The sequence below is a fragment of the Dendrobates tinctorius genome, unplaced genomic scaffold (genome assembly GCF_039654945.1).
Source record: "Dendrobates tinctorius isolate UK_male_01 unplaced genomic scaffold, ASM3965494v1 ptg000196l, whole genome shotgun sequence".
Lineage (NCBI taxonomy): Eukaryota > Metazoa > Chordata > Amphibia > Anura > Dendrobatidae > Dendrobates > Dendrobates tinctorius.
This window is the reverse complement of record NW_027361863.1, coordinates 17,803,184-17,947,362: the sequence shown is the minus strand read 5'-3', so window position 1 is coordinate 17,947,362 and position 144,179 is coordinate 17,803,184. Positions and strand designations below refer to the sequence as shown.

At 45.8% G+C, this 144,179-nt stretch overlaps 3 protein-coding genes across 6 annotated transcripts; 1 reads left to right on the top strand and 2 right to left on the bottom strand.

Annotated features, from left to right (window-relative positions):
• The first annotated feature begins 24,635 nt into the window (after window positions 1-24,635).
• Window positions 24,636-75,702, top strand: LOC141056254 (complement C1s subcomponent-like). Its single transcript, XM_073552988.1, has 11 exons — window positions 24,636-24,878; window positions 25,381-25,588; window positions 30,058-30,229; window positions 30,838-30,957; window positions 32,876-33,075; window positions 34,612-34,759; window positions 35,632-35,753; window positions 44,827-44,899; window positions 45,004-45,123; window positions 74,338-74,412; window positions 74,759-75,702. The coding sequence occupies exons 1-11, from the start codon at window positions 24,847-24,849 to the stop codon at window positions 75,598-75,600; spliced, it is 2,112 nt and encodes a 703-aa protein (XP_073409089.1). The 5' UTR covers window positions 24,636-24,846; the 3' UTR covers window positions 75,601-75,702.
• A 6,350-nt stretch (window positions 75,703-82,052) lies between these two features.
• Window positions 82,053-108,376, bottom strand: LOC141056252 (complement C1r-A subcomponent-like). 2 transcript variants are annotated; one of them, XM_073552987.1, is made up of 11 exons: window positions 108,271-108,376; window positions 106,232-106,448; window positions 101,035-101,221; window positions 93,313-93,456; window positions 92,901-93,097; window positions 91,525-91,672; window positions 91,330-91,451; window positions 90,934-91,012; window positions 90,717-90,854; window positions 89,371-89,445; window positions 82,053-84,960 (listed from the first exon to the last, which is right to left on the bottom strand). In XM_073552987.1, coding segments are annotated over exons 1-11 (2,076 nt in total). In that variant the 5' UTR covers window positions 108,273-108,376; the 3' UTR covers window positions 82,053-84,193. The 2 variants fall into 2 exon arrangements, with proteins under 2 accessions (XP_073409088.1, XP_073409087.1); XM_073552986.1 differs by lacking the exon at window positions 108,271-108,376 and adding an exon at window positions 108,171-108,258.
• Window positions 108,377-111,257: 2,881 nt separating this feature from the next.
• Window positions 111,258-143,928, bottom strand: RBP5 (retinol binding protein 5). Of its 3 annotated transcripts, XM_073552984.1 has the most exons (5): window positions 143,588-143,928; window positions 142,786-142,964; window positions 112,555-112,656; window positions 112,051-112,112; window positions 111,258-111,977 (listed from the first exon to the last, which is right to left on the bottom strand). In XM_073552984.1, exons 1-4 carry the CDS (start codon window positions 143,658-143,660, stop codon window positions 112,062-112,064), a joined length of 405 nt encoding a protein of 134 aa, XP_073409085.1. In that variant the 5' UTR covers window positions 143,661-143,928; the 3' UTR covers window positions 111,258-111,977; window positions 112,051-112,061. The 3 variants fall into 3 exon arrangements, with proteins under 3 accessions (XP_073409085.1, XP_073409084.1, XP_073409086.1); XM_073552983.1 differs by having other exon boundaries at window positions 111,258-112,112; XM_073552985.1 differs by having other exon boundaries at window positions 111,258-112,112; window positions 143,866-143,911.
• Window positions 143,929-144,179: the final 251 nt, after the last annotated feature.

The window sequence follows — 144,179 nt, the reverse complement described above, 5'->3', positions numbered from 1 at the left end:
GGGTATAATACAGGATGTAACTCAGGATCAGTAATGTAATGTATGTACACAGTGACTCCACCAACAGAATAGTGAGTGCAGCTCTGGAATATGATACAGGATGTAACTCAGGATCAGTAATGTAATGTATGTACATAGTGACTGCACCAGCAGAATAGTGAGTGCAGCTCTGGGGTATAATACAGGATGTAACTCAGGATCAGTAATGTAATGTATGTACACAGTGACTCCACCAGCAGAATAGTGAGTGCAGCTCTGGAGTATAATACAGGATGTAAGTCAGGATCAGTAATGTAATATATGTACACTGTGACTGCACCAACAGAATAGTGAGTGCAGCTCTGTGGTATAATACAGGATGTAACTCAGGATGAGTACAGGATCAGTAATGTAATGTATCTACACAGTGTCAGCACCAGCAGAATAGTAAGTGCAACTCTGGGGTATAATACAGGATGTAACTCAGGATCAGTAATGTAATGTATGTACACAGTGACTGCACCAGCTGAATAGTGAGTGCAGCTCTGGGGTATAATACAGGATGTAACTCAGGATCAGTAATGTAATGTATGTACACAGTGACTGCACCAGCAGAATAGTGAGTGCAGCTCTGGGGTATAATACAGGATGTAACTCAGGATCAGTAATGTAATGTATGTACACAGTGACTGCACCAGCAGAATAGTGAGTGTAGCTCTGGAGTATAATACAGGATGTAACTCAGGATCAGTAATGTAATGTATGTACACAGTGACTGCACCAGCAGAATAGAGAGTGCAGCTCTGGGGTATAATACAGGATGTAACTCAGGATCAGTAATGTAATGTATGTATATAGTGACTGCACCAGCAGAATAGTGAGTGCAGCTCTGGAGTATAATACAGGATGTAACTCAGGATCAGTAATGTAATGTATGTACACAGTGACTGCACCAGCAGAATAGTGAGTGCAGCTCTGGGGTATAATACAGGATGTAACTCAGGATCAGCAATGTAATATATGTACACAGTGACTGCACCAGCAGAATAGTGAGTGCAGCTCTGGAGTATAATACAGAATGTAACTCAGGATCAGTAATGTAAAGTATGTACACAGTGACTGCACCAGCAGAATAGTGAGTGCAGCTCTGGGGTATAATACAGGATGTAACTCAGGATCAGTAATGTAATGTATGTACACAGTGACTGCACCAGCAGAATAGAGAGTGCAGCTCTGGGGTATAATACAGGATGTAACTCAGGATCAGTAATGTAATGTATGTATATAGTGACTGCACCAGCAGAATAGTGAGTGCAGCTCTGGAGTATAATACAGGATGTAACTCAGGATCAGTAATGTACGTACACAGTGACTGCACCAGCAGAATAGTGAGTGCAGCTCTGGACTATAATACAGGATGTAACTCAGGATCAGTAATGTATGTACACAGTGACAGCACCAGCAGAATAGTGAGTGCAGCTCTGGACTATAATACAGGATGTAACTCAGGATCAGTAATGTAATGTATGTACACAGTGACTGCACCAGCAGAATAGAGAGTGCAGCTCTGGGGTATAATACAGGATGTAACTCAGGATCAGTAATGTAATGTATGTACACAGTGACTCCACCAGCAGAATTGTGAGTGCAGCTCTGGGGTATAATACAGGATGTAAATCAGGATCAGTAATGTAATGTATGTACACAGTGACTGCATCAGCAGAATAGTGAGTGCAGCTCTGGAGTATAATACAGAATGTAACTCAGGATCAGTAATGTAATGTATGTACACAGTGACTGCACCAGCAAAATAGTGAGTGCAGCTCTGGAGTATAATACAGGATGTAACTCAGGATCAGTAATGTAATGTATGTACACAGTGACTGCACCAGCAGAATAGTGAGTGCAGCTCTGGGGTATAATACAGGATGTAACTCAGGATCAGTAATGTAATGTATGTACACAGTGACTCCACCAACAGAATAGTGAGTGCAGCTCTGGAATATGATACAGGATGTAACTCAGGATCAGTAATGTAATGTATGTACATAGTGACTGCACCAGCAGAATAGTGAGTGCAGCTCTGGGGTATAATACAGGATGTAACTCAGGATCAGTAATGTAATGTATGTACACAGTGACTGCACCAGCAGAATAGAGAGTGCAGCTCTGGGGTATAATACAGGATGTAACTCAGGATCAGTAATGTAATGTATGTACACAGTGACTCCACCAGCAGAATTGTGAGTGCAGCTCTGGGGTATAATACAGGATGTAAATCAGGATCAGTAATGTAATGTATGTACACAGTGACTGCATCAGCAGAATAGTGAGTGCAGCTCTGGAGTATAATACAGAATGTAACTCAGGATCAGTAATGTAATGTATGTACACAGTGACTGCACCAGCAAAATAGTGAGTGCAGCTCTGGAGTATAATACAGGATGTAACTCAGGATCAGTAATGTAATGTATGTACACAGTGACTGCACCAGCAGAATAGTGAGTGCAGCTCTGGGGTATAATACAGGATGTAACTCAGGATCAGTAATGTAATGTATGTACACAGTGACTCCACCAACAGAATAGTGAGTGCAGCTCTGGAATATGATACAGGATGTAACTCAGGATCAGTAATGTAATGTATGTACATAGTGACTGCACCAGCAGAATAGTGAGTGCAGCTCTGGGGTATAATACAGGATGTAACTCAGGATCAGTAATGTAATGTATGTACACAGTGACTCCACCAGCAGAATAGTGAGTGCAGCTCTGGAGTATAATACAGGATGTAAGTCAGGATCAGTAATGTAATATATGTACACTGTGACTGCACCAACAGAATAGTGAGTGCAGCTCTGTGGTATAATACAGGATGTAACTCAGGATGAGTACAGGATCAGTAATGTAATGTATCTACACAGTGTCAGCACCAGCAGAATAGTAAGTGCAGCTCTGGGGTATAATACAGGATGTAACTCAGGATGAGTACAGGATCAGTAATGTAATGTATCTACACAGTGACTGCACCAGCAGAATAGTGAGTGCAGCTCTAGAGTATAATACAGGATGTAACTCAGGATCAGTAATGTAATGTATGTACACAGTGACTCCACCAACAGAATAGTGAGTGCAGCTCTGGAATATGATACAGGATGTAACTCAGGATCAGTAATGTAATGTATGTACACGGTGACTGCACCAGCAGAATAGTGAGGGCAGCTCTGGAGTATAATACAGGATGTAACTCAGGATCAGTAATGTAATGTATGTACACAGTGACTCCACCAACAGAATAGTGAGTGCAGCTCTGGAATATGATACAGGATGTAACTCAGGATCAGTAATGTAATGTATGTACATAGTGACTGCACCAGCAGAATAGTGAGTGCAGCTCTGGGGTATAATACAGGATGTAACTCAGGATCAGTAATGTAATGTATGTACACAGTGACTCCACCAGCAGAATAGTGAGTGCAGCTCTGGAGTATAATACAGGATGTAAGTCAGGATCAGTAATGTAATATATGTACACTGTGACTGCACCAACAGAATAGTGAGTGCAGCTCTGTGGTATAATACAGGATGTAACTCAGGATGAGTACAGGATCAGTAATGTAATGTATCTACACAGTGTCAGCACCAGCAGAATAGTGAGTGCAGCTCTGTTCAGCTGCTGCTCATTGTGGTGATTGTGGGTGCGGTCGACACTGATCCTGCTGTGTGCTCCTGAGCTCCAGAGAATCAACACCTCTCCACTTAGGGACCTGCTCTCTCTCCTACCCAGGGAGGAGTGGGTTTCCTGGGATGAACGAAGGAGCCAAGTCTCAGGCTTCTGTTTCCCGATCCAGGCCGGGGAGGGAACAGAAGAAACCAGCAACCGGCCTGTACATCAGAGGACTTGGGGGTGAGACGCTCCACCAGGAGTCGCAGCAATGTGGCTCATACTCCCCCCAGGCCTTCAGAGACCCAGAGAAGCCGTAAGGCTTCCAACATGGAGGAGAAGCCTGCTAGCACCGTGCAAGATGGCGGTCCTTCCAGAGGAAAGCTGAGTGCTCACGGAGGTAAGGCCGACCTCGCTGAGGAAAGTTGGGGGCTGCAGAAACCAAAGGAGTCTGTGTCCACCTGTGCCTCCCGGGTCATGATCCACCTCTGTGAGTATGAAGAGGCGAGCAAGACCATCAGGAGGCTCCGGGAGGAGCAACGCTGCACAAGCGCCAAAGCTGCAGGTGCCTCCCAGGAAGACCCAACTCCAGGCGGAGGTAAAGCAACTGAAGCTTGAAATTAATGAGCTGGAGGTGAGGAAAGCATTCCTAAGAGAGAAGAGTGGACCATTTAAAGAAAAACTAATGAATGAGGACAGATTTAGAGAAATGGCTGATAACAGAGAGCAAAGGCAGATGGGGCTGCAGCCTGAGAGCCAGGTGGATGATGATGATGACCAGCAGAAAGCCCCACTTGGCAGCCTGCAAAGTCACCCGCAGGCCACGTGCAGCGAGTTCCCTGCTGGACAGGCGACATTGGCATCTGGTCGCAGTTCTGCTGGTTCTGGGGAGGACAGTGACAAAAGTGGCCAGGGAGGGGCTCTAATGGCGGAGATAAAGCTCCTGGAGTCCCCAGTGTGCCTTCAGAACTTCCATCTTGGTGATGATTTACCAGAGGAGGCACCTGGGGGCCAGAAGAAAAAAATAAAGAAGAACAAGCCAAAGCTCCAGGAAGCGATGAGTTATCTATATGCCCCCCTCCCTGTACCCCCTGAGTCAGCTGCAGGGTCAGCTCAATGTATAAGCCCCGTTGCCCAGCCCAGCCCGGGTTCTGCTGTGGATCCGGTGCAAAGGCGCGGGGAGAGTACAGAGCACGGTAGTGAGGCGCAGAGCTCCGTCTCTGCTTGTAGTAGCGGGGACTAGAGTTGAGCGACTTTGGTCGGATCGGGTTTCATGAAACAAAATTTATTTCAGATGAAACTGGTCGGACTAGGGCAAAAAAAGACGGCGTTTCATCCGAAACCCGACCCCAATGCAAGTCAGTGGATGAATGTCATCCGCTCAATGCTGACTTTTATTCCCCATTGACTTGCATTGGGGTCGGGTTTCAGACGAAACTCCGACTTTTTTTTGCCCTAGTCGGACCAGTTTCATCTGAAACAAATTTTGTTTCATGAAACCCGATCCGACCAAAGTCGCTCAACTCTAGCGGGGACGTAACAGCAGGTGCATCAGTCAAGAGGCTGGACAGTGAGGGCGGCCCGGCGACGGGTATACGGTCAGGCCACGATACTGTGGTGCGCTCCTCAGTGGGAGGGGGGAGCGGCCCAGTGTCGGGGGCCGCTCCGTTAGCCTTGGTGCCTCTGAATGCTGTTGACGCTGATCACTTAGTTGAGAAGCGGCTGCAGTGTGAGGGGGCTGTCGGGGCTGGGCGTTCCGATCCTCCCAAGATCCTGTTCTGCGTTGGCGCCGCTGGTCAGCAAGATCTTGATATGAAGGATCAGCGGCGCCTCACAGCGGTAAAAGATCAGCGGCGCCTAGTGAAGCAACGGAAATTACCAACTGATGATGCGGAGGGCAACCGTAAGTCCAGGGGTGAGGTCGCCTCCAGTTCTGTGGAGGAGACTGAGCCCCTTGTGCCTGATGATGCGGAGGTCAAAATATCACCCCCTGTTGTCTCTGGTCCAGCAGGAGAAAATGTGGAGGGAGGTGTGGATGAGGAAATTTCTTTGTCTAGTGGTGTGGTTGCTGGTTTGGTGGCGAGTGAGGGTGTTATGGAGGTGGGTAATAATGATACTGTTGGTGTTGATGTGGTCACTGGTCCGGTTGCCCCCCCGGTGGTGGCAGTACCCGTTAGTAGTTATGCCGCTGTCACCTCTGGGGGAAATAGGGCGTCCTCCTCGTCTCCGGGCTCTGGGGACGGTGTTGTGAGTTCATTTTTCCCTTCACCATTGAGGTCTGATGAACTCCCTCCTCTGGTGAAGGAAGGTAGTGAGGCTGATTACCAAACACATGGGCAGCTAGATGATGACTGGGTGGCTGGAATTGAGGACTGGATATAAGGCTGCCGACGCCCTTCTTCCTGGCTGGTGATTTTCCTGCTGGATTCTTGGAGACCAGTCTCATTCCTGCATCTCAAAGCTAAGTTTTTCTGCTCTGCTTTGTACTCTTCAGTTTTGTTTTTGTTTTGCCTTGTTTTTTCGGGAGTTCTGCCATCCCCGGCCGGGGGTGAGCTGAACTCCATTTTTGTCTCTGATCTGTTGATATTTTGCTCTGTCTTCAGAATATACCTGAGTGCTGATATAGTCTTTTGAAGCCTAGCGACTTCAGGGCCTGTTTTTCCTATCAGTCTGTTGGCTCATTTTGATAGGGTGTTTGCGGATGGCAGACAGCAGCTTTCCTATCCTGTCCTATGTAGTTAGCTTGGGCCCCATCATTTGCTCAACCTATCTTTCTATCTGTGTTAGTGTTTTCATCTTGCTTCACCGTCATTATATGTTGGGGGCTGCCTATTGCTTTGGGGTCTGCTCTGGGGCAGTTTAGTTTTTCCCCTTTCTGTCTTTAGGCTATATAGTTCTCCGGCTGTGATCGAGGGGTCTAGGGCACCGTAGGAACCCCCCACGGCTACTGCTAGTTGTTGTGGATAGGTTCAGGGGTCTGCAATCCGATAGCTGCCAACCTCTCTGGTTTTTCTGGACTTAGCTGTATTTTGTTTTTTCCTCCTTCGGTGACTCATCATAACAGAATCACCAGTCATACCGCAGATCCTAGGGTACTCAATAGCAGGAGAGAATTATAAAAAAAAAAAAAAGAAGTGTCAGAATTTTTTTTTTTGTGTGCACATTTTTTCCTCTATATCTCTGAGGCCGTAGGAGGAATTTTTCTCTCAATGGAGATGAAGCAATTGTCTGATCGTGTGGAGCAGCTCGCTGCTGACGTGCGGGGAATTTCCGCCTATCTTGCTCATTCACATGCTGCTGAACCAAAGATTCCTACTCCTGATGTATTTTTGGGGGATCGATCTAAATTCTTGAATTTCAAGAATAATTGTAAATTATTTTTTGCCTTGAAGCCTAACTCGTCGGGGAACTCCGCACAGCAGGTTAAAATTGTCATCTCTTTGCTGCCTGGCGATCCCCAGGATTGGGCGTTTTCTTTGAAACCTGATGATCCTATTGTGAATAATGTGAACGCATTTTTTCAAGCCTTGGGGTTGTTGTATGATGAACCTAATGCTATTGATCAGGCTGAAAAGACCCTGTTGGCATTAAAATACAAATTCAAACAAGAAAAATTATAGCCAGCTCACCCAGTTAGACGTCCTTAGTGGTTCTGCTCACTGCCAGGAAGCCGCACGGAGTTGTAATGGGAGAGGCACACCCATGTTGCAATAGAAACAAAAACCAGCAAATAATTCCAGCGGATGCTTCCTACTTGGCCATAAAATCCATTTTATTTATATCTTTTAAAATAGTTCCATGTGGCAGAAACCCAAATATATACAGGGGGTCAGAAGAAAAAAGGGCACACTGCTCACTGCCAGGAAGCCGTACGGACCTAGAAGAAAACCTAGTAAGGTCGAAACGCGTAGTCTGCACGCATAAAGCAGCAGTGTGCCCTTTCTTCTTCTGACCCCCTGTATATATTTGGGTTTCTGCCACATGGAACTATTTTAAAAGATATAAATAAAATGGATTTTATGGCCAAGTAGGAAGCATCCGCTGGAATTATTTGCTGGTTTTTGTTCCTGTTGGCATTAAGCCAGGGTCGGGATTCGGCAGAGTTGTACTGTCAAAAATTCAGAAAGTGGGCAGTACTTACTACCTGGAATGATGGTGCCTTGGCAGCCCTCTTTTGGAAGGGTTTGTCAGAAACTGTAAAAGATACTATGGTGGGATTTCCTGTTCCCTCTGGTCTTGACGATTCTATGTCATTAGCCATTCAGGTGGATCGGCGTTTACGTGAACGCAAAACTACACGAGAGATGTTGCCACCTGTTGAACAAATGTCTGAACCTATGCAATGTGATAGAGTTTTTTCTAGGGCGCAACTTCAGGAGTTCAGAAGGCGTAATAAGCTGTGTTTTTTCTGTGGAGATGCCTCGCATATTATTTCTGTCTGCCCTAAACGAAAGAAACGTTGTGCACACACGTTTTCTGTGGGTGGTGTTCAACCTAAGTTTCTTCTGGCAATTACTCTGATCTGCTCCTTATCCACATTTTCCGCCAAGGCTTTTGTGGATTCAGGAGCAGCTCTTAACCTGATGGACTTAGATTTTGCTAAACGTTGTGGATTTCCTATGACACCTCTGCGGACGCCTATCCCTTTGAGGGGGATTGATGCTACTCCTTTGGCAAAGAATAAACCTCAGTTTTGGACCCAGGTGGTAATGCGGGTCGCCCCAGACCATCAAGAAAATTGCAGATTTTTGGTGTTGCATAATTTGCATGATACCTTTGTTCTGGGGTTTCCCTGGTTGCAAATTCATAATCCAGTTTTGGATTGGAAATCTTTGTCTGTGGTGAGTTGGGGTTGTCGGTGTGCCCTTAGTGATGCTCCTGTTTTCTCCACCTCTCCCCAGTCGCATGATGTTCCTGACTATTTGGCTGACTTTTATGATGTATTTAGTGAGAATGAGTCTGCGTCTTTGCCTCCTCATAGGAGTTATGACTGTGCAATTGAGCTGAACCCGGGGTGTAAATTCCCCAAGGGTCGGCTTTTCAATTTATCTGTACCCGAGCACGAGGCTATGCGATCCTATATTAAGGAGGCATTGGAGAAGGGTCATATTAGACCATCCTCTTCACCCTTAGGTGCTGGGTTTTTTTCGTGGCTAAAAAGGATGGTTCATTAAGGCCTTGTATTGACTATCGTGCCCTCAACAAAATTACTGTTAAATATCAGTATCCGTTACCCCTGATTTCTGATCTATTCTCCAGAGTTAAAGGTGCTTGCTGGTTTACCAAGCTTGACCTCAGGGGGGCGTATAATCTTATTCGCATTAAGCATGGGGATGAATGTAAGACGGCGTTTAATACTCCGGAGGGACATTTTCAGTACCTGGTGATGCCTTTTGGGCTCACTAATGCCCCTTCTGTCTTCCAGTGCTTCATGAACGATATATTCCGAGACTTTGTGGATAAATTTTTGATTATCTATCTGGATGATATTTTGATCTTCTCCAAGAATTGGGACTCTCATGTGGAACATGTTCGGACTGTGTTCCGGATTTTGAGGGAGAATTCCCTGTATGTCAAGGGATCGAAATGCCTTTTTGGGGTACAGAGGATTTCATTTTTGGGATTTATTTTGTCTCCGTCAACTATTGAAATGGACCCGGCCAAGGTACAAGCCATTTATGATTGGGTTCAGCCCACTTCTTTGAAGGCCCTCCAGAAGTTTTTGGGTTTTGCTAATTTTTATCGGAAATTTATAGCTAATTTTTCTGGTATTGCCAAGCCATTGACGGATTTGACTAGGAAGGGTGCTGATGTGCTGAATTGGTCTCCGGAGGCTGTTTCTTCCTTTCAGGAGCTGAAGCGAAGATTCACTTCTTCTCCGGTTTTGCGGCAACCTGATGTCTCACTCCCGTTTCAGGTGGAGGTGGACGCTTCTGAGATTGGTGCAGGAGCGGTGTTGTCACAAAAAGATCCTGTGACATCTAAAATGAATCCTTGTGCTTTCTTTTCCCGAAAGTTCTCCCCATCCGAACGTAACTATGATGTGGGGAATCGGGAACTGTTGGCCATGAAATGGGCATTTGAGGAGTGGAGACATTGGTTGGAGGGAGCCAAACACCAAGTCGTGGTCCTTACTGACCACAAGAATTTGATTTACCTGGAGTCAGCCAAGCGCTTGAATCCTAGACAGGCTAGGTGGGCCTTGTTTTTCACACGTTTTGATTTTGTGGTCTCATTTCTTCCGGGCACTAAGAATGTCAAGGCAGACGCCCTTTCTAGGAGTTTCCTTACTGATTCTCCTGTTATGACTAAGTCTGCTACCATCTTAGGCGAGGGGGTAGTTCTTTCTGCCATTTCGCCCGATTTGAGACGTGCTCTGGAAGAGTTTCAGGAGGACAAACCTGAGCGTTGTCCCAGTGGAAAGTTGTATGTTCCTGACCAGTGGAGGAAGAGAGTGATGTCTGAAGTTCATTGCTCTGCATTGGCTGGTCATCCAGGTATTTTTGGTACTAGAGATCTGGTGAGTCGGTCTTTTTGGTGGCCCGCCTTGTCTCATGATGTCAGGAATTTTGTGCAGTCCTGTGGGACTTGCTCCCGGTCTAAACCTTGTTCTCGCTCTAGTGGCTTGTTGATGCCTTTGCCGGTGCCCAGGAGGCCATGGACCCATATTTCAATGGATTTTATCTCTGATATGCCTGTCTCTCAGAGAATGACTGTTATTTGGGTGATTTGTGATAGATTCTATAAGATGGTCCATCTTGTACCACTCCCTAAGTTGCCATCTTCCTCTGAGTTGGTGCCCTTGTTTTTGCAACAGGTGGTTCGCTTGCACGGGATTCCTGAGAACATTGTATCTGACAGAGGAGTTCAGTTTGTGTCTAGATTTTGGAGGACTTTCTGTTCCAAGCTGGGAATTCAGTTGTCCTTCTCCTCTGCGTTTCACCCTCAGACCAATGGGCAGACGGAGAGAACAAACCAGACTTTGGAGTCGTATTTGAGATGTTTTATTTCTGCCGATCAGGATGATTGGGTTTCATTTTTGCCCTTGGCCGAATTTGCTTTAAATAATAGAGCTAGTTCTGCCACTTTGATGTCACCTTTTTTTTGTAACTTTGGTTTTCACCCTCAATTTTCTTCAGGGCAGGTGGAGCCTTCTGCCTACCCAGGTGTTGACACTGTGGTGGAGAGAATGCACCAGATCTGGGACCAAGTAGTGGATAAGTTGTCTCTCTCGCAGGAAAAGGCCCAGCGGTTTTCCAACCGGCGTAGGACCGTTGGTCCCCAGTTTAAGGTGGGTGATATGGTTTCGTTGTCATCAAAAAATATCGCTATGAAGGTGGCTTCTCCTAAGTTTACGCCTAGATTTATTGGACCTTACAAGATTTTGGAGATTATTAATCCGGTCTCTTTTCGGTTGGCTCTTCCTGTCACATTTAAAATTCATAATGTGTTTCATAAGTCCTTGTTGAAGAGGTTTGTTGAACCAGTAGTTCCTGTGGTGGCACCTCCTGACCCTATATTGGTTGAAGGTAACATGGAATATGAGGTAGAGAAGATACTGGATTCCTGTCTGGCTAGACGGAGACTCCAGTATTTGGTTAAGTGGAAGGGTTATGGTCAGGAGGATAATTCCTGGGTCTCTGCCTCTGATATTCATGCCGAAAGATTGGTGCGTGCCTTTCATCGGGCTCACCCGGATCGCCCTGGTGGCATGGATGAGGGTTCGGTGACCCCTCCTCAAGGGGGAGGTACTGTTGTGAGTTCATTTTTCCCTTCACCATTGAGGTCTGATGAACTCCCTCCTCTGGTGAAGGAAGGTAGTGAGGATGATTACCAAACACATGGGCAGCTAGATGATGACTGGGTGGCTGGAATTGAGGACTGGATATAAGGCTGCCGACGCCCTTCTTCCTGGCTGGTGATTTTCCTGCTGGATTCTTGGAGACCAGTCTCATTCCTGCATCTCAAAGCTAAGTTTTTCTGCTCTGCTTTGTACTCTTCAGTTTTGTTTTTGTTTTGCCTTGTTTTTTCGGGAGTTCTGCCATCCCCGGCCTGGGGTGAGCTGAACTCCATTTTTGTCTCTGATCTGTTGATATTTTGCTCTGTCTTCAGAATATACCTGAGTGCTGATATAGTCTTTTGAAGCCTAGCGACTTCAGGGCCTGTTTTTCCTATCAGTCTGTTGGCTCATTTTGATAGGGTGTTTGCGGATGGCAGACAGCAGCTTTCCTATCCTGTCCTATGTAGCTAGCTTGGGCCCCATCATTTGCTCAACCTATCTTTCTATCTGTGTTAGTGTTTTCATCTTGCTTCACCGTCATTATATGTTGGGGGCTGCCTATTGCTTTGGGGTCTGCTCTGGGGCAGTTTAGTTTTTCCCCTTTCTGTCTTTAGGCTATATAGTTCTCCGGCTGTGATCGAGGGGTCTAGGGCACCGTAGGAACCCCCCACGGCTACTGCTAGTTGTTGTGGATAGGTTCAGGGGTCTGCAATCCGATAGCTGCCAACCTCTCTGGTTTTTCTGGACTTAGCTGTATTTTGTTTTTTCCTCCTTCGGTGACTCATCATAACAGGACGGCATGTTGCAGCGGCGTCTCCTGGAGGCTCTAAAGAAGGGGGAGAGATCACTAATCGTAGAGGGTCGAGAGGTTGATCTATCCTTCTGGATAGAGAGGCATGGCCTCGGGGCCTTCCGAGAGCAAAATGGGGGAAATACAGCGTGGTCTCTTCCGACAACCGGTCCAGGTAGTGTGCGTAGGAATGTGGTCCGCCTTCGGTGGAGGGGCAGTGATGCGTGTCCTCCAAGGTCTAAGGTTGTGGAGCTGCTGCTGAAGATGGGCTTCAAGGCTATTGACATCTACGCCTTGATACATCCCTATTCCACGCCGAGTTTGATGTCAGCTTTGTTCGGCCAGAGGGGCTTGAGCTCTTCTGGTCGAATTATGAGTTGGCAAAAAATGTGCCCGGCTGGCAAGACTTTGCCATCCAGGCGGTGTCTCGCCAAAATCAAGTCAAGAAAGTGACCGTGATGACTTGTAAAGAGTCACTTTCTTGTTATGACATCATGACGTGGCTTGGCAGATATGGAGAAGTGGTGGAAATGCCAAAGAAAAACCGCGATGAGTATGGTATCTGGTCAGGGGCCTGGACGTTTATGGTAAAACTTAAGCGTTCAGATGGTACGGTTGCCCACATTCCATCATCTGCCTTCCTGGGTAGAGATCGTATCCAGGTCTTCTACCAGGGGCAACCGAAGCTCTGTCACAGGTGCGGCGACCCCACACACTTCAGTGCAAACTGCACTGTGCAGAAATGTACATTGTGTGGGGATATCGGCCATCTTGCTGCATCTTGTGTGGAGATTAGGTGCCACCTGTGTGGTGACTTAGGTCACCCATTCAGCCGTTGTCCTCGCTCCTTTACTAATGCAGTCGTGACCCCGGTAGGAGAAAGCCGTGAGGCTGATTCTGCTGGGGAAGGGACTAGCAGGGGTGAGGCAGCTGAGGGGCCAAGGAGGAAAAGCAATAAAAAGACGCCTGCCCAGCTGAGGCGTCTAGACAAGCGCAGACAGGAGAGGGAGTTGGGTGAGCCCTGGGCTACTGCGGTGACCCCTGTCCTGTATGCCAGTCTTGCTGCTGAGGCCCCGAGGGCTGATGAGTTGGCTGAGGAGGTCAGGAGGATCCACAGGGAGGAAACTGCCACTGCCTCCGAATCCTCCCATTATGAAAGTATGGATGACGATAATAGGCAGTGGCTAGAGGACAAGAGTAAGCTCGGCACCAAAAAGAAGAGAAAGAAGGGAGATAAAACATCTTCTCCCGCTCTGACCAAGGTACTTAAGAAAGGAAAAACTGACTCCCCTCTGGTTGGACTTTCTAACCGGTTCCAAGCCCTTGAGAACATCTCTTCCTCTGAGGAGGAAGCTGAGGGTGAGGTTCCGGCTTCGGCAGAGCTTACAGGGGGTGCCGAGTCTCCTTCTTCTGGGAATGTAAGGTCCCTGGAGGGACTGGCCCGGAGTCCGGAGACGAGGACGACAAAAACAAAATTCACGTGGGAATGGGCACCTCTGTGTCATTAAAGAGGGGGAAAGGATTCCTCCTCTGAGGCAGAGGATAAGGGGAGTGGGAAGAAGAAAGCCATCTAACTCAATCACCAATGATGGCGGTACCCATTCTGTTGACGCTGGCGTCCATTAATGTCGCCAGCATAAAGTCAAATACAGCCAGATTTGCGGCCTTTGATTTTCTTAGCCGTGTTGAAGCTGACATTTTGTTTTTGCAAGAGACCAGACTGCCAAACATGGCAGATGTGTTCAAAGCCAAAAGGGAGTGGAGACTCAGGCCCTCCTATTGGTCTCTTGCAGCCGAGCCGTATAGAGGAGTGGCGGTCTTTTTTACCGCACCGGTGGAATGCCGACGGATTATTGAGTTAGAAATGGGGAGGTGCCTGATCTTAGATGTCCTCATGAAGGGACAAGAGCTCAGGCTCATTAACATCTATGGTCCCCAATCTAAGTGGGACCTGAAGTGTCTCTTTATGAGGATCAAGCCCTACCTTTTTACAAATCGGCAGGTTGTCTTTGGAGGGGACTTCAATACTGTCAAGAGGCCCCGAGATAGAGGAGGTTCCAGAGACAAGCTGACTTATGATAGCGTCGCCCTTAATTGTATAGCTAGTGAGGCTCGCCTGGTGGATGTCCAATTTCGGCACACCCCAGGCCACGAGGGATTCACCTATCATAGAGGTAGCTGTAGGTCCAGAATAGATAGGTTTTATTTAAAGGAGGAGGCTGTCTCTTCAGCAGTGTCTGTTGTTGAGGTGGAGTTCTCCGACCACTGTTTAATTTTGTTTTCTCTGAATGTTACAGAGACCCTCCGGATGGGAAGAGGCTTTTGGAGGCTCAATTCATCTCTCTTGGAAGAAGCGGATATAAGACAGTCCTTTGAGGATTTTCTTCAGAGCCAGGTACCCTTACTGGATCTTTGTAGTAGTAAGTCAGAGTGGTGGGAGATGTTCAAGACAAGGGTGGCGAGATTCTTCCGCCAGCTCTCGAGCCTCAGGAGTCTGAACAGGTACCGCCTGTATCAGGGTCTGAGGAGGAAACTCGAGCATCTTGTCTCAACTGGAGGTAGCCGCGAGGAGATCTTCAGAGTGAAATCTTTGCTCATGAGGTGTCAGTTCGATAGACACGCATCTTTGGTTTTTGAGAGGGATTACGGGAAGTACCGCTCGCCCGACCCTTACAGAAACTGCAAGATGTCAGTGAATAGTAAAGTGGTTACAGGACTGGTCGACACTACGGGGTCCCTGAGGCGATCCAGATCAGGGATCCTGGAGGTTGTCAGATCCTTCTACTCGCACCTCTTGGGGAAGAGGGATCTTGATTGGGATGAGATGTTGGCTTTTCAGGCTGAAGCCGTTCCCGAACCAGGGGTAGACCCCTCTCTTGACGTTTTGACAGAGATGATCAGGGAAGAGGAAGTTAAGTTGGCGATTGAAGGGCTTGCCCAAAAAAAATCACCCGGTCCAGATGGCTTAACATCTGAGTTCTATAAGACCTTTAAGGACGCTTTGGTTCCCCTCTTGACTGAGGTATTCAATGAGTTTCTTTCCTCGGGCACTCTGCCAAAGTCAATGAGGAGGTCTGCCCTGATCATCTTGTCAAAGGGTAAGGACCCATCTTGCATTGAGAATTGGCATCCCATAGCGCTTCTCAATGCAGACAGGAAGGTTCTGGCAAAGGTGCTGTTTAATCAGCTGGTGAAATTTGCACCCAGACTCCTTTCGGAGGCCCAGCATTGCTCTGTTCCAGGTCGCAGCACATTTAGTGCTGTGCTCGGTGTCCGGGAGGCAGTGGAGCAGGGTAGGGCTGGTCACTGGAAGGGGTACATGCTGTCACTGGACCAGGCAAAGGCGTTTGATCGGGTTAATCATGAGTACCTTTGGTCTGTCCTTCTGAGATATGGCCTGCCGGGGGGGTTTGTTGATTGGCTTAAAACCTTGTACGGTGGGGCAGAGAGTTTCCCGCTTGTGAACGGCTGGATTGGAAGCTACTTTGAGGTTGGATCTGGTGTTCGCCAGGGTTTTCCCTTGAGCCCGCTACTGTACGTGTTTGCGATTGACTTACTTCTTAGGAGGGGGGAGCGTGGACCGTTGGCCGGGATCGGGATGGACCGGGCATCAGCAGAAGCCACTCTGAGGGTGGTGGCGTATGCCGATGATGTCACTGTTTTTGTTTCCTCTCACGAGGAGGCAGGGTGGCTGATGTCAGAGGTAAATCGCTACTCGGAGGCATCCGGGTCCAAGATCAACCGGGATAAGCGTGAGAGTCTCTGGCTGGGAGGAGGAGATCCTGGTTTTGATCTCCCGGACACCCTTCCAGGACCCAAAGTCTCTGCAAAAGTCCTTGGCATAGAATTTGGCCAGGGGGATTACCCCAAACAAAATTGGGACAGCAGGCTAGAGATCGCCACTCAGAAGGTGAACCAATGGAAGGGTTGGTCTTTGACCCTCAGGGAAAGGGTAAACCTGATCGAAACTTACCTGCTCCCTTTACTGATTTATCTGGGCAGTGTGTGCATCTTGCTGGAGTCTCTCTGGACTCGGGTCTACAGTTTGTTCTTCCAACTATTATGGGGGAATAGACTGAACCTGGTCAAGAGGGAGGTTACTTACCATACAAGGAGACTAGGAGGGTTGGGTATGGTCAACCCTGTGGTATTCCTTGTGAATACCTTCATTAAGAGCAATATTGCAAACCTTTGGAAAGAGAGGGCTCCTCCATGGGAATTCTCCTGTAGGGGATTGTTTCAGCCTTTCTTCCAGGAATGGGAGACAGGAGGGCAAGTGAAGGATCTTTGCACACCGCATGCACATCTTCCGGCTTACGCTACCTTGGTTCTGAAGGTAATTCGTGGGGTCTGGGAATGTGGGAGATTAGGACTCTGCCAAGGAAACTCCTTGTCAATAGGGTTCTGTTGACCCATTTCCAGAGGCCTCTGGTGCTTAGGGATTTGGGTTTGCATCTTTTGAATTCAATCAGGATCCCCTCGAAGTTTGGGGACTTGGCTTTGCGCTGCTTCCATGGGAAACTGTGTGTGAGGGACAATATGAAGTGTAGGAGCTCTGAGGACAGGAACTGTCCTCGGGAGCATTGTGGTACCGTGCTGGAAAGCATGGACCATTTCCTGCTTCATTGTCCCTTCAACACAGAGGTGTACAACAGGGTGGGCGCCTCCATTGGCTGGTCTCGGCTGGCCGGTCTCTCCTATGCGGAATGGGCCTATGGAGCATTCAGAGACCTTGGTGGCCGTGACCACTGCACTTTATTTCTAGTCAGCGCAGTGGTTAGGTATCACACGTGGAACGCACGGTACTTAGTATCGACACAACGGAAAATCCCCCCAGTGGACATACTCAGTGACCTGGTGAAGGTGCACTCTCTGGAGTATGAGAGATTGGGCACACGTAGTGCCGCTCTCCTCTGGAGGGGCTTTTCTTTTAGTGTGCCCTAGTCAGGTCATCTCCTTTCCTGGTGGTGGGCTGCTGCTGACACTGTAGATTTGTTTTGTGATCGGTATACAGTGATGTAGGGCTGCAGGCGCCGAACTTGGGCTTTGTGATTTGTGGGTGTTGTAGTGTTTGTTTCTGTATATATAGTGTATAGGGATATAGATTTGGGTGTAGGTGTTAGGTTGGGTGGTGGGAAAAGGGGGGAGGTGGGCTTATCTTGTGGGACTATGGGACACTGGGGTGTTTGGGGAAACACTGGCAGTGCCTGATCTGATACACGGATGTGCGTAACGGTTCGATTTGTAACAATCGGCAGAGCTCCTTCATTACCCTGGACATAAAGGGGGTCCCCTGGTCGGTGAGTATCTGTTTTGGTATACCGACCCAACTAAACACATGCACCAGTTCCTTGGCAATCGTCTTGGTGGCCGTGTTACGCAAAGGTATGGCCTCCGGGTAACGAGTGGCATAATCCAAGATGACCAGGATATGTTGGTGTCCACGTGCAGACCGTGGAAGGGGCCCAACTAAATCCATCCCAATCCTCTCAAACGGGACTTCAATAATAGGTAGGGGTACCAAAGGGCTACAGAAACGGGGCTTAGGTGCAGAGGCTTGGCAGTCAGGACAAGACTCACAATATACACGAACATCGTGATGCATGCCTGGCCAAACAAAACAGTGTAATATCCTTTCGGTGGTTTTCTGGACACCCAGGTGACCTCCCATCACATGTCCGTGGGCCAGGTCCAGCACCTGCCGCCGGTAGGGTTTTGGCACGACTAATAGTTGCACCGGGTCTTCCCCCTTTTTCTCTATCTGATAGAGTAAATCATTCTACAGAACCATGTAAGGATATGCCAGCCTAGAGCCAGGTTCTACGGGTACCCCATTTATCACTTTTACATTTGTCCTAGCCTGAGAAAGGGTAGGATCCTTTATTTGCTCGCTTTGGAAGTCATCTTTCTGAACTTCTAAATCCGGCAAACGGGGAGGTGGACGGCTGTCGGCCTCCTCCTCTTCCCCGGTCTCCTCCGTATCACCCGCCATGACTGAAAACGGGAACTGCAGGTCATTTCCAGCAGACTCTTCCCCCGAGTCTTCCGGGGAGACCTCTTCCAGGGGTTCGGGACCCACACGCGCCCGGGGAGAAGAATCATGTACATTATTACCCTGGGGTATCAACTGATTCTCCCACAATTGCCAGAAGTGGGGAAAATCCCGGCCCAGGATAACATCATGCAATAACGCCGGGACGAGTCCCACTTTATGTTGCACAGACCCATAGGAAGTAGTAATGCATATGACCGTGGTGAGATACGAACAGGTGTCTCCATGCACACACGTTACAGAAAATTTGTCTGATGGTCCAGTCGGGGCTGACACCAGACTGGCCTTAACCAGAGTCACCACACTTCCCGAGTCTAACAATGCCACCACATTTTTTCCATCAACAGTTAAATCACACAAGTGTTTTTCCACCTCCTTTTGACCAGCATTCACACTCACTACCCGTGCAACCATAGACATGCGGTTTTTAGAGTCTGTGAAGTCGCACTGCATGGGTTCAGTAGTGACCGGACAGTTCGCAGCAATATGTCCCATCTCTTGGCAGCGGAAACATCTAACGGGCCCCCTGCTTAGACCATAGTTCGTTACTCTCGGCCTCGCAGTGCGGGCAGTCCCGTTTTCCTCCCCCACTGTCTTAGGGATTTTTCCATCTCCCCTACTCCCTGGAACAGTCTTACCGGTTCCACGTGGAGACGATGAAGAACGAGGTGGGGTAGCGTCGTCTCGGAGTCCTTCCGCCACGGAGTAACGTTCAACCAGATCCACCAGTTGATCTGCTGTCGTAGGATTTCCATGGCTTACCCACTTCCTCAGGGCTGGCGGTAGAGCTCTCAGGTACTTGTCCATGACGACTCTCTGGACTATCTCTGGCGCTGTCAGCACCTCGGGTTGTAGCCACTTCTTCGTCACGTGGATCAAGTCGAACATCTGTGACCACGGTGGTTTATCCAGCTGATAAGTCCATTGATGCACTCTCTGTGCACGGACAGCGGTCGTCACTCCCAGCCGGGCCAAGATCTCGGCTTTCAGTTTGTCAAAGTCCTGCGCAGCTTCAGGCTCTAAGTCATAATACGCCTTTTGGGCCTCACCGGAAAGAAACGGGGCAATCAGGCCGGCCCATCGTGCCTTCGGCCATTTTTCTCGCACCGCCGTTCGTTCAAACGTGGTCAGGTATGCCTCGACGTCATCTTCGGTCATCATCTTCTGCCAATACCGACTCACGTGAATCACTCTCGACTCGGCTTCCAGGTTAACCTCAGGTAAGCTTGCCAGGCGCTGCGCCACCTGCTGGAGAAGCGAACGATCGGTAGCTGTCATGTCCACCAACTCCTTCAGCTGGGCCATCATCACCCGATTCTTGCTGGACGGCGGTGGACTGTACCAGCGCTTTCACCACGTCCTCCATGCTCATGCTTGCAACGTGATGCCCGCGTTCTCCACCACAATGTGATAAAACACTCCGGGATCGCCTTTGCTGGGGTCAAAGGTCACGTGCGTTCGGCATGAAACTCAGGCGCAGAGCCGGGGTTCGGGTATAACTGACCCTGGGTCAGGTTTATTAATCGTGAAAGCAATGCATAAAGAAATAAAACATAAAACAAATCCTTGCCTGTCCGGCACTAACTAAACAAGGTACCACCTAACTACCAACTGGCGGGCTTCTCCCGTCCAGCCAAACCACAGTTGCAGTGGGCACTGCTTCCACTCACGTGTGTCTCTCACACAGACAGACTCTCTGTGTTCCCAGGCTGGGAGACTCACACAACCACCTTGCATCCTTTTATATCCGCCTCCCATTATCCATTAGTAAGCAGGTGCGATACTGACCAGACTAGGCCACATAGGAAAGGAATCTGGGCGAGATATACCTGCCCTCATCCACTATTCCCACATGATTCTCACATATCCCCCCCCCTCTGCTCAGACCACTCCGGTCGAGCAATGACGCCCGCCAAACAGTGCACTCGGGACAGGGCATCTGCATTCCCATCTGTACCCCTGGGCGGTGCTCCACCGTAAAAGTGTAGGCCTGCAGGGCGATACTGACCAGACTAGGCCACATAGGAAAGGAATCTGGGCGAGATATACCTGCCCTCATCCACTATTCCCACATGATTCTCACAGTACACACTGACCCCACCAGCAGAATAGTGAGTGCAGCTCTGGAGTATAATACAGGATGTAACTCAGGATCAGTAATGTAATGTATGTACACAGTGACTGCACCAGCAGAATAGTGAGTGCAGCTCTGGGGTATAATACAGGATGCATCTCAGGATCAGTAATGTATGTACACAGTGACTGCACCAGCAGAATAGTGAGTGCAGCTCTGGGGTATAATACAGGATGTAACTCAGGATCAGTACAGGATCAGTAATGTAATGAATGTACAAAGTGACTGCACCAGCAGAATAGTGAGTGCAGCTCTGGAGTATAATACAGGAGGTAACTCAGGATCAGTACAGGATCAGTAATGTAATGTATGTACACAGCGACTGCACCAGCAGAATGGTGAGTGCAGCTCTGGAGTATAATACAGGATGTAACTCAGGATCAGTAATGTATTGTATGTACACAGTGACTGCACCAGCAGAATAGTGAGTGCAGCTCTGGAGTATAATACAGGATGTATCTCAGGATCAGTAACGTAATGTATATACACAGTGATTGCAGCAGCAGAATAATGAGTGGCAGCTCTGGAGTATAATACAGGATGTAACTCAGGATCAGTACAGGATCAGTAATGTAATGTATGTACACAGTGACTGCACCAGCAGAATAGTGAGTGCAGCTCTGGAGTATAATACAGGATGTAACTGAGATCAGTAATGTAATGTATGTACTCAGTGACTGCACCAGCAGAATAGTGAGTGCAGCTCTGGAGTATAATACAGGATGTAACTCAGGATTAGTACAGGCTAAGTAATGTAACTTTATTTACAAGGTAACAACTTTAAATGTAGATTATATATATATACACTCACTGGCCACTTTATTAGGTACACCTGTCCAACTGTGTGTTAAGACTTAATTTCTAATCAGCCAATCACATGGCGGCAACTCAGTGCATTTAGGCATGTAGACATGGTCAAGACAATCTCCTGCAGTTCAAACCGAGCATCAGTATGGGGAAGAAAGGTGATTTGAGTGCCTTTGAACGTGGCATGATTGTTGGTGCCAGAAGGGCTGGTCTGAGTATTTCAGAAACTGCTGATCTACTGGGATTTTCACGCACAACCATCTCTAGGGTTTACAGAGAATGGTCCGAAAAAGAAAAAAAATCCAGTGAGCGGCAGTTCTGTGGCCGGAAATGCCTTGTTGATGCCAGAGGTCAGAGGAGAATGGGCAGACTGGTTCGAGCTGATAGAAAGGCAACAGTGACTCAAATTGCCACCCGTTACAACCAAGGTAGGCAGAAGAGCATCTCTGAACGCACAGTGCGTCGAACTTTGAGGCAGATGGGCTACAGCAGCAGAAGACCACACTGGGTACCACTCCTCTCAGCTAAGAACAGGAAACTGAGGCTACAATTTGCACAAGCTCATCGAAATTGGACAGTAGAAGATTGGAAAAACGTTGCCTGGTCTGATGAGTCTCGATTTCTGCTGCGACATTCGGATGGTAGGGTCAGAATTTGGCGTAAACAACATGAAAGCATGGATCCATCCTGCCTTGTATCAACGGTTCAGGCTGGTGGTGGTGGTGTCATGGTGTGGGGAATTTTTTCTGGGCACTCTTTGGGCCCCTTGGTACCAATTGAGCATCGTTGCAACGCCACAGCCTACCTGAGTATTGTTGCTGACCATGTCCATCCCTTTATGACCACAATGTACCCAACATCTGATGGCTACTTTCAGCAGGATAATGCGCCATGTCATAAAGCTCGAATCATCTCAGATTGGTTTCTTGAACATGACAATGAGTTCACTGTACTCAAATGGCCTCCTCAGTCACCAGATCTCAATCCAATAGAGCATCTTTGGGATGTGGTGGAACGGGAGATTCGCATCAGGGATGTGCAGCCGACAAATCTGCGCCAACTGTGTGATGCCATCATGTCAGTATGGTCCAAAATCTCTGAGGAATGCTTCCAGCACCTTGTTGAATCTCTGCCACGAAGAATTGAGGCAGTTCTGAAGGCAAAAGGGGGTCCAACCCGTTACTAGCATGGTGTACCTAATAAAGTGGCCAGTGAGTGTATATATATATATATATATATATATATATATATATATTGCTTTTTTACACAGGCACATTCACTTTGAATTTGAGCTATAGTACGAGAAACATACATCCCTATTGATAGACAAGCAAAAGCAAAGACAATATTTTCTTTGCACACATTGTCTTTTCTTTGGTTTTGCTTGATTCTGTGGCCAGTGTGAACATGCCTTTACATCATGCATGGCTTTAAGTCATACTCCGGCTCAGTTTTCTGTTTTGTTTTTTTTTCTATTGATAGGCAGCAGTTCCTGTGCAAATAATAAGGGTGCTTTCATACTGCTTTCTGTGCCCCGTCAAAGCATGCGCAAACCGGGTCCAGACGCATACGCTGATGGGGCCAATAGACTGCAATGGTTCCCCCTGCCCCAACGGGACAAAGAACGTAATGTAAAAGCACCCTAAAGAGTGTGAGCAATGGGGATCCTAGCGGTACTTTTTATATTAGCACTGTATGGCACTATATAACTGGGTTTATGTAGCTGTTTGATATTGTTCATATCATGTATGACATTATTAAATTGGGGACTATACAGGGTTGCTCAATAGAATAGATGTGACATGGCCGGAGTTATTATCTTGCACTTTCCCGTTAAGCCCCCATAGCTGCTCCAATAGAACAATGTCAAAGTAATTTTTGCAGCATTTTCACTTTTGTGATTGATGTGCACACTGTAATACCATTGCTCCCCCTTGTGTCAGCCTGAAATAGTTTCCTTTAGAATTTCATTACCATTGACCCTTTCCCTCTCTATTACAAAGTAAAATATTACATTGATGAAGTGTTGGATTTTTTTCTTCCACTTGTTATAAAATTCTGGATGATGACAAAGGGTATATTCACACAGGGTGTATTTGCTGCGTTTTTTTGCTGCTTTTTTATGCTAATTTTCAGCTGCGTTTTACAGTACCAGCAAAGCCTATGAGATTTCAGAAATCTCATGCACACACATTGGCTTTTTGTGTCATCAGGATTTTGTGCTTCACTGCGTTTTTTGGACATAGAGCTTTTCACTTCTTTCAGCGTTTTTCACCCATTGACTTGAATGGGTGTTGAAAAAAATGCATTTTTGCTGCTGAAAAGTCAAGGACATTAGCAAAGAGAGAAAAAAAACACCAAAAACGCACCAAATCCGCAACAAAAAACACACCAAAAACATTCCTAAACCTGCGTTTTTACCACAGATTCTTTCCTGACAAGAAGATCAGGTTTTGCTGCAGGGAAAAAAAAGCAGCAAAAACGCCCAATGTGGACTTACCCAAAATCTGTGTGTTTTTGTTTTTTTTCAGCAGAACTTCCAGCTGTCGCCACTAGATGGTGATCTTACAACATTAATAGATTCCATGTACAAAACAGAAAAAAAAAGTGGACAATTATTTTGATTTTTTTTTACATTTACCTTGATTTCTATAATTATGCTCATCATATGTTGTAAAGTCATGTCATATAGCAAATATTATCATTTTGTTCATATTTTTTAGCCTCTATCTATATCTATCTATCTATCTCTATCATCTCAGTTATATGCTATCCCTCATCATTTACAATGCAAGCAGCTTTATCTGCAGGTGGAGGAGCTGCATTGTGATTGCTGCTCTGGAATAATATTTCACTGCAAATTATAAAACTTTGATTTCCATAAAATGAGGCCAGGGATCAACAGCAAAAAATTATTTGTCCTCTTAATTAACTTGATTATTATTATTATTATTATTATTATTTTTCATTAGACCTATAGATCATTTGCATATAAATATTTAGCAAAATTTAAAGGAGCCAGTAACCGTAGAATCAACTGACAAGTTGCCGATATAATTCATGCGTATATATGCAAACATCACTGGAGATATGTAACCTAACGTCATCATCTAGGAAGGAATCTTAGACTCTCCTGGCTGACAACAGAGAACAACAGACTGCATTTAAAAGCACATGTTGTGAAGAGCTTGGAGGTATCGTGTTCGTGTCCCTTTAAGCTTCAGTTTCTTCTTTGGAGGACCTGGCTCTGGTCCATGAGTTTATGTCTACAAATAGGCCGAGTGATGGTGACCGGTTGGAATTTTGGCCCTTCACCCCCTCCACCCTCTTTCATTTATTGGAAATCAGCTGCTTTCAGTCCCAAAAAAAAAAAAACATTGTTGTGTTACGAAATCCTGTACTTTCTCCAATTGACGTTTTTCTACTATTGCCCCCTTCTGGCTCCTTTTGCAGGGTGCAATCCACATCTGGATCCCCCAGCCCTCCTCTACTCATGTCCTCAGGCACCCAGGAGGGTTAAATCCATCCATGAAGCTGGCAGCAGTGGGGGGTGACTACAAAGTCCGAAAACAAGAAGAGAATTTCTCCCTCTTTCCTAGTGCGAAACCATTAAGGTCCGAAATGACCAGTGTCCAAGTGATATGTCATTTACTGGAATAGATATGAAGCCGAGGTGAGTCACCCCTCACCCCACTGCTGCCCTGCGGAGCTAGCAATCTACTTTTCCCCTCGCCTACCCATGATCCTTTGAGAACATTACACCAATCTTAAAATATTTAAAATATTTTGTACATTTATATAGTTTTCAGATTGCATTTTTTCATATTTTTTACATTGGATTTTTAAAACATATTTAGATTCCCTTGTTTATATTTTGTATTTCTAGAGTGCAATTTTTTCATATTTTTAGACTGGGTTTTTTTTCCTTATTTTTGGATTGCACTTTTTTATATTTTGTATCTCCAGATTGCATTTTGTCCACATTTTTAGATCTTGGATTGCATTTGTTGTCATAGTGCAATTTTTATATTGAATTTGTTTTGTATTTTATATTTTTAGATTGGATTTTTTTTAATTTAGATTTTTAGATTGCATTGGTTGTCAGATTGCACTCTTTTTTATATGTTTAGGTTGAATTCGTTTTCATACTGCACTTTTTTTTTTCTTCTCAACAGGTGGCTGTTCCTCGTCCTCCTGGGCTGTGCCAGCGCAGCGTCCCCCTCTATGTACGGGGAGATCACATCCCCCAATTATCCTCAGATATATCCCAATAACGCAAAGAAAACCTGGAATATTCAAGTCCCGGATGGGTACAGGATCCGCCTGTACTTCATACACCTGGACATTGAGCCCTCGGACAACTGCGAGTACGACTCTTTGCAGGTAAGGCAGGATTCACAAGCTCGTACGGTTCTCCACATATTACAACACTACAACCTCCATCATGCCATGGGTTGTAGCTATGTAATAACTGCAGAGCCACCTGCTGAGAATCACTACAGGGGGAAATAAACGTTCACTTAAAGGGAAGTTGCAGTCATATGTAAATGGCCTGGGTCCGGTCCGATGGGCGGTGTTTCTTCTTTTTTTTTCTCCACTCCATCCGTGGCCCCCGTCCACGCTCTTCTCCATCATTTGCGCGTGCGCAAAGCAATCTTGCTTCGCACACGCGCAGTATGCTTTGCCCAACTGCGGGCAAAGCTGAAAATCGTTACTGCGCATGCGCCGGTACACTATGTCCCGGAAGTATTTTGCTGTGTTCCTGGACACAGTGTACCGGCGCATGCGCAGTAATGATTTTCGGCTTTGCCCGCAGTTGGGCAAAGCATACTGCGTGTGCGCGAAGCAAGATTGCTTTGCGCACGCGCAAACGATGGAGAAGAATACCGGAGAAGAGCGCAGACGGGGGCCACGGATGGGGTGGAAAAAAAAGAAGAAACGCCGCCCATCGGACCGGACCCAGGCCATTTACATAGGCCTGCAACTTCCGGTGACAGATTCCCTTTAACACATCTCATGCCGCTTATCTCCACAGGATAAGATTGGACGAAAATAAAGTCCGAAACCTGGTGGTCACACAGTCATGTGATAAATTAGCCCCTCCCAAGATTAAATGGAGGCGGTCGGATGCATATTTTTCACAGTTTTTACGAGCTCAAAATAAAAATGTTGCGCTTGCTGCGAAATGCATTGAAAGTAAGACACAACTTGAAAAATATTGATAGATTTTAACAATTGTTTTGCGTTTGTTTTTTTGCCTATTTCGTATAATTTTTAGACACTTTTATAAAAGTCAGGGTCCATTTTTTTTCTATTTTTTTTTATTTTATTTTGTGCTCGTGAAAAGAGGCAGGTCCCCATCATTTTCTCCGTTTAAACTTTGTTAATGACTTGCAATTTTTAAAATAATCTCAGACTCAAAGGCGGGAATGTAGGGGGATGTCGTAAAAAGTGGAGTAACGTTTTCTAGACACATCGGGTGAGACTTTGATAAACTTGGTGCAAAAAAAAACAGCAGCCTGAAGCAAAACTGACTTCAAGAATTCCCCTCAACGAGAAATACCCTCCTAATAATGCGCTAACATTGTGGCGCACAACAAATGACAAGTTGCACTTTGGGCCTCAGTTATCAAAACTGACTAGCAGTAAAAGACAGGCCTTGTTTACCTCATAGCAACCAATCACAAAGCAGTTTTCATTTTTTCAGAGCAGTCTAAGAAATGAAAGCCGAGCTCTGATTGGTTGCTATGGGCAACAAGGATTTCTTACTGCTAGATGGAAAAATGAGGCCTAGATGTGAACCATTTAGAGCACAGCTTTGGTTTTTCCATGGTGAATCTAAGCTCTGACTAGGTGCTAAGGGCAACAAGGACAATCTTACATGAGGCCTAGATAGCAACCAACCATAGTTCAGCCATTTTTTTTTTTGAGCCATTCTCGATGAGTTGGCAGATCTTCCAGGCAATACCTGAACACGATAACCTACCGAAAAAAAGTGGTTTAAAAAAAAATGTTGAGGTACTAGTTGTAGCGTTGAATGACACCATTGATTTTACAATATAATATACTATAAAAAATAAAATTCAACATGTTGAGAAATAGTGAAAAAAACTTAATTTCCACCCTTTTTTTTTGTTTTTGTTTTTCAGGCGTTCATTGTACGTTAAAAATGACCTGGAAACATGATTCTCCCGGTCAGTGCGATTACAGTGATGGCAAACTAGTGTCGTTTTTTAATATTTTAGTGGTAAAAAAATAAGAGCTTTGGAAATAAAAATTATATTTTTTTTTTTCACCTTTTTGCTGGGACCCGTAACGTTTTTATTTTTATTTTGATGGACTTCTGTCAGAGCTTGTTTTTATTGTGCTGCGAGCTATTATTGTTGTTGGTATTATTTTTGGGGTACATACAAGAATTTGATCACTTTTTATTCCTTTTTTTGTTTTTTTTAAGCTGCTGTGAACAAAAACAATATTTTTATTGTTTTAGTATTTTTACAAAATGAGAGAAATAACTTTATATTTTGAAAGATCGGGAAAAATTCAATAAGGCGATGCAAAATATTATATATGTTTTGTTTTTTTTAGTTCTTAAGGCTATGTGCACACGTTGCGGATTCTGCTGCGTTTCCACAGCGGTTTTGGCCCTGCGGAAACGCAGCAGTTCCGCAGACCAAGTACAGTACAGTGAAACCCTATCGGTTTTCAAAAACTCTGTGCTGACGGTGCGTTTTTTCCGCGCAGTTTTGCTGCGGTTTACAAACCGCAGCATGTCAATAGTTTGGGCGGTTTCCGCAGCGGTTTCACACCTTCAACACAGTAGAGGTGTGAAACCGCAGGGCAAAACCGCAGACCAAACCGCAGGTCACTTTACCTGCGGTTCCGCGCGGAAAAAAACGCAGGTGAATCTGCAGCGTGTGCACATAGCCTTATTCTTTGTATTGGGAAAAGGAACACAACTTAGGTTGTGTGCCCACGATGCGATTTTTAAGCGTTTTTGCCGCGATTTTCGGTGCGAAAACGCTGCAAAAACGTTTAAAAATCTTGTACAGAACACCCCCCATGCATTCCTATGGCATTCCGCACATGCTGTGCTAATGCTGCGCTTTTTTCCGTGGCGGAATCGCATAGCGGAAAAAATCGCAGCATGATCATTCTTTTGTGCGGAATCGCAAAGAATTGCCGCGATTCCGCACCCATAGGAATGCATGAGAATCGCTTACTTCACGCATGTGGCTATGCCCACCATGCGGGAAGTTAAGCGTCTCATGTGCGGTTGGTACCCACGGTGTGGAGGAGAGGAGACTGTCCTCCAGGCCCTGGGTACCATACCCCTGTAAAAAAAAGAATAAAAAATAAAAAAATCGGGGTATATTTACCTTCCGACGTCCCGCGCTGCCATCCCGGCCTCAGCGTTCCTAGTAATGCCTTGCGGCAAGGTCCTGCGATGACGTAGTCTCGCGTGACTCTAGCGGTCTCGTGAGATCGCTATAGCAACGCGAGACCAATGTCATCACAGGTCTCGCAAGGCATTACTGGGAACGCTGAGGCCCGGGAATGCATCGCGGGACGCCGGAAGGTAAATATACCCCGATTTTTTTTATTTTTTAAATATTTTTTACATTCTTTCTTTTACTATTGATGCCGCATGGGTGGCCTCAATAGTAAAAAGCTGCTCACACTTGTCAAACACAATGTTTGACGAGTGTGACCAACCTGTCAATCACTTTCCAAGCGATGCTTCAAATCGCTTGGAAAGTGCTTGAATATCGCACGCGAAAATCGCGTCAAAATCGCAGTAAAATCGTGCTGAAAAAAACGCACGATTTCTGGGAAAGAGTCCGGTTTTCAGTGTCCGGATTTAAACGTGTCCGGATTTAAACGCTACGTGGGCACATAGCCTTAGCTTTCATTTATTTATTTTTTTATTTTTTTTTCTAATATTTGTAAAAACTTTTTTATATTATTTGAAACTGCAATCGTTCTATGGCTTATAGCACATACTGTAATTTTTTTAAACATGTCAAAATTTTCAATCTTCCATACTGTTTGTGATTGCTGCTGATAGAGGCAGGTGCTGGCTTAATAATACAGCCGGCACCCACCATGTACAGTATGTAGTGAATTATTATAAGGCCTTATAGGTCCTAAAAATTCTGGCCCCAGATTAATTAGTTGCGGTTTGAGGTCACTTTTCCTTTTCTTTTTATCCTGTGGTGCAAAAATTGTTCAAAGTGGCACACGTGGTTCATCAATTATGTGCAAAGTAAAAAAAATTGCTCTTTATATTTGTTTTTAGCTTTTTTTTCCACCTTTTTAAAGCAAAATATTTCATGGTCTGCAAAACGTAAAAAATTTGCACAAAAAAAAAAATATTCTTGCGTACGTGGAATCATTCCAGGGAGGAAACTAGAGTATATTTGTGCACAAATTTTGCAACTTTTTAATGTCTGAATTGGTGAATCAGCCTAAAACATCTGGAAAAGTCACATCGATATGAAAATCAGATAATAAAGTAAACGACAAAAGGCAACTTTTTTTAAAAAAAAAAAGCGAAAATCCTTTCACGAATTTGTCGCTAATCAAAAATATCAGTAATTGAGAGTTCTTCACAACGAAAAATGACATTACAATGATGAATCGTCCCTCTGTCTGTACATTATCAGTAGATCATTAGGCTGAGTGGGTATTGAGGTCGTTATAGCCCAATTTACATACTTAAAATAATTATACAAAATTATTCACGTACCCCTTTAATACACACTACACGGTGTAGGAAGACGGTTTTATGAATTTATTAAATATCTCTATTTTTGCCGCTCATTGGTGAATATGCTCCTCCTATACCGCAGGTTATCATTGGAAATGAGGTTCAGCGGGTATACTGTGGTCGCCATTCTTTAGAATCTACTGGATTCCCGAAGGAGAAGGTGTATCCTACCACCCACATGAAGTTACTGTTCCAGTCAGACTTCTCCAATCAGGAGAGACATACTGGATTTGCTGCGTATTACGTGGCTGCAGGTGTGTAACATTCATACTGTCTGGCTGAGGGGCTGATTGCTGCAGCAGAAACCTTCCTTCACTACTGTTTTCTGCAAAGGAATGGAAAAGTTTAGGGGATCATTAGGAAATGGACCTCGGTTATCTTGCCTAAGATTTTTTTCTTCTTCTCACTCCCATTTTGCTTATGATTCCGTGCATTTGCTGATTCTGTTGCCATAGGCTCCGTGCACACGCTGCGGATTCCGCTGCGGATTAATCCGCACGGATTTTGCAAAAACCGCAGATAATCCGCAGGTCCAAAGACCTGCGGATTATCTGCGGTTTTGCCTGCGGTTTGGTCCTGCGGATTCACTATCTCCACAATGGTGGAGATAGGAACCCGCAGCGGTTTCCGCAGAAAGAATTGACATGCAATTCTTTCTGCGGATTCAAAACCGCAGCAAATCCGCGCGGATTTTTCCGCAGCGTCGGCACAGCGGTTTTTATTTCCCATTCATTAGAATGGTACTGTACACCGCAGCTAAAGCTGCTGCGGGTCGGCAGCGGCCAAAACCGCTGCGGAAACGCAGCGGAATCCGCAGCGTGTGCACGTACCCTTACAGTCTGTTCTCCTCTCTCTTGTACAGATGTGGATGAGTGCATATTGAGCAACCCCTGTTCTCATTTTTGCAACAACTACATTGGAGGGTTTTTCTGCTCCTGTCCTCCAGAATATGAATTGCAGGAAGACGACAGCACCTGTGGGGGTAAGTAGTGCTCTGTCCTTATCTGGTGGGTGGTCAGCGGCATACAGCTGCAGTCCGGATGTTGAGTCTGGAGCGCCCCATGTAAAGGCAGTCTGGATGTATAGACTAGAGCGCTCCTATAGCAGCAATCTAGGCATGCAGTCTGGAGTCACCCTATAACAGCAGTCTGGATGTGTAGTCTGGAGCCCACCTATAACAGCAGTCTGGATGTGTTGTCTGTAGCCCCCCTATAACAGCAGTCTTGATTTACAGTCTTGAGCCCCCTATAACAGCAGTCTGGATGTGCAGTCTGGATGTGCAGTCTGGGGTCACCCTATAACAGCAGTCTGGATGTGCAGTCTGGAGCCCCCCTATAACAGCAGTCTGGATGTATAGTCTGGAGCCCCCCTATAACAGCAGTCTGGATGTGTAGTCTGGAGCCCCCCTATAACAGCAATCTGGATGTGTAGTCTGGAGTCCCCCTATAACAGCAGTCTTGATTTACAGTCTTGAGCCCCCTATAACAGCAGTCTGGATGTGTAGTCTGAAGCCCCCTATAACCGCAGTCTGGATATGTAGTCTGGAGTCCCTATATAACAGCAGTCTGGATTTACAGTATTGAACCCCCTATAACAGCAGCCTGGATGTGTAGTTTGGAGCCCCCCTGTAGCACCAGCCTGGAGGTGTAGTCTGGAGCTCCTCTATAACAGCAGTCTGAATGTGTAGTCTGGAGCTCCTCTATAACAGCAGTCTGAATGTGTAGTCTGTAGCCCCCCTATAACAGCAGTCTGGATGTGTAGTCTGTAGCCCCCCTATAACAGCAGTCTGGATGTGTAGTCTGGAGCCCCCCTGTAACAGCAGTCTGGATGTGTAGTCTGGAGCCCCCCTGTAACAGCAGTCTGGATGTGTAGTCTGGAGCCCCCCTGTAACAGCAGTCTGGATGTGTAGTCTGGAGCCCCCCTGTAACAGCAGTCTGGATGTGTAGTCTGGAGCCCCTATAACAGCAGTCTGAATGTGTAGTCTGTAGCCCCCCTATAACAGCAGTCTGGAGCCCCCCTGTAACAGTAGTCTGGATGTGTAGTCTGGAGCCCCCCTATAACAGCAGTCTGGATGTGTAGTCTGGGGCCCCCCTGTAACAGCAGTCTGGATGTGTAGTCTGGAGCCCCCTGTAACAGCAGTCTGGATGTGTAGTCTGGAGCCCCCCTGTAACAGCAGTCTGGATGTGTAGTCTGGAGCCCCCTGTAACAGCAGTCTGGATGTGTAGTCTGGAGCCCCCCTGTAACAGCAGTCTGGATGTGTAGTCTGGAGCCCCTATAACAGCAGTCTGAATGTGTAGTCTGTAGCCCCCCTATAACAGCAGTCTGGAGCCCCCCTGTAACAGTAGTCTGGATGTGTAGTCTGGAGCCCCCCTATAACAGCAGTCTGGATGTGTAGTCTGGAGCCCCCTGTAACAGCAGTCTGGATGTGTAGTCTGGAGCCCCCCTGTAACAGCAGTCTGGATGTGTAGTCTGGAGCCCCCTGTAACAGCAGTCTGGATGTGTAGTCTGGAGCCCCCCTGTAACAGCAGTCTGGATGTGTAGTCTGGAGCCCCCTATAACAGCAGTCTGGATGTGTAGTTTGGAGTTCCCCATATAGCAGCAGACTGGATGTGTAGTCTGGACCCCCCTACTGTTCAGAGTGCCAGTGACTTTGACAAGGGGAATTGTAGCATTCAAATTCCAGGATGAATAACAGAGGAACAGAGCAATGCAGCGTTATGAGAAAAGTCTAGAATTGGTTATTTTTTATGGGGAATTGATGTATTGATAACAGTAGAGTTGTCAGGAGCGCAGATGCAAAGAGGTCATCTTTCAGAGGCAAAGTGCATGTGCTTTGCTCACCTTCACACTATACGCCAAAGGACCAACGTATGATCTGGATGTGTCTTTGCCTTTCACAGTAAACTGTAGTGGGGGTCTGTACAAAGATCTGAGGGGGCAAATCAGCAGCCCGGGATATCCTTCCCCATACCCAGAGAACTCTCGTTGTGAATACAAAGTCCTCCTAGAATCGGGGTACCAGGTTGTTCTGACGTTCAAGGCTCAAGATTTTGACATTGAGGCCCCTGAGGACGGGAGCTGCATTTATGACAGTCTCATCGTGAGTACGAGTGTCAGCCTCTGTCTCGATAATGTATATTTAAAGGGACAGTCCCATGACTGGACATACTCCACATCGCATACAAACTTAAAGGAAAACCCCCAACTTTTACGAAAATTCGACTTAAAAGTCGACATAAAGCTTCCTAAATGCAGATTTCTATTTTCAGAATGCAGCAGCCACAGAAACAATCACATTAGCAAACTTTTTGATTAGAAACCAGTGTAGGACCAGTAATACAGTGGGTACGGAAAGTATTCAGACCCCTTTAAATTTTTCACTCTTTGTTTCTTTGCAGCCATTTGGTAAATTCAAAAAAGTTCATTTTTTTTCTCATTAATGTACACTCTGCACCCCATCTTGACTGAAAAAAAAAGAAATGTAGAAATTTTTGCAAATTTATTAACTGAAATATCACATGGTCATAAGTATTCAGACCCTTTGCTCAGACACTCATATTTAAGTCACATGCTGTCCATTTCCTTGTGATCCTCCTTGAGATGGTTCTACTCCTTCATTGGAGTCCAGCTGTGTTTAATTAAACTGATAGGTGCACACCTGTCTAGATAAGACCTCACAGTGCATGTCACACCAAATGAGAATCATGAGGTCAAAGGAACTGGCCAAGGAGCTCAGAGACAGAATTGTGGCAAGGCACAGATCTGGCCAAGGTTACAAAAGAATTTCAGTGGCCTCCATAATCCTTAAATTGAAGAAGTTTGGGACCACCAGAAGTCTCCCTAGACCTGTCTGTCAAGCCAAACTAAACAATCATGGGAGAAGAGCCTTGGTGAGAGAGGTAAAGAAGAACCCAAGATCTGCAATCTGAAAAATTTAAAAGGGTCTGAATACTTTCCATACCCACTGTATGGTCAATATACTGTCATTAAGCTGAAACCCAACATATCAGTAGATTTCTGTACTAAATGTGAAGGGTTCTCTGCAGTAAGAGCATAATAACTCCAAATGAGCTGTAATGGATGCATTGCTGTTGTATTTCTCCTAAGATAAAACCCAAAGTCTCAAATTCTATATGGATCAATAGTTTTTTTTTTTACTGTTGCCAGGAGTCTTTGCAGTAAGAGAATAATTTGTATAAATGAGCTGTAAATGACCATTTACTAACATATTCCGCTTTAGATAAAAGCTATAGTCTCAAATTCCATTTGAAGCAATAGATTTCTTTTCTAACCGTGGGAAGGGTTCTTTTGTGTTAGAGCATACTTCCTATAAATTAGCTGTAATGGATACTTTCACATCGTATTTCTCCCCAGATAAAAGTCACAATCCCATTACTACAAATAGATTTCTTTACTAACTGTGGGAAGGCTTCTTTGCTGTAAGAGCTTAATTAATGTAAATTAGCTGCAATGGACACTTTGTTATTGTATTTCTTCCCAGATAAAAGCCAATGTTCCAAAATCCATTTAATGTCAAAGATTTCTCTATTATCAGCATGTAGGGTTCTTCTTGTTAGAGCATTATTAGCAAATGACATGAGATGTAATGTTCACTTTACTATTGTATTTTTCCCAGATAAAAGCCAAAGGACGAACGTTCGGACCTTACTGTGGGAAGACACCTCCTCCTCGTATTGAGACGGGCAGTAATGAAGTGGATATCGGTTTCATCACAGACAGCGGAGGGGATAACAAAGGCTGGAAGATCTATTATTCAGAGGATGGTGAGGGGGGATTATGATATGGGGCCTGAGGGATGAGGACGCCATCTGTTGCAATGATAGGACAGTCACAATGTGAGGCCTAAAGAGTGGCATATACATAGAGGGGGCACCATAGGGGTAATCGAAATGTGCCCCTTAGTTTATCTTCAGGACTTTCTTCAGAAGAGTAATGTGTAACAAGGACTCTGACCATATATAATGTCTTGTGTAAACGCTAACCATGTGTCGACAGATCTGATTCTGCCTTTTGAGCCTCATCAGTGCCAGATTCTGCTACTTCGGCTTTTCCAAAAAATCCTAGGAACGCTGATGCCGGATTCAGTTCTGTATGGTTGCTGGTGATTTTGACTTTAAAAATAGCGAAGTTTGCATTGTTATTATTGCTGTCACAGACCCTGACGACAAAACCCTGACGGGAACTTGATGGACCTATTTTAAGTCAATGGGATCATTAGTATTCATTGGGATCTGTTTGGAAGCCATGATGGCATCCTTTCCAGCTTTTAAGGACTGATTTCTGGGGGATTGGTAGGAGACTAAAAGGCCCCCTTTAATCTTCTTTCTGAGGTGGCGCATAGAGTACAAGAGGACTGTATGTGAGACGGACAAGTGTGCAAGACAGCATGTTCAACGTGGACATGCTACCACCCAACCTTCCACTCTTGCCCCAACAAAAACCCATCATCCAGCTACATGGTGAATATGAGTGGCTTGTGGCCACTGTACTAACATACAGTTACAATAAAGGGGGACTCTAACCGATTGAGACTGTACGTCTGCCCCGGGTCCTAAATATAAATGGTCGCCCGAGCAATGCTGCTGATTTTCTTATTCCCTTAATCACCTTCCACCTCTTCTCTCATCTTTGCCAGCCATACCATGCCCGACAGGTGTGTTCCAGCATGCCATTGTAAAACCGATGAAGGAGAAGTATGTTTTCAAAGATATGATGACTGTGAAGTGCGAGGATGGATATGAGACACTTTCTGGGCAGGTAAGTGATCTGATGCTTTATGCATATGATCAGATGCCCAAAAAACAGATCCCAGACCAGACCCAACAAATAAACACCACAAACCCAAGAATAAATAGAGATTCCAAAATAAAGATCCTAGTCAAGACTCCAGAATAAATATCGATCCACAGACCAAACCTGGAAAAGACTCCAGAGTAAACCCCAAATAAATACGTAGAACCCAGACCAGACTCCAAAATAAAAATAAATCTCAGATAAGAAAGAATACTGACCCCAAAATAAACACAGACCCCAAATCCTAAAATAAATGGACACCCAAAAATAAAGACCCCACAAGGGAACCCAGAATAAGTGCAAATTCCAGACTAGACTCCAGAATACAGACCACAGACCCCAAACTCAATACAGAATCCAAACTAAAGCACCAGATGAGACCCCAAAATAAACATTGACCCTAAACCAGACTCAAAAAAACCACAAAATTCAAGTAAGATCCAAGAAAGAATACAGACCCCAAAATAAATACAGACCCTAAACCAGACCCTAAGATAAATACAGACCCCAAACTAAAACAGATCACAGCCCCTAGTATAAATTCAGACCCCCGGGGGGGGCGTGGCCTGGATCTCACGGAGGGAAGACGTGCCTGCCAGCAGCTCCCGCTACCAGTCATAAAATCTCGCTTATATTGGCCCGGACGACACCGTAAAACCCCCCCACAGAGGGTCTCGAGCTTGGAGAAGAGGGTGAGAGGCGGTGGAGAGGAGAGGAAAGCTGCTGCTCTCTGCCTAGACACCGGAACGTGGAGCAGCCTCGTGGAGAGTGCCGGGGCGCCAACAGGAGACGGGCGCCATCTTTACATCTCCCTGCAGTGCTTATCTGGTGGGTCGTGCCGACGGATTTCAGAACCCGGTGTGCCGGCGGATAAGGCCTGGACACCAGACCGCAGGAGGTCTTTGTTAGAGGTGTGGGGCCGCGGAATAAGGAGCGGTCTCGCCCGCTGGAGCAGAAGACGGTGAGAAGGGGATGCGGCGCTGTGTGCTCCCGGTGAGCTGTCTGTGGAACCTGCGGGGGATATTGCTGCAAATAGAGGTGACCATTAACTCTGTGTCTGTGGGGCCAGATTGCTGACAGCCCTTTGGCTCACTGGGTGAGGAGTCTACCTGGGAGCTGGGGCGCTTTTGGGTCAGGGGATATTGTTCTCCCTCTCCTTTGAGCGCTGCTGTTTGCAGATTTTTGAGCCACGAGTGAGGGGGACATTGTATTATTGCTAGTGCTCCACAGTTGGGAGTTGGCATTGCACTGTCCCCGCGGACTCCCACAGATCCTCACAGACACCTACATATGTTGGCTCCTCATCTTCCAAGCTGCATGGGGTTATATACACATAGGAAAATGCATTACTAGACTTTTCCTGATGCACGAGTGGTGAATTAAGAACACGCTTTAATTAAGCAGAATGGTCAAATCCAATAAAGAGCGTGCAAAACCATTGGCTACTGAAGCATATAGAGGCAAGCAAGGTGAAATGGATAAATTCCTGAGAAATAAATCTGCATCGACTAGGCCCACTCCTAAAAAGCCTCCTACGGAGGTTGCTGAGGAGGAACGCGTCGAAGACTCGGATTCCAGCGATGATGGTTCAGGCAGCGATGCTACTCAATCGGACTCTGGGAAACTTTCTAGATCAGTTTTTAAAAAATTATTAGCTCAAGCTATAAAACCATTAGTTAATGAGATATCTGGCATGAGAACAGATTTGCTACATATTGGTAATAGAGTGGAGTCTTTGGAATCATCTCAATCCTCTATCATTAGCCACTCCAATGCCATGAGAGAGCATCTGGACTACCACAGAGCACAGCTTAACAACTCTTTTCTGGCTTTGGAAGACCAGGAAAATCGGAGCCGCAGGAAGAATATACGGATAAAAGGTTTGCCGGAAAGTGTTTCTACAGAAATATTAGAAAAATCCACGAAAGAGATCTTTGCCCTTTTAATCCCACAAGAAAAATGTGACCAAATTGTAATAGAGAGGGTACATAGATCGCTTAGACCCAAGCCGAAGCCTTCTGAACCTCCGCGAGATGTGATCTGCGGTTTGTTGAGCTATTTGGATACCAATACTATTTTGTCTGCCTCAAGAGATGTTAAAAATCTTTCTTATGAGGGATCTGTTATTCATCTTTATCAGGATGTTGCGCCGTCGACCCTTGCAAAACGAAGAGTCCTAAGGCCCCTCCTGGAGGTGCTACGTTCACGTAAAATTTTATATAAATGGCTATTTCCGTTTGGTATATCTATACATGGCGACGGCAAGCAAATAATGGTTCGGATCCCTGAAGATTTAGCCAAAATATGGGACACCTTCGATATTGCCCCTATTGATATTCCTTCCTGGCTACCTTTGGACATGGATCATCGCACGCCTCCCCCTGTCTATGCTTATGCTGGAGGACAGGGTGACTGGGCCTTAGGAAAGAAACGCTCGACTCCTAAAAGAGGGAAATCTGGAACGGGGAAAGAGATACCCCCCTGAGCTTTCTTGTGTTTCTTCCGGTTGCATTTTATTACCCCTGGAGTTAGAAACTTCACTTCACTCTGATATGTTCCAAATCACTTTAGCTTGCTAGGATTGATACTTGCTTATGTGTTACTGATGTCATTTAATTGCCGTATAAGTTACCATGTGCCACTCGTGTGTCAGAAATGTTATCTCCTGTTCTGTTATGGGAGGCATGTTTGTCCCCCTGCCTCTGCTACAGACAGGTAGTTGGTTCTTGTTATATATTTTTAGGTTTTTTCTTTTTTTTTTCATTTCTTTGTATTTTTTTAATTTTTGTGGTTTGATGGCAGAGGACACATATACATCTTTTTTCTTTTTGCTTCTCTTATTGAGCTATGGGTGATAAGGTGAACCTCGCCACTATGACAGTGGCCTCGTATAATGTAAAGGGCTTACGTTCCCCGTGTAAGAGAAGCCAGGTAATGAATCTTCTGTATTCAAAGAAATCTAGTATAGTTTTCCTGCAGGAGACACATTTTAAGAAAGGGAGAGTCCCAGATATGTCTAGATCTCGTTACCCGACCTGGTATCACAGTGCGGGCGGTTCGGCGTCTAGTGGAGTGAGCATTGCTATAAAAAAAATGTTCATTTTGTTTTGAGTGATTATCTATCAGATTCAGAAGGCAGATACGTTATAATTAAGGGTCTTTTGGCTAACACTAAGATTACCCTGTGTAATTTGTATGCTCCAAATAGGAATCAGATAGGTTGGCTGTGCAAAACAATGAATACTCTAGAACTCTTTACAGAAGGTTTGCTGTTGGTGGGAGGGGATTTTAATGTATCTTTGAATCCAGCTTTAGACACTTCGACGGGCAGGTCGGCTCTTTCTCAAAGGGCGCTGCGAAAATTACATCTTTCTTTACAAAAATTGCATTTGATAGATCCTTGGAGAACACTTTTTCCTTCGGGGAGAGATTATACATTTTATTCCCATCCGAATAATAGCTATCATAGAATTGATTACTTATTGACACGTACAGCTGATCTCCCACTCGTTAAAAGTGCGAATATAGATATCATTTCTCTCTCAGACCACGCTCCCATTTTTCTCGACATAGACATAACAACCCTACCACGGCCAGCTGGGTCATGGTCACTAAATGAGACATTGCTGGACTCTGATTCCCATATTGCAAAACTGACAAGCACTCTTGATTTCTTTTTCCAAACTAATTTACACTCAGGCCCGCCCTTGTCCATGGTATGGGAGTCGCATAAAGCAGTAATAAGAGGGGAACTTATAGCCTTAGGCTCCTATCTCAAAAAAGAAAGAACGAAACAGGTTGTGTCTAGCCTACATCAAATCAATTCCTTTGAGAGACTGCATAAGAGATCCCAAGTAAACACGATATTATCTGAACTGACAGATCTGAGAAATTCACTAAAAAACCTTCTGAATATCCAATCGGCCAAAACTTATATGAGAAGTAAACAGAGGTTCTATCTTCATGGCAATAAAAGTAGTAAGCTTATGACATCCCTACTTAAGAAACAACAAGACAAGACGTTTATTAGACAACTCAGGGCTTTAGATGGCTCTTCAATTTTTGAGACCGCAGATATTGCCAGGGAGTTTAGAACCTTTTATGAGAGTTTATACAATTTAAATATACCAGAAAGCATGCAAGAGCCAGCCATAGCTTTAGTAAAAATCAAAGAATTCCTGACCCCACTAAATCTCCCTAAAATAACTCTTGAGGGCCAATCCCTGCTGACCGCCCCAGTTACTCCCCAAGAAATTCTAGATACTCTTTCTACCATTCCGAATGGAAAGGCACCCGGCCCAGATGGTCTCCCCATTATTTATTACAAAAAGTTTATAAAACCGTTATTACCTCAACTGGTGGACTTGTTTAATTCCTATTTAGAGGGCCAACTCCCCCCTAAACAATCCTTAGAGGCTTACATTACAGTCCTCCCGAAAGAAGGTAAAGACCCCAATTTGTGCGCTCGCTACAGACCAATATCACTGCTTAATGCAGACATTAAATTGTGGGCTAAAATATTAGCGGGCAGAATAAGCAATTTTTTACCCAAACTAATTCATGCTGATCAAGCGGGCTTTGTGAGAGGCAGGGAAGGGAAAGATAACTCTACAAAAGCCATTCAGTCCATAATGTTTGCTAAGACCCGTGATGTTCCTCTAGTGCTCCTGTCGACGGACGCCGAGAAGGCTTTTGACAGAGTGAGCTGGAGGTTCCTGGAACAAGTAATGATCAAGTTTGGCTTTCCCCCTCAATATATAACAGCAGTTCTCTCACTTTATTCTCAACCGACGGCCAGGGTCAGGATTAACGGCACCCTGTCAAACAGTTTTGGGATTAATAACGGGACTAGGCAGGGATGCCCCTTATCGCCATCCTTGTTCATTTTAGTTATAGAAACTTTGATACAAAGTATCAGACAGGATCAACGCATAGAGGGGTTGTCGGTGGGTCGGAGGTCATTTAAAACTTTAGCTTTCGCAGATGATCTGCTTTTCCTTATTTCCAACCCGTCCCAGGCATTCCCAATCATCCTTCAAGCTTTTCATCAATTTGGCCTCCTCTCTAATTTCAGAATTAATTTAACAAAATCTGAAGTGTTAAGCGTTGTTCTCCCCCACTCTCAGATCTCCACCATTCGCACGCAGACTCCATTCTCTTGGGCTACCAACTCTATTAGATATTTGGGAATAACAATAACTAGAGATCCCGCCAACTTATTTCAAAGTAACTTCATTCCTTTAATCCAAAAGGTCAAAAATCTGATGCAAAAATACAACCTACCTACTTTATCTTGGATGGGTCACATTAATGTGTTCAAGGCATATATAATGCCTATTATATTGTATACCATGAACATGGTTCCGATTCAGATACCCCTGACCTTTTTCGGAGTGTTAAAATCCCAAATTGGAAAATTTATTTGGAAATCAAAAACAGCTAGGTTGCCATATAAGTTTCTTTCTTACCCTATCTCCTCTGGAGGATTAGGGGTCCCGGACCCCCTTTTATACTATAGGGCTATTCATCTCACTAGATGGTTAAAGGTGGTGTCCTGTGCTGAGAGTGGGGAGGGGGATAGTGTTGACTGGGCTCTATTGGGCCTGAGGGGTTTACCGTATCTCTGGACTACACTGCGTTCCAAATTATTATGCAAATTGGATTTAAGTGTCATAAAGATGTAATTTTTTGTTTTTCAAATAAACTCATAGATGGTATTGTGTATCAGGGCTCTTTGGATCACTGAAATCAATCTCAAATTCCTGTGATAATTAGTTTACCAGGTGCGCCCAATTAAAGGAAAACTACTTAAGAATGATGTTCCACATTATTAAGCAGGGCACAGGTTTCAAGGAATTTAGGAAAGAAAAAGGATCTCTCTGCTGCTGAAAAGCATCAAATAGTGCAATGCCTTGGTCAAGAGATGAAAACATTAGATATTTCCCAAAAATTTAAACGTGACCATCGTACTGTTAAGAGATTTGTGGTTGATTCTGAGCACAGACATGTTTGTGCTGATAAAGGCAGAATGAGGAAGGTTTCTGCCAGGCAAGTTCATCGGATTAAGAGAGCAGCTGCTAAAAAGCCATTACAAACCAGAAAACAGATATTTAAAGCTGCTGGTGCCTCTGGAGTCCCTCGAACCTCATGGTGTAGGATCCTTCAAAGGCTTGCTGTGGTGCATAAACCTACTATTCGGCCACCCCTAAAAAGTGTTCACAAGCAGAAATTGTAGCAGTGGGTCCAGACATACATGAAGACTATTTTTCATACAGTCTTGTTTACTGATGAGTGTCGAGCAACCCTGGATGGTCCAGATGGATTGTTGGTGGATGGCCACTATGTCCCAACAAGGCTGCGACTTCAGCAAGGAGGTGGAGGAGTCATGTTTTGGGCCGGAATCATGGGGAAACAGCTGGTAGGGCTCTTTAAGGTTCCTGAAGGTGTGAAAATGACCTCTGCAAAGTACTGTATATAGAGTTTCTGACTGACAGCTGTCTTCCATGGTATAAAAAGCGGAAATGTACCTTCAGGAGCAAAATCCTCTTCATGCATGACAATGCACCATCTCATGCTGCAAAGAATACCTCTGAGTCATTGACTGCTATAGGCATAAAAGGAGATAAACTCATGGTGTGGCCACCATCTTCCCCTGACCTCAACCCTATAGAGAACCTTTGGAGTATCATCAAGCAAAAGATCTATGAGGGTGGGAGGCAGTTCACATCAAAACAGCAACTCTGGGAGGCTATTCCGACTTCATGCAAAGAAATCCAAGCAGAAACTCTCCAAAAACTCCCAAGTTCAATGGATGCAAGAATTGTGAAGGTGATGTCACAGAAGGGTTCCTATGATAGCATGTAACTTGGCCTGTTAGGATGTTTTGGCGTTAAATAGCTTTTTTGTTCAGTGAATGTGACCTCCTAATGCTGCAAATTCCACAAATGAACATTTTCAGTTCTTTAAAACAGATCAAATGTTTAGAAATTCTACTGTGCCTAATAATTTGGAACAGTGCAATTTGAGTTTTTATTCATTTTGAGGATTATACTGCTATCATTGGGAGGTTTCTTCAATAAAATTTGATGTATACTCTAACGGGTGATGACTTTTATTAGAATGACTGTCATTTGTACCGACTATTTAGGAAAATCAGAGAAAAATATCATTTGCATAATAATTTGGAACACAGTGTAAAGCTAAACCGCCAACCACTCTTAGGTTAGACGAGGTAACTTCAACTACATTACGTATTAAAAGATTGGTGATGGAAGAGCTCCCGGTGGACACTTTTCCCTCGACGTTGACACCGATCGGCTCAATACCTTATCTGTTGGAGTTAGATTTTCAGGACCCATATAATTTATGGTCTAACCTTCCTAGAGAAACGTTGAATGGCTTTTATGGCAACAGAATCCTGCAGGGAGGGGTTTGGCCAACAGATGCATTGACTCAACCAAAAAATTTTCTTCAAAAACAACACATTAGCCGTACACTTTTACAGTTTAGACAGATATTTCCGTCCAAATCCAATTGGTCCTGGTTGGATATTATGTTTAAACTTCCACCTCCACGACTAAAAATTTTATCTCACATTTATTCACAACTTATCTCTCCGAATATGCATTTCAAACCCTCGTTTATATACTCTTGGGAAATGGAACTCAATACCATGTTTACAGAAGACCAAATATCTAAAATGCTGTCAAATGCTCGGGGCTTTTCCAGGTGTGTACTCCTGCAGGAGAACTCTTATAAAATATTAACTAGGTGGCATTTAACTCCAACAAAGTTATTTCAGATGGGTCTAGCGGATAATGATGCTTGCTGGCGATGCCTTAATTCTAGAGGACATCACTTACATATATTCTGGGACTGTCCTAGATTGAGAAGTTTTTGGGATGGAGTTGAATTAGTTCTTAAAAAGTTACAATTAATAAAGGTTAATCTTAAAGCTACGGAAGCTCTTCTCACATGTCCGTCGAAGGATTTTTTACCAAAAAAACATGGCCTTCTTCCATTGATGTTGAGCGCAGCGAGACAGGTAATAGTTGCTCATTGGAAAGATGTAGCCCCCCCCACGTTGGGAGAATGGAACGTTAAAATAAATCAAATCGCTCGTTTGGAGGAGCTGTCTAGCTGGGAGACTTTTAATCATAGATCTTATGTGTTGACTTGGGCCCCGTGGACTAGATATTTAGAAGACAGTCCTCCTTAAGAGAAAATATAGTGTCCCTAAAGTTTACCTTGACCCGATAGCTTCTGTACTAGTGTTCCTGACTTCACTGTTCTAATTAGAAAGCCCTCATGTGTTATGTTATTTTCAGAAGTGCACCTATTAAATGCTTGTGCTCATGCCGCCAGCCACATTTTGTTAATGTTGTTGATACTGTTTATGATTATGTACCCTTTCTCCTCTTCCCTTCCTTTTCCCTTCTCTCCCCCGCCTGCTTTCCCTTATTTTTTCCTCCCTCCTCGCCCTAAACCAACCCCTAATTAATATTTCGCCGGATGTATCTGAGAACTGGTGTTGTGTTTAATGGTGATGTTTAAATTTTGAAAATAAAGAATTTACAAAAAAAAAAATTCAGACCCCCGAGAAGAATCCAAAATACAGACTACAGATCTTAGAATAAATAGAGACCCAAAATGAAAACTCCAGATCAGACCCTAAAATAAATGTAGACCCCCAAACCAGATTCCAAAATAAATACAAACCCCAGATCAGATCCCAAAAATAGATATGGACCCCAAAGTAAATGCAGATCCCAGACTAGACCCTGATGGGGTTTTTTTCTGGAGTCTTGTGTGAATTTTGGGAAGTGTAATAACTACGATTAATACATTAGCTCCCTGGGGAAGGTGAAAGGGTCCTTAATGGATTTTCTGAATGGTAGCTACCCATTATTATGGTTCCCAAAGGCAGTTACCCACCTAGAGACTGTACCCCATGTCAGCTCCACTGAGATCATCTTCGTGTCTGCTTTATGTAATGCCATATTACCCATTAAGTCTCCTGCTCCTAATCTCTCATCAGAAGCGTCTGCCATCATTCAGAGCAAAATGCCAAGCAGATGGGACCTGGTCAAATGCCAACCTGAAATGTCAGCGTAAGTAACAATTCCATAAACTTCCAAAAACTGTGTTACTCATAGTAGAATATACCATTAGCACGTACTAGAACAGTAGGGCACTGACCCCGTCCTCTTTTCAGCTGTGAATTGTGGAGATCCTGAACGAATAATTAACGGTGACGTTAAATTCACACTCACCACCTACAGGGCAACGGCCATATACCACTGCAAAACGAAGTACTACACCCTAAAAGGAGAAGGTAAGTATAGGCTCACTGTACAATGTATGGAAGATAGAATGGAGGAGATGATGGGATGGACAAAGATTGGATTGTGTGTGACTAATGAGACATGAAGAACATAGTAGGAAGTGAGAAGTGCGGGACACATACTGTATGTGACTGATAGGAGGTGAGGAGTGCAGGGCACATATGTGACTGGTAGGAGGTGAGGAGTGCAGGGCACATGTGTGACTGGTAGAAGGTGAGGAGTGCAGGGCACATGTGTGACTGGTAGAAGGTGAGGAGTGCAGGGCACATGTGTGATTGGTAGAAGGTGAGGAGTGCGGGGCACATGTGTGACTGGTAGAAGGTGAGGAGTGCGGGGCACATGTGTGATTGGTACAATGTGAGGAGTGCAGGACACATGTATGACTGGTAGGAGGTGAGGAGTGCAGGGCACATGTGTGACTGGTAGGAGGTGAGGAGTGCGGGGCACATGTGTGACTGGTAGGAGGTGAGGAGTGCGGGGCACATGTGTGACTGGTAGGAGGTGAGGAGTGCTGGGCACATGTGTGATTGGTACAATGTGAGGAGTGCAGGACACATGTATGACTGGTAGGAGGTGAGGAGTGCAGGGCACATGTGTGACTGGTAGGAGGTGAGGAGTGCGGGGCACATGTGTGACTGGTAGGAGGTGAGGAGTGCGGGGCACATGTGTGACTGGTAGGAGGTGAGGAGTGCTGGGCACATGTGTGATTGGTACAATGTGAGGAGTGCAGGACACATGTATGACTGGTAGGAGGTGAGGAGTGCGGGGCACATGTGTGACTGGTAGGAGGTGAGGAGTGCGGGGCACATGTGTGACTGGTAGGAGGTGAGGAGTGCGGGGCACATGTGTGATTGGTACAATGTGAGGAGTGCAGGACACATGTATGACTGGTAGGAGGTGAGGAGTGCAGGGCACATGTGTGATTGGTAGAAGGTGAGGAGTGCAGGACACATGTGTGATTGGTAGGAGGTGAGGAGTGCTGGGCACATGTGTGACTGGTAGGAGGTGAGGAGTGCAGGGCACATGTGTGACTGGTAGGAGGTGAGGAGTGCAGGGCACATGTGTGACTGGTAGGAGGTGAGGAGTGAGGGGCACATGTGTGACTGGTAGAAGGTGAGGAGTGCGGGGCACATGTGTGATTGGTAGAAGGTGAGGAGTGCGGGGCACATGTGTGACTGGTAGAAGGTGAGGAGTGCGGGGCACATGTGTGATTGGTAGAAGGTGAGGAGTGAGGGGCACATGTGTGATTGGTGGGAGGTGAGGAGTGCAGGGCACATGTGTGACTGGTAGGAGGTGAGGAGTTCAGGACACATGTATGACTGGTAGGAGGTGAGGAGTGCAGGGCACATGTGTGATTGGTAGGAGGTGAGGAGTGCGGGGCACATGTGTGACTGGTAGGAGGTGAGGAGTGAGGGGCACATGTGTGATTGGTGGGAGGTGAGGAGTGCGGGGCATATGTATGACTGGTAGGAGGTGAGGAGTGAGGGGCACATGTGTGATTGGTAGAAGGTGAGGAGTGCGGGGCACATGTGTGATTGGTAGAAGGTGAGGAGTGCGGGGCACATGTGTGATTGGTAGAAGGTGAGGAGTGCGGGGCACATGTGTGACTGGTAGAAGGTGAGGAGTGCAAGGCACATGTGTGATTGGTGGGAGGTGAGGAGTGCAGGGCACATGTATGACTGGTAGGAGGTGAGGAGTGCTGGGCACATGTGTGACTGGTAGGAGGTGAGGAGTGCAGGGCACATGTGTGACTGGTAGGAGGTGAGGAGTGCAGGGCACATGTGTGACTTGTAGGATGTGAGGAGTGCGGGGCACATGTATGATTGGTAGGAGGTGAGGAGTTCAAGGCACATGTATGATTGGTAGGAGGTGAGGAGTGCAAGGCACATGTATGATTGGTAGGAGGTGAGGAGTGCGGGGCACATGTGTGACTGGTAGAAGGTGAGGAGTGCGGGGTACATGTGTGATTGGTGGGAGGTGAGGAGTGCGGGGCACATGTGTGACTGGTAGGAGGTGAGGAGTGCGGAGCACATGTGTGACTGGTAGGAGGTGAGGAGTGCGGGGCACATGTGTGACTGGTAGGAGGTGAGGAGTGTTGGGCACATGTATGATTGGTGGGAGGTGAGGAGTGCAGGGCAAATGTATGACTGGTAGGAGGTGAGGAGTGCTGGGCACATGTGTGACTGGTAGGAGGTGAGGAGTGCAGGGCACATGTGTGACTTGTAGGATGTGAGGAGTGCAAGGCACATGTATGATTGGTAGGAGGTGAGGAGTGCAAGGCACATGTATGATTGGTAGGAGGTGAGGAGTGCAAGGCACATGTATGATTGGTAGGAGGTGAGGAGTGCGGGGCACATGTGTGACTGGTAGAAGGTGAGGAGTGCGGGGCACATGTATGATTGGTAGGAGGTGAGGAGTGTGGGGCACATGTATGATTGGTAGGAGGTGAGGAGTGCGGGGCACATGTATGACTGGTAGGAGGTGAGGAGTGCAGGGTACATGTATGACTGGTAGGAGGTGAGGAGTGCAGGGCACATGCATGACTGGTAGGAGGTGAGGAGTGCAGGGCACATGTATGACTGGTAGGAGGTGAGGAGTGCAGGGCACATGTATGACTGGTAGGAGGTGAGGAGTGCAGGGCACATGTGTGACTGGTAGGAGGTGAGGAGTGCAGGGCACATGTGTGACTGGTAGGAGGTGAGGAGTGCTGGGCACATGTGTGACTGGTAGGAGGTGAGGAGTGTGGGGCACATGTGTGACTGGTAGGAGATAAGGAGTGCAGGGCACATGTGTGACTGGTAGGAGGTGAGGAGTGTGGGGCACATGTGTGACTGGTAGGAGATAAGGAGTGCGGGGCACATGTGTGATTGGTGGGAGGTGAGGAGTGCTGGGCACATGTGTGACTGGTAGGAGGTGAGGAGTGTGGGGCACATGTGTGATTGGTGGGAGGTGAGGAGTGCGGGGCACATGTGTGACTGGTAGGAGGTGAGGAGTGCGGGGCACATGTATGACTGGTAGGAGGTGAGGAGTGCAGGGTGTGTGACTGGTAGGAGGTGAGGAGTGCTGGGCACATGTGTGACTGGTAGGAGGTGAGGAGTGCAGGGCACATGTGTGACTGGTAGGAGGTGAGGAGTGCTGGGCACATGTGTGATTGGTGGGAGGTGAGGAGTGCAGGGCACATGTGTGATTGGTGGGAGGTGAGGAGTGCAGGACACATGTATGACTGGTAGGAGGTGAGGAGTGCTGGGCACATGTGTGACTGGTAGGAGGTGAGGAGTGCAGGGCACCTGTGTGACTGGTAGAAGGTGAGGAGTGCGGGGCACATGTATGACTGGTAGGAGGTGAGGAGTGCAAGGCACCTGTGTGACTGGTAGGAGGTGAGGAGTGCAGGGCATATGTGTGACTGGTAGAAGGTGAGGAGTGCAAGGCACCTGTGTGACTGGTAGGAGGTAAGGAGTGCGGGGCACATGTGTGACTGGTCGAAGGTGAGGAGTGCAGGGCACATGTGTGACTGGTAGGAGGTGAGGAGTGCAGGGCACATGTATGACTGGTAGGAGGTGAGGAGTGCTGGGCACATGTGTGATTGGTGGGAGGTGAGGAGTGCAGGGCACATGTGTGACTGGTAGGAGGTGAGGAGTGCAGGGCACATGTATGACTGGTAGGAGGTGAGGAGTGCTTGGCACATGTGTGATTGGTGGGAGGTGAGGAGTGCAGGGCACATGTGTGACTGGTAGGAGGTGAGGAGTGCTGGGCACATGTGTGATTGGTGAGAGGTGAGGAGTGCAGGGCACATGTATGACTTGTAGGAGGTGAGGAATGCAGGGCACATGTATGACTGGTAGGAGGTGAGGAGTGCAGGGCACATGTATGACTGGTAGGAGGTGAGGAGTGCTGGGCACATGTGTGATTGGTGGGCAGTGAGGAGTGCAGGGCACATGTGTGACTGGTAGGAGGTGAGGAGTGCTGGGCACATGTGTGATTGGTGGGCGGTGAGGAGTGCAGGGCACATGTGTGACTGGTAGGAGGTGAGGAGTGCAGGGCACATGTGTGACTGGTAGGAGGTGAGGAGTGCAGGGCACATGTGTGACTGGTAGGAGGTGAGGAGTGCGGGGCACATGTGTGACTGGTAGGAGGTGAGGAATGCAGGGCACATGTGTGACTGGTAGGAGGTGAGGAGTGCAGGGCACATGTATGACTGGTAGGAGGTGAGGAGTGCTGGGCACATGTGTGATTGGTGGGAGGTGAGGAGTGCAGGGCACATGTATGACTGGTAGGAGGTGAGGAGTGCAGGGCACATGTGTGACTGGTAGGAGGTGAGGAGTGCAGGGCACATGTGTGACTGGTAGGAGGTGAGGAGTGCAGGGCACATGTGTGACTGGTAGGAGGTGAGGAGTGCAGGACACATGTATGACTGGTAGGAGGTGAGGAGTGCTGGGCACATGTGTGATTGGTGAGAGGTGAGGAGTGCAGGGCACATGTATGACTTGTAGGAGGTGAGGAATGCAGGGCACATGTATGACTGGTAGGAGGTGAGGATTGCAGGGCACATGTATGACTGGTAGGAGGTGAGGAGTGCTGGGCACATGTGTGATTGGTGGGCAGTGAGGAGTGCAGGGCACATGTGTGACTGGTAGGAGGTGAGGAGTGCTGGGCACATGTGTGATTGGTGGGCGGTGAGGAGTGCAGGGCACATGTGTGACTGGTAGGAGGTGAGGAGTGCAGGGCACATGTGTGACTGGTAGGAGGTGAGGAGTGCAGGGCACATGTGTGACTGGTAGGAGGTGAGGAGTGCAGGGCACCTGTGTGACTGGTAGGAGGTGAGGAGTGCAGGGCATATATATGATTGGTAGGAGGTGAGGAGTGCAAGGCACCTGTGTGACTGGTAGGAGGTGAGGAGTGCAGGGCACATGTATGACTGGTAGGAGGTGAGGAGTGCAGGGCACATGTGTGACTGGTAGGAGGTGAGGAGTGCAGGGCACATGTGTGACTGGTAGGAGGTGAGGAATGCAGGGCACATGTGTGACTGGTGGGAGGTGAGGAGTGCAGGGCACATGTATGACTGGTAGGAGGTGAGGAGTGCTGGGCACATGTGTGATTGGTGGGAGGTGAGGAGTGCAGATAGAGGTTACGAAGAAATTTTCTGCAGAGGCCGAGTTTACGGTGAAAGAATCTAGTCTACAAAACATTATAGAAAAATTTCAATATCATCTGAAAGAAAGGAAGCATAAATATTTTATCCGGGATTTACAAGAATTCAGGGATAATAAAGCATATTCAGTGTATTACGGAAAAACCAACAGATCGCAGGAGACAGATATATCATCTTCAGAGGCTGAGTTTTCTGATTCAGAAACGAGGTACAAACCTGGAAGAGGGAGAGTAAGGGGAAGGGGGAGTCTACGTGCGGGGAGAGGATCTGGTCGAGGTTCCCCACAGAGGGATCATTTTTTAGACACAAGCTACTCATTAAGAAACAGGTTCAACGGCAGGAACCCCGTATAGACAATCATATAATTAACCTTTCCTCGAAATCCCTAAGTAAAGAACAGATGGCGGTTCTCAGTAAGGGGATGTCTTTTGTCCCAACATCAGATCTTGAATGTTTTGAAACGATTAAGGATTTACAGCTCTTCATTCGTAAACTTAAGTGGAAAAAACATTTCATAAATATGGATAAAAAAAGCTGCACTGAATTGGGTATAGAGGGAGACCTACTTAATGATGTGAGATTTTTGTTCAATTTGGGGGATATGAATCCCAACGATTTGGGTGAGGGACCATTCACACAATTAAAAAATAAGAGCAAACAAATGCCACCTATTAGCAACGATATAGGGGCCCTTGACATATTTGCCAACCTGGTATCTAGAGATATCAAGGAATTGGATAATGGGAAAAAAAGACGATTCCATAACCTTACCAAGTCTGAGATGGATGGGCTTCTGGAGCTAGAGAGAGACGATACTATAATAGTGAAGCCCGCAGATAAAGGGGGAAATATAGTATTGATGGATGTAGCACAATATAAAACCATGTGCTACTCATTGTTAGATAGATCTATGGGATATGAAAGAATGGAACATAACCCCACTAACACTTTCTTGAATGATCTTAAGAAGTTGGTGAATGGGGCCCTCCAAGCAAAACTCATTGATAAAAATGAGAGAGAATTTTTGATTCCACAACACCCGACTGTGGCAACATTCTATGCTCTGCCTAAGATTCATAAAGGCCTTTCGCCCTTGAAAGGCCGACCGATTATATCGGGTATAGGAAGTCTAACCCAAAATCTGGGTATATATGTAGACAAAATTCTAAGACCATTTGTTACATCACTTAGTTCCTATACAAGGGATACCACCGACCTTTTATTGAAACTCGACCACATCGAATTGGACACCGATATGATATTGGGTTCAATAGATGTAGAAGCCTTGTACTCATCCATTCCCCATGATAAAGGTCTGATGGCTGCGGACTATTTCCTAAAGACAAGGGGCGTCCAATGTAAGAGACATAACCTGTTTGTTATGCAAGCCTTGGAATTCTGTCTCACAAAAAATTTTTTTCTTTTTGATGGCAGGTTCTTCCATCAGCTCAGGGGCACTGCGATGGGCAATCCCTGTGCGCCATCGTACGCTAATTTGCTCCTGGGCTGGTGGGAGGAAAATGTCGTTTTTGGTGAGCAGGTTGATGTGGCGGAGGACAAAATAGTGCTATGGCTCCGCTACATCGACGACGTATTTGTTATTTGGAGAGGTGATGAGAACAGTTTTAGAACCTTTGTGAAAGATCTTAATATAAATGATATTGGTCTTAGCTTCACATGTGAGGTTAGTGTGAATAGACTACCCTTCCTGGACATAGTCATTAAGAGGGGAGAAAATGGCCGTATAGTTACAGAAACATACAGGAAACCTACCTCTACGAACTCCCTTCTAAGATGGGAATCCAGTCATCCAGTCCCCTTGAAAAAAGGTATTCCTAAAGGCCAGTACCTACGCATGAAAAGGAACTGTACTGATCAGAGAGACTTTAAGAGACAAGCAGATGACCTTAGATCTCGTTTTCATGAACGAGGATACCCAGATGACATTCTTAAAGGGGCTTATAAATCTACGGTAGAGAAGGAAAGAAAAGAACTACTTATACCCAAACAGCAAACCAATGAAGACAATATCATAAGGTTCATCACCACTTTTTCCAATGGGGCAAATGAGCTGAGAACCATTATGAACCGACATTGGCCAATTCTATGTATGGACAAAGATCTTGGAGGCTTGATCTCGGATAATCCACAAATTACATTTAGGAGGGGCCGCTCCTTGAGGGATAGGTTGGTCCGCAGCCATTATACCCAGAGAACCTCATACAGCCCAACATGGTTAGGTACACAGCCGAAAGGCTGTTACAGATGTGGTAGCTGTAAATATTGTACCTCTATTCACCAAAGTAAAGAATTTCAGAGCAATGTCACAGGAAAGATCTATCGTATTGGTCAATTCATTAATTGCAGATCAATAGGAGTGGTATATAAAATCACCTGTAGTTGTGGCCTTGAATACATCGGCAAGACCAAGAGGGAGTTGAGGGTGAGGGTAGGTGAACACCATAGAGATATAATTCTTAAACGTGATACACCGGTAGCCACTCATGTCAATCAAAGACATAAGGGTGATGTGAAGGCGGTCAGTTTCATGGGCATAGAAAAGGTCCCCCAAAATCCAAGAGGAGGTGATTGGGATAAACGTATACTCCAAAGAGAAGCATATTGGATTTTCTCATTACAATCTGTATATCCCAAAGGACTTAATGAGACACTATCCTTTTCTTCCTTCTTGTAGGGAGTTTTAATAGGGCTTTTTAGCTCAGGGAGAGCCGACGAGGAGTGGGGGCGCCATTGCGCAGGAATTTAGGGTGCCAACCTCCGCGTGAGGTAGGGAACAGTCAGTTAGGGACATTTAGGGCCAGACTTAGTGGGCACCCTTTCTATAATTCCTACAGATACATGGAGGTTGGTGGTATCCCCTATTATGCATGCAACAAAATAATTGAACAAACTCCACATTATACATAATTTGCAGATGGTACCCTGATTATTTTTCATTTTCTTTTTTCTGTTTCTTTCCCTACGATGGGGTGTAAAGAATTTGTTTTTATTCACAAGATAATCCTTGACAATGTCCATAATATGGGTGTTGGCGTTTTGTACTGATTCATAACGCCTATGCAATCATAAAATGACTTAATAATTCAGATCCCGTATAAATAATGATAGGGGGACGCAATCAACATTTTGTGATTGAGTAAATGAAGCCGCACTATTAGATTGATGTAGTAAAACAAAGTGAGCGGCTCCTAATGGTACGTGATGGTCAGGTGACTGCTTAGACCAATCACGCAATATTTTGATATGCAGACCGACAGGCCCGGTTACGCCCAGGAAGTGGGGCAGGGTAGGGTCGGTTCCTGTCCCAACATGACGCGCGGCGCCTGTTTAGGAAAACCCAGGAAGTGGGGCAAGGTGCCTGAGCAGATGCCGGCGTCATGCGCAAACCGGAAGTACTGAACGGGGCAACCGGAAACGGCAATAAGCCGCGGTATGCCGCGATTTATAAAAGGCAGCTATCTCACAATGGGCGAGCTATGCGCCAGAAAAAGATGTCACAATACCCCTGATGAGTCAGACATTGATGAAACGCGTTGGGTGACAATTCTGGAGATCGGGTCATGATTCTGGGGTTTTCAGATGGACCTTACCTGATCATCCGTTATTTATAGAGGCGTCCAAAGATAAGTACAGCGGTCTTAGTTTCTACAGTGGTATCATAAATAGATATAAATTGCTGATGAGGTGATTTTATGTTTATGCATTTGACCGGTGCTGTACACACGATATGCTATGTGTATACGGGCTGAGTATATGTCTAACAAGTAATAATTCTGATGACATAAAGGCCCTTTGGCATATGAATATATATGTATAAGGCCCATATGGTCGGAGAGTCCAGGTTTATAAATATTTGGACAAGAAATACGATAATGTCTAGGGCCATATGGTACCTCATAAAGTACATAACGGTTTGTTTTTAAATAGAGCACTACACAATTGCACTTTGGCACATGTTTGTCTAGATTTGATGCATGGTTTTTAAGGAATCATTAAAGGTTATGTTTTATAGTTTATGATATACCAATTTGCTACCTCTAAATATCTGACATTGGTTTGAGATACCCCTGCTATATATTTGTAATAGTTGGACATGGCAGGATTTCTTGTTACAGGAATAGACACCAATCAGTGGATTAATGAAGCGAAAGATGTATTTTCAGATGGTACCTTTACACAGAAAAAGTACATACCCTCTTTCAGTGCTGCTTTTAAAGAGTTGACCAAGGTTTATAAAGAACAGGTCACTTCGTGGTGGGAGGTACAGAGCTTGGAAAGTTATATAAAAGCAGGAATAGTTCCCCGCCATCTTAGAATATCAATTAACTTTGGTTATAGATATAAGAATACAACACTATTGGCCAAATTAGAGAAAGAAGCAACTGATAGCTCATTGAAACTTATGAAAATACTCCTTGAGGAGGAGAAGTGTATGTTAAATAACATTAATGAACGTTTGAGAGAGCAGATAGAGGTTACGAAGAAATTTTCTGCAGAGGCCGAGTTTACGGTGAAAGAATCTAGTCTACAAAACATTATAGAAAAATTTCAATATCATCTGAAAGAAAGGAAGCATAAATATTTTATCCGGGATTTACAAGAATTCAGGGATAATAAAGCATATTCAGTGTATTACGGAAAAACCAACAGATCGCAGGAGACAGATATATCATCTTCAGAGGCTGAGTTTTCTGATTCAGAAACGAGGTACAAACCTGGAAGAGGGAGAGTAAGGGGAAGGGGGAGTCTACGTGCGGGGAGAGGATCTGGTCGAGGTTCCCCACAGAGGGATCATTTTTTAGACACAAGCTACCCATTAAGAAACAGGTTCAACGGCAGGAACCCCGTATAGACAATCATATAATTAACCTTTCCTCGAAATCCCTAAGTAAAGAACAGATGGCGGTTCTCAGTAAGGGGATGTCTTTTGTCCCAACATCAGATCTTGAATGTTTTGAAACGATTAAGGATTTACAGCTCTTCATTCGTAAACTTAAGTGGAAAAAACATTTCATAAATATGGATAAAAAAAGCTGCACTGAATTGGGTATAGAGGGAGACCTACTTAATGATGTGAGATTTTTGTTCAATTTGGGGGATATGAATCCCAACGATTTGGGTGAGGGACCATTCACACAATTAAAAAATAAGAGCAAACAAATGCCACCTATTAGCAACGATATAGGGGCCCTTGACATATTTGCCAACCTGGTATCTAGAGATATCAAGGAATTGGATAATGGGAAAAAAAGACGATTCCATAACCTTACCAAGTCTGAGATGGATGGGCTTCTGGAGCTAGAGAGAGACGATACTATAATAGTGAAGCCCGCAGATAAAGGGGGAAATATAGTATTGATGGATGTAGCACAATATAAAACCATGTGCTACTCATTGTTAGATAGATCTATGGGATATGAAAGAATGGAACATAACCCCACTAACACTTTCTTGAATGATCTTAAGAAGTTGGTGAATGGGGCCCTCCAAGCAAAACTCATTGATAAAAATGAGAGAGAATTTTTGATTCCACAACACCCGACTGTGGCAACATTCTATGCTCTGCCTAAGATTCATAAAGGCCTTTCGCCCTTGAAAGGCCGACCGATTATATCGGGTATAGGAAGTCTAACCCAAAATCTGGGTATATATGTAGACAAAATTCTAAGACCATTTGTTACATCACTTAGTTCCTATACAAGGGATACCACCGACCTTTTATTGAAACTCGACCACATCGAATTGGACACCGATATGATATTGGGTTCAATAGATGTAGAAGCCTTGTACTCATCCATTCCCCATGATAAAGGTCTGATGGCTGCGGACTATTTCCTAAAGACAAGGGGCGTCCAATGTAAGAGACATAACCTGTTTGTTATGCAAGCCTTGGAATTCTGTCTCACAAAAAATTTTTTTCTTTTTGATGGCAGGTTCTTCCATCAGCTCAGGGGCACTGCGATGGGCAATCCCTGTGCGCCATCGTACGCTAATTTGCTCCTGGGCTGGTGGGAGGAAAATGTCGTTTTTGGTGAGCAGGTTGATGTGGCGGAGGACAAAATAGTGCTATGGCTCCGCTACATCGACGACGTATTTGTTATTTGGAGAGGTGATGAGAACAGTTTTAGAACCTTTGTGAAAGATCTTAATATAAATGATATTGGTCTTAGCTTCACATGTGAGGTTAGTGTGAATAGACTACCCTTCCTGGACATAGTCATTAAGAGGGGAGAAAATGGCCGTATAGTTACAGAAACATACAGGAAACCTACCTCTACGAACTCCCTTCTAAGATGGGAATCCAGTCATCCAGTCCCCTTGAAAAAAGGTATTCCTAAAGGCCAGTACCTACGCATGAAAAGGAACTGTACTGATCAGAGAGACTTTAAGAGACAAGCAGATGACCTTAGATCTCGTTTTCATGAACGAGGATACCCAGATGACATTCTTAAAGGGGCTTATAAATCTACGGTAGAGAAGGAAAGAAAAGAACTACTTATACCCAAACAGCAAACCAATGAAGACAATATCATAAGGTTCATCACCACTTTTTCCAATGGGGCAAATGAGCTGAGAACCATTATGAACCGACATTGGCCAATTCTATGTATGGACAAAGATCTTGGAGGCTTGATCTCGGATAATCCACAAATTACATTTAGGAGGGGCCGCTCCTTGAGGGATAGGTTGGTCCGCAGCCATTATACCCAGAGAACCTCATACAGCCCAACATGGTTAGGTACACAGCCGAAAGGCTGTTACAGATGTGGTAGCTGTAAATATTGTACCTCTATTCACCAAAGTAAAGAATTTCAGAGCAATGTCACAGGAAAGATCTATCGTATTGGTCAATTCATTAATTGCAGATCAATAGGAGTGGTATATAAAATCACCTGTAGTTGTGGCCTTGAATACATCGGCAAGACCAAGAGGGAGTTGAGGGTGAGGGTAGGTGAACACCATAGAGATATAATTCTTAAACGTGATACACCGGTAGCCACTCATGTCAATCAAAGACATAAGGGTGATGTGAAGGCGGTCAGTTTCATGGGCATAGAAAAGGTCCCCCAAAATCCAAGAGGAGGTGATTGGGATAAACGTATACTCCAAAGAGAAGCATATTGGATTTTCTCATTACAATCTGTATATCCCAAAGGACTTAATGAGACACTATCCTTTTCTTCCTTCTTGTAGGGAGTTTTAATAGGGCTTTTTAGCTCAGGGAGAGCCGACGAGGAGTGGGGGCGCCATTGCGCAGGAATTTAGGGTGCCAACCTCCGCGTGAGGTAGGGAACAGTCAGTTAGGGACATTTAGGGCCAGACTTAGTGGGCACCCTTTCTATAATTCCTACAGATACATGGAGGTTGGTGGTATCCCCTATTATGCATGCAACAAAATAATTGAACAAACTCCACATTATACATAATTTGCAGATGGTACCCTGATTATTTTTCATTTTCTTTTTTCTGTTTCTTTCCCTACGATGGGGTGTAAAGAATTTGTTTTTATTCACAAGATAATCCTTGACAATGTCCATAATATGGGTGTTGGCGTTTTGTACTGATTCATAACGCCTATGCAATCATAAAATGACTTAATAATTCAGATCCCGTATAAATAATGATAGGGGGACGCAATCAACATTTTGTGATTGAGTAAATGAAGCCGCACTATTAGATTGATGTAGTAAAACAAAGTGAGCGGCTCCTAATGGTACGTGATGGTCAGGTGACTGCTTAGACCAATCACGCAATATTTTGATATGCAGACCGACAGGCCCGGTTACGCCCAGGAAGTGGGGCAGGGTAGGGTCGGTTCCTGTCCCAACATGACGCGCGGCGCCTGTTTAGGAAAACCCAGGAAGTGGGGCAAGGTGCCTGAGCAGATGCCGGCGTCATGCGCAAACCGGAAGTACTGAACGGGGCAACCGGAAACGGCAATAAGCCGCGGTATGCCGCGATTTATAAAAGGCAGCTATCTCACAATGGGCGAGCTATGCGCCAGAAAAAGATGTCACAATACCCCTGATGAGTCAGACATTGATGAAACGCGTTGGGTGACAATTCTGGAGATCGGGTCATGATTCTGGGGTTTTCAGATGGACCTTACCTGATCATCCGTTATTTATAGAGGCGTCCAAAGATAAGTACAGCGGTCTTAGTTTCTACAGTGGTATCATAAATAGATATAAATTGCTGATGAGGTGATTTTATGTTTATGCATTTGACCGGTGCTGTACACACGATATGCTATGTGTATACGGGCTGAGTATATGTCTAACAAGTAATAATTCTGATGACATAAAGGCCCTTTGGCATATGAATATATATGTATAAGGCCCATATGGTCGGAGAGTCCAGGTTTATAAATATTTGGACAAGAAATACGATAATGTCTAGGGCCATATGGTACCTCATAAAGTACATAACGGTTTGTTTTTAAATAGAGCACTACACAATTGCACTTTGGCACATGTTTGTCTAGATTTGATGCATGGTTTTTAAGGAATCATTAAAGGTTATGTTTTATAGTTTATGATATACCAATTTGCTACCTCTGCACATGTGTGACTGGTAGGAGGTGAGGAGTGCTGGGCACATGTGTGATTGGTGGGAGGTGAGGAGTGCAGGGCATATGTGTGACTGGTAGGAGGTGAGGAGTGCAGGGCACATGTATGACTGGTAGGAGGTGAGGAGTGCTGGGCACATGTGTGATTGGTGGGCGGTGAGGAGTGCAGGGCACATGTGTGACTGGTAGGAGGTGAGGAGTGCAGGGCACCTGTGTGACTGGTAGGAGGTGAGGAGTGCAGGGCATATGTATGACTGGTAGGAGGTGAGGAGTGCAGGGCACATGTATGACTGGTAGGAGGTGAGGAGTGCAAGGCACATGTGTGATTGGTGGGAGGTGAGGAGTGAGGGGCACATGTGTGACTGGTAGGAGGTGAGGAGTGAGGGGCACATGTGTGACTGGTAGAAGGTGAGGAGTGCAGGACACATGTGTGATTGGTAGGAGGTGAGGAGTGCTGGGCACATGTGTGACTGGTAGGAGGTGAGGAGTGCAGGGCACATGTGTGACTGGTAGGAGGTGAGGAGTGCAGGGCACATGTGTGATTGGTAGGAGGTGAGGAGTGAGGGGCACATGTGTGACTGGTAGGAGGTGAGGAGTGAGGGGCACATGTGTGACTGGTAGAAGGTGAGGAGTGCGGGGCACATGTGTGATTGGTAGAAGGTGAGGAGTGCGGGGCACATGTGTGACTGGTAGAAGGTGAGGAGTGCGGGGCACATGTGTGATTGGTAGAGGGTGAGGAGTGAGGGGCACATGTGTGATTGGTGGGAGGTGAGGAGTGCAGGGCACATGTGTGACTGGTAGGAGGTGAGGAGTTCAGGACACATGTATGACTGGTAGGAGGTGAGGAGTGCAGGGCACATGTGTGATTGGTAGGAGGTGAGGAGTGCGGGGCACATGTGTGACTGGTAGGAGGTGAGGAGTGAGGGGCACATGTGTGATTGGTGGGAGGTGAGGAGTGCGGGGCATATGTATGACTGGTAGGAGGTGAGGAGTGAGGGGCACATGTGTGATTGGTAGAAGGTGAGGAGTGCGGGGCACATGTGTGATTGGTAGAAGGTGAGGAGTGCGGGGCACATGTGTGACTGGTAGAAGGTGAGGAGTGCAAGGCACATGTGTGATTGGTGGGAGGTGAGGAGTGCAGGGCACATGTATGACTGGTAGGAGGTGAGGAGTGCTGGGCACATGTGTGACTGGTAGGAGGTGAGGAGTGCAGGGCACATGTGTGACTGGTAGGAGGTGAGGAGTGCAGGGCACATGTGTGACTTGTAGGATGTGAGGAGTGCGGGGCACATGTATGATTGGTAGGAGGTGAGGAGTTCAAGGCACATGTATGATTGGTAGGAGGTGAGGAGTGCAAGGCACATGTATGATTGGTAGGAGGTGAGGAGTGCGGGGCACATGTGTGACTGGTAGAAGGTGAGGAGTGCGGGGTACATGTGTGATTGGTGGGAGGTGAGGAGTGCGGGGCACATGTGTGACTGGTAGGAGGTGAGGAGTGCGGAGCACATGTGTGACTGGTAGGAGGTGAGGAGTGCGGGGCACATGTGTGACTGGTAGGAGGTGAGGAGTGCTGGGCACATGTATGATTGGTGGGAGGTGAGGAGTGCAGGGCAAATGTATGACTGGTAGGAGGTGAGGAGTGCTGGGCACATGTGTGACTGGTAGGAGGTGAGGAGTGCAGGGCACATGTGTGACTTGTAGGATGTGAGGAGTGCAAGGCACATGTATGATTGGTAGGAGGTGAGGAGTGCAAGGCACATGTATGATTGGTAGGAGGTGAGGCGTGCAAGGCACATGTATGATTGGTAGTTGGTGAGGAGTGCGGGGCACATGTGTGACTGGTAGAAGGTGAGGAGTGCGGGGCACATGTATGATTGGTAGGAGGTGAGGAGTGAGGGGCACATGTGTGATTGGTGGGAGGTGAGGAGTGCAGGGCACATGTATGACTGGTAGGAGGTGAGGAGTGCAGGGCACATGTATGATTGGTGGGAGGTGAGGAGTGCAGGGCACATGTGTGACTGGTAGGAGGTGAGGAGTGCAGGGCACATGTGTGACTGGTAGGAGGTGAGGAGTGCAGGGCACATGTGTGACTGGTAGGAGGTGAGGAGTGCAGGGCACATGTGTGACTGGTAGGAGGTGAGGAGTGCAGGGCACATGTATGATTGGTAGGAGGTGAGGAGTGTGGGGCACATGTATGATTGGTAGGAGGTGAGGAGTGCGGGGCACATGTATGACTGGTAGGAGGTGAGGAGTGCAGGGCACATGTGTGACTGGTAGGAGGTGAGGAGTGCAGGGCACATGTGTGACTGGTAGGAGGTGGAGTGCAGGGCACATGTATGACTGGTAGGAGGTGAGGAGTGCTGGGCACATGTGTGATTGGTGGGAGGTGAGGAGTGCAGGGCACATGTATGACTGGTAGGAGGTGAGGAGTGCTGGGCACATGTGTGACTGGTAGGAGGTGAGGAGTGCAGGGCACATGTGTGACTGGTAGGAGGTGAGGAGTGCAGGGCACATGTGTGACTTGTAGGATGTGAGAGGAGTGCGGGGCACATGTATGATTGGTAGGAGGTGAGGAGTTCAAGGCACATGTATGATTGGTAGGAGGTGAGGAGTGCAAGGCACATGTATGATTGGTAGGAGGTGAGGAGTGCGGGGCACATGTGTGACTGGTAGAAGGTGAGGAGTGCGGGGTACATGTGTGATTGGTGGGAGGTGAGGAGTGCGGGGCACATGTGTGACTGGTAGGAGGTGAGGAGTGCGGAGCACATGTGTGACTGGTAGGAGGTGAGGAGTGCGGGGCACATGTGTGACTGGTAGGAGGTGAGGAGTGCTGGGCACATGTATGATTGGTGGGAGGTGAGGAGTGCAGGGCAAATGTATGACTGGTAGGAGGTGAGGAGTGCTGGGCACATGTGTGACTGGTAGGAGGTGAGGAGTGCAGGGCACATGTGTGACTTGTAGGATGTGAGGAGTGCAAGGCACATGTATGATTGGTAGGAGGTGAGGAGTGCAAGGCACATGTATGATTGGTAGTTGGTGAGGAGTGCGGGGCACATGTGTGACTGGTAGAAGGTGAGGAGTGCGGGGCACATGTATGATTGGTAGGAGGTGAGGAGTGAGGGGCACATGTGTGATTGGTGGGAGGTGAGGAGTGCAGGGCACATGTATGACTGGTAGGAGGTGAGGAGTGCAGGGCACATGTATGATTGGTGGGAGGTGAGGAGTGCAGGGCACATGTGTGACTGGTAGGAGGTGAGGAGTGCAGGGCACATGTGTGACTGGTAGGAGGTGAGGAGTGCAGGGCACATGTGTGACTGGTAGGAGGTGAGGAGTGCAGGGCACATGTGTGACTGGTAGGAGGTGAGGAGTGCAGGGCACATGTGTGATTGGTAGGAGGTGAGGAGTGTGGGGCACATGTATGATTGGTAGGAGGTGAGGAGTGCGGGGCACATGTATGACTGGTAGGAAATGAGGAGTGCAGGGCACATGTGTGACTGGTAGGAGGTGAGGAGTGCAGGGCACATGTGTGATTGGTGGGAGGTGAGGAGTGCAGGGCACATGTATGACTGGTAGGAGGTGAGGAGTGCTGGGCACATGTGTGATTGGTAGGAGGTGAGGAGTGCGGGGCACATGTGTGACTGGTAGGAGGTGAGGAGTGCAGGGCACATGTGTGACTGGTAGGAGGTGAGGAGTGCAGGGCACCTGTGTGACTGGTAGGAGGTGAGGAGTGCTGGGCACATGTGTGATTGGTGGGAGGTGAGGAGTGCAGGGCACATGTATGACTGGTAGGAGGTGAGGAGTGCAGGGCACATGTGTGACTGGTAGGAGGTGAGGAGTGCGGGGCACATGTGTGACTGGTAGGAGGTGAGGAATGCAAGGCACATGTGTGACTGGTAGGAGGTGAGGAGTGCAGGGCACATGTGTGACTGGTAGGAGGTGAGGAGTGCAGGGCACATGTATGACTGGTAGGAGGTGAGGAGTGCTGGGCACATGTGTGATTGGTGGGAGGTGAGGAGTGCAGGGCACATGTATGACTGGTAGGAGGTGAGGAGTGCAGGGCACATGTGTGACTGGTAGGAGGTGAGGAGTGCAGGGCACATGTGTGACTGGTAGGAGGTGAGGAGTGCAGGGCACATGTGTGACTGGTAGGAGGTGAGGAGTGCAGGACACATGTATGATTGGTAGGAGGTGAGGAGTGTGGGGCACATGTATGATTGGTAGGAGGTGAGGAGTGCGGGGCACATGTATGACTGGTAGGAAATGAGGAGTGCAGGGCACATGTGTGACTGGTAGGAGGTGAGGAGTGCAGGGCACATGTGTGATTGGTGGGAGGTGAGGAGTGCAGGGCACATGTATGACTGGTAGGAGGTGAGGAGTGCTGGGCACATGTGTGATTGGTAGGAGGTGAGGAGTGCGGGGCACATGTGTGACTGGTAGGAGGTGAGGAGTGCAGGGCACATGTGTGACTGGTAGGAGGTGAGGAGTGCAGGGCACCTGTGTGACTGGTAGGAGGTGAGGAGTGCTGGGCACATGTGTGATTGGTGGGAGGTGAGGAGTGCAGGGCACATGTATGACTGGTAGGAGGTGAGGAGTGCAGGGCACATGTGTGACTGGTAGGAGGTGAGGAGTGCGGGGCACATGTGTGACTGGTAGGAGGTGAGGAATGCAAGGCACATGTGTGACTGGTAGGAGGTGAGGAGTGCAGGGCACATGTGTGACTGGTAGGAGGTGAGGAGTGCAGGGCACATGTATGACTGGTAGGAGGTGAGGAGTGCTGGGCACATGTGTGATTGGTGGGAGGTGAGGAGTGCAGGGCACATGTATGACTGGTAGGAGGTGAGGAGTGCAGGGCACATGTGTGACTGGTAGGAGGTGAGGAGTGCAGGGCACATGTGTGACTGGTAGGAGGTGAGGAGTGCAGGGCACATGTGTGACTGGTAGGAGGTGAGGAGTGCAGGACACATGTATGACTGGTAGGAGGTGAGGAGTGCAGGGCACATGTATGACTGGTAGGAGGTGAGGAGTGCAGGGCACATGTATGACTGGTAGGAGGTGAGGAGTGCTGGGCACATGTGTGATTGGTGGGCAGTGAGGAGTGCAGGGCACATGTGTGACTGGTAGGAGGTGAGGAGTGCTGGGCACATGTGTGATTGGTGGGCGGTGAGGAGTGCAGGGCACATGTGTGACTGGTAGGAGGTGAGGAGTGCAGGGCACATGTGTGACTGGTAGGAGGTGAGGAGTGCAGGGCACCTGTGTGACTGGTAGGAGGGGAGGAGTGCAGGGCATATATATGATTGGTAGGAGGTGAGGAGTGCAAGGCACCTGTGTGACTGGTAGGAGGTGAGGAGTGCAGGGCACATGTATGACTGGTAGGAGGTGAGGAGTGCAGGGCACATGTGTGACTGGTAGGAGGTGAGGAGTGCAGGGCACATGTGTGACTGGTAGGAGGTGAGGAATGCAGGGCACATGTGTGACTGGTGGGAGGTGAGGAGTGCAGGGCACATGTATGACTGGTAGGAGGTGAGGAGTGCTGGGCACATGTGTGATTGGTGGGAGGTGAGGAGTGCAGGGCACATGTGTGATTGGTGGGAGGTGAGGAGTGCAGGGCACATGTATGACTGGTAGGAGGTGAGGAGTGCAGGGCACATGTGTGATTGGTGGGAGGTGAGGAGTGCAGGGCAGATGTATGACTGGTAGGAGGTGAGGAGTGCTGGGCACATGTGTGATTGGTGGGAGGTGAGGAGTGCAGGGCACATGTGTGACTGGTAGGAGGTGAGGAGTGCTGGGCACATGTGTGATTGGTGGGAGGTGAGGAGTGCAGGGCATATGTGTGACTGGTAGGAGGTGAGGAGTGCAGGGCACATGTGTGACTGGTAGGAGGTGAGGAGTGCAGGGCACCTGTGTGACTGGTAGGAGGTGAGGAGTGCAGGGCACATGTGTGACTGGTAGGAGGTGAGGAGTGCAGGACACATGTATGACTGGTAGGAGGTGAGGAGTGCTGGGCACATGTGTGATTGGTGAGAGGTGAGGAGTGCAGGGCACATGTATGACTTGTAGGAGGTGAGGAATGCAGGGCACATGTATGACTGGTAGGAGGTGAGGAGTGCAGGGCACATGTATGACTGGTAGGAGGTGAGGAGTGCTGGGCACATGTGTGATTGGTGGGCAGTGAGGAGTGCAGGGCAAATGTGTGACTGGTAGGAGGTGAGGAGTGCAGGGCACATGTGTGACTGTTAGGAGGTGAGGAGTGCAGGGCACATGTGTGACTGGTAGGAGGTGAGGAGTGCAGGGCACCTGTGTGACTGGTAGGAGGTGAGGAGTGCAGGGCATATATATGATTGGTAGGAGGTGAGGAGTGCAAGGCACCTGTGTGACTGGTAGGAGGTGAGGAGTGCAGGGCACATGTATGACTGGTAGGAGGTGAGGAGTGCAGGGCACATGTGTGACTGGTCGGAGGTGAGGAGTGCAGGGCACATGTGTGACTGGTAGGAGGTGAGGAGTGCAGGGCACATGTATGACTGGTAGGAGGTGAGGAGTGCTGGGCACATGTGTGATTGGTGGGAGGTGAGGAGTGCAGGGCACATGTATGACTGGTAGGAGGTGAGGAGTGCAGGGCACATGTGTGATTGGTGGGAGGTGAGGAGTGCAGGGCACATGTATGACTGGTAGGAGGTGAGGAGTGCTGGGCACATGTGTGATTGGTGGGAGGTGAGGAGTGCAGGGCACATGTGTGACTGGTGGGAGGTGAGGAGTGCAGGGCACATGTATGACTGGTAGGAGGTGAGGAGTGCTGGGCACATGTGTGATTGGTGGGAGGTGAGGAGTGCAGGGCACATGTATGACTGGTAGGAGGTGAGGAGTGCAGGGCACATGTGTGATTGGTGGGAGGTGAGGAGTGCAGGGCACATGTATGACTGGTAGGAGGTGAGGAGTGCTGGGCACATGTGTGATTGGTGGGAGGTGAGGAGTGCAGGGCACATGTGTGACTGGTAGGAGGTGAGGAGTGCTGGGCACATGTGTGATTGGTGGGAGGTGAGGAGTGCAGGGCATATGTGTGACTGGTAGGAGGTGAGGAGTGCAGGGCACATGTATGACTGGTAGGAGGTGAGGAGTGCTGGGCACATGTGTGATTGGTGGGCGGTGAGGAGTGCAGGGCACATGTGTGACTGGTAGGAGGTGAGGAGTGCAGGGCACCTGTGTGACTGGTAGGAGGTGAGGAGTGCAGGGCATATGTATGACTGGTAGGAGGTGAGGAGTGCAGGGCACATGTATGACTGGTAGGAGGTGAGGAGTGCAAGGCACATGTGTGATTGGTGGGAGGTGAGGAGTGAGGGGCACATGTGTGACTGGTAGGAGGTGAGGAGTGAGGGGCACATGTGTGATTGGTGGGCGGTGAGGAGTGCAGGGCACATGTGTGACTGGTAGGAGGTGAGGAGTGCAGGGCACATGTATGACTGGTAGCAGGTGAGGAGTGCAAGGCACATGTGTGATTGGTGGGCAGTGAGGAGTGCAGGGCAAATGTGTGACTGGTACGAGGTGAGGAGTGCTGGGCACATGTGTGATTGGTGGGCGGTGAGGAGTGCAGGGCACATGTGTGACTGGTAGGAGGTGAGGAGTGCAGGGCACATGTGTGACTGGTAGGAGGTGAGGAGTGCAGGGCACCTGTGTGACTGGTAGGAGGTGAGGAGTGCAGGGCATATATATGATTGGTAGGAGGTGAGGAGTGCAAGGCACCTGTGTGACTGGTAGGAGGTGAGGAGTGCAGGGCACATGTATGACTGGTAGGAGGTGAGGAGTGCAGGGCACATGTGTGACTGGTCGGAGGTGAGGAGTGCAGGGCACATGTGTGACTGGTAGGAGGTGAGGAATGCAGGGCACATGTGTGACTGGTGGGAGGTGAGGAGTGCAGGGCACATGTATGACTGGTAGGAGGTGAGGAGTGCTGGGCACATGTGTGATTGGTGGGAGGTGAGGAGTGCAGGGCACATGTATGACTGGTAGGAGGTGAGGAGTGCAGGGCACATGTGTGATTGGTGGGAGGTGAGGAGTGCAGGGCACATGTATGACTGGTAGGAGGTGAGGAGTGCTGGGCACATGTGTGATTGGTGGGAGGTGAGGAGTGCAGGGCACATGTGTGACTGGTAGGAGGTGAGGAGTGCTGGGCACATGTGTGATTGGTGGGAGGTGAGGAGTGCAGGGCATATGTATGACTGGTAGGAGGTGAGGAGTGCAGGGCACATGTATGACTGGTAGGAGGTGAGGAGTGCAAGGCACATGTGTGATTGGTGGGAGGTGAGGAGTGCAGGGCAAATGTATGACTGGTAGGAGGTGAGGAGTGCTGGGCACATGTGTGATTGGTGGGCGGTGAGGAGTGCAGGGCACATGTGTGACTGGTAGGAGGTGAGGAGTGCAGGGCACCTGTGTGACTGGTAGGAGGTGAGGAGTGCAGGGCATATGTATGACTGGTAGGAGGTGAGGAGTGCAGGGCACATGTATGACTGGTAGGAGGTGAGGAGTGCAAGGCACATGTGTGATTGGTGGGAGGTGAGGAGTGAGGGGCACATGTGTGACTGGTAGGAGGTGAGGAGTGAGGGGCACATGTGTGACTGGTAGAAGGTGAGGAGTGCAGGACACATGTGTGATTGGTAGGAGGTGAGGAGTGCTGGGCACATGTGTGACTGGTAGGAGGTGAGGAGTGCAGGGCACATGTGTGACTGGTAGGAGGTGAGGAGTGCAGGGCACATGTGTGATTGGTAGGAGGTGAGGAGTGAGGGGCACATGTGTGACTGGTAGGAGGTGAGGAGTGAGGGGCACATGTGTGACTGGTAGAAGGTGAGGAGTGCGGGGCACATGTGTGATTGGTAGAAGGTGAGGAGTGCGGGGCACATGTGTGACTGGTAGAAGGTGAGGAGTGCGGGGCACATGTGTGATTGGTAGAAGGTGAGGAGTGAGGGGCACATGTGTGATTGGTGGGAGGTGAGGAGTGCAGGGCACATGTGTGACTGGTAGGAGGTGAGGAGTTCAGGACACATGTATGACTGGTAGGAGGTGAGGAGTGCAGGGCACATGTGTGATTGGTAGGAGGTGAGGAGTGCGGGGCACATGTGTGACTGGTAGGAGGTGAGGAGTGAGGGGCACATGTGTGATTGGTGGGAGGTGAGGAGTGCGGGGCATATGTATGACTGGTAGGAGGTGAGGAGTGAGGGGCACATATGTGATTGGTAGAAGGTGAGGAGTGCGGGGCACATGTGTGATTGGTAGAAGGTGAGGAGTGCGGGGCACATGTGTGACTGGTAGAAGGTGAGGAGTGCAAGGCACATGTGTGATTGGTGGGAGGTGAGGAGTGCAGGGCACATGTATGACTGGTAGGAGGTGAGGAGTGCTGGGCACATGTGTGACTGGTAGGAGGTGAGGAGTGCAGGGCACATGTGTGACTGGTAGGAGGTGAGGAGTGCAGGGCACATGTGTGACTTGTAGGATGTGAGGAGTGCGGGGCACATGTATGATTGGTAGGAGGTGAGGAGTTCAAGGCACATGTATGATTGGTAGGAGGTGAGGAGTGCAAGGCACATGTATGATTGGTAGGAGGTGAGGAGTGCGGGGCACATGTGTGACTGGTAGAAGGTGAGGAGTGCGGGGTACATGTGTGATTGGTGGGAGGTGAGGAGTGCGGGGCACATGTGTGACTGGTAGGAGGTGAGGAGTGCGGAGCACATGTGTGACTGGTAGGAGGTGAGGAGTGCGGGGCACATGTGTGACTGGTAGGAGGTGAGGAGTGCTGGGCACATGTATGATTGGTGGGAGGTGAGGAGTGCAGGGCAAATGTATGACTGGTAGGAGGTGAGGAGTGCTGGGCACATGTGTGACTGGTAGGAGGTGAGGAGTGCAGGGCACATGTGTGACTTGTAGGATGTGAGGAGTGCAAGGCACATGTATGATTGGTAGGAGGTGAGGAGTGCAAGGCACATGTATGATTGGTAGGAGGTGAGGAGTGCGGGGCACATGTGTGACTGGTAGAAGGTGAGGAGTGCGGGGCACATGTATGATTGGTAGGAGGTGAGGAGTGCAGGGCACATGTGTGACTGGTAGGAGGTGAGGAGTGCAGGGCACATGTATGACTGGTAGGAGGTGAGGAGTGCAGGGCACATGTATGACTGGTAGGAGGTGAGGAGTGCGGGGCACATGTATGATTGGTAGGAGGTGAGGAGTGCGGGGCACATGTATGACTGGTAGGAGGTGAGGAGTGCAGGGCACATGTGTGACTGGTAGGAGGTGAGGAGTGCAGGGTACATGCATGACTGGTAGGAGGTGAGGAGTGCAGGGCACATGTATGACTGGTAGGAGGTGAGGAGTGCAGGGCACATGTATGACTGGTAGGAGGTGAGGAGTGCAGGGCACATGTATGACTGGTAGGAGGTGAGGAGTGCAGGGCACATGTATGACTGGTAGGAGGTGAGGAGTGCAGGGCACATGTATGACTGGTAGGAGGTGAGGAGTGCAGGGCACATGTGTGACTGGTAGGAGGTGAGGAGTGCTGGGCACATGTGTGACTGGTAGGAGGTGAGGAGTGTGGGGCACATGCAAGACTGGTAGGAGGTGAGGAGTGCGGGGCACATGTATGACTGGTAGGAGGTGAGGAGTGCAGGGTACATGTATGACTGGTAGGAGGTGAGGAGTGCAGGGTACATGTATGACTGGTAGGAGGTGAGGAGTGCAGGGCACATGTATGACTGGTAGGAGGTGAGGAGTGCAGGGCACATGTATGACTGGTAGGAGGTGATGAGTGCAGGGCACATGTATGACTGGTAGGACATGAGGAGTGCAGGGCACATGTATGACTGGTAGGAGGTGAGGAGTGCAGGGCACATGTGTGACTGGTAGGAGGTGAGGAGTGCTGGGCACATGTGTGACTGGTAGGAGGTGAGGAGTGTGGGGCACATGTGTGACTGGTAGGAGATAAGGAGTGCAGGGCACATGTGTGACTGGTAGGAGGTGAGGAGTGTGGGGCACATGTGTGACTGGTAGGAGATAAGGAGTGCGGGGCACATGTGTGATTGGTGGGAGGTGAGGAGTGCTGGGCACATGTGTGACTGGTAGGAGGTGAGGAGTGTGGGGCACATGTGTGATTGGTGGGAGGTGAGGAGTGCGGGGCACTTGTGTGACTGGTAGGAGGTGAGGAGTGCGGGGCACATGTATGACTGGTAGGAGGTGAGGAGTGCAGTGCACATGTGTGACTGGTAGGAGGTGAGGAGTGCTGGGCACATGTGTGACTGGTAGGAGGTGAGGAGTGCAGGGCACATGTGTGACTGGTAGGAGGTGAGGAGTGCTGGGCACATGTGTGATTGGTGGGAGGTGAGGAGTGCAGGGCACATGTGTGATTGGTGGGAGGTGAGGAGTGCAGGGCACATGTATGACTGGTAGGAGGTGAGGAGTGCTGGGCACATGTGTGACTGGTAGGAGGTGAGGAGTGCAGGGCACCTGTGTGACTGGTAGAAGGTGGGGAGTGCGGGGCACATGTGTGACTGGTAGGAGGTGAGGAGTGCAAGGCACCTGTGTGACTGGTAGGAGGTGAGGAGTGCAGGGCATATGTGTGACTGGTAGAAGGTGAGGAGTGCAAGGCACCTGTGTGACTGGTAGGAGGTAAGGAGTGCGGGGCACATGTGTGACTGGTCGAAGGTGAGGAGTGCAGGGCACATGTGTGACTGGTAGGAGGTGAGGAGTGCAGGGCACATGTATGACTGGTAGGAGGTGAGGAGTGCTGGGCACATGTGTGATTGGTGGGAGGTGAGGAGTGCAGGGCACATGTGTGACTGGTAGGAGGTGAGGAGTGCAGGGCACATGTATGACTGGTAGGAGGTGAGGAGTGCTGGGCACATGTGTGATTGGTGGGAGGTGAGGAGTGCAGGGCACATGTGTGACTGGTAGGAGGTGAGGAGTGCAGGGCACATGTGTGACTGGTAGGAGGTGAGGAGTGCAGGGCACATGTATGACTGGTAGGAGGTGAGGAGTGCTGGGCACATGTGTGACTGGTAGGAGGTGAGGAGTGCAGGGCACATGTGTGACTGGTAGGAGGTGAGGAGTTCAGGGCACATGTATGACTGGTAGGAGGTGAGGAGTGCTGGGCACATGTGTGATTGGTGGGAGGTGAGGAGTGTGGGGCACATGTGTGACTGGTAGGAGGTGAGGAGTGCGGGGCACATGTATGACTGGTAGGAGGTGAGGAGTGCTGGGCACATGTGTGATTGGTAGGAGGTGAGGAGTGTGGGGCACATGTGTGACTGGTAGGAGGTGAGGAGTGCGGGGCACATGTATGACTGGTAGGAGGTGAGGAGTGCAGGGCACATGTGTGATTGGTGGGAGGTGAGGAGTGCAGGGCACATGTGTGATTGGTGGGAGGTGAGGAGTGCAGGGCACATGTATGACTGGTAAGAGGTGAGGAGTGCTGGGCACATGTGTGATTGGTGGGAGGTGAGGAGTGCAGGGCACATGTATGACTGGTAGGAGGTGAGGAGTGCTGGGCACATGTGTGATTGGTAGGAGGTGAGGAGTGCGGGGCACATGTGTGACTGGTAGGAGGTGAGGAGTGCAGGGCACCTGTGTGACTGGTAGGAGGTGAGGAGTGCAGGGCACATGTATGACTGGTAGGAGGTGAGGAGTGCTGGGCACATGTGTGATTGGTGGGAGGTGAGGAGTGCAGGGCACATGTATGACTGGTAGGAGGTGAGGAGTGCAGGGCACATGTGTGACTGGTAGGAGGTGAGGAGTGCGGGGCACATGTGTGACTGGTAGGAGGTGAGGAGTGCAGGGCACATGTGTGACTGGTAGGAGGTGAGGAGTGCAAGGCACATGTGTGACTGGTAGGAGGTGAGGAGTGCAGGGCACATGTGTGACTGGTAGGAGGTGAGGAGTGCAGGGCACATGTATGACTGGTAGGAGGTGAGGAGTGCTGGGCACATGTGTGATTGGTGGGAGGTGAGGAGTGCAGGGCACATGTATGACTGGTAGGAGGTGAGGAGTGCAGGGCACATGTGTGACTGGTAGGAGGTGAGGAGTGCAGGGCACATGTGTGACTGGTAGGAGGTGAGGAGTGCAGGGCACATGTGTGACTGGTAGGAGGTGAGGAGTGCAGGACACATGTATGACTGGTAGGAGGTGAGGAGTGCTGGGCACATGTGTGATTGGTGAGAGGTGAGGAGTGCAGGGCACATGTATGACTTGTAGGAGGTGAGGAATGCAGGGCACATGTATGACTGGTAGGAGGTGAGGAGTGCAGGGCACATGTATGACTGGTAGGAGGTGAGGAGTGCTGGGCACATGTGTGATTGGTGGGCAGTGAGGAGTGCAGGGCACATGTGTGACTGGTAGGAGGTGAGGAGTGCTGGGCACATGTGTGATTGGTGGGCGGTGAGGAGTGCAGGGCACATGTGTGACTGGTAGGAGGTGAGGAGTGCAGGGCACATGTGTGACTGGTAGGAGGTGAGGAGTGCAGGGCACCTGTGTGACTGGTAGGAGGTGAGGAGTGCAGGGCATATATATGATTGGTAGGAGGTGAGGAGTGCAAGGCACCTGTGTGACTGGTAGGAGGTGAGGAGTGCAGGGCACATGTATGACTGGTAGGAGGTGAGGAGTGCAGGGCACATGTGTGATTGGTGGGAGGTGAGGAGTGCAGGGCACATGTGTGACTGGTAGGAGGTGAGGAGTGCAGGGCACATGTGTGACTGGTAGGAGGTGAGGAATGCAGGGCACATGTGTGACTGGTGGGAGGTGAGGAGTGCAGGGCACATGTATGACTGGTAGGAGGTGAGGAGTGCTGGGCACATGTGTGATTGGTGGGAGGTGAGGAGTGCAGGGCACATGTATGACTGGTAGGAGGTGAGGAGTGCAGGGCACATGTGTGATTGGTGGGAGGTGAGGAGTGCAGGGCACATGTATGACTGGTAGGAGGTGAGGAGTGCTGGGCACATGTGTGATTGGTGGGAGGTGAGGAGTGCAGGGCACATGTGTGACTGGTAGGAGGTGAGGAGTGCTGGGCACATGTGTGATTGGTGGGAGGTGAGGAGTGCAGGGCACATGTATGACTGGTAGGAGGTGAGGAGTGCTGGGCACATGTGTGATTGGTGGGCGGTGAGGAGTGCAGGGCACATGTGTGACTGGTAGGAGGTGAGGAGTGCAGGGCACCTGTGTGACTGGTAGGAGGTGAGGAGTGCAAGGCACCTGTGTGACTGGTAGGAGGTGAGGAGTGCAGGGCATATGTATGACTGGTAGGAGGTGAGGAGTGCAGGGCACATGTATGACTGGTAGGAGGTGAGGAGTGCAGGGCACATGTATGACTGGTAGGAGGTGAGGAGTGCGGGGCACATGTGTGACTGGTAGGAGGTGAGGAGTGCAGGGCACATATATGATTGGTAGGAGGTGAGGAGTGCAGGGCACATGTATGACTGGTAGGAGGTGAGGAGTGCGGGGCACATGTGTGACTGTTAGGAGGTGAGGAGTGCAGGGCACATGTATGATTGGTAGGAGGTGAGGAGTGCAGGGCACATGTGTGACTGGTAGGAGGTGAGGAGTGCAGCGTACATGTATGACTGGTAGGAGGTGAGGAGTGCGGGGCACATGTGTGACTGGTAGGAGGTGAGGAGTGCGGGGCACATGTGTGACTGGTAGGAGGTGAGGAGTGCAAGGCACATGTGTGACTGGTAGGAGGTGAGGAGTGCGAGGCACATGTGTGACTGGTAGGAGGTGAGGAGTGCAGCGTACATGTATGACTGGTAGGAGGTGAGGAGTGCGGGGCACATGTGTGACTGGTAGGAGGTGAGGAGTGCGGGGCACATGTGTGACTGGTAGGAGGTGAGGAGTGCAGGGCACATGTGTGACTGGTAGAAGGTGAGGAGTGTGGGGCACATGTATGATTGGTAGGAGGTGAGGAGTGCAAGGCATATGTGTGATTGGTAGGAGGTGAGGAGTGTGGGGCACATGTATGATTGGTAGGAGGTGAGGAGTGCGGGGCACATGTATGACTGGTAGGAGGTGAGGAGTGCGGGGCACATATGTGACTGCTAGGAGGTGAGGAGTGTGGGGCACATGTATGATTGGTAGGAGGTGAGGAGTGCAAGGCACATGTATGATTGGTAGGAGGTGAGGAGTGCGGGGCACATGTATGACTGGTAGGAGGTGAGGAGTGCGGGGCACATGTGTGACTGGTAGGAGGTGAGGAGTGCAGCGTACATGTATGACTGGTAGGAGGTGAGGAGTGCAGGGCACATGTATGACTGGTAGGAGGTGAGGAGTGCGGGGCACATGTGTGACTGGTAGGAGGTGAGGAGTGCAGCGTACATGTGTGACTGGTAGGAGGTGAGGAGTGCAGCGTACATGTATGACTGGTAGGAGGTGAGGAGTGCGGGGTACATGTGTGACTAGAAGGGGATGATGCTTATGTACTATTCTGAGCTCATCTTTAGTTATTCACAGATACCTATCACTGCTCCTTGGATGGATTCTGGAGAAACAGCAACAAAGAAAGTGAACTTCCCAAATGTACAGCAGGTAAATGAGAGGAGCCAAGTCCAGAACTGCTCCTTCTTTACTCGTATTATAAGATATAGTTCATCCAGACATATTTCATATTTGCTCTCTGGCCACAGACACTCATTATTACTATCAGCCCCTGCTCGTTCAGTGTCTGCAATGATGACGTATAGACACCCTGACCCCCAACATCCTCGCTAAAAGTAGGGTATTACATAATTCGATTAAAGTATGTTGAAATTATAAACAAAGTGAATCAACAAGGTACCGTATGTAGCGTTTCAAAGGCAGAACTTGGAGTATAACCAAGCTTATCTGCTCCAAAATATTTACTTCCATTTTATTGTTTTTTATGAATTTTCAGTTTGTGGCAAAAGTTCAGTAACCGGAACAACCCGAATTTTTGGTGGGGAAAAAGCACAAGAAGGCTACTTTCCATGGCTTGTGCGGGTCGAGGTGACTTCATCCCTTGGTGGGGCGTCACTTATATCGGATCGCTGGGTCTTGACGGCTGCCCACGTTGTGGAGGAAGATGCAAATCCCACATTAAAGGTTGGCAGTGTGGATCATCGGACGGCAACAGAAATACCAGTCAAGAAAGTGATCGTCCACCCCGACTGGGAAAAGCTCTCTACAAATGACAATAGGGTGAATTACAACAACGACATCGCACTTATACAGCTCGCAAGGAGAATTGAACTGGATGAATGCGTTTACCCAGTATGCCTCCCACAAAAAAGGGAGGCTGACCGTCCTGCCATTAGAGAGGCTGGATATGTTGCTGGTTGGGGGAAAACCGACCGAATACATCAGAAAACTGGATACGCAATAGACAAACCCAGGATCTTAGAATTTACAAGGGTTCCACTCCGGGATGTCGAGGAATGCAAGAAGACTATTCCAGAAGATTATACCGTTACCTCCAACATGTTGTGTGCCGGGGAAGCCGGTCATGACAGTTGTGATGGTGACAGTGGGGGTCCGCTTGTGTTCGAAGATCTTAAAATTCGAGAATACAAAAGACTATATATCGCTGGCGTCGTCTCCTGGGGCATCAAATGTGGCGAATTCGGAATGTACACCAAAGTTCAGAACTACCTGGACTGGATCGAGACGACAATGCAAAGGGTGGAAAGTGAAGAGAACGACGAAGAGCAACCGGAACCCATGAAAATATGTAAGGAGAAAAGAAAGGCAGGAGGATAAATAACCCTGTAAGCTCATAAATTAGTATATATGATGGGGGAAGGGGCAAATATCATTTATGTCTTTCTCATTAAACTCTATATGTACACACACACAATTAAAGGTTTTGGCTATATTTTTTCCAAAACATTGAAACTGAAGTAATGTTAGCTTGGCACTATTTTACACAGACACCCCCTGTCCACACAGGCACAGGAAAGCAGGGTGTGTGAGAGGGGGTGGCCCACGTGACCGTTGGCGTGGCACAATACTCGCTCACAACCCTGACAGGCTGAGAGGCTTTCACAGAAACGGTGAAACTGAGCCTTGCCAGCCCTTTAGGACTGCCACCTGTTCGTCGTTAGATATACCGGGCCAAAAACCAGCCCCGGTAGCATGTGATGTTAAACTGAGAAAACACACTTGTGGATTGAGATCAAAGAGTAGCCCAATGGTAAATTGGATATTTAATCGCCTTAAGGGCACACTAGGCAAAACACTATACAGTAAACATAATGGATATACATATATGATAGTCAGATATGCGAATACAGGTGGTAGTACAATAAGTATAAGCAGATGACACACAAGTCAGTTACCGGCTTGATGTTCACATGAGCAATTAACCCCTTTGTCGGTCACTCCTTTTCCCACCCCTCGGAAGGTCCCAGTTTTCCTCCACTTGGGTCTGGTAGCTGAAACTCCAAAACCTATGATACATTTCAACTTCTCAATGTAAAGAGGCGGTTTTGACACCATCAGAACTGGCCAGGCCTCCTTTACAATGGGAGACAAAACACAGCTTCGCTATCTGACTTTTACTAGCCGTTTTATGTATGTCCCCACCCTGGGGTGCTAGAACACATCAAGACCCTGGCAGGCGTATGTCCCATGCCCAAGATCTTGAAAACGTAACCTGTATATGGCTAGGATGTATGATAACTCCATAACTCCTTATGAAATTACGGCTCCTGTCCGTCTGGAGGGGTTCTTTGAAGCAGTTAAATAGTGTGGGCTCCCAGCAGGGGTTCATCCTGCCAGAAAGGCCTTAGTCCCACCTAGGCTGCTACAGGTGTAAGCTTTTCCACTTGGAGCTTTTGATGCTGGACTACTTGCTGAGCCAGGTGTCTTGCCTCAGCTGCACATTTTGAAGGAGGCCCAGCCAATACAAACCAAGTATTCAGCACGTAGACAAAAGAGTTTTTTAAACGTGCAAAAATTCTTTTTATTCAATTTTAGTAAATACATGTATACTAAAAGGCGGACATACAAATGAGTATATGTAAGGTGCTAGAACCATGGCATGGAACACCCAACACATTAGTTGATCACATTGAAAAAAAGTCTCCATTCAGATAAGGCCACACAGCCCCCCGAGGAAGCCCTATAGCGAAACGCGTCGGGGCATTGGCAGGACCATCCGACCACCCACATGGGTAAGATGATGTTTATGTTGTCTCATTGGTAATTGTTATGAATGAGTCACCGAGGAGGAAAAAACAAAAAGCAAGCTAAGCCCAGAAAACCGGAGAGGTTGGTAACTAGCGGATTGCAGACCCCTGATCCTATCTACAACAACTAGCAGTAGCCGTGGAGCGTGCCTACGGTGGTCCTATACGCCTCGTCACGGCCGGAGAACTAAATAAGCCTAAAGAAAGAGAGGGAAAATCTAAACTGCCCCAGGGCAGACCCCAAAGCAATAGACAGCCCCCAACATGTATTGTCGGTGAAAGAAGATGAAAACACAGACACAGGTAGAAAGATAGACTGAGCAAACGATGGGGCCCTCGGTAACTAGAAAGGACAGGAAAGAAAAGCTGCTGTCTGCAATCACACAAAAAACCCTGCCAAAAAGAATGTCCAACACGTCTGATAGAAAAAGGCCCTGAAGTCGCTAGACTTCAAAACACTATATCAGCACTCAGGTATATTCTGAAGACAGAGCAAAAGAATTCAACTGATCAGAGACAAAATGGGGATTCAGCCCAGTCCCAGCCAGGGCTGGCTGAACACAAAAACTAAGTAAACCAGACAAAAACTCATATGAACAATAGCAGAGAAAACTTAGCTTTAGGAAGGCAGGAACCAAACTGGAAACCAGAAGCCACAGTCAGGAAAAATCACCAGCAAGAAACTAGGGAGTCGGCTGCCTTAAATCCAATCAGAAACTCCTGATGTCCAATCGCTGTCCTCTTCCTCAGGTGGCCGGTCTCTGCCATTTACATCAGCTTCATTACCTCCCTTCACCAACAGAGGGAGTCCAGATAGAGAACTCACTACTCCTCTGTCAGCACAGCCAGCTCCATAACCCTCACCAGAAGCCAGAGGCAAACCCGAAAATGAGCTCACAACAGGTAGTTGTCCATGGATCTGAGGGAGGGGACGTGGAGTAGACAGCAGGCAATGAAGCCTAACCACTATATGTATCCTCTCCTTGTTCATTAAGGTGAATTAATGACATGATATAAAATTTACTACTAATTTACTGATATTTGGGTTGCATTGACATTACATGCACCCATTTTTTTACTGATCACCTTATCTGAATGGAGACTTTTTTCAATGTGATCAACTAATGTGTTGGGAGTTCCATGCCTTGGTTCTAGCACCTTACATATACTCATTTGTATGTCCGCCTTTTAGTATACATGTATTTATTAAAATTGAATAAAAATAATTTTTGCACGTTTAAAAAAGTATTTTGTCTTCGTGCTGAATACTTGGTTTGTATTGGCTGGGCTTGTTTTGAACTCAGTTTTCTGTGGATTCTAAGAATGTTTTGAGTTGCCCATTTTACATATCTTGACACTAAGGCTATGTGCCCACGTAGCGTTTTAAAAAGCTCACTAAAAACCGGACTCCTTCCCAGAAATCGCGTGGTTTTTTCCCTGCGCGATTTCACCGCAATTTTGCCGCGATTTTCGCGTGCGATATTCAAGCACTTTCCAAGCGATTTGAAGCATCGCTTGGAAAGTGATTGACAGGTTGGTCACACTCGTCAAACATAGTGTTTGAAAAGTGTGACCAGGTTTTTACTATTGAGGCCGCATATGCGGCATCAATAGTAAAAGGATGTTAAAATGCTAAAAAAAATAAAAAAATCGGGGTATATTTACCTTCCGACGTCCCGCGCTGCCATCCCAGGCCTCAGCGTTCCCAGTAATGCCTTGCGAGACCTGTGATGACGTAGTCTCGCGTTGCTATAGCGATCTCACGAGACCGCTAGAGTCACGTGAGACTACGTCTTTACAGGGCCTTGCCGCAAGGCATTACTGGGAACGCTTAGGCCGGGAATGCAGCGCGTGACGTCGGAAGGTAAATATACCCCGATTTTTTATTTTTTATTCTTTTTTTACAGGGGTATGGTACCCAGGGCCTGGAGGACAGTCTCCTCTCCTCCACACCGTGGGTACCAACCGCACATGAGACGCTTAACTTCCCACATGGTGGGCATAGCTACATGCGGGAAGTAAGCGATTCTCATGCATTCCTATGGGTGCGGAATCGCGGCAATTCTTTGCGATTCCGCACAAAAGAATGAGCATGCTGCGATTTTTTTCCGCGATGCGATTCCGCCGCGGAAAAAAGCGCAGCATTAGCACAGCATGTGCGGAATGCCATAGGAATGCATGGGGGGCGTTCTGTACACGATTTTTAAACATTTTCGCGCCGAAAATCGCGGCAAAAACGCTTCAAAATCGCTACGTGGGCACACAGCCTAATGATCAACTTTAGGTATGATAACTCTAGTTAAAACATTTTAAAGGAGGTCTATAATCTCTGATGGATATGGTAAGTCAATTGGTCGCTGTTTACCTGCCCCTCCATGTAAAAAGACGTATTGAACACAGCAATGGATGTATATCACGAAGGACAAGTTTCGGAAACGCGCATGATTTATAGGCTGGCTCAATGTATTTTATCCTCTGGCGGCCAATATCGGTTATAACTCTGCAATATATGGTAATTTGATTTGTTCCCCCATTCACTACTGCATGTAAGGGGTCCATAACATCTTTAGCCAGCTGATTAACTCTTGCCAACATTCACACAACTTTTCCCTCCTCCCCCTTCCCCTTCTTTGTACATTTTTTGTAGTTTAATTTGGGACATGTTTACAGTGCAATTGTGTAATATTTACCCGCATTGCGTTTCACTGAAAATATATATTTTTTGTATGCACAGTTTTGTTAAAACAGTCCTGTCTTAGCTTTCTGTTTTCACTTGCACCTTATTGTATGACACAGTTTTGGTCACCCTTGATCATCATTTTTTATTTGACATTTTTTGCACATTTATATTTCATATTATTGTCTCTTCTCTTATTGCTTGTACAAATTCCCTCCCCCTTTGTTTTCAGTTTCTTATTTTTTTTTTTATTCTTTTTAATTTTTTCATTTTACTTTTATTGCAATGCTTTAATATCTTTAAAGGGAACCTGTCAGCTGTTTTGGCCGCTATAAGATGCGGCCACTGCCTTTTCAGGGCTTATCTACAGCATTCTATAATGCTGTAGATAAGCCCCTGATCCGACCTGCAAGATAGAAAAATGTGTTTTATTATCCTCACCCGGGGGGGCGGTCCGATGAGGTTCGGTCTGATGGGTGTCGTAGATTCGGGTCCGGCGCCTCCCATCTTCTTGCGACACTGCCCTCCTGTTGCTTCATCGACCTCAGGCTTTGTGCTCCTACACAGGCGTACTTCTCTGTCCTGTTGAGGGCAGAGCACACTGCTGCAGTGCGCAGGCGCCAGGAAAGGTCAGAGAGGCCCAGCGCCTGCGCACTGCAGGAGTTTGCTTTGCCCTCAACAGGACAGAGAATTACGCCTGCGCAGGAGCGCGATGATGGGGAGCCATGAAGCAAGCAGGAGGGCAGCATCACAAGAAGATGGGAGGTGCTGGACCCGGACCTGCGACACCCATCGGACCGGACCGCCCCCGGGTGAGTATAATAAAGTCACACCGGGGGGCTTATCTACAGCATTATAGAATGATGTAGATAAGCCCTGAAAAGCAGTGGATGCATCTTATAGCGGCCAAAACAGCTGACAGGTTCCCTTTAAGATAAAACCTGGCATGTTGGCTCTATATTGATCTATCAGTACTTATTGATCTCCCACAATTATTTATATTTATCATCTTACTTATACAATTGTACATTTTGGTCTAAAATTCAGTATTTTTTTTATATAAATTTGATTATCTACTCCTCTTTTTTATAAATGCTTTATTTAAGAAATTTTTAACAAACTGGAAAAAAACATAACAGAAAGAATACATAGCATTTTTTTTTAGCTCAATTATGTATTGTCTATTTGCCTGTGCGGGCACCTCTTTTTAGTAGTGCCTTAAAACCTTAATTTTATTTGTCCTTTTGTTTCCTGACCCTTGTTCGGTATTTCCTCTTTTTGGTTTCACTGCCCCTCCATGTGTAGTTCAAGATCTATTACTCTCTACCTGTTCTCCATATGTAGTCATGGAATCCTAGAATGTTATGTCCAACTCCCTGCTCAATGCAGGAGTCACTAAACCATCTCAGTCAGATGTCTGTCCAGCCTCTGTTTGAAGACTTCCATTGAAGGAAAACTCACCACCTCTTATGGCCGCCTGTTCCACTCATTGATCACTCTGTCACAAAAAGTTTTTCTAATATCTAATCTGTATCTTCTCCCTTTCAGTTTCATCCCATTGCTGCTCGTGTTTCCATGTACAGATGAGAATACAGATGCTCCCTCTACACTGTGACAGCCTTTGAGATAGTTGTAGATTTGTAGACAGTTATTAAAATGTCTCCTCTTAGGCTTCTTATTTGCAGCTAAACATTCCCAGATCCTTAACTGTTCCACGTAGGACATAGTTTGCAGTCCGCTTACTATCCTGGTAGCTCTTCTCTGTGGGTCTGTGTCACCCTCTGCCTATCCTCCACGTATAGTGTGGATCTGTTACTCTTTACCTTCCCTCCATGTGTAGTGCAGGGTCTGTTACTCTCTACTTGCCCCCCATGTGTAGTGAGGGGTTATGCACATATCTTAATGAATTTGCTGCAAGTTATTCAAAACGCATTGTTCATCAACATTGGCACACAAAACTCCAGTCTGGATGAATTCCTTCATGAGGCATTACTGATTGATCAGAAAAACCTTAGCGAGCTTTGTGACTCATAACTTGTAGCTGTGACAGCCGTACTCCATATTGTAATGTTGTTGGGTTCATGATTCACTGTATGCAGTAAGCTCCTGAGCTCCCCCTAGTGGTGACTGCAGACAGGAAGGATTTTATCATGTAACTCCATATCTATTCAAGGGGGGTTGTATGCAGGAGGTCATTGGCAAAAAGGGTCTCCCTTTCCAAATCCCTTTAATGTGTATTTACAATATAAATGCTTTGGTCCACACTGCTTGCACAACACTGGACAGAGTATTTTCATGGTGTCAATAATCCTTCATTTCTTTACCAGAACAAATTACATGCAATCTCTTTGTTTATTATTTTATTAAGTACCAAATTGTAATGTCTTCATTAACATCTAAACTACATATAAAACTTTTTTTCTTATGCTTACTTACAATTTGTTCATTCACTGGTATATTACAAGAGTATGATTTCAACCTCTAAATGCAAACAAGATTGTTCCCTTCCACTGATAGCAAGCAGAGGTACTGCGCGCCATCTTGTTTGTACGTCATCCAATGTATAGGTGCTAATGCTGTAATATTATATAGCAGAAACCTGGAGGTTATATACAGAGCAGCAATCTGGAAGTGTGAGCCGTGTGTGGCTGCAGCCACATCTAGTACCAGGGGGGCCTATTGCCCTGTTGGTGTAAGATCAGGGGGCAGGGGTGTTGGAAGTGTTTTGGTGATGGGGACAAACAAGTTTAGATGATTGGTCTGGATTTAGCATGCTCCTGGGAGAGATATCCCTGGGAGGGACGGTGATCAGAGAGTTGATTGCCCTGAAGTCTGTATTGTAGCCTGGTTTTCTTAGGCCTTTTTCACATTACAGTTTTTTGACGTCGGTTGAAATCCGCCAAAGATTAAAAAAACGGATCCGTTTCCGTTTGATAACAAACGGATGCACCGGATCCCTTTTTTGGTCGGATGCGCTGCAACCACCAAAGTCAGGAAATTTAAAGGAACCACGGTGAGAGAGAGAGAATTTTTACGCCGCTTCCAGAACGCTATTGAGGGTTAAAATGCTTGTCAGAGCAAATCTTTTGGGCATGCGCACTTGCAAATAGCGGTCCGCCGCTACAAAAAAAGTTTCAGAGTCCGTCTGCTACGCCCGGGAGACGCTACAAATCAAACGGATCCATCCAAAAACGGATGCAACGGACGACCGCCAGTCAAAATCCGCCACTAATGCAAGTCTATGGGGGAAAAAAACAGATCCACCCAAAAAGGGGCGGATCCGTTTTTTTCTTAAACTGCCGGATTTTGACTGACGTCAAAACACTGAAGTGTGAAAAAGGCCTTAATCATACAAAGTCTTCTGATATAATACTGGATATAGTAGTGACCCTTCTGTTTTGAGTACAGAAAGTTCTGAGAAAAAGTTAAGCTTTGAGTTAACATTTTATTGTGACAAAAAAAATGCTAACTCAGGACTGGAGGTTTGTTTAAAGTCAACATGGTCCGTGGGTTTGGGTGAAGGTAACATGGTCCTGGAGGTCTAGGTAGAGTTACCACGGTCCTGGAGGTTTGTGTGAAGTCAACACAGTCCTAGAAGACCATGTATAATGATTAGTGAACACAGTCTGGGGGTCTGGGTAGCAGTAACACAGTCCCAGAGGTTTGTGTAAAGTGAACACAGTCAGAGGTCAATGTATAGTACACATGGTCCCAGAGGTCTGGGTAAAGTCTACATGGTCCTAGAGGTCTTTGTAAAGTCAACACAGTCGCAGAAAGTCTTGATACAGTCAACACACTCCCGGAGATCCATGTAAAGTCAACACAGTCCTAGAAAGTCTGGGAAGAGTCAGCACAGGCACAGATGTCAGTGTGAAGTCAACACAATCCCAGATGTTGGTGTAGAGTCAACACGGTCCTAGAAGTCTATGTATAGTCAATATGGTCCTAGAAGTCTTGGCAAAGTCAACAAGATCCTGGAGGTCTGTATGAAGTCGGCCCTGACCTGGGTCCCTCTGAATCAATTATCGGCCAGAGTAAGCATGATTGCATACCATGAAGGGTAAAGTTACTTTCTACATGATTCAAGTGTTCTTTGTTACAAGTATGATGATCATATGACCCCATGATGGGTGAATTGTAACCAGCAAGCTTGTGGTGCCCTATGTGAATTGTAACCACCAAGAATGTTGTGCTACTTTAGTGTGAAGAACAGAACAGTGTTTTTCGGGCAGACCATCTGTATTATCCAGAGCGTCAGACAGAACTCAGGCTGTGGGATTAGTCACACCGTCTCAGCCTGCAGGATTAGTATTTTTAATTAACCCTTTTAATTAACACCCATGGTATGTAGCGAGTTGATACTAGCAGCCCTTGGGTACTAGGTTTGCTGAGCTCTCTTAAGATATATGGTGGCCTTTTGGGGATTATTAGGAATTTTTTTTTAGATTATTTGTGGTTACTGATACAATAAAGAATACTACCCCTATCATCTTCCGGTGTAGTTTCTAATCCAATTGATATAATTGACAACTTTGGTGTAATACCCATAACCGCTACCACAGTCAATGCCCCACGACACCAGACCTGTGGCCACCCACTTCCCGCTGCTTTTGACAGCGAATGCTCCCCCGCTGTCTCCTTGACACGAGTCCATTGGAGAATGTAAATCTCCGGCGCAGAACATGTTCTCGGTGAACTTCAGTTTTTCGTGTTTTTCTTGCTTTTTTGATAACTGTTCCTGGCATTTGTTTCTTGCAACGACAGGCAAAAACACATAGTGAAGTTGGTCGGTCATTTTATTTTCTTCCGTTATTCCAAACCCACTCACGTAACCCACTTTGCCGGCGTCGTACAGAGACGCCTCGCTGTTCTCGGGAAGACATATGGAGGACACGTTCCTGTTCATAGTCACTGGATTCTCCAGCTGGATGAGAGCGATATCATTATCGTAGTTCTCTGTAGAGTAATCCGGGTGGATGTAGAAGGCCTTTACCTTCACGAGGCCATTGTATACAAGGTTATCGATATGCACGTCTCCGAGAAACACGTGCAAGTTCTTGAGGTCAAGATCTGCTGACCTTCCTGGTTTTAGGACGTGGGCTGCAGTAAGAACCCAGCTCTCATCGATGAGAACTCCACCTGCTCGCCCGGGACTTCTCAGGAGGGTTTGCCAAGGGAAGTTCCCATTTTCTGCTTCCTTGCCATTCAGGACGCGAATAAGGCCGGTTACAGGATTCTGTGGTTGTCCACACACTGAGGGCGAAAGGTAAACAGCTATGTCCATCAATACTTTAAAGTAAGATTGGGTTGAAGTTGGTCAATTATTATACTTATTACATCTAGTAGAATGATAATTATGTCCTTGCTGTCTAAGAGAATATTCATAACGTCCCTGGTATCCAGGAGGTTAGTAATAATATCCCTGTTGTCTAGATGCTTAATAATGATCTCTGCTATCTAGTGGGTTAAAAATCCTGTTGTTAAGTGGATCTTTAACAGAATTCATGGTATTTCGTTGAATTATTATGTCCCTGAGGTCTAGTTGGTAAATAATTATTTATCTTGTATCTAGTTCATTTCAAAAATGTCCCTGGTCTTTAATGGTTTAAGAAATTGATGATGTTTAGCAGAGAATATTCTTGGTTAAAAAATAATATATTCCTGGAAAATAAGGGTTTAGTAATTATATCCCTGGTGTTAAGTATATGATGTCCATTAGGTTATAAATGATATCCCTGGTGTCTAGTAGATCAGTAATTAAATCCCTACTTTTTAGTAGGTTAATATATTTCTGGTGTCTAAAAGGTTAACAATTAAATTCCGGGTGTCTAATAGGTCACTTATTATATTTCTAATGTCTTGTAGGTTAATAATTACATCCCTGGTGTATAAGGTTAATAATTATATCCCTGGTGTCCGGTAGGTTAATAATTATCTCCTTGATATCCAGTAGGTTAATAATTATATCCCTGGTGTCTAAAAGGTTATTATTTTCTTGGTGTCTAGAACATCAGTAATTATTGCCCTACAAGACACCAGGGATATAATTATTAACCTACTAAACACCAGGGATATAATTATTAACCTACCAGACACCAGGGATATAATTATTAACCTACTAAACACCAGTGATATAATTATTAATCTTCTGGACAGCAGGGCAGGGATATAATTATGAACCTACTGGACACCAGGGATATAATTATTAATCTTCTGGACAGCAGGGATATAATTACTAACCTACTAGACACCAGGGATATAATTATTAACCTACTAACCACTAGCAATATAATTATTAACCTTCTGAACAGCAGGGATATAATTACTAACCTACTAGACACCAGGGATATAATTATTAACCTACTAACCACTAGCGATATAATTATTAACCTTCTGGACACCAGGGATATAATTATGAACCTAATGGACACCAGGGATATAAATATTAACGTACTAAACACCAGGGATATAATTATTAACCTTCTGGACAGCAGGGATATAATTATTAACCTACCAGACACCAGAGATATAATTGTTAACCTTCTGGACAGCAGGGATATAATTATTAACCTGCTAAACACCAGGGATATAATTATTAACCTACTAGACACCAGGAATGTAATTATTAACCTAACAGACACCAGGGATATAATTACTGAAGATCAGGGATATAATTATATCGCTGGTGTCTAGATGATAAATAACTATATTCTTGTCGTCTTGTAATTCAGATGTAATTTCCTGGTAACCGGTAGATAAACAGTGTCCATACAAATCAGGAGAAGGTGTTTACACATCATTGGGCTTCGAGCTAGACGCCCGGCTACCAGCATCCACTGACCTCACACCTCCGCCCTCAAATGCCGTCATGGTGAGGAGCAACAAAGGAGGCTGGCCATGAATCCTGCTTTTGTCTAGGGTGCAATAATAGCTGGAGATTGGTGTGGAGACTTCGTGGACAATGCCATAAAGAGGTCTTCATGAGGAAACATTATACAGGTCATACTCCTGGAATTATGGTGTGACATCATGTATAGTAGCCCCTTGAGTCTCCATTCCCAGAGCACTAACAGCTCAACGTTACATTGATTTGTTGGTGGACTCTGGTCTGATGAGATGAAGATAGACATTTTTGGTGATAATTCTAAGCGGTATGTGTGGAGAAAACCAGGCATTGCTCAATACAATCCCAACAGTGAAACATGGTGGTGGCAGCACCATGCTGTGGGGGTGTTTTTCAGCTGTAGGGACAGGGCGACTGGTTGCAATTAAAGGAAACATGAATGCGGCCAAGTACAGAGATATCCTGGATGAAAACCTCTTCCAGAGTGCTCTGGGCCTCAGACTTGGCTGAAGGTTCACCTTCCAACAAGACAATGACCCTAAGCACACAGCTAAAATAACAAAGGAGTGGCTTCAGAACAACTTTGTAACCATTCCTGACTGGCCCAGCCAGAGCCCTGACCTAAACCCAATTGAGCATCTCTGGAGAGACCTGAAAATGGCTGTCCACCAACGTTCACCATCCAGCCTGATGGACCTGGAGAGGATCTGCAAGGAAGAATGGCCGAGGATCCCCAAATCCACGGGTGAAAAACTTGTTGCATCATTCCCAAGAAGACTCATAGTTGTACTAGCTTAGCTCAAAAGGTGCTTCTACTCAATACTCAGCAAAGGGTCTGAATACTTATGACCATGTGAGATTTCAGTTTTTCTTTTTTAATAAATTTGCAAAAATTTCTACTTTTCTGCTTTTTTTTCAGTAAAGATGGCGTGCAGAGTGTACATTAATGAGGAAAAATGAACTTTTTTGAATTTACCAAATGGCTGCAATGAAACAAAGAGTGAAAAATGTCAAGGGGTCTGAATACTTTTTCTACCCTCTATATATAAAGTAAGTTGCGGTGTATGTGTTCTTGTATAATGTGGATGGATTGTGATATGCATTGCAGGTATAATATGCTCACTGCATAGTGTTATAGGATGTATAGTGTATAGATAATGTTGGTAGTGTACAGCATAGCATAAGATATAGATAAGAACAATAGACTTAGTACATACTGACTGTAATTAGCTAGTTAGCTGAAGGTATAGGATAGGATATGGTTAATGTTTGGGGCTAGCCCACAGTGGGAGGAGGGTTAATGCTAGTAAAAAGTTGGCACTTTTTGATAGCTACTCAGATAGGGAAGTATAATAACAAGGTCAAGTTCAAATGCAGTGGTCTGATAGGGCCGGCATGTATCAATCGTTCAATTCAGTGGGAGGCTGTACTGATATTCCATGCGGACATTACAGCAAGTGAGTGTGATGTACCCCACCCCTGACAGCACACTGAGTCTGGTGCCACAGCATAAGCAGACAGCAGCACGGTCATGACTACTGCTTTTGGCCACTTTACATGGTGATTACACAGGAGCTGCCAGCAGTGGATCTTGATGATTTGCCCATGTGTATTCAGTGGAGAACGTTCCTTAGATGAACAATAATAACCTCAGTGACAGCAGCCGAGGCCGGAGGTGCCGGGATTTCTGCATGTGGCTCACACTCCAAATTGAACAATTTTTCATCATTTGCAGATCAGCGACATCTCCATCCTTTGACTTACATAACTCCATGACTTTTCCTTCTTGGTGATGCAATGTCAAAGCTGAGAAATATCCAATGTGTCTAGTGGGTCAAAAGTTATGTCCCTGAAGTCTAGAGGATTAATGTGATGTCAACATATGACTGGACACACCGCCTCCAGCAGGGCGAATTTAAATAATATAACGTGCAGCCGGATACACCGCCTCCAGCAGGTGAATTTCAGAATTACACGTATAACTGGATACACTGCCACCAGCAGGGCGAATTTAAATAATAAAGGGAAACACCAGGGAAACTGATACAATGGAGGGCCCTGCGATAGGGAACGGGGACGTGGAGATCTCCTGCACTCCCCTGAGTCAGTGTCTCTACACTCCTAACGATCCCTAGGCCGGTTCCGCACTGAGCGTCGATCAGGAACCTAAAAAACCCTAGCTCGCCCTGCACCTATCCCTTTCTAGTGAAAAGGACGGTGCAGAAACTAATCCCACCACTGCACTGAAACACACAAAAGGAAAGTTACAAAACAGGGAAACACAACTTAGCTTTGCTCTGTTGCCCTTGCTCCCAGCAACAGAGTCCACCACCAGAATTCAGCTTCCACCTGAAGCTACTACACCAGAGCTCTGCCTGAGCTGCAAGGAACTCTTCTCAGTAGTTCCTTCCTCCACCAAGGATGGTTGAAATGAGCAATATCACCAACCGTGAGTGAGAGAACAAGACACACCTATATAGTTAAACCAGAGCAATCACACCTGTTAGTGATAATCATGTGCACTAAACTAAAGAAACCAGAGTGCAATGACCCTACCGGCCACCAGGGGCAAAACTAGAACTGAAATCACCACAGTGCAATGACCCTAATGGCCACCGAGTGCAAAACCACCTTAAAGCCAAAGGCTTGAAGGAAAAAAAAAGGTTACTAGTGCATTTATCTGTCATAATCCAACCTGGATCATGACAATTAATAAATATATCTCTGTTGTCAGGAACTTCCCGGTCTTCGCTGGGTTCCGGATTATTTAGTTGTTTTAACATTTAGTAAAATCATTAAAATTCACCAAAATAACAAACCTGGTACACAAATTGGGATCTGTTGGCCTCCATTCTCATCCCTCCAATCACGGTCTTCTGTACAAGTAAACCGAGCTGGTAATTATAGAGAAAATGTAAGAATCTGATTATTATTTCCATTATTAGACTATGTTTTATTATTATATTCAGGTGATGCCCAGGTTATACCGGCTGTACATATATAATTATAACAAAGAGATGCCCAGGTTATACCAGCTGTACATATATAATTATATGCAGGTGATGCCCAGGTTATACCAGCTGTACATATATAATTATATACAGGAGATACCCAGGTTATACCAGCTGTACATATATAATTATATACAGGAGATGCCCAGGTTATACCAGCTGTACCTATATAATTATATACAGGAGATGCCCAGGTTATACCGGCTGTACATATATAATTATATACAGGAGATGCCCAGGTTATACCAGCTGTACATATATAATCAGATACAGGAGATGCCCAGGTTATACCAGCTGTACATATATAATTATATACAGGAGATGCCCAGGTTATACCAGCTGTACATATATAATCAGATACAGGAGATGCCCAGGTTATACCAGCTGTACATATATAATCAGATACAGGAGATGCCCAGGTTATACCAGCTGTACATATATAATTATATACAGGAGATGCCCAGGTTATACCAGCTGTACCTATATAATTATATACAGGAGATGCCCAGGTTATACCGGCTGTACATATATAATTATATACAGGAGATGCCCAGGTTATACCAGCTGTACATATATAATCAGATACAGGAGATGCCCAGGTTATACCAGCTGTACATATATAATTATATACAGGAGATGCCCAGGTTATACCAGCTGTACATATATAATCAGATACAGGAGATGCCCAGGTTATACCAGCTGTACATATATAATCAGATACAGGAGATGCCCAGGTTATACCAGCTGTACATATATAATTATATACAGGAGATGCCCAGGTTATACCAGCTGTACATACTGTATATAATTATATACAGGAGATGCCCAGGTTATACCAGATGTACATATATAATTATATACAGGAGATACCCAGGTTATACCAGCTGTACATATATAACTATATACAGGAGATGCCCAGGTTATACCGGCTGTACATATATAATTATATACAGGAGATACCCAGGTTATACCAGCTGTACATATATAATTATATGCAGGAGATACCCAGGTTATACCGGCTGTACATATATAATTATATACAGGAGATACCCAGGTTATACCGGCTGTACATATATAATTATATACAGGAGATGCCCAGGTTATACCAGGTAGATGAAGCTGTAATGTACAGATGGAGTAATCAGTATACATACCACTCCCTGTGGTCACCATCTTGTAGTACGGCTCGTTACACGCATAGACTATCTCGGACTGATACGTCACCCTCTTTGGTTCCGCCAAGAACTTGTGGCCGCCATTGCGCAAAACCTTTGGTTCTCCACAGCTCACAACTGCAGAGAGCAGCAACAAGTCATCAGATCACCCGGCTCCATACAATCAGCAGTGTGTTACGGCCACGTCCAGACTTACTTTCACATCGGGGTACCGGCCGGTGCCACGCGCCATCTTCCTGGCAGACGGCGGTGAAGACGCTCAGTTCTCTGCCTCCCTGTGGGAGAAGACGTGACTTTTATTCTACAGATTGGTAGAGTGTTGATGACACCAAATATACATGTGAATAGTTCATTTTTATTTTGTCCTAGAAAAAAATAGCCCTCATACGGCTATGGATAGGGAAAAAAAAAGATTAAAGGGAATGAAAAAATAATAACTGGTAGTGGAAGGAGCTACAAAATTGAATATTTTTTTTTTTGTTAAATTAACCCTTTATCAATCTTAATTTCCCTTTTTTAGTTTTACTAAATGACTTTGGAGTCCTGACTCCCCGTCCTTGGTCCCTGACAGCCGCGTTTTTGCTCGTCATACCTCCATCAGCCCGTATCCGGTGCGGCAGGACAGCACAAAGTAGTCTCGCATTTGGTACACGTCCTGCAATGGTGACACAATGGAGAACTCGTCCAGGGTCACCGGTTTTGGACACTGGATGGCTAAGATAAAAGGGAAATATGGATGTCACGGCTGACACATGTCGATGTAATGTGGCACAGCGACGTTTCTTACCCTCAGACGTGTAGAATATCTTCCACCCTCTGCTGTTCCCGGAGTCATCGGTTTGGAATGCGATGTCCACCTCGTGGCTCTTTGTCTGGATACTTTCAGGGATGTGACTCCCACATAAATTCCCCACTAACTGATCCCCTGCAAATATCTATCAACATAAGGGTAAGGAGGTCAGCAGGCGGAGCTTGACATGTGACGTAGTCAGTTGGGTGGGGCTTACTAAAGGGTGGGATTTGTCACCAGCCAAAGGGAACAGAGAACAGTGAGGGGCAATGGATTGGAGGTGCAGGCAAAGGATTATTAATGTCCATTAGCCTAGAAAACCTAACAACATTTAAAATTACCCTAACTCTAAACCCCCAAATCAACCCAGATGCTCCAAAGTAATTGATTCCCCCAGATCAGACACCAAAATCCCAACAATGAATACAGAATCAAAAATTCACATTCTAAAATGAGTGTAGAATGGACCCCAAAATTATTCTAAAGCCCAGACCAGAACCCCGAATTAACCATGACCCAACATTTGCCAAGACCTCACACCAAACCCCCAAATTAACCCAGATCTGACCACCAAATTAATGCAGAACCCAAATACCCAAACCAGACCATCTCCATAAAATATTATAATGAAGAACAGACCCCTAAATGAATCAAGACCCCAGACTAGACCCCACAAAATCAGTCAGGATACTAGACCTCAATACAGACCCTCAAATTCATCCAAAACAGACATAAAAATTAATACAGGTTCTAAACCCGACCCCAAAATTAAACCAAACCCTAAATTAATTAGGATCCAAAAAATCAATCCAAACCTCACAATTTACATCCCAGGTCAAACTCCAAAATTCACAGCTAACTTCCCCAAATCTAGACCTGAGACCAAATGCCAAAAATTCAGACCCCTCATTTTACTAAACAATCTTCCTTTAAGTGCCAAAGAGAACACGGAGCCACCGTGACATACATTGAAATGTGCCCATGGTCAGATTTCCCTTACAAAACTATGAGAGCCCCTTTGACCTTTGGATTGTAGGTAACTACCCTACCATTTGCGGGTTTACAGCCTACTAAAGAGATTGTAAAATCCTGGCACAAATAATTTAGCGCCGTAGGCGGTGCAGAACTAGCAGTCACTTAGGGATCCTCCATCACATAAGTCACGAGTGCTACAATTGGCATATAGTTGGTGGGTCCAGAACCTCCAAGTTTTACTTCTGGAAGAAGGTCTATCATAAGTTGTCACATAACAAGACGGCACATACTTTTCTTTAACAAGAGCCCAATACTATATACATCCTCCTCTAGAATTTAAGTGGAAGAGTTAGAGAGAAGAAGACATTGTGGTGGAAGACAATCCCAGAACCATGAACCTTCAAGGTATCGTAGGGGCATGGAGCCCGCGGATGGTCGTCGATGTCAAAGATGTCCCTGAACTCCAGAGAAATGTGCATCCCTCTCTCCAACCGTATCCGATAAGTACAGTTGAGGTTGGGGGGGTATGGCTGGGGGTACCCCGGACTGGAAATAAATCCAGACTCCTCCGTAAACAACTGGTTACTGCACTGTGCTGAAAATAAGGAGAGGAGAATGGCTTTTTCTAGAAGATGGGTCTAGACTCTACAATAGGGGTCTACAACATTTAGAACTTCAGTGGTGGAGAAACTCCAACTCCCCGCATTGTCCAACCGAAAACCATTGTCCAGCTGTTAGGTCATACTAGGGGTTGAAGTTTCATCACCTCTGGAGAACCACAAGGGTGCTGATGGCCACTATAGAACCCACCTTTACATGTTCTATTGTCGCTCTGGAGCTCGTAGCCCGGAAGGCAGGAGCAGAAGTAGCCTCCGATGTAATTGTGACATATGTGCTGGCACGGTTGGGTCCACGCCAGGCTGTTGTCGTTGGGGGAGGCACACTCATCGTCATCTGGAGCACGATGTAGAACATGGAAAAAAGTGAAGAACACGGGAAGAACATCAGAAGCTGACCACAGGAAGGGCAGAGAGTCCCCAGACAGATCATCTGTGCCCATTGGGCCAAAAGAAACCTACTAAGAGAGACCACCAAGAACGGGAGATGGATGAGTGGTGTCCGGTTTATCTGCCATCAGTCATCCTCACAGGAAGCTAAAATCAACTTGTCTGTTCTTGGAATTTGTACAAGAATAGGTTTCCCTGAGCAGAATTATGAATGCAGCTCCGGGTTATAAGTCAGAACCAGGGCAAGTTGTTGCAGGGGCTATATTCAAAGGTGATGGAGGGGTAATCTGATTAATATTAGCTATTTGGGGGGTCTATTCTGGAGTTAATATTAGTCTTGGGGTCTGTATTTCAGGGGTGTATATTGAGGTCTCTACTTATTCTCAGGGTCTATTATTTTTACAAGGGGTGGTCTGAGGTCTGAATTTCTTAAGAATTGGGGTCTTTGCTAGTTTAGTGGGTCCGGTCTGATGTCTGTATTATTTTAGGGCATCTGGAAGGTGCTTGTGATTTTTTAAGGGGTTTGGTTTGTCTTTAGTTAAGGAATTAAATCTGGGATTGGTACTTATCGCTGGTCTGTTTTATTTTGTGGGGGGGGTTGGTTTGGGGGTCTGTGTTTTTTTAGCTTGTGTGGTTTGGTCTGGGGGTCTGTGTTTTTTTAGCTTGTGTGGTTTGGTCTGACGCCTGTTTTTAAGGTGGGTCTGGTCTGAGGTCTGTATTATTTGAGGGGGTCTGGTCTGAGGTCTGTATGTCTGATGTGGGGTTTGCATTTCTTTAGGGGTTCATTCTTTTGGTCGTTTTTACATAGTGTGTCTGGTTAGGGTTTGTATTTATTAAGGATGATCTGATCTGGGATATATATTGTATAGGGGTGTTGTATGGGGTTTATGTTTGTTTAGAGGTCTGTGGTCTGTATTTCTTTAGGGGGTCTGTATTTTTTAGGGAACTTGGTCTGTGTTCTGAGTTTGTTTATAGTTCTGGTTTGAGGTTTGTATTATTTGAGAGGACGGGTATGGGGTCTGTATTTGTTTAGGGAGTCTGATTTGGGTACGGGGCTTTTTAGGGAGTCTGGTCTGGGGTCTGTATTTCTTTATAGTTCAGGTTTGGGGTTTGTGTTATTGGATGTGACTTGTCTGGGGTCTGCATTTGTTTAGGGAGCCGGGTTTGGGGTCTGGAGGGTCTGTATTTTTAGGGAACGAGTCAGGATTTGTATTTCTTTCTGTTGTAGATTATACAACCCCTGGCAGAAATGATGGAATCACCGGCCTTGGAGGATGTTCATTCAGTTGTTTAATTTTGTAGTAAAAAAAGCAGATCACAGACATGGCACAAAACTAAAGTCATTTCAAATGGCAACTTTCTGGCTTTAACCCCTTAGCGACAGAGCCAGTTTGCAGCTTAATGACCAGGCCAATTTTTACAATTCTGACCACTGTCCCTTTATGAGGTTATAACTCTGGAACGCTTTAATGGATCCTGCTGATTCTGAGATTGTTTTTTCGTGACATATTGTACTTCATGTTAGTGGTAAAATTTCTTCGATAAGTCTTGTGTTTATTTATGAAAAAAACAGAAATATGGCAAAAAATTTTAAAATTTTGCAATTTTAAAACTTTAAATTTTTATGCCCTTAAATCAGAGAGATGTGTCACATAAATTTCTTAATAAATAACATTTCCCACATGTCTACTTTACATCAGCACAATTTTGGATGCAAAATTTTTTTTTGTTAGGAAGTTATAAGGGTTAAAAGTTGACCAGCGATTTCTCATTTTTACAACAAAATTTACAAAGCCATTTTTTTTAGGGACCACATCATATTTAAAGTCATTTTGAGGGGTGTACATGACAGAAAATACCCAAAAGTGGCACCATTCTAAAAACTAGACCCCTCAAGGTGCTCAAAACCACATTCAAAAAGTTTATTAACCCTTTAAGTGCTTCACAGGAACGAAAGCAATGTGGATGGAAAAAATTAACATTTAACTTTTTTTTGGAAAAAAATTATTTCAGAACCAATTTTTTTTATTTTCACAAGAGTTAAAAGAGAAAATCAACCACAAAATTTGTTGTACAATTTCTCCTGAATACGCCGATACCCCATATGTGGGGGTAAACCCCTTTTTCAGCACACGGCAGAGCTCGCAAGGGATGGAGCACCGTTTGACTTTTTCAACGCAGAATTGGCTGGAATTAAGATCGGATGCCATGTTGCGTTCGGAGAGCCCTTAATGTGCCTAAACAGTGGAAAACTCCAACAAGTGACCCCATTTTGGAAACTAGACCCATTAAGGAACTTATCTAGATGTGTGGTGAGCACTTTCAACCTTCAAGTGCTTCACAGAAGTTTATAACGTAGAGCCGTGAAAATAAGAAATCCATTTTTTTTTCCACAAAAATGATCTTTTCACCCCCAAATTTTTATTTTTACAAGGGTAACAGGAGAAATCATACCCCCACAGTTATTATGCGATTTGTCCTGAGTATGCTGATACCCCATATGTGGGGAGGAACCACTGTTTGGGTGCATGGGAGAGCTTGGAAGGGAAGGAGTGCCATTTTGGAATGCAGACTTTGATGGAATGGTCTGCGGGCATCATGTTGCGTTTGCAGAACCCCTGATGGGCCTAAACAGTGGAAACCCCCAACAAGTGACTCCATTTTGGAAACTAGACCCATGAAGGAACTTATCTAGATGTGTGGTGAGCACTTTGAACCTTCAAGTGCTTCACAGAAGTTTATAACGTAGAGCCGTGAAAATAAGAAATCCATTTTTTTTCCACAAAAATGATCTTTTCACCCCCAAATTTTTATTTTTACAAGGGTAACAGGAGAAATCATACCCCCACAGTTATTATGCGATTTGTCCTGAGTACGCTGATACCCCATATGTGGGGAGGAACCACTGTTTGGGTGCATGGGAGAGCTTGGAAGGGAAGGAGTGCCATTTTGGAATGCAGACTTTGATGGAATGGTCTGCGGGCATCATGTTGCGTTTGCAGAACCCCTGATGGGCCTAAACAGTGGAAACCCCCAACAAGTGACTCCATTTTGGAAACTAGACCCATGAAGGAACTTATCTAGATGTGTGGTGAGCACTTTGAACCTTCAAGTGCTTCACAGAAGTTTATAACGTAGAGCCGTGAAAATAAGAAATCCATTTTTTTTTCCACAAAAATGATCTTTTCACCCCCAAATTTTTATTTTTACAAGGGTAACAGGAGAAATCATACCCCCACAGTTATTATGCGATTTGTCCTGAGTACGCTGATACCCCATATGTGGGGAGGAACCACTGTTTGGGTGCATGGGAGAGCTTGGAAGGGAAGGAGTGCCATTTTGGAATGCAGACTTTGATGGAGTGGTCTGCGGGCATCATGTTGCGTTTGCAGAGCCCCTGATGGGCCTAAACAGTGGAAACCCCCCACAAGTGACCCCATTTTGGAAATTAGACCCCCTAAGGAACTTATCTAGATGTGTGGTGCTTCACAGAAGTTTATAACGTAGAGCCGTGAAAATAAGAAATCCATTTTTTTTCCACAAAAATGATCTTTTCGCGCCCAAATTTTTATTTTTACAAGGGTAACAGGAGAAATCATACCCCCACAGTTATTATGCAATTTGTCCTGAGTACACTGATACCCCATATGTGGGGGGAACCACTGTTTGGGCGCATGGGAGAGCTCGGAAGGGAAGGAGTGCCATTTTGGAATGCAGACTTTGATGGAATGGTCTGCGGGCATCATGTTGCGTTTGCAGAGCCCCTGATGGGCCTAAACAGTGGAAACCCCCCACAAGTGACCCCATTTTGGAAATTAGACCCCCTAAGGAACTTATCTAGATGTGTGGTGAGCACTTTGAACCCCCAAGCGCGTCACAGAAGTTTATAAACGCAGAGCCGTGAAAATAAAAAGACTTTTATATTTCCACAAAAGTGATTTTTTAGACCCCAATTTTTAGACCCCCAAAGTTGGTAAATAGTGGAAACCCCTCAATTCTTGCTCCAACCCTAACCCCAACACACCCCTAACCCTAATCCCAACCCTAATCCCTAATCCTAACCCTAATCCTAGTTCGCCCTAACCCTAGCCCAACCCTAGCCCAACCCTAACCCTTAACCCTAGCCCAACCCTAACCCTTAACCCTAGCCCAACCCTAACCCTTAACCCTAGCCCAACCCTAACCCTAGCCCAACCCTAACCCTTAACCCTAGCCCAACCCTAACCCTAGCCTAGCCCTAACCCTAGCCTAACCCTAGCCTAACCCTAACCCTAGCCTAACCCTAACCCTAGCCTAACCCTAGCCTAACCCTAACCCTAACCCTAGCCTAACCCTAACCCTAGCCTAACCCTAGCCTAACCCTAACCCTAGCCTAACCCTAACCCTAGCCTAACCCTAACCCTAGCCTAACCCTAACCCTAGCCTAACCCTAACCCTAGCCTAACCCTAGCCTAACCCTAACCCTAGCCTAACCCTAACCCTAGCCTAACCCTAACCCTAACCCTAACCCTAGCCTAACCCTAACCCTAACCCTACCCCTAGCCTAACCCTAACCCTAACCCTTATGGAAAACTGAAAAAAAAAATATTTTTTTTATTTCATTATGTGTGCCAGAATAAGGGGGTGATAAAAGGGGGGGTTATGTACTATTTATGTACTATTTTTATTATTTTGATCACTATGATCGTTTATCATAGTGATCAAAATAATGAATGGAATCTGCCAGCCGGAGCCAGCAGATTCCCGGCGGGCGCACTGCGCATGCGCCCGCCATTTTCAAGATGGCGGCGCCCATCGGGACCACCGGGAGGGGACGGAGGACAAGGGAGAGGTACCGGGAGGGGACCGGGGGGATCGGGGACCCTATTTCTCTATCCTCTGATGTGCGATCACATCAGAGGAAAGAGAAATTAAATGTAAAATCGCGGCTTTTTTTTTTTTTTGCGGTCGCCGTTATAGGGTTAATAACGGCGATCGCAAAAGCGGGGGTCGGTAAAAACCGACCGATTCATGTTCTCTGGGGTCTCGGCTACCCCTGGCAGCCGAGACCCCGGAGACAATCCGACACTGGGGGGCGCTATTCACTTAAATCACAGCGCCGTGGATTACCGGCGCTGTGGTTTAAGTACCCTTAATTACCGCCGTTAAAAGGCGTATCGGCGGTCGTTAAGGGGTTAAGAAACACTAAAAGAAATCAAGAACAAAAAAATGTGGTAGTCAGTAATGGTTAGTTCTTAAAACCAAGCATAGGGAAACAATTATGGAATCACTCAATTCGGAGGAAAAAATTATGGAATCATGAAAAGCAAACCAACAAAAAAAACTCTCCAACACATCAGTAGTATTTTGTTGCACCGCCTCAGGTATTTCTAGCAGCTTGCAGTCTCTGGGGCATGGACTCAATGAGTGTCAGACAGCACTCTACATCAATCTGCCTCCAACTTTCTCTGATTGCTGTGGCCAGATCAGCTTTGCAGGTCGGAGCCTTGTCATGGACCATTTTCTTCAACTTCCACAAAAGATTTTCAATTGGATTGAGATCCGGACCGTTTGCAGGCCATGACATTGACCTTATGTGTCTTTTTTCAAGGAATGTTTGCACAGTTTTTGCTCTATGGCAGGATGCATTATCATCTTGAAAACTGATTTCATCTTCCCAAACATCCTTTCAATTGATGGGATAAGAAAAGTGTCCAAAATATCAACATAAACTTGTGCATTTATTGAAGATGTAATGACAGCCATCTCCCCAGTGCCTTTACCTGACATGCAGCCCCATATCATCAATGACTGTGGAAATTTGCATGTTCTCTTCACCTAGCCAAATCAGTTCTCATACTTTGCACTGACGAGGGCCCATAGACTGAAACACCGTGTCTGCAAAGTGAGATTCTGATTTGGCTTTTATCCTAATTCATATTACAAGACTCGTTAAAGGGTGGATTATGACTTGTAGGATCACTACTACCAACAGGTGGCGCTATAGAGTTCAAGTCCTCCTCCTCTCTGAAGAGGCAATTTGCATATTATTTTCCCAGAGGAGCATTGCACGGCGAATAAGCCTCCTTACCTTGACAAGCCAGAGCTGGTATGTCACTCTGCACAAGGAGAAACCTTACCCCTTAGACCTCAGTCCAGAGCCTCTCACCTAGCCAAATCAGTTCTCATACTTTGCACTGACGAGGGCCAATAGCCCGAAACACCGCGTCTGCAAAGTGAGACTCTGATTTGGCTTTTATCCTAAGTCATATTACAAGACTTGTTAAAGTGTTGATTATGACTTGTAGGATTGCTACTACCAACAGGTGGCGCTATAGAGTTCAAGTCCTCTTCCACTCTGAAGAGGCAATTTGCATGTTCTCTTTGGGCAGTCATCTTTATAAATCTCATTGAAATGGCACCAAACAAAAGTTCCAGCATCATCACCTAGCCCAATGATGATTCGCGATTCATCACTGAATATGACTTTCATCCAGTCATCTACAGTCCACGATTGCTTTTCCTTAGCCCATTGTAACCTTGTTTTTTTCTGTTTAGGTGTTAATGATGGCTTTCGTTGAGCTTTTCTGCATGTACATCCCATTTCCTTTAGGCGGTTTGTTACAGTTCGGTCACAGACGTTGACTCCAGTTTCCTCCCATTCGATTCTCATTTGTTTTGTTGTGCATTTCCTGTTTTGGAGACATATTGTTTTAAGTTTCCGGTCTTGACGCTTTGATATCTTCCTTGGTCTACCAGTATGTTTGCCTTTAACAACCTTCCCATGTTGTTTGTATTTGGTATAGATTTTAGACACAGCTGACTGTGAATAACCAACATCTTTTGCAACATTGCGTGATGATTTACCCTCTTTTAAGAGTTTGATAATCCTCTCCTTTGTTTCAATTGACATCTCTCGTGTTGGAGCCATGATTCATGTCAGTCCACTTGGTGCAACAGCTCTCCAAGGTGTGCTCACTCTTTTTTAGATGCAGACTAATGAGCAGATCTAATTTGATGCAGGTGTTAGTTTTGGGAATGAAAATTTACAGGGTGATTCCATAATTTTTTCCTCCGAATTGAGTGATTCCATAATTTTTTCCCTATGCTTGGTTTAGAAAAGTTACCATTACTGACTTCCACATTTTTTGTTTTTGATTTCTTTTAGTGTTTCTTAAAGCCAGAAAGTTGCCTTTTGAATTGACTTTAGTTTTGTGCCATGTCTGTGATCTGCTTTTTTTCTACAAAATTAAACAACTGAATGAACATCCTCCAAGGCCGGAGATTATATAATTTTTGCCAGAGGTTGTATATTTAGGGTAAGTATACATTTAGATTTGGTCTGGGATCTAGATTACTTTGAGGTCTGAAAGAGGGATCACTGACTGACTCCTCATGTGTTGGTCTTAGTCGTATTTGTCATGTATTGGGGCATTTGTCCTAATCAATAAAATACTAAAGAGCGAGTCCAGAAGGTAAAAGAGAAAGGTACAAAGCTGAGACGTGTGCGGTCCCTGTAATGATCCCATCGGAGGTCAGTACTTGCCCACGGCCCGGTAGAATGCCTGGAATCCTTTATACAAGATGGCAGAACCGTTCTCTTCATTGGAGAAATCCGAGAGAAATTCAATTTTCATTTGTTTCCCGTGAGAGGTTAAGAGACGAGAACCTGGGTGAAATCTGGATTTTTTAGGGCCACAAAACCGACCCATTTCTCTGTTACCATCAAACACCTGAACATGAAAAAATGGAAATCAGGTAAAATGGAAATAGAAAGTCACAATATAAGAACGCAGATCCGAATAATGAAGAGTGATACCAGCTGTACATATATAATTATATACAGGAGATGCCCAGGTTATACCAGCTGTACATATATTATTATATACAGGAGATGCCCAGGTTACACCAGCTGTAGATATATAATCAGATACAGGAGATGCCCAGGTTATACCAGCTGTACATATATAATTATATACAGGAGATGCCCAGGTTATACCGGCTGTACATATATAATCAGATACAGGAGATGCCCAGGTTATACCAGCTGTACATATATAATTATATACAGGAGATGCCCAGGTTATACCAGCTGTACATATATAATTATATACAGGAGATGCCCAGGTTATACCAGATGTACATATATAATTATATACAGGAGATGCCCAGATTATACCAGATGTACATATATAATTATATACAGGAGATGTCCAGATTATACCAGCTGTACATATATAATTATATACAGGAGATGCCCAGGTTATACCAGATGTACATATATAATTATATACAGGAGATGCCCAGGTTATACCAGCTGTACATATATAATTATATACAGGAGATGCCCAGGTTATACCAGATGTACATATATAATTATATACAGGAGATGTCCAGATTATACCAGCAGTACATATATAATTATATACAGGAGATGCCCAGGTTATACCAGCTGTACATATATAATCAGATACAGGAGATGCCCAGGTTATACCAGCTGTACATATATAATTATATACAGGAGATGCTCAGGTTATACCAGCTGTACATATATAATTATATACAGGATATACCCAGGTTATACCAGCTGTACATATATAATTATATACAGGATATACCCAGGTTATACCAGCTGTACATATATAATTATATACAGCAGATGCCCAGGTTATTCCAGCAGTACATATATAATTATATACAGCAGATGCCCAGGTTATACCAGATATACAGTGGGGCAAAAAAGTATTTAGTCAGTCAGCAATAGTGCAAGTTCCACCACTTAAAAAGATGAGAGGCGTCTGTAATTTACGTTATAGGTAGACCTCAACTATGGGAGACAAACTGAGAAAAAAAAATCCAGAAAATCACATTGTCTGTTTTTGTTTCATTTTATTTGCATATTATGGTGGAAAATAAGTATTTGGTCAGAAACAAGCAATCAAGATTTCTGGCTCTCACAGACCTGTAACTTCTTCTTTAAGAGTCTCCTCTTTCCTCCACTCATTACCTGTAGTAATGGCACCTGTTTAAACTTGTTATCAGTATAAAAAGACACCTGTGCACACCCTCAAACAGTCTGACTCCAAACTCCACTATGGTGAAGACCAAAGAGCTGTCAAAGGACACCAGAAACAAAATTGTAGCCCTGCACCAGGCTGGGAAGACTGAATCTGCAATAGCCAACCAGCTTGGAGTGAAGAAATCAACTGTGGGAGCAATAATTAGAAAATGGAAGACATACAAGACCACTGATAATCTCCCTCGATCTGGTGCTCCACGCAAAATCCCACCCCGTGGGGTCAGAATGATCACAAGAACGGTGAGCAAAAATCCCAGAACCACGCGGGGGGACCTAGTGAATGAACTGCAGAGAGCTGGGACCAATGTAACAAGGCCTACCATAAGTAACACACTATGCCACCATGGACTCAGATCCTGCAGTGCCAGATGTGTCCCACTGCTTAAGCCTGTACATGTCCGGGCCCGTCTGAAGTTTGCTAGAGAGCATTTGCATGATCCAGAGGAGTTTTGGGAGAATGTCCTATGGTCTGATGAAACCAAACTGGAACTGTTTGGTAGAAACACAACTTGTCGTGTTTGGAGGAAAAAGAATACTGAGTTGCATCCATCAAACACCATACCTACTGTAAGGCATGGTGGTGGAAGCATCATGCTTTGGGGCTGTTTCTCTGCAAAGGGGCCAGGACGACTGATCCGGGTACATGAAAGAATGAATGGGGCCATGTATCGTGAGATTTTGAGTGCAAACCTCCTTCCATCAGCAAGGGCATTGAAGATGAAACGTGGCTGGGTCTTTCAACATGACAATGATCCAAAGCACACCGCCAGGGCAATGAAGGAGTGGCTTCGTAAGAAGCATTTCAAGGTCCTGGAGTGGCCTAGCCAGTCTCCAGATCTCAACCCTATAGAAAACCTTTGGAGGGAGTTGAAAGTCCGTGTTGCTAAGCGAAAAGCCAAAAACATCACTGCTCTAGAGGGGATCTGCATGGAGGAATGGGCCAACATACCAACAACAGTGTGTGGCAACCTTGTGAAGACTTACAGAAAACGTTTGACCTCTGTCATTGCCAACAAAGGATATATCACAAAGTATTGAGATGAAATTTTGTTTCTGACCAAATACTTATTTTCCACCATAAAATGCAAATAAAATGAAACAAAAACAGACAATGTGATTTTCTGGATTTTTTTTTCTCAGTTTGTCTCCCATAGTTGAGGTCTACCTATGATGTAAATTACAGACGCCTCTCATCTTTTTAAGTGGTGGAACTTGCACTATTGCTGACTGACTAAATACTTTTTTGCCCCACTGTACATATATAATTATATACAGGAGATGCCCAGATTATACCAGCTGTACATATATAATCAGATACAGGAGATGCCCAGGTTATACCAGCTGTACATATATAATTATATACAGGAGATACCCAGGTTACACCAGCTGTAGGTATATAATCAGATACAGGAGATGGCCAGGTTATACCGGCTGTACATATATAATTATATAAGGAGATGGCCAGGTTATACCAGCTGTACATATACAATTATATACAGGAGATGCCCAGGTTATACCGGCTGTACATATATAATTATATACAGGAGATGCCCAGGTTATACCAGCTGTGCATATATAATTATATACAGGAGATGCCCAGGTTATACCAGCTGTACATATATAATTATATAAGGAGATGGCCAGGTTATACCAGCTGTACATATACAATTATATACAGGAGATGCCCAGGTTATACCGGCTGTACATATATAATTATATACAGGAGATGCCCAGGTTATACCAGCTGTGCATATATAATTATATACAGGAGATGCCCAGGTTATACCAGCTGTACATATATTATTATACGCATGAGATGTCCAGGTTATACCAGCTGTACATATATAATTATAACAAGGAGGTGCCCAGGTTATACCAGCTGTGCATATACAGTTGTGGCCAAAAGTATTGACACCCCTGCAATTCTGTCAGATAATACTCAGTTTCTTCCTGAAAATGATTGCAAACACAAATTCTTTGGTATTATTATCTTCATTTAATTTGTCTTAAATGAAAAAACACAAAAGAGAATGAAGCAAAAAGCAAAACATTGATCATTTCACACAGAACTCCAAAAATGGGCCAGACAAAAGTATTGGCACCCTCAGCCTAATACTTGGTTGCAAAACCTTTAGCCAAAATAACTGCGACCAACCGCTTCCGGTAACCATCAATGAGTTTCTTACAATGCTCTGCTGGAATTTTAGACCATTCTTCTTTGGCAAACTGCTCCAGGTCCCTGATATTTGAAGGATGCCTTCTCCAAACTGCCATTTTTAGATCTCTCCACAGGTGTTCTATGGGATTCAGGTCTGGACTCATTGCTGGCCACCTTAGAAGTCGCCAGTGCTTTCTCTCAAACCATTTTCTAGTGCCTTTTTAAGTGTGTTTTGGGTCATTGTCGTGCTGGAAGACCCATGACCTCTGAGGGAGACCCAGCTTTCTCACACTGGGCCCTACATTATGATGCAAAATATGTTGGTAGTCTTCAGACTTCATAATGCCATGCACACGGTCAAGCAGTACAGTGCCAGAGGCAGCAAAGCAACCCCAAAACATCAGGAACCTCCTCCATGTTTGACTGTAGGGACCGTGTTCTTTTCCTTGAATGCCTCTTTTTTTCTCCTGTAAACTCTATGTTGATGCCTTTGCCCAAAAAGCTCTACTTTTGTCTCATCTGACCAGAGAACATTCTTCCAAAACGTTTTAGGCTTTTTCAGGTAAACTTTGGCAAACTCCAGCCTGGCTTTTTTATGTCTCGGGGTAAGAAGTGGAGTCTTCCTGGGTCTCCTACCATACAGTCCCTTTTCATTCAGACGCCGACGGATAGTACGGGTTGACACTGTTGTACCCTCGGACTGCAGGGCAGCTTTGGATGTTAGTCGAGGTTCTTTATCCAACATCCGCACAATCTTGCGTTGAAATCTCTTGTCAATTTTTCTCTTCCGTCCACATCTAGGGAGGTTAGCCACAGTGCCATGGGCTTTAAACTTCTTGATGACACTGCGCACGGTAGACACAGGAACATTCAGGTCTTTGGAGATGGACTTGTAGCCTTGAGATTGCTCATGTTTCCTCACAATTTGGTTTCTCAAGTCCTCAGACAGTTCTTTGGTCTTCTTTCTTTTCTCCATGCTCAATGTGGTACACACAAGGACACAGGACAGAGGTTGAGTCAACTTTAATCCATGTCAACTGGCTGCAAGTGTGATTTAGTTATTGCTAACACCTGTTAGGTGCCACAGGTAAGTTACAGGTGCTGTTAATTACACAAATTAGAGAAGCATCACATGATTTTTCGAACAGTGCTAATACTTTTGTCCACCCTCTTTTTTATGTTTGGTGTGGAATTATATCCAATTTGGCTTTAGGACAATTCTTTTTGTGTTTTTTCATTTAAGACAAATTAAATGAAGACAATAATACCAAAGAATTTGTGTTTGCCATCATTTTCAGGAAGAAACTGAGTATTATCTGACAGAATTGCAGGGGTGTCAATACTTTTGGCCACAACTGTATAATTATATACAGGAGATGCCCAGGTTATACCAGCTGTACATATATAATTATATACAAGAGATGCCCAGGTTATACCAGCATGCTCTGTATCACTTTATGTTAGATTCTTATGTTATACCAGCTATCACTATATAGCAGGACTGACCTTGACATAGTCGTAGTTACAAGCATCAGACGGTTCCAAGTCAAACACCAAGAACTTTAGAGAGATGTGAAATCCGTTGCGTACGGTGATGTTCCAGGTGCTGTGCTGGTCGTTGGGGTACGCTTTGGGGTAGTTGGGAGATGAGATGAGTCCATATTGGGGGGTCTTGCTGGTAGAACAAGTCACAGTTCCAAAAAGTAGCAAAACCCACAGTAACCTGTAGAACAAGAACCTCACACATAGGGAGAGGCGCAGCGCAGTGCCTCAGAATCCCAGGTACGACTAAGCGGGCTCTGCAGACCATTGCTGAACATTTTATGTTAATCGACTTTATGGCATTACATCTCATACCTCCACTGCAGAGCATTGCATCTCATACCTCCACTGCAGAGCATTGCATCTCATACCTCCACTGCAGAGCATTGCATCTCATACCTCCACTGCAGAGCATTGCATCTCATACCACCACAGCAGAGCATTGCATCTCATCCCTCCACTGCAGAGCATTGCATCTCATACCACCACAGCAGAGCATTGCATCTCATCCCTCCACAGCAGAGCATTGCATCGCATACCTCCACACCAGAGCATTGCATCTCATACCTCCACAGCAGAGCATTGCATCTCATCCCTCCACAGCAGAGCATGGCATCTCATACCTCCACAGCAGAGCATTGCATCTCATCCCTCCACAGCAGAGCATTGCATCTCATCCCTCCACTGTAGAGCATTGCATCTCATACCTCCACTGCAGAGCATTGTATCTCATCCCTCCACAGCAGAGCATTGCATCTCATCCCTCCACTGAAGAGCATTGCATCTCATACCTCCACTGCAGAGCATTGTATCTCATCCCTCCACAGCAGAGCATTGCATCTCATCCCTCCACTGAAGAGCATTGCATCTCATACCTCCACTGCAGAGCATTGTATCTCATACCTCCACTGAAGAGCATTGCATCTCATACCTCCACTGAAGAGCATTGCATCTCATACCTCCACTGCAGAGCATTGCATCTCATACCTCCACTGCAGAGCATTGCATCTCATACCTCCACTGCAGAGCATTGCATCTCATACCTCCACTGCAGAGCATTGCATCTCATACCACCACAGCAGAGCATTGCATCTCATACCTCCACAGCAGAGCATTGCATCTCATCCCTCCACTGCAGAGCATTGCATCTCATACCTCCACTGAAGAGCATTGCATCTCATACCTCCACGGCAGAGCATTGCATCTCATACCTCCACAGCAGAGCATTGCATCTCATACCTCCACTGCAGAGCATTGCATCTCATACCTCCACTGCAGAGCATTGCATCTCATACCTCCACAGCAGAGCATTGCATCTCATCCCTCCACAGCAGAGCATTGCATCTCATACCTCCACAGCAGAGCATTGCATCTCATACCTCCACAGCAGAGCATTGCATCTCATCCCTCCACTGCAGAGCATTGCATCTCATACCTCCACTGCAGAGCATTGTATATCATCCCTCCACAGCAGAGCATTGCATCTCATACCTCCACTGAAGAGCATTGCATCTCATACCTCCACTGAAGAGCATTGCATCTCATACCTCCACAGCAGAGCATTGCATCTCATACCTCCACTGCAGAGCATTGCATCTCATACCTCCTCAGCAGAGCATTGCATCTCATCCCTCCACAGCAGAGCATTGTATCTCATCCCTCCACAGCAGAGCATTGCATCTCATACCTCCACTGAAGAGCATTGCATCTCATACCTCCACAGCAGAGCATTGCATCTCATACCTCCACTGAAGAGCATTGCATCTCATACCTCCACAGCAGAGCATTGCATCTCATACCTCCACAGCAGAGCATTGCATCTCATCTATACACAGCAGAGCATTGCACCATAGACCTTCAGAGGCACAGCATTGCACCTCATGCATACTCACAGACCACTGACCCCCATCTATTCTTGCAGAGCATTTCATCTTCTGATAGGACATTAAAGATTATTGGATCCATCTCTTATGTCTTATTATTACCTCTCGGTTACTACTTACATTATCACTTTTCTGTCTGTACAGGGTGATTTTCCCAAAAGTGAAAGTTTTCCAAGTTCACAGATGATCAGTCAGAAGGAGGAGACAATGAGAGCAAATGGGAAACGTTTTGTGAACTTTTTAGGACTGTCTGTGGTCTCTGCTGCCCCCTGCTGTATATGTAGAAAAGTACAGACCTTCTGTTGCACAGTTTAATTCTGTGTGTGCCTGAACTGCAGGGGGGCCATCAGGGCATTTCTGCCCTTACTAGGGCTGTCATCAGGGCATTACTGCCCTTACTGCTGTATGGGGCCCTGTGAGCAGCAGTATAGGGGGGGCCCAGGCCCCCGTTGTGTGCTTCTGGTCACCGGGCCCCATCATGCAATGAAGTTCTGTGCACGGCGCACACCTGAGCGCTGGGAGTGTACGAGGTCATCAGAAGCTGCGCATTAATTAAATGGTTGAGGGGGGAGGTGGAGGGAGATTTCAAGCGATGGAGTGGGGATGGGGGGGAGTGCAAATAATGAAGGGAAGAATGGGACTGCAAATGATGCAGTGAGTTGGGAGGGGAAGGGGCAACCATCACCGCAATGGAGGGGCCGGTGTAGCAAGATTAGTTCACGAGCATCGACCCTACTAATGAATAAGGGACATGGATATCAGTGTATCTTGCTGCATAAGGCATCTCTAGACAAAGGAAAACTATCTCTTTTGACACCCCCGTACACTGGAAATATCGGCTTCACCAAGCATTCCTGCAAATGATGAATCAAAGGTGGTGGTGGGGTGTGCAAGTGATGACTTGGGGGAGAGTAAATACTAATGACTTTTGAGGGTGAGGAGAGTAAATGATGATGTATTGAGACTGGTGGATGGGGCCAGTAAATGATGAATTGAGGGTGGGGGACAACAAATGACAATGAATTGGGGTGGGGCAGCAAATAATGATAAATTGAGGGTGGGGGAGAGTAAATGATGTATTGAATATGGGGAGAGAAGTTGATAGTGAATAGTGGGTGGGTGTGGGAGAGAGAGAAAGCATGACATAATGAATTGTGGCGGAAGGGACATGTAAATATAATGAATCGGGGGAGCAGGAGGTACATAGTGGGGGCCGCAGAGGATGCAGTGACTGGTATCAAATTGGGGGAAAAAGTACAGGGGCTGATTAATTTATATATATTTAATAGGAGGGGAAAGTCGCTATTCATAGTTGGTGGGGGAAGTGGTGGATTATAATTTATATTTGGAATGGTAGGTTGCATAATAATTAATTATGTATTAATTAGGTGCACAACTGTATTCAGCTGTGTAGTGTAGAAGAAATGTAAAAAGTGGGGAATGTGCTGTGTTATTTTATGCAGAAACGAGTCTTAGTTGGAAGAAGTGATGGCGGGCGGTCTGCTCTGGATGAAAAGAAAATAAAGATGAAGGACCTCAACTAGAGACATCACCGGTGAGGCATTGTGTTACCTGTACACTGACACTATACACTGTATACTTTATACAGAGCTCCTGTGAATAATGTCACTGGTGATCACTGTATTACTGACAGTATATACAGAGCTCCTGTGTATAATGGCACTTAGTATTGTGTTTTTCTTTTTATTAATGATCAATACTTTAGTATTTGGTCACTATGTGGTGGTAATATGTGATCTGGTCATGGAGTGGCGGTGTTTTTCCCTTGTATTTGGTATTATTTGGTCACTCTGATGGTAATATGTGATCTGTTTATGCTATGTCGGTATTTGTCCCTTGTATGTGGTATTTGGTCATTATGTGGTGGTAATATTTGGTTTGGTCATGGTGCGGCAGTATTTGTCCCCTGTATGTGGTATTATACGATCACTATGTGATAGTAATATGTGATCTGGTCACAGTATGGAGGTATTTGTCTTTGTAGATGGTATTATTCGGACACCATGTGGTAGTAATACGTGGTCTGATTAAAGAAAAATAAAATAAAAATAAGAAATGATTAATAGGATAGAATAGAGTAGGTTGCTGCCAAAAGAGTCTACCTAGTCATGGTGGCGGCTTAAAAAAATCTTTTGACCAAAACAAAAGCTGCTGATTATATGTGATCTGGTGTTCGATGGGAACTATAAATGAGTGATTGGTGAGGACGTGGTGCAGAAGAAGAGTTTTTCCAAGAGTGGGTGGTGGGACTGTGGAAAGTTTGAGGAGTTGAGGTGGAGCTGGGGTGGTGCCCCAAGGGGGCCCAAAAATTTTTCCAGTATAGGGCCCTCAAAGTTCTAGTGGCAGCCCTGCTGAACAGACCCCATTCACTAGAACAGAAATCAAAACCCGATCTCCTAAAATACTGACCACCGAGCAGACCAATGAAATGCAGAGCTCAGACCAGACCCCCTTAAACAAGAAGCTGACCCAGAACAGAAAGCCGAAACCCAGACTTCATACAGATCCCCTTAATTTTACTGACCACGGATCAGACCCCTTATATCTAAAACGGACTCCAGACAAGACCCCTCAAATAACTCAGACATCAGATAAGACTCCGCAGACACTTATCTTCTTCCTTTCCTGCAGATTCCTTAACTCTTCAACTTTAGGACCAAGTAGCATTGGGCCCCACATGACTAAGGGCCCCAAACACCTGTATAGAAAAAAGCATCTGCATATACAGCGAGTGAAATAAGTATTGGACACGTCCCAGTCCATCCATCCACACAGGCAAAAAAAAAATCACCATAGATGTCCATAAATGATGTGTAATAATGAGAAATGACACAGGGAAAAAGGATAGAATGCATGAAGAAAGAGAAGTGGCTGATAAGTGGGGAAAGAAGCAGATTTACCTGATAAGATACATTACAAAATTTATTATATTCCCCTGTACTTTTGATTTCTGCAAAGTTTATTACAAATGCAATAAACAACTAAAAGCTTTAAGAAAAAAAAACTTTTGTAAGACTAAATGAGCCCAGAGTAGTAGTGCCAGCCAGTGAAGGATTCCCTGTAGTTCTAAAACATGATGGGAGTCGTAATAGTTTAATCATAACTTTTATTTAAAACATTTATTAGGTGACACAGGAATGATGGCCGCCTCTTTCGTGCAAAAAAAAAATGTCAGATCTTACATAATTACATGATAATGAATGTATAATAAAGAGTTTTACAACGTTCTAATATACGGTACTTTTTATTACAATTTCAGGTTCTAAGATTGCTGTCAGTGAAAGGAACATTCTCAGCCGCACCCAGGAGATGAGAGCAGACCAAGCCTTCTTATGGCTGTCAGCTTGTGTATCCAGCCTAGACAATCCTCTAGATTAGCAGCACAGATCCTCGCTGCGCTCGTTACAATGTGTCAGTGAAGTTTTAATGTCTGAAGCTTACATGATTTCCTAGACTCACATAAGAAAAGCTTTAGGTCCGGTATGGTTTTCAGCCTATGGATATGATGATGTGGAAGGTTGATTTTTGCTGAAAGCAATCAGAGATCTCGAAAATGTTGAAAAAGAAATTCTGAAGTTTGTTAGAACTTTGGGAAACTTTTTATAGTACAATGATTAGGCTTTATGAAAAAGGAAAAAAAAAAACCCTTATACTTTTTACATATTGGGATTTGTATCAATCCATGACGGTGTTCTAGATCTGCAGAGTATTAAGGCATGGAGTTCACTTCTTGAGATCGAGTCATCCTGACTATCACTGATCACTCATCGTCCTCTGGTCGCCGACCTCCATCGCCTTCTCCTGAACTAGATAATAATATCCATAGAACAACAATATGGTAAAATCAAGTAAGACGTATCCTATGGACATAATAATCACCGTCTTCCTTGTTATACTCTGCGGAAGGTTTGCATACAGACTACATCCCCCGCAGTCAGCTCCTGCCAAAAGAGAAGGGGTTAAAGGGTTAAAAGATAACGACACCCAAACACTCTGCTGCTGTAACCTATTTATAATAGACAAATCTGCAAAGAGTCTTCATTTAAAATAATCTACCATTTTCTGTATACAGCTCCCATGCTGACTTATGTGTCGCCATGGTGACAGACTACAAATAAACTGTGTAGTCTGATCATGAAGTCTGGTGTCACCCACTTTTTATGACGACCCTTAAGTTCACTTTTTAGACACAAGCAAACAAGGAAAATTAACCCTTGAAAGGCATTTTTGAAAGCCCTTTAGCAAAATGATGCCCACCCAGCAGTCTCATCTGTTAGAGCATGTTGGGAGTTGTAGTCTATTAAAAAAAACAACAAAAAACTATCAACAAGTACTGAAGACCAAAACTGTGAGTAAAGGAGCGAGAAGAGGTGGTGAACGTACCGTATACAACAGATCCCCCTCCAGCCACTGCTTCCAGCCACGGTTTGGCACATCGCCCTTCTGCACACACACCAGCTTATTCCCTTCCCAGGACACGGTCGTCTGTAAAAACAGATTGTGGCTGTAGAATATTAATTACTGGCAAATTAAATATTACATCCGTTACATAGAAACCAACAGCAAACTCCTGCCGTCAGATCTGTTCTATTTATTCTAGATCTACCATGTTATAATTCTGTGAAATCACAGTGGATCTGACTGTCTTACCAAACCCAAGAAACGCTGATCATCTATGTCAAGGTTGGCGTACCGCCGGCCCACAAACTTTTTATCCAGCCCTTTGCTTGTGCTTCCGGTCCTTGAATTCCTTCTTGCAATGAAGGTGTATAGGCAACCACCAGGGGCTCTGTCACTGCGGCTGTCCTAGGCCTACCACCGCAGCGTTTCACCAGTCCGAGTCCGTCCGATTTTCGTGGTACCCCAGGCTGTCTCCGTCTGCGGCCTCTCCTGCCCGGGCTACCCCCCCGTGACCTATTCCAGCTGTCAGTCCCCTATGGAGCTCCTTCTATGTTCTCTTTCCTCAACAGACCTTTCTGCTTCTTGTGCTCCCCTCGCTGACTGACTCTTCCAGAACCTTCTCTCAACCTTTTATAACCTTCTCATTCTGGTAACCCCGCCAGCCATGACTCAACGGTTTCTTTAGCCAATGGCTGCTGTTCAGTTCTAACCTACAACTCTTCACTGCCCTCTAATGGTCAAACTCCAACACTACGCTTCTTTCTCTTTATCTCCAGCTGTTTTCCATCTCTCACACCTACAATGCACTACACCCTTTACCTTCCTACTACAGACAGGTCCGTCCGTCAGTCCACCTTCCCTACACTCCCCTTCCTTTATCTATTGTTGTCCTCGACAATCTTGTACCTACCTCCATTCGGACCGCCATGACCGAGGCCCTACCCTACCAGGTCATCATCAGCGTCCTCCTGTCCTTTGTGGGGGGTGTATGTCTGGTACTCGGGGTCTGACTTAAGGACCGTTGTCTGCTCTACTCCCATCTGTCTCTTCGTCCTTTCAGATAACTTAGTCATGGTCGGCATCCTCGTCACACTTAGTACCTGGGACCTGTTGAACATTTTCATTTTTCATACAAATAACATTCCAAACTTGACTTTATATACTAAATGCAGTTTTTCAACTACACTCTGTTTTAATGCTTCTATATTATTAATTTTTTTTTTTTTTTTATAAACAACACATAACTCTCCATCTATACCTTCAGCTTGGGACAGCTCATAGAATCCTATGGTTTGCAGTATCACCTCTATTCCGATGACACGCAGGTCTTCCTATCTGGACCCGACCTCGCCTCCTTACTGACTGAAATCCCACAATGTATGTCTGCTATCTCAGCCTTCTTCTCTGTTCGCTTTCTCAAACTGAACATGGACAAAACAGAATTCATCATCTTTCCCCCATCTCACTCTACCCCTCCACCAGACCTATCCATCAATGTCAACAGCTGCTCTCTTTCCCCAGTCCCGTACGCTCGGTGCCTTGGGGTGATCCTCGACACTGCACTCTCTTTCAAACCACGTATCCAAGCCCTCGCCTCCTCCTGCCGCCTCAAACTCAAAAATATTTCCCGGATCCGCTCATTCCTCAACCATGAAACCACAAAAACACTAATGCATGCTCTTATCATCTCCCACCTCGACTACCACAACCTCCTACTCTCTGGCCTCCCCTCTAGCACTCTGGCTCTGCTCCAGTCCATCCTACACTCTGCTGCCGACTGATCCACCTGTCTCCTCGCTATTCCCCAGCCTCCCCTCTATGCCAGGCCCTTCACTGGCTTCCTATCGCCCAGAGGCTCCAATTCAAAACCCTAACCATGACATACAAAGCCATCCACAACCTGACTCCTCCATACATCTGTGACATGGTCTCTAGATACCTACCCGCACGCAACCTTCGATCATCTCAAGATCTCCTTCTCTACTCCCCCCTTATCTCTTCCTCCCACAACCGCATACAAGACTTCTCCCGTGCTTCCCCCATACTCTGAAACTCCCTGCCGCAACACATCAGACTCTCACCATCAACGGAAACCTTCAAGAAGAACCTGAAGACCCACCTGTTCCGACAAGCCTACAGCCTGCAATGATCCTCGGTCTACTGAACCACCGCACGACCTACTCTACCCTCTCCTACTGTATCCTCACCCATCCCTGTAGACTGTGAGCCCTCGCGGGCAGGGTCCCCTCTCCTTATGTACTTGTGTGTCCCTTGTGTTACATATGTTTACTATACTTGTCTATATTTCCCCTTTTCACATGTAAAGCGCCATGGAATAAATGGCGCTATATAAATGCATAATAATAATAATAATAATAATAATAATAATAATAAACATTGTAAACCTTGGTGCTCCCCCTTCAGTATGCATCCCCGCCGTAACAGGAGGAAGACATTTAAGTAATGTAGACGTAGAACTGTCCCTTAGCTTGCACAACGGTGCACAGCAATCCTGGTAGTCCGGGCCATCTCCTGACGGCCGATGTTCCGCCAATCAGCAGGGAACTCCACAGCCGTGGAGTTTCTGGGATGCTTATAGTGTCCCTGGATCTCGAGTTTCCCTAATGTTCAAGACCCAGGAGTCCTTGTCTCTTTATGGGGGCTCATACCCCTCAGGGTAGGTGATCACTGCTACCGCATAGTAGCCACGGGGACAATACTCTTTGTAATAGGATACCAGGTCTCCCTCCCACGGAGCCCGGTCGTTCTTGATGGACGTGACATTCAAATAGATTTTGTAACTTGTGGCAAGATCTTGAATGAAGCCATAGCCCTTGGCGGTATTCATATACACCAGCCGCCCGTACGACCGAGGAGTAGACATGGCGGCCTCCCCCTTCTCGTGTAGCAGTGCCCACACCTTCCGCTCTTTGGCCTTCTTCTGCTCAAAGATCTCCGCAACCCAGGCGGAGGGTCCAGTGTAGGCCGCAGAGTCCGGTGGGCGGGCCGCGGATGGGATCGAGAGAGGGGCAGAGGCGGCCGCAGACATTGGCGAGCAGGCCGCAACCGGAGTAGCGGGCGGGACAGAGGCGGCCACAGGCATCGGTGGGTAGGCTGCGGACAGGTCGCAGTCGAGGCCGCAGATGCTGGTAAGTAGGCCGCGGTGATCTGGGGCGGGCCCGAAGTGGTGGCAGACCCTGATGGATAGGCCGCCGCCGGAAGATGGTGCGCAGCAGGGGCGGCCACAGGTTGGTTCCCCACCGGCGCCGCCGGACGGGACGGCTCGGGGTCGTTGGCAGGAGCCGTGAAGTCATCCGGGGCCGGGGTCTCTGGAGAGCGGGAGGTCAGGCGGGGAGACCTAGGGCCGGTGTCAGGGCCCTGGGGACTGTCTTGTGCGTGGGCCGTGGGGGCGGGATCTGCCTGCGGTGCCGCCAGCTGAGCCGGGGGAACGTTCACCTTCCCCAGCACTGCGGCTACCAGCAGGCTTTCCCACAGCTCCTTCAGCAGCCGTTGATCTTCACCCCGCCGTCCGGCAGGGCTAGCCTCCAGGCCCGATGGTTCCGCGTGAAGAACTTGTGATTCCTTCAGCGGCTGTTCCAGCAGAGTCCGGGGTACAGAGAATGGCTCCCAGGGGCAGGTCTCCCGACGGGACTCGATCTCCTGCCGCCACTTCCATTCCAGGCGTCCGAGGCCACGGCAGCTGCAGCGCCGCATCTCGTCCAAGTTCCAGAAGCTCAATGGCGCCAAGCAGCCGCACCCAGTCTCTCCACCTGGGCCACTCCCGTTCTTGGGTGGGGCGTTGATCGGTCTCTCCATCCATCTTCCAGAGTCCAGCATGGGAGGGCGGCTATCTCCTGATGTAAGCCGCTCCCCCCAGGGGCGGGTGCGACATAGTCCCAGATTGTCCAAGGTAGCTGCACACTCCTGAACTTCTTTTTGGCGCTGAAATGCCACAGCCATTTTGGCAAAGCACTTTTCTGCTCTGGATCCGCCTGATGACAGCCAGCAATCCTGAACACAGTCCCGATTTTTGTAATCCACAGGGAGAAATAATATCTTCAACCCGTACAGCTTGCGGTCCTTTGGTTCTTCTGATGCAGGCTTGCCGCTGAAGTTGGAGGATTGGCGGCGGGGATCCTGCCGACTACGCCAAATGTAGGTAGGCAACCACCGGGGGAGGGGTGGTCCGTTACTGACCGCAGACAGACTCGAGACAGAGACAGGAACGTGTCCAACAGGTCTTCTTTATTGATCAGACGGCAGCTGCGCAACAATCTCCGCAGCCTCACACAGCAGCTGCTCGACACCGTACACAGACCCGCGTACCTTTACTTTTTTCCCCCTTGACAAATGGACGCCCTCGCGGCTCTGTCACTGCGGCTGCCCTCGGCCTACCACCGCAGTGTTTCACCAGTCCGAGTCCGTCCATTTTTCGTGGTACCCCAGGCTGTCTCTGTCTGCGGCCTCTCCTGCCCGGGCCACCCCCTGTGACTTATTCCAGCTGTCAGTCCCCTATGGAGCTCCTTCTCTGTTCTCTTTCCTCAACAGACCTTTCTGCTTCTTGTGCTCCCCTCGCTGACTGACTCTTCCAGAGCCTTCTCTCAACCTTTTATAACCTTCTCGTTCTGGTAACCTTGCCAGCCATGACTCAACGATTTCTTTAGCCAATGGCTGCTGTTCAGTTCTAACCTACAACCTAAAAAATGTTTATAAAATGGAAAGAGGGAAGCATATCTAAAGAAAAATTTAATGCTGTCTGCAGAACCTGCAGGGCACAAATCAGATTATCTAAAGCTGAAAATGAATTGAGGCTTGCAAGAGATGTCAAAAGCAATAATAAAGGATTTTGGGGATATGTCAAAAGTAAAAGAAAAGTCAAAGATGCTATAGGATTTTTACAGGATGAAAATGATGAAATGGTAAGACAGGATGTTGAGAAGGCTGAACTTTTAAATTCCTATTTTGCATCTGTTTTCTCTCAGAAAGGAAATGTAACACCAACTGTTATTCACTGTCCTATTAAGGGAATAGAAGAATCCAGGATATCTATAAACAGAAAGATAGTGAGGAAACACTTAGCTAACCTAAATGAATTCAAGTCTCCAGGTCCAGATGAATTACACCCCAGAGTACTGAAGGAGATAGCAGAAGAAATTTTTGAACCCCTCTCCATAATCTTTGAAAATTCTTGGAGAACAGGAGAAGTGCCAGAAGACTGGAGAAGAGCAAATGTTGTTCCTATCTTCAAAAAGGGGAAGAAGGTGGACCCAGGCAACTATAGGCCGGTGAGTCTGACTTCTATACTAGGAAAGATCTTTGAACAAATTATTAAACAACATGTATGTCAATACCTGGATAAGAATGAAGTGATTAAACAGAGTCAGCATGGGTTTGTAACTAATAAGTCATGTCAGACTAACTTAATTTCCTTCTATGACGGTATCACTGATTGGGTGGATCAAGGAAATGCTGTAGATATAGTATATCTTGACTTCAGCAAAGCATTTGACAAAGTCTCTCATACAATCCTTATTGAAAAAATGACTAAGTATGGAATGGACAAGGCAACTGTTAGGTGGATTCATAACTGGCTTAGTGATCGGACCCAAAGAGTGGTCGTAAATGGCTGCACATCCAGTTGGAAGAATGTCTCAAGTGGGGTACCACAGGGCTCTGTCCTGGGCCCTGTATTGTTCAACATCTTTATCAACGATTTAGATGAAGGAATTGAGGGTAAACTGATTAAATTTGCTGATGACACAAAGCTAGGAGGGATAGCTAATACTAGAGAAGAGAGAGAGAGGATTCAAAAAGATTTAAATAAACTGGAGAAGTGGGCAGCAACTAACAGAATGGTTTTTAACAGGGAGAAATGCAAAGTACTACATCTGGGCAATAAAAATGAAAAAAGCATATATAGAATGGGAGGAATAGGGCTAAGTGACAGCACATGTGAAAAAGACTTGGGTATACTAATAGATCACAGACTGAATATGAGTCAACAGTGTGATGCAGCAGCAAAAAAGGCAAATGCAATTCTAGGATGTATTAACAGAAGCATACAGTCTAGATCACGTGAAGTCATTATTTCCCTCTACTCCTCTTTGGTCAGACCTCATCTGGAATATTGTGTCCAATTTTGGGCACCACATTTTAAAAAAGACATCAACAAACTGGAGCAAGTTCAGAAAAGAGCGACCAGAATGGTGACCGGTCTGCAAACCCTGTCTTATGAGGAAAGGTTGCAGGATTTGGGAATGTTTAGTTTGCAAAAGAGAAGACTGAGAGGAGACTTAATAGCTGTCTACAAATATCTAAAGGGCTGTCACATTGTAGAAGGATCAACTTTATTCTCATTTGCACAAGGAAAGACTAGAAGCAATGGGATGAAGCTGAATGGGAGGAGACACAGATTAGATATTAGAAAAAACTTTTTGACAGTTAGAGTGATCAATGAGTGGAACAGGCTGCCACGAGAAGTGGTGAGTTCTCCTTCAATGGAAGTCTTCAAACAGAGGCTGGACAGACATCTAACTGGGATGATTTAGCGAATCCTGCTTTGAGCAGGGGGTTGGACCAGATGGCCCAGGAGGTCCCTTCCAACTCTACGATTCTATGATTCTAACTCTTCACTGCCCTCTAATGGTCAAACTCCAACACTACGCTTCTTTCTCCCTATCTGGAGCTGTTTTCCATCTCTCACTCCTACAATGCACTACACCCTTTACCTTCCTACTACAGACAGGTCCGTCCGTCAGTCCACCTTCCCTACAAAGGATTACATCCTAACACTGGCCAGTGCTAGCATCTAGATGTAGTTTGTGGGCAGAGTTAACGAGCCGTGCGCTCTTGTCCAACAGATGAAGACTTGAGCAGCGGCAACCTGTGTCTCCTGTGATGTATATGCTCCATGTGACAGCACCACCTTTATTCTTAATTATGCCAGAGGTATTGTTCACTACGTCAAGGGACATGAGCCAGTGTTCACATGAGCCTGAACTTTGACTCTTGCTGTATGTTGACTTGTTGTATGTTGATTTGTTGAATGCCTGCTGATTACCTATTGTATCAGCCCCTGCAGTTTATTATTCTACAAACCCTGGAGGACAAAATATGCAGGTTAATTGACCAGTGTAACAATGCGGGATTTCCTCCTCCCACCTTCCTCCAATCTGGTGGGAGAATGCCCTGAATAAGAGCCGTGGAATATAAAATAGGGGAGCTGCCTGTGTTTCCAGTGAGACTCTACAGGACAGCAGCCAAGGGAACCATGGCACCAACTGGTGGAATGCAGATCTGCTCCACTGCCCACAAAGCCATTTGGAGAATCCAGGTTGGGACAATCATGTCACCTGACCACATACCTCACTGTACTCAGTCAGCTTTCTAAGCTTCCGCTTCCCCCTCTCTGTGGGTACTGCCAATAGCAGAGTGCTACTGGTTGGGGTAGATGGCCCTGGATGCTCTGAAAGCGCAGATTTTCTAATTCCTGGCAAGCAAGCGGAAGTGTGAGACTCTGTCATTTGCACCATTGTGTGCTCTTGCTGGGACTGTACTATGTGATACTGACTGTTGGTGATCCAATAAAGTATTACACCACTGTGTTACCCTCACCCTGTGTTATCTGAGTATTATTCTGACTACGGGGAAGAAGCACAGGTCCATGCAGTCTTTCTAAAGACAGCCAGGCCAATGGACGAGAGCACCCACTGACCTATGTATCTCCACACTCCAGCCCCATTGTTTCCTGTGATGTATATGCTGCAGCCCCAGCAACTCTTTTGTGATGTTTATGCTCCAGTCCCAGAGTCTCCTATGTGATGTATATACTTTAGCCCCAATGTCTCCTATCTTATGTATATGATAGAGTCCCAGTGTCACCTATGTGATGAATATACTCCAGTCCCAAAATCTGAATGTCTGTTCTTGTATATACTCCAAGCCCAGTGTCTCTTATGTGATGCACAGTATGTGCTCTAGCCCCAGTGTCTCCTATGTGATGTATATGCTGCAGTCCCAGCGTTTCCTATCTGACATAGGAGGTGCTGGCGCTTCAGCATATATCTGATGTATATGCTCCAGCCCCACTGTCTCCTATAATGTATATGCTGCAGCCCAAGTAACTCTTATGTGATGTTTATGCTCCAGTCCCAGCGTCTCCTATGTGATGTATATACTTTAGCCCCAATGACTCCTATTGTATATAGTCCAACCCCAGCAGGGTGTACTACACCACATGGGACACCTCCTCTATATACACACACACTACACCACACGGGACACCTCCTCTATATAGTACACCACACGAGACACCTCCTCTATATACAATACACCACACGGGACACATCCTCTATATACTACACCACACGGGACACCTCCTCTATATACTACACCACACGGGACACCTCCTCTATATACTACAACACATGGGACACCTCCTCTATATACTACACCGCACGGGACACACCCTCTATATACTACACTACACGGGACACACCCTCTATATACTACACTACACGGGACACACCCTCTATATGCTACACTACATGGGACACACCCTCTATATACTACATGGGACACACCCTCTATATACTACACCACACCCTCTATATACACTACACCACACGGGACACATCCTGTATACACGCCACCACACGCAACACCTCCTATATATACACACACACACTACAGCACACAGGACACCTCCTCTATATACTACACCACACTACACTGCACGGGACACCTCCACTATAGACCACACAGGACAGGCGACTATTGGTCTCTGTGCACCACATTATTATATACAAGTATAAGGGAACCTGTTATTAGATCCATTTTGCCCGAACCACTTTCAGCATAAACACAGTTTGGAAACTTGTCCAGTGATTGTAGAGAGGTGATAAAGGGAATCTGTCACCCCTTTATGAGCTGCCGGCACCGCCATAAGGGGCTTATCTACAGCATTCTGTAATGCTGTAGATAAGCCCCCAATGTAACCTGAAAGATAAGAAAAAAGAGTTATATTATACTCACTGGGGGGGCAGTCCGGGTCCGGTCTTGGTCCGATGGATGTTGCGGTCCGGCGCCTCCCATCTTCTAACGGTGACGTCCTCTTCTTTGCTGCCTGTCATTAAGCCCCTGATGTCGGTGCCGGCAGCTCAAATTCGAAAAAAGGGTGACAGGTTCCCTTTTATCACCTGGTAAAGGGGTGTAAAATGTTGCTGCAGAACTCCTTGTGTCCTGCTGATGGCGATGTAATGCAATGTGGAGGATGTTGAGGATATGAGCTGTACTGTGCAGTGCCACTAGGCGTCAGTCTGCCGCACTGTCTTTTTATCCGCAGGTTACGTCTTATTAATTGTATAGGTTTTGTATTATTTTTAGCCATTAACACAAGGCTGAGATGAATAATAAGGTTGTGTTGCTGCTGGAGACACAGATGAGTGAGTGTGGGAGGTTATAACAGCTGATCACACAGAAGAGCGAACATGTTGATGCCAATAGGACAAAAGCATTATTTTGTAAAAAGCAACAGATGAGTGTATGTGACGGGCGATGTTCTACTTTCTACTTGTGTGCGGGGTATATGTGAGTGTGGTCTGTCAGTCCACATGTAATAGTCTGAAACATTGTCAACCCCCATCATATTGCAATTGGAGGCGCTGCCAGATCCACGTCATGTCACCTTAAATAAAACAGATTATAAAGTATGATGCAAACAAAAGTGCTCCCCAATCACAGTATGATACCTCCACAGTGAATTCCTCCACACGCACAGTATGATGACCCTACTATATACCCCCTCCCTCAATCCCCCCGAAAGAGAATGGTGACCCCATCACAGTATGATTCTCCAACTATAATCTGAACACAGCTCTTCATACAGCATAATGGCCACAAAAAGTGCTGTATAATGTACATGCAGTATAATGGACCCAACATAATACTCCATACAGTATAATGGGTCCCTGCATTGCTTTCCATACAGTGTAATTGGTCCACGTAGTGCTCCACACAGAATAATGACCCCACATAGTGCCCCATAGAGCATAATAGCCTCACATAGTGCTCTATACAGAATAATGATCCCACATAGTGCCCCATACATTATAATGGCCCTGCATAGTGCTCCATACAGTATAATAGCCCTGCATAGTGCTCCATACAGTATAATGGCCCCACATAATGCTCCATAGAGCATAATAGCCTCACATAGTGCTCTATACAGAATAATGATCCCACATAGTGCCCCATACATTATAATGGCCCTGCATAGTGCTCCATACAGTATAATGGCCCCACATAGTGCTCCATACAGTATAATGGTCCTGCATAGTGCTCCATACAGTATAATGGCCCTGCATAGTGCTCCATACAGTATAATAGCCCTGCATAGTGCTCCATACAGTATAATGGCCCTGCATAGTGCCCCATACATTATAATGGTCCTGCATAGTGCTCCATACAGTATAATGGCCCTGCATAGTGCTCCATACATTATAATGGCCCTGCATAGTGCTCCATACATTATAATGGCCCTGCATAGTGCGCCATACATTATAATGGCCCTGCATAGTGCGCCATACATTATAATGGCCCTGCATAGTGCTCCATACATTATAATGGCCCCACATAGTGCTCCATACATTATAATGGCCCCACATAGTGCTCCATATATTATAATGGCCCCACATAGTGCTCCATACATTATAATGGCCCCACATAGTGCTCCATATATTATAATAGCCCTGCATAGTGCTCCATACAGTATAATGGCCCCACATAGTGCTCCATATAGCATAATAGCCTCACATAGTGCTCTATACAGAATAATGATCCCACATAGTGCCCCATACATTATAATGGCCCTGCATAGTGCCCCATACATTATAATGGTCCTGCATAGTGCTCCATACAGTATAATGGCCCTGCATAGTGCTCCATACATTATAATGGCCCTGCATAGTGCTCCATACATTATAATGGCCCTGCATAGTGCGCCATACATTATAATGGCCCTGCATAGTGCTCCATACATTATAATGGCCCCACATAGTGCTCCATACATTATAATGGCCCCACATAGTGCTCCATATATTATAATGGCCACACATAGTGTACCATACAATATAATGACCCCACATAGTGCTCCATACAGTATAATACACCCCACATAGTGCTCCATACAGTATAATAGCCCCACATAATGCTCCATACAGTATACTAGGATCACATAGTGCTCCATACAGTATAATGAACTCACAGTGCTCCATACAGAATAATTACCTCAAATAGTGCTCCATACATTTTAATGGCCCCACATGGTGCTCTATACAGTATAATGGCCCCACATATTGCTGCATACACTAAAATGGCCCTGCATTGTGCTCCATACAGTATAATATGCCTCACATAGTGCTCCAAACATTATAATTGTCCCCATAAATTGCTCCATATAGCAAAATGCCCCCACATGGTGCTTCTTATAGTATAATGGCTACACATAGTGCTCCATGCAGTATAATGGCTCCATATGGTGCTTCCTATAATATAACTGCCCCACATAATGCTCCATACAGTATAATAGCCCCACATAGTGCTCCATTCAGTATAATTGGCCCACATAGTGCTCCATACAGTATAATGGCCCCACATGGTGCTTCATATAATATAACTGCCCCACATAATGCTCCATACAGTATAATAGCCCCACATAGTGCTCCATACATTAAAATGGCCTCACATTGTGCTCCTTACAGTATAATACACCCTACATAGTGCTCTATACAGTATAATGTTCCCGCATTGTGCTTCGTGCAGTATTATACGCCCCATATAGTGCTCCATAAAGTATAATACACCCCACAAAGTGCTCCATACAGTATAATAGGCCCACATAATGCTTCATACAGTATAATGGCCCCACATAGTGCTCCATAAAGTATAATACACCTCACATAGTGCTCCATACAGTATAATGGCCCACATAGTACTCCATACAGTATAACAGGCCCAATTACTGCTCTATACAGTATAATGGCATCAAATATTGCTCCATACAGTATAATAGGCCCCACATAGTGTTTCATACGGTATAATAGACCCCACATAGTGCTCCATACAGTATAATAGGCCCAAGTACTGCTCTATACAGAATAATGGCCTCACATAGGGCTTCATACAATATAATAGGCCTATATAGTGGTTCATACAGTATAATAGACCCCACATAGTGCTACATATAGTATAATGGCCTTGCATAGTGCGCCTTATCGTATAATAGGTGTATATAGTGCTTCATACAGTATAATAGACCTATATAGTGCTTCATACACTATAATAGGCCTATATAGTGCTTCATATAGTATAATAGGCCCCACATAGTGCTCCATACAGAATAATGGCCTCGCATAGTGCTCTATACAATATAATGACCCACACAGTGCTCCATAGAGTATAATGCGCCTACACAGTGCTCCATACTTTATAATGGCCTCAAATAGTGCTCCATACAGTATAATAGGCCCAACAGATATAAGTTCCTTACACAATGCGGATGACGCTGCCGCTCTATATAACACCACAATAGCTGTAGCTTTGGAATCCGCTGCCCCACTTACACATACCAAAACTCGCAAAATCAACAGACAGCCCTGGCACACCAGCCTGACCAAAGAGCTGAGGCGAGCTTCCAGGGCTGCTGAGCGCAGATGGAAAAGATCCCACTCCAACGAGCATTTCATCGCATTCAAACAGTCCCTCACTACTTTCAAGACCACACTCGCCACAGCTAAACAAACCTACTTCTCATCTCTCATATCCTCCCTGTCTCACAACCCTAAACAGTTATTCAACACCTTCAATTCTCTCCTCCGCCCCCCAGCACCTCCTCCCTCCCCACTCATCTCAGCTGAAGACTTTGCCTCATTTTTCAAGCAGAAAATTGATAACATCAGGGACAGTTTTGGTCAACAACCCCCAGAGCCCTTCCTCCCGACTTCCCAGCCCTCCACCTTCAAAACCAACTTCTCCACCATTACAGAAGATCGACTCTCCACTCTACTCTCAAGATCACATCTCACCACCTGTGCACTCGACCCGATCCCATCCCACTTCATCCCAAACCTCACCACAGTCTTCATCCCAACCCTAACCCATCTCTTCAACCTATCACTAACAACTGGTGTTTTCCCCTCAAGCTTTAAACATGCCTCCATCACACCTATCCTCAAAAAGCCCTCTCTTGACCCATCCTCTGTATCTAGCTATCGCCCTATATCACTTCTCCCATACGCCTCCAAGCTACTGGAACAACACGTCTACCTTGAACTGTCCTCCCATCTCTCTTCTTGCTCCCTCTTCGACCGCTTACAATCTGGCTTCCGGTCACACCACTCCACTGAAACTGCCCTTACTAAGGTCACCAATGACCTCTTAACTGCCAAGAGCAAGCGACACTACTCTGTCCTCCTCCTCCTGGACCTGTCGGCTGCCTTTGACACAGTGGACCATTCCCTATTATTACAGACCCTCTCATCCCTCGGCATCACAGACTTGGCCCTCTCCTGGATCTCATCATACCTAACAGACCGGACATTCAGCGTCTCCCACTCACACACCACCTCCTCACCTCGCCCCCTATCTGTCGGAGTCCCACAAGGTTCAGTCCTAGGGCCCCTGCTGTTCTCTATTTACACCTTTGGCCTGGGACAGCTCATAGAATCTCATGGCTTTCAGTATCATCTTTATGCTGATGACACACAGATCTACATCTCTGGACCAGATATCACCTCCCTACTAACCAGAATCCCTCAATGTCTGTCCACTATTTCATCCTTCTTCTCCACTAGATATCTGAAACTCAACATGGACAAAACAGAATTCATCATCTTTCCCCCATCTCACGTGACCCCCCCTACGAACCTATCAATTACAGTAAATGACTGCCCACTCTCCCCAGTCCCACAAGCTCGCTGCCTCGGAGTAATCCTTGATGCTGATCTCTCCTTCAAACCACATATCCAAACCCTTTCCACTTCCTGCCGACTTCAACTCAAAAATATTTCACGCATCCGTTCATTCCTCACCCAAGAATCTGCAAAAACCCTAGTCCATGCCCTCATCATCTCTCGCCTTGACTACTGCAACCTCATGCTCTGCGGCCTCCCCTCAAACACTCTCGCACCCCTCCAATCTATTCTAAACTCTGCTGCCCGACTAATCCACCTGTCCCCCCGCTATTCCCCAGCTTCTCCCCTCTGTCAATCCCTTCACTGGCTCCCAATTGCCCAGAGACTCCATTACAAAACCCTAACCATGACATACAAAGCCATCCACAACTTGTCTCCTCCATACATCTGTGACCTCGTCTCCCGGTACTTTCCTGCACGCAACCTCCGATCCTCACAAGATCTCCTTCTCTACTCCCCTCTTATCTCCTCTTCCCACAATCGCATACAAGATTTCTCTCGCGCATCACCCCTACTCTGGAACTCTCTACCACAACATATCAGACTCTCACCTACCATCGAAACCTTCAAAAAGAGCCTGAAGACCCACCTCTTCCGACAAGCCTATAACCTGCAGTAACCACCGATCGACCAAACCGCTGCACGACCAGCTCTACCCTCGCCTACTGTATTATCACCCATCCCTTGAAGATTGTGAGCCCTCACGGGCAGGGTCCTCTCTCCTCCTGTACCAGTTATGACTTGTATTGTTTAAGATTATTGTACTTGTTTTTATGTATACCCCCCTCACATGTAAAGCGCCATGGAATAAATGGCGCTATAACAATAAATAATAATAATAATAATAATAACATTAAACAAAATAAAATACTCACCTTTGCCCGTTCCCCCACTGCTCCAATCTCTTCATGGTGTCTTCAGATCTTCTGCACACCTCAGTACAACGGGCGTGTTGTAATGACGTGATCGTGCCCGCTGCTCTGAGACTTCAGACACAAAGGGGGAATTATGGGAGAGGGAGCATTAGCTGATGCTCCTTCAGCCATTATTTCTTTCAACTGTACCAACCTCTAGGATGCTGAAATAGTTGGAAGTGTGATGCCGAGGGGGTGGCCCGCCTGGCGTCCTGGACCAGATATACTCGGGTGACCCACCCAACATCACGGGCCAAATATACTCACTTTGCGGGCTACATTTGGCCCATGGGCCAGAGTTTGATATTAGTGATGAGCGGTCGTGAGGTGTTATCCGAGCAGGCTCGGACTGGCCCACCGGGATACCGGTGAAATGCCCGGTGGGTCCCTGGGCCCCAGAGAGGAGGAGGAAGAAGAAAAAAAAATGTAAGGACGCGGGCCCTTTTTAACGGAGGGAGTCAGAGGCGCGCGCGGGCGCATGCACGCTGTCCTGACCGACCACCCGACAAACCCAGGTAAGCGTTGGGGGGCCTGGGCGAACGGGGAGTGGGACAGACAGCATGGGGTCCGTGAGTCGGGGGAGGTGGATAGTCAGGAGGTGGACAGCATCCACCTCCTGATGATCCGGTTAGGAGAAACGCGTTGAGGTTCTTCTCATCAACTACCAACCTTGAGAACCTCTTTTTCTTACTGTTATCAACATGAATCATTGTTTTCTCTACCGCCTAGGTCATGATTGGACCATTGGTATGAATTATGCCTTCCATTAATATATTGTTTTGCTACCCTTGTTAAATTATCAACAGTCATATTAGGGACTCTGAGGGATAGCCGTCGTGGAGCGGGGGCGCCATTCCACTGACCAGTAGGGTGCCAACCTCCACTGACAGGAAGGCTATGAGTCACAGGGGACAGTTCAGTCATGTACTCAACTGTTCTGCACATGTCACTTTATTGTTTGTGTCATTAGCACTTTTTTGCACACTTTTTCATTGTTGCCTACCCAACTACCTTCATTGGCAACATCTATACACTCCTTTCCTGGTCAATTAAGAGACTGCATGTTGCACCAGTCCAGGGTTATTTAGGAGTCCTAGGCTTCAGCCATCGTTGAGCGGGGGTGCCAATCTCGATTGTGTATAGGGTGCCAACCTCCGCTGTTAGGTAGTTTGATATCAGGGCCCCTTTATAGGGTGACACGGTTGGTTGGTTTTTCTGTGTGGTTGTCTTGTTTTTAGATAAGTTTTTTCAATAATGGTCCATTCATTTATATCTGAGATAATGTTGTTGTAAGGCTCCTCATAAGCAAACTTGGCCTAGGTAGTGGCCATAAAGGCAGACATAGGGGCCCAGGGAGGGGGCGTCATTAAAGTGGAAACAGGGGCCCAGGATGAGGACATTATTACTGGAAGGGGCCAGGATACGGACCTTATTAAAGTGGACATTGGGGTCCACGATGGGGACATTAAATAAAGGTGTGACATAATTACTGTATGGAGGTCAGGATGAGGAAGGTACATTGTTGGTTTATGGTGGCAAGTGGGGACATAATTCCTGTAGGGGCCAATCAGGGGACATTATTACTGCTGTAATTTACTTTTCAGGTTACTGTCATGGGGAAAACAAAAGGGGGTCCTGCTACTTTGCAGGGCAGCACTATGTCTTTTTTTTTTCTTCACCTATCATAACTTGTGCTTGTGTTGCTCTAACATAGTTTAGAAGTCAGAGAAAATAGTGGGGAATGTGCTCTGGAAGCGATCAGCTATAGATAACTGTTATTTTCTGCAGAGACGAGTTCGTGCTGGAAGAAGTGATGACGGTCTGCACTGGATGAAGATGAAAGACTTCAACTACAAACGTCACCGGTGAGTCAGTGTGTTACTTGTACACTTACACTATGTACTGTGTACAGAATTCCTGTGTATAATGTCACTGGTGATCACTGTATTACCTGTACACTCACACTATATACAGAGCTACTGTGTATAATGTCACTGGTGGTAATAACAGTGTTGTTAGTTTTAAGGTTTGTATTCATAATCAGAATTGTAGTATTCATTCACTATGTGGTGGTAATATGTGGTGTGGTCATTGTGTGGCGGCATTTGTTCCTTGTATGTGGTATTTGGTCACTATCTGGTCTGGTCATGGTGTGGCAGTACTTGTCCCTTGTATGTAGTATTATTCAGTCACTATGTAGTCTGGTCATGGTGTGGCGGTATTTGTCCCTTGTGTGTAGTATTATTCAGTCACTATCTGGTCTGGTCATGGTATGGCAGTATTATTCAGTCACTATATAGTCTGGTCATGGTGTGGCAGTATTTGTCCCTTGTGTGTAGTTTTATTCAGTCACTATGTAGTCTGGTCATGGTGTGGCGGTATTTGTCCCTTGTGTGTAGTATTATTCAGTCACTATCTGGTCTGGTCATGGTGTGGCAGTATTATTCAGTCACTATATAGTCTGGTCATGGTGTTGCAGTATTTGTCCCTTGTATGTAGTATTATTCAGCCACTATGTAGTCTGGTCATGGTGTGGCGGTATTTGTTCCTTGTATGTAGTATTATTTGGTCACTATCTGGTCTGGTCATGGTGTGGCGGTATTTGTTCCTTGTATGTAGTATTATTTGGTCACTATCTGGTCTGGTCATGGTGTGGCAGTACTTGTCCCTTGTATGTAGTATTATTTGGTCACTATCTGGTCTGGTCATGGTGTGGCAGTATTTGTCCCTTGTATGTAGTATTATTCAGTCACTATGTAGTCTGGTCATGGTGTGGCGGTATTTGTCCCTTGTATGTAGTATTATTTGGTCACTATCTGGTCTGGTCATGGTGTGGCAGTATTTGTCCCTTGTATGTAGTATTATTTGGTCACTATCTGGTCTGATCATGGTGTGGCAGTATTTGTCCCTTGTATGTAGTATTATTTGGTCACAATCTGGTCTGGTCATGGTGTGGCAGTATTTGTCCCTTGTATGTAGTATTATTCAGTCACTATGTAGTCTGGTCATGGTGAGGCGGTATTTGTCCCTTGTATGTAGTATTATTTGGTCACTATCTGGTCTGGTCATGGTGTGGCAGTATTTGTCCCTTGTATGTAGTATTATTCAGTCACTATGTAGTCTGGTCATGGTGTTGCAGTATTTGTCCCTTGTATGTAGTATTATTCGGTCACTATCTGGTCTGGTCATGGTGTTGCAGTATTTGTCCCTTGTATGTAGTATTATTCAGTCACTATGTAGTCTGGTCATGGTGTGGCGGTATTTGTCCTTTGTATGTAGTATTATTCGGTCACTACCTGGTCTGGTCATGGTGTGGCGGTATTTGTCCCTTGTATGTAGTATTATTTGGTCACTATCTGGTCTGGTCATGGTGTGGCGGTATTTGTCCCTTGTATGTAGTATTATTTGGTCACTATCTGGTATGGTCAGGGTGTGGCAATATTTGTCCCTTGTATGTAGTATTATTCAGTCACTATGTAGTCTGGTCATGGTGTTGCAGTATTTGTCCCTTGTATGTAGTATTATTCAGTCACTATGTAGTCTGGTCATGGTGTTGCAGTATTTGTCCCTTGTATGTAGTATTATTCGGTCACTATCTGGTCTGGTCATGGTGTGGCAGTATTTGTCCCTTGTATGTAGTATTATTTGGTCACTATCTGGTCTGGTCATGGTGTGGCAGTATTTGTCCCTTGTATGTAGTATTATTCGGTCACTATCTGGTCTGGTCATGGTGTGGCAGTATTTGTCCCTTGTATGTAGTATTATTTGGTCACTATCTGGTCTGGTCATGGTGTGGCGGTATTTGTCCCTTGTATGTAGTATTATTTGGTCACTATCTGGTCTGGTCATGGTGTGGCGGTATTTGTCCCTTGTATTTTAGTATTATTTGGTCACTATCTGGTCTGGTCAGGGTGTGGCAATATTTGTCCCTTGTATGTAGTATTATTCAGTCACTATGTAGTCTGGTCATGGTGTTGCAGTATTTGTCCCTTGTATGTAGTATTATTCAGTCACTATGTAGTCTGGTCATGGTGTTGCAGTATTTGTCCCTTGTATGTAGTATTATTCGGTCACTATCTGGTCTGGTCATGGTGTTGCAGTATTTGTCCCTTGTATGTAGTATTATTCGGTCACTATCTGGTCTGGTCATGGTGTTGCAGTATTTGTCCCTTGTATGTAGTATTATTCAGTCACTATGTAGTCTGGTCATGGTGTGGCGGTATTTGTCCCTTGTATGTAGTATTATTTGGTCACTACCTGGTCTGGTCATGGTGTGGCGGTATTTGTCCCTTGTATGTAGTATTATTTGGTCACTATCTGGTCTGGTCATGGTGTGGCGGTATTTGTCCCTTGTATGTAGTATTATTTGGTCACTATCTGGTCTGGTCAGGGTGTGGCAATATTTGTCCCTTGTATGTAGTATTATTCAGTCACTATGTAGTCTGGTCATGGTTTTGCAGTATTTGTCCCTTGTATGTAGTATTATTCGGTCACTATCTGGTCTGGTCATGGTGTGGCAGTATTTGTCCCTTGTATGTAGTATTATTCAGTCACTATGTAGTCTGGTCATGATGTGGCAGTATTTGTCCCTTGTATGTAGTATTATTCAGTCACTATCTGGTATGGTCAGGGTGTGGCAATATTTGTCCCTTGTATGTAGTATTATTCAGTCACTATGTAGTCTGGTCATGGTGTTGCAGTATTTGTCCCTTGTATGTAGTATTATTCAGTCACTATGTAGTCTGGTCATGGTGTTGCAGTATTTGTCCCTTGTATGTAGTATTATTCGGTCACTATCTGGTCTGGTCATGGTGTGGCAGTATTTGTCCCTTGTATGTAGTATTATTTGGTCACTATCTGGTCTGGTCATGGTGTGGCAGTATTTGTCCCTTGTATGTAGTATTATTCGGTCACTATCTGGTCTGGTCATGGTGTGGCAGTATTTGTCCCTTGTATGTAGTATTATTTGGTCACTATCTGGTCTGGTCATGGTGTGGCGGTATTTGTCCCTTGTATGTAGTATTATTTGGTCACTATCTGGTCTGGTCATGGTGTGGCGGTATTTGTCCCTTGTATGTAGTATTATTTGGTCACTATCTGGTCTGGTCAGGGTGTGGCAATATTTGTCCCTTGTATGTAGTATTATTCAGTCACTATGTAGTCTGGTCATGGTGTTGCAGTATTTGTCCCTTGTATGTAGTATTATTCAGTCACTATGTAGTCTGGTCATGGTGTTGCAGTATTTGTCCCTTGTATGTAGTATTATTCGGTCACTATCTGGTCTGGTCATGGTGTTGCAGTATTTGTCCCTTGTATGTAGTATTATTCGGTCACTATCTGGTCTGGTCATGGTGTTGCAGTATTTGTCCCTTGTATGTAGTATTATTCAGTCACTATGTAGTCTGGTCATGGTGTGGCGGTATTTGTCCCTTGTATGTAGTATTATTTGGTCACTACCTGGTCTGGTCATGGTGTGGCGGTATTTGTCCCTTGTATGTAGTATTATTTGGTCACTATCTGGTCTGGTCATGGTGTGGCGGTATTTGTCCCTTGTATGTAGTATTATTTGGTCACTATCTGGTCTGGTCAGGGTGTGGCAATATTTGTCCCTTGTATGTAGTATTATTCAGTCACTATGTAGTCTGGTCATGGTTTTGCAGTATTTGTCCCTTGTATGTAGTATTATTCGGTCACTATCTGGTCTGGTCATGGTGTGGCAGTATTTGTCCCTTGTATGTAGTATTATTTGGTCACTATCTGGTCTGGTCATGGTGTGGCAGTATTTGTCCCTTGTATGTAGTATTATTTGGTCACTATCTGGTCTGGTCATGGTGTGGCAGTATTTGTCCCTTCTATGTAGTATTATTCAGTCACTATGTAGTCTGGTCATGGTGTGGCGGTATTTGTCCCTTGTATGTAGTATTATTTGGTCACTATGTAGTCTGGTCATGGTGTTGCAGTATTTGTCCCTTGTATGTAGTATTATTCAGTCACTATGTAGTCTGGTCATGGTGTTGCAGTATTTGTCCCTTGTATGTAGTATTATTCGGTCACTATCTGGTCTGGTCATGGTGTGGCAGTATTTGTCCCTTGCATGTAGTATTATTTGGTCACTATCTGGTCTGGTCATGGTGTGGCAGTATTTGTCCCTTGTATGTAGTATTATTTGGTCACTATCTGGTCTGGTCATGGTGTGGCAGTATTTGTCCCTTCTATGTAGTATTATTCAGTCACTATGTAGTCTGGTCATGGTGTGGCGGTATTTGTCCCTTGTATGTAGTATTATTTGGTCACTATGTAGTCTGGTCATGGTGTTGCAGTATTTGTCCCTTGTATGTAGTATTATTCGGTCACTATCTAGTCTGGTCATGGTGTGGCGGTATTTGTCTCTTGTATGTAGTATTATTTGGTCACTATCTGGTCTGGTCATGGTGTTGCAGTATTTGTCCCTTGTATGTAGTATTATTTGGTCACTATGTAGTCTGGTCATGGTGTGGCAGTATTTGTCCCTTGTATGTAGTATTATTTGGTCACTATGTAGTCTGGTCATGGTGTTGCAGTATTTGTCCCTTGTATGTAGTATTATTCGGTCACTATCTGGTCTGGTCATGGTGTGGCGGTATTTGTCTCTTGTATGTAGTATCATTTGGTCACTATCTGGTCTAGTCATGGTGTGGCAGTATTTGTCCCTTGTATGTAGTATTATTTGGTCACTATCTGGTCTGGTCATGGTGTGGCAGTATTTGTCCCTTGTATGTAGTATCATTCAGTCACTATGTAGTCTGGTCATGGTGTGGCGGTATTTGTCCCTTGTATGTAGTATTATTCGGTCACTACCTGGTCTGGTCATGGTGTGGCAGTATTTGTCCCTTGTATGTAGTATTATTTGGTCACTATCTGGTCTGGTCATGGTGTGGCGGTATTTGTCCCTTGTATGTAGTATTATTTGGTCACTATATGGTCTGGTCAGGGTGTGGCAGTATGTGTCCCTTGTATGTAGTATTATTCAGCCACTATGTAGTCTGGTCATGGTGTTGCAGTATTTGTCCCTTGTATGTAGTATTATTCAGTCACTATCTGGTCTGGTCATGGTGTTGCAGTATTTGTCCCTTGTATGTAGTATTATTTGGTCACTATCTGGTCTGGTCATGGTGTGGCAGTATTTGTCCCTTCTATGTAGTATTATTTGGTCACTATGTAGTCTGGTCATGGTGTGGCGGTATTTGTCCCTTGTATGTAGTATTATTTGGTCACTATCTGGTCTGGTCATGGTGTTGCAGTATTTGTCCCTTGTATGTAGTATTATTCAGTCACTATGTAGTCTGGTCATGGTGTGGCAGTATTTGTCCCTTGTATGTAGTATTATTTGGTCACTATCTGGTCTGGTCATGGTGTGGCAGTATTTGTCCCTTGTATGTAGTATTATTTGGTCACTATCTGGTCTGGTCATGGTGTGGCAGTATTTGTCCCTTGTATGTAGTATTATTCAGTCACTATCTGGTCTGGTCATGGTGTTGCAGTATTTGTCCCTTGTATGTAGTATTATTTGGTCACTATCTGGTCTGGTCATGGTGTGGCAGTATTTGTCCCTTCTATGTAGTATTATTCAGTCACTATGTAGTCTGGTCATGGTGTGGCGGTATTTGTCCCTTGTATGTAGTATTATTTGGTCACTATCTGGTCTGGTCATGGTGTTGCAGTATTTGTCCCTTGTATGTAGTATTATTCAGTCACTATGTAGTCTGGTCATGGTGTGGCAGTATTTGTCCCTTGTATGTAGTATTATTTGGTCACTATCTGGTCTGGTCATGGTGTGGCAGTATTTGTCCCTTGTATGTAGTATTATTTGGTCACTATCTGGTCTGGTCATGATGTGGCAGTATTTGTCCCTTCTATGTAGTATTATTTGGTCACTATGTAGTCTGGTCATGGTGTGGCGGTATTTGTCCCTTGTATGTAGTATTATTTGGTCACTATCTGGTCTGGTCATGGTGTTGCAGTATTTGTCCCTTGTATGTAGTATTATTCAGTCACTATGTAGTCTGGTCATGGTGTGGCAGTATTTGTCCCTTGTATGTAGTATTATTTGGTCACTATCTGGTCTGGTCATGGTGTGGCAGTATTTGTCCCTTGTATGTAGTATTATTTGGTCACTATCTGGTCTGGTCATGGTGTGGCAGTATTTGTCCCTTGTATGTAGTATTATTCAGTCACTATCTGGTCTGGTCATGGTGTTGCAGTATTTGTCCCTTGTATGTAGTATTATTTGGTCACTATCTGGTCTGGTCATGGTGTGGCAGTATTTGTCCCTTCTATGTAGTATTATTCAGTCACTATGTAGTCTGGTCATGGTGTGGCGGTATTTGTCCCTTGTATGTAGTATTATTTGGTCACTATCTGGTCTGGTCATGGTGTTGCAGTATTTGTCCCTTGTATGTAGTATTATTCAGTCACTATGTAGTCTGGTCATGGTGTGGCAGTATTTGTCCCTTGTATGTAGTATTATTTGGTCACTATCTGGTCTGGTCATGGTGTGGCAGTATTTGTCCCTTGTATGTAGTATTATTCAGTCACTATCTGGTCTGGTCATGATGTGGCAGTATTTGTCCCTTCTATGTAGTATTATTCAGTCACTATGTAGTCTGGTCATGGTGTGGCAGTATTTGTCCCTTGTATGTAGTATTATTCGGTCACTATCTGGTCTGGTCATGATGTGGCAGTATTTGTCCCTTCTATGTAGTATTATTCAGTCACTATGTAGTCTGGTCATGGTGTGGCAGTATTTGTCCCTTGTATGTAGTATTATTCAGTCACTATCTGGTCTGGTCATGGTGTTGCAGTATTTGTCCCTTGTATGTAGTATTATTCAGTCACTATGTAGTCTGGTCATGGTGTGGCAGTATTTGTCCCTTGTATGTAGTATTATTCAGTCACTATCTGGTCTGGTCATGATGTGGCAGTATTTGTCCCTTCTATGTAGTATTATTCAGTCACTATGTAGTCTGGTCATGGTGTGGCAGTATTTGTCCCTTGTATGTAGTATTATTTGGTCACTATCTGGTCTGGTCATGATGTGGCAGTATTTGTCCCTTCTATGTAGTATTATTCAGTCACTATGTAGTCTGGTCATGGTGTGGCAGTATTTGTCCCTTGTATGTAGTATTATTCGGTCACTATCTGGTCTGGTCATGATGTGGCAGTATTTGTCCCTTCTATGTAGTATTATTCAGTCACTATGTAGTCTGGTCATGGTGTGGCAGTATTTGTCCCTTGTATGTAGTATTATTCAGTCACTATCTGGTCTGGTCATGGTGTTGCAGTATTTGTCCCTTGTATGTAGTATTATTCAGTCACTATGTAGTCTGGTCATGGTGTGGCAGTATTTGTCCCTTGTATGTAGTATTATTCAGTCACTATCTGGTCTGGTCATGATGTGGCAGTATTTGTCCCTTCTATGTAGTATTATTCAGTCACTATGTAGTCTGGTCATGGTGTGGCAGTATTTGTCCCTTGTATGTAGTATTATTCAGTCACTATCTGGTCTGGTCATGGTGTTGCAGTATTTGTCCCTTCTATGTAGTATTATTCAGTCACTATGTAGTCTGGTCATGGTGTGGCAGTATTTGTCCCTTGTATGTAGTATTATTCAGTCACTATCTGGTCTGGTCATGATGTGGCAGTATTTGTCCCTTGTATGTAGTATTATTCAGTCACTATCTGGTCTGGTCATGATGTGGCAGTATTTGTCCCTTCTATGTAGTATTATTCAGTCACTATGTAGTCTGGTCATGATGTGGCAGTATTTGTCCCTTGTATGTAGTATTATTCAGTCACTATCTGGTCTGGTCATGATGTGGCAGTATTTGTCCCTTCTATGTAGTATTATTCAGTCACTATGTAGTCTGGTCATGGTGTGGCAGTATTTGTCCCTTGTATGTAGTATTATTCAGTCACTATCTGGTCTGGTCATGGTGTGGCAGTATTTGTCCCTTGTATGTAGTATTATTCAGTCACTATGTAGTCTGGTCATGGTGTGGCAGTATTTGTCCCTTGTATGTAGTATTATTCAGTCACTATCTGGTCTGATCATGGTGTGGCAGTATTTGTCCCTTGTATGTAGTATTATTTGGTCACTATCTGGTCTGGTCATGGTGTTGCAGTATTTGTCCCTTGTATGTAGTATTATTCAGTCACTATCTGGTCTGGTCATGATGTGGCAGTATTTGTCCCTTGTATGTAGTATTATTCAGTCACTATGTAGTCTGGTCATGGTGTGGCAGTATTTGTCCCTTGTATGTAGTATTATTTGGTCACTATCTGGTCTGGTCATGGTGTTGCAGTATTTGTCCCTTGTATGTAGTATTATTCAGTCACTATGTAGTCTGGTCATGGTGTGGCAGTATTTGTCCCTTGTATGTAGTATTATTTGGTCACTATCTGGTCTGGTCATGGTATTGCAGTATTTGTCCCTTGTATGTAGTATTATTTGGCCACTATCTGGTCTGGTCATGGTGTGGCAGTATTTGTCCCTTGTATGTAGTATTATTCGGTCACTATCTGGTCTGGTCATGGTGTGGCAGTATTTGTCCCTTGTATGTAGTATTATTCAGTCACTATGTAGTCTGGTCATGGTGTGGCAGTATTTGTCCCTTGTATGTAGTATTATTTGGTCACTATCTGGTCTGGTCATGGTGTGGCAGTATTTGTCCCTTGTATGTAGTATTATTCAGTCACTATCTGGTCTGGTCATGGTGTGGCAGTATTTGTCCCTTGTATGTAGTATTATTTGGTCACTATCTGGTCTGGTCATGATGTGGCAGTATTTGTCCCTTCTATGTAGTATTATTCAGTCACTATGTAGTCTGGTCATGGTGTGGCAGTATTTGTCCCTTGTATGTAGTATTATTCAGTCACTATCTGGTCTGGTCATGATGTGGCAGTATTTGTCCCTTCTATGTAGTATTATTCAGTCACTATGTAGTCTGGTCATGGTGTGGCAGTATTTGTCCCTTGTATGTAGTATTATTCGGTCACTATGTGGTCTGGTCATGATGTGGCAGTATTTGTCCCTTCTATGTAGTATTATTCAGTCACTATGTAGTCTGGTCATGGTGTGGCAGTATTTGTCCCTTCTATGTAGTATTATTCAGTCACTATGTAGTCTGGTCATGGTGTGGCAGTATTTGTCCCTTGTATGTAGTATTATTCAGTCACTATCTGGTCTGGTCATGGTGTTGCAGTATTTGTCCCTTGTATGTAGTATTATTCAGTCACTATCTGGTCTGGTCATGATGTGGCAGTATTTGTCCCTTGTATGTAGTATTATTCAGTCACTATGTAGTCTGGTCATGGTGTGGCAGTATTTGTCCCTTGTATGTAGTATTATTTGGTCACTATCTGGTCTGGTCATGGTGTTGCAGTATTTGTCCCTTGTATGTAGTATTATTTGGCCACTATCTGGTCTGGTCATGGTGTGGCAGTATTTGTCCCTTGTATGTAGTATTATTCGGTCACTATCTGGTCTGGTCATGGTGTGGCAGTATTTGTCCCTTGTATGTAGTATTATTCAGTCACTATGTAGTCTGGTCATGGTGTGGCAGTATTTGTCCCTTGTATGTAGTATTATTTGGTCACTATCTGGTCTGGTCATGGTATTGCAGTATTTGTCCCTTGTATGTAGTATTATTTGGCCACTATCTGGTCTGGTCATGGTGTGGCAGTATTTGTCCCTTGTATGTAGTATTATTCGGTCACTATCTGGTCTGGTCATGGTGTGGCAGTATTTGTCCCTTGTATGTAGTATTATTCAGTCACTATGTAGTCTGGTCATGGTGTGGCAGTATTTGTCCCTTGTATGTAGTATTATTTGGTCACTATCTGGTCTGGTCATGGTGTGGCAGTATTTGTCCCTTGTATGTAGTATTATTTGGTCACTATCTGGTCTGGTCATGGTGTGGCAGTATTTGTCCCTTGTATGTAGTATTATTTGGTCACTATCTGGTCTGGTCATGGTGTGGCAGTATTTGTCCCTTCTATGTAGTATTATTCAGTCACTATGTAGTCTGGTCATGGTGTGGCGGTATTTGTCCCTTGTATGTAGTATTATTTGGTCACTATCTGGTCTGGTCATGGTGTTGCAGTATTTGTCCCTTCTATGTAGTATTATTCAGTCACTATGTAGTCTGGTCATGGTGTGGCGGTATTTGTCCCTTGTATGTAGTATTATTCAGTCACTATCTGGTCTGGTCATGATGTGGCAGTATTTGTCCCTTGTATGTAGTATTATTCAGTCACTATGTAGTCTGGTCATGGTGTTGCAGTATTTGTCCCTTGTATGTAGTATTATTTGGTCACTATCTGGTCTGGTCATGGTGTGGCAGTATTTGTCCCTTGTATGTAGTATTATTTGGTCACTATCTGGTCTGGTCATGGTGTGGCAGTATTTGTCCCTTGTATGTAGTATTATTTGGTCACTATCTGGTCTGGTCATGGTGTGGCAGTATTTGTCCCTTCTATGTAGTATTATTCAGTCACTATGTAGTCTGGTCATGGTGTGGCAGTATTTGTCCCTTGTATGTAGTATTATTCAGTCACTATGTAGTCTGGTCATGGTGTGGCAGTATTTGTCCCTTGTATGTAGTATTATTTGGTCACTATCTGGTCTGGTCATGGTGTTGCAGTATTTGTCCCTTGTATGTAGTATTATTCACCATGTGGTCAGGTCATGGTGTGGTGGTATTTCTCCCCTGTATGCGGTATTATTGGTCTTGGTATAGTGGATTGTGTTGTATTTGGCAGCCATTTGTTCTCTCTGATATTAGAAGATTCTTTATTTTCATTAGAGATTAAATACTTTGTACACAGCGGCAGAGATGCACTTACAGAGGTTTTCCTGTGGAAAAAAGTAATCAACTATCCACAGGATAAGTGATAACGTATTGATTGGTGGGGGTCTGACTACTTGCACCCATTCAGCAATATATGGAACTTTTCATCCCCATTAGACTGGAGTGGCATGTCTGACTTGATGACTGATTCAATCATTCCCTCAGTGGCTGCACTTGTTTTTTTTTATAGCAGCCCCAAAGAGAATGAATGGAGCTGCGGTCAGACATCCCACCTGCCGCTCTATTTTAAAATGGGGATAAGTGTCCTATCAACAATAAGGCTATGTGCCCACGTTGCGTGTCAAAACGCACACTGAAAACTCCTTCCCAGAAATCGCGCGTTTTTTTTCGCGCGATTTCACCGCGATTCTGTTTGCGATTTTGCCGCGATTTTCTCAAGCACTTTCCAAGCGATTTGAAGCATCGCTTGGAAAGTGATTGACAGGTTAGTCAGCTCGTCAAACATAGTGTTTGACAAGTGTGAGAAGCTTTTTACTATTGAGGCTGCCTATGCAGCTTCAATAGTAAAAGATAAAATGTTAAAAATGATAAAAAAATAAAAAATCGGGGTATATTTACCTTCCGGCGTCCCGCGCTGCCATCCCAGGCCTCAGCGTTCCCAGTAATGCCTTGCGAGACCTGTGATGACGTTGGTCTCGCGTTGCTATAGCGATCTCACGAGACCGCTAGAGTCACGCGAGACTACGTCATCACAGGACCTTGTCGCAAGGCATTACTGGGAACGCTGAGGCCGGGAATGCAGCGCGGGACGCCGGAAGGTAAATATACCCCGATTTTTTATTTTTTATTCTCTTTTTTACAGGGGTATGGTACCCAGGGCCTGGAGGACAGTCTCCTCTCCTCCACACCGTGGGTACCAACCACACATGAGACGCTTAACTTCCCGCATGGTGGGCATAGCCACATGCGGGAAGTATGCGATTCTCATGCATTCCTATGGGTGCGGAATTGCGGCAATTCTTTGCGATTCCACACAAAAGAATGATCATGCTGCGATTTTTTTTCCGCGATGCTATTCCGCCGCGGAAAAAAGCGCAGCATTAGCACAGCATGTGCGGAATGCCTTAGGAATGCATAGGGGGCGTTCTGTACACGATTTTTAAACGTTTTCGTGCCAAAAATCGCGGCAAAAACGCTTAAAAATCGCATCGTGGGCACACAGCCTAAAACTTCCTCATTCTTCTGATCGGTGCAGTTTCTAATGGTCGGACCTAAGTGATCCCCTAACCTGTGGAGCCCATGGATCAGTGATAACTTGTTTTAACCAAAGAATCTCATTAATGTAAACTACCGTAATTATACATCCCAGTTATGGAGGGCGCACAGTAGATGTGCAGGAGCCGTCTGTGCTTTACAGCCGAAGCTCCACTATAATGGGGATAACGACTGACAGATATTTGCATATAACCATAGGGTGGGCCCCTAGACTCCATTACCCTGGTGGGCCCCAGACACCCCAGTCCGATCCTGTATCCGAGCATGATTGTTTGCTAACCGAGTGACTTCGGCGTGCTTGAAAAATATTTTTGAGTCTCCGCAGATGCATGCCTTGTGGCCGTTCGACAGCTGCAACACATGCAGGGATTGCCTAACAAAAAGCAATGTTTGAGTGTTGAAGCTTTCAGTGGTAACGTTCCTGTGAGTTTCTAGGGAGCACATGTTATGAAAGGGTAAGATCCCTGGTGGTCTAGGGTGTGCATGTAATCAATGATAAGATCCCTGGTGGTCTGGGGTGTGCATGCTATCAGTGATAAGATCCATGGTGGTCTGGGGTGTGCATGCTATCAGTGATAAGATCCCTGGTGGTCTGGGGTGTGCATGCTATCAGTGATAAGATCCCTGGTGGTCTGGGGTGTGCATGCTATCAGTGATAAGATCCCTGGTGGTCTGGTGTGTGCATGCTATCAGTGATAAGATCCCTGGTGGTCTGGGGTGTGCATGCTATCAGTGATAAGATCCCTGGTGGTCTGGGGTGTGCATGCTATCAGTGATAAGATCCCTGGTGGTCTGGGGTGTGCATGTTATCAGTGATAAGATCCCTGGTGGTCTGGGGTGTGCATGTTATCAGTGATAAGATCCCTGGTGGTCTGGGGTGTGCATGTTATCAGTGATAAGATCCCTGGTGGTCTGGGGTGTGCATGTTATCAGTGATAAGATCCCTGGTGGTCTGGGGTGTGCATGTTATCATTGATAAGATCGCTGGTGGTGTGGGGTGGTGAAGCTGTCAGTGGTAATCTTCGGAGTCAGTGAAGGGCTATATTCTTCTACTGAACTTGCTGCTGGGTTTTCGTTCTCAGGAAACCACTTTATTTTCCCCAACGCTCCACTCAGCCATCTCTGCACTGTGAGAGTTTAGACTCCTATACACTGTGCTCATGAAACGTTGCGCCTTGGAGGCTCATTTTCCACACACATTTATACCTTGCAGATCCGACCGTCGAGGACTCCTAGGTTTTCTTCAAATTCTTCACCCAAAGTGAAATCCATGATGTAATTCCGGAAGGTGCTGAGTGTCCGGATTATCATGTGGTTCCCGTCCACTATAAACTCCTTCTCTGGGCGCAGAAGTACAACGATCTTCCGAAAAGCCAAATTCAGATCTAGAAGAATGATGTAACCCAGTATTATTACCTCCCATCACATTATACCAGTATTATGTCACATCCCCCTGGGAGTTAGACAGTCACGTCGAGAAATGAATCGCAGATCTTTAGAGATGGTGTGATTTGTGTCCTATATTAAATGGATTTAGTTTCCTCTGGTGCTGAAGAGGTTAATGACCCTTTCTATGCTGGTCAGAAACTGGAAAGCACCATTTCAGCTGCTTCTGATCTGGTCATTACCTCTTCCTATAAAAACTGGCAAGACCTTCTTACCAGTATCATCATCTCACATCACATTATAAAAGTATCATCATCTCCCATAATAATCTCTATATCTTTATTTATATAGTGCCAACATATTTCACAGCGCTTAACAGTTTTTGCACACATTATCAACACCGTCCCCCATGTTTTTGGAACGTGGGAGGAAACCGGAGAACCCGGAGGAAACCCATACAAACACGGGGAGAACATACAAACTCCTTGCAGATGTTGTCCTTGGTGGGATTTGAACTCAGGACTCCAGCTCTTCAAGGCGGCAGTGCTAGCCACTGAGCCACCATAGAGTGCTAACCACTGAGCCACCGTGCTCCTGTCACATAAAAACCAGTATTTCTTACCTAAAGCTTTCAGATATTCCTCGAGGTTTTCCTGAGACACCAGCTCGTACTTCCCACTGAGCGCTGCGGCCATGTTGGTAAATAATGCTGTGATTATCACTGATACTTCCTAACTCATGTTACGGGTCGCTCTTCGTCCCGTCTACTTTCCTCTCTGTCTTCGCCACTTCTCCCTGATGTGTCTCCCTTTAATGTCTGGACTAATCCCCATTATATCTCAGCCAGGCCCACACAGAAATATAATCCCAGATTACACCAACAGCAATAACCGCATTAACCTCCAGTCTGCCAGGAGCAGCGCTCGTATCACTGCAGAGGCTGATGATGATTGCATCACTGCTTTTTTTTCTGTATTTTGGGAGAGGGGTGCACCAGGTGGACTTGTTAGGGACACACAGGTGTTGGTATGTTAAAAAATTGCAACAACACAAAGGGTCTGATTCATTATTGCATCTGTGTCTTTTTTTTTTTTTTTTGGTGTTTTTCACCTATTTTTCATTTGCCCCTTATTCTTTTTAATTTGTGCCTTTTTTTAAACTTGTATTTTACGTGTTCTCCTGTTTTCCTTTAAGGGCCACTATGATGTTTATCT

Excerpts from the sequence above, each read along its gene's own strand:
- LOC141056254 (XM_073552988.1), top strand. The coding sequence starts at position 24,847 with ATGTCATTTACTGGAATAGATATGAAGCCGAG. Across the intron at positions 24,879-25,380 it reads GGAATAGATATGAAGCCGAG|GTGGCTGTTCCTCGTCCTCC; the intron begins GTGAGTCACCCC and ends TCTTCTCAACAG. Across the intron at positions 74,413-74,758 it reads ACTTCCCAAATGTACAGCAG|TTTGTGGCAAAAGTTCAGTA; the intron begins GTAAATGAGAGG and ends ATGAATTTTCAG.
- LOC141056252 (XM_073552986.1), bottom strand. The coding sequence starts at position 108,232 with ATGGATCCAATAATCTTTAATGTCCTATCAGAAGATGAAATGCTCTGC. Across the intron at positions 93,098-93,312 it reads CGACAATAGAACATGTAAAG|CACAGTGCAGTAACCAGTTG; the intron begins GTGGGTTCTATA and ends CCTTATTTTCAG. Across the intron at positions 91,013-91,329 it reads CCGGATACGGGCTGATGGAG|GGAGGCAGAGAACTGAGCGT; the intron begins GTATGACGAGCA and ends CTTCTCCCACAG.
- RBP5 (XM_073552983.1), bottom strand. The coding sequence starts at position 143,660 with ATGGCCGCAGCGCTCAGTGGGAAGTACGAGCTGGTGTCTCAGGAAAAC. Across the intron at positions 142,965-143,587 it reads GGAATATCTGAAAGCTTTAG|ATCTGAATTTGGCTTTTCGG; the intron begins GTAAGAAATACT and ends TCATTCTTCTAG. Across the intron at positions 112,113-112,554 it reads AGGGGGATCTGTTGTATACG|GAGCTGACTGCGGGGGATGT; the intron begins GTACGTTCACCA and ends CTCTTTTGGCAG.